General features: G+C 50.1%; 4 protein-coding genes and 2 long non-coding RNA genes across 14 annotated transcripts; 4 read left to right on the forward strand and 2 right to left on the reverse strand.

Annotated features, from left to right (window-relative positions):
- Window positions 10,064-46,756, reverse strand: LOC110255440. Its single transcript, XR_002335670.1, has 3 exons — window positions 39,818-46,756; window positions 34,705-34,759; window positions 10,064-10,381 (listed from the first exon to the last, which is right to left on the reverse strand). It is a non-coding gene; the product is annotated as an uncharacterized LOC110255440 (long non-coding RNA).
- CXCR5 (C-X-C motif chemokine receptor 5) lies at window positions 46,798-59,193 on the forward strand. Its single transcript, XM_003129915.4, has 2 exons — window positions 46,798-47,019; window positions 56,463-59,193. Exons 1-2 carry the CDS (start codon window positions 46,963-46,965, stop codon window positions 57,525-57,527), a joined length of 1,122 nt encoding a protein of 373 aa, XP_003129963.1. The 5' UTR covers window positions 46,798-46,962; the 3' UTR covers window positions 57,528-59,193.
- Window positions 59,074-87,607, reverse strand: BCL9L (B-cell CLL/lymphoma 9 like). Of its 7 annotated transcripts, none has more exons than XM_013979456.2 (11): window positions 86,795-87,607; window positions 81,599-81,678; window positions 80,698-80,927; window positions 80,376-80,431; window positions 70,166-70,551; window positions 69,349-69,468; window positions 66,233-66,443; window positions 65,995-66,079; window positions 63,622-65,905; window positions 62,900-63,181; window positions 59,074-62,461 (listed from the first exon to the last, which is right to left on the reverse strand). In XM_013979456.2, the coding sequence occupies exons 2-11, from the start codon at window positions 81,615-81,617 to the stop codon at window positions 61,368-61,370; spliced, it is 4,767 nt and encodes a 1,588-aa protein (XP_013834910.2). In that variant the 5' UTR covers window positions 81,618-81,678; window positions 86,795-87,607; the 3' UTR covers window positions 59,074-61,367. The 7 variants fall into 7 exon arrangements, with proteins under 7 accessions (XP_013834910.2, XP_013834912.2, XP_013834911.2 ...); XM_013979458.2 differs by lacking the exon at window positions 80,698-80,927 and adding an exon at window positions 71,812-71,913 and having other exon boundaries at window positions 86,795-87,606; XM_013979457.2 differs by lacking the exons at window positions 80,698-80,927; window positions 81,599-81,678 and adding an exon at window positions 71,812-71,913 and having other exon boundaries at window positions 86,795-87,606.
- On the forward strand, window positions 89,709-100,377 carry LOC110255441. 2 transcript variants are annotated; one of them, XR_002335671.1, is made up of 3 exons: window positions 89,709-90,779; window positions 95,342-95,398; window positions 96,584-100,377. It is a non-coding gene; the product is annotated as an uncharacterized LOC110255441 (long non-coding RNA). The 2 variants fall into 2 exon arrangements; XR_002335672.1 differs by having other exon boundaries at window positions 89,709-90,451; window positions 96,584-100,376.
- On the forward strand, window positions 113,020-115,309 carry UPK2 (uroplakin 2). Of its 2 annotated transcripts, none has more exons than XM_021102209.1 (5): window positions 113,020-113,172; window positions 113,646-113,780; window positions 113,971-114,109; window positions 114,366-114,436; window positions 114,830-115,309. In XM_021102209.1, exons 1-5 carry the CDS (start codon window positions 113,097-113,099, stop codon window positions 114,964-114,966), a joined length of 558 nt encoding a protein of 185 aa, XP_020957868.1. In that variant the 5' UTR covers window positions 113,020-113,096; the 3' UTR covers window positions 114,967-115,309.
- FOXR1 (forkhead box R1) lies at window positions 121,305-132,631 on the forward strand. The gene is made up of 6 exons (XM_005667414.3): window positions 121,305-121,699; window positions 130,169-130,243; window positions 130,337-130,584; window positions 130,822-131,048; window positions 131,846-132,084; window positions 132,552-132,631. The coding sequence occupies exons 1-6, from the start codon at window positions 121,639-121,641 to the stop codon at window positions 132,578-132,580; spliced, it is 879 nt and encodes a 292-aa protein (XP_005667471.1). The 5' UTR covers window positions 121,305-121,638; the 3' UTR covers window positions 132,581-132,631.

Genomic DNA, 141,148 nt, shown 5'->3' on the forward strand with positions numbered 1-141,148 from the left:
TGGAATCATACAGTGATTTTTTTTTCATATTTTACTTTTTTTTTCAATTTTTTATTTATATTTTTAGGTCCGCACCTGCAGCGCATGGAAGTTCCCTGGCTATGGGTCGAATTGGAGCTGCAGCTGTAGGCCTATGCCACAGCCACAGCAACCCCAGATCTGAGCCACATCTGAGACCTAAGCAGAAGCTCACAGTAATGCTGGATCCTTTAACCCATGTGAGCAAGGCCAGGGATCGAACGCTCATCCTCATGAATACTAGTTGGGTTCTTAACCTGCTGAGCCATAATGGGAACTCCCATATTTTACATATTTAATTTTAATTTTTTATTGAAATATAGTTGATTGACAATATTGTGGTAGCTTTAGATGTACAACAAAGCGATTATACATATTATATACATAAAGTGGGGCATGTGCTCCCAGAATGTGTGGAGAAAAAAGGTCAAAGTCTCTTCGATATTGAGTATAGCTCCTGTTGTTATCTGTTTTATACACAGTACTGTGTATATGTTAATCCCAAACTCCTAATTTATACCCCCCACACATACTCCTTTCCCCTTTGGTAACCATAAGCTTGTTTTCTAACTCTGTGAGTCTGTTTCTGTTCTGTAGATAGGTTCATTTGTGCCATATTTTAGATTGCACATATAAATATTTGTTTTTGTCTTTCTCTGTTTGACTTACTTCACTTAGTATGATAATCTCTAGGTTATCCATGTACCTGCAAATGGTATTATTTCATTCTTTTTACGGTCAAGTGATATTCCATGGTACATATGTACCACATCTTCATCCACCCACCTCTTGATTCACTCCTCTGTCGATGGGCATTTAGGTTGCTTCCATGTCTTAGCTATTAAAAATAGTGCTGCTAATCCCACTCCTGGGCCTCTATCCAGAGAAAACCATGACTCGAAAAGACACATGTACTCCAGTGTTCATTGCAGTACTATTTTCAATAACCAAGACATGGAAACAACCTAAATGCCCATCGACAGACGAGTGGATCAAGAAGATGTGGTACATATACACAATGGAATATTACTCAGCCATTAAAAGGAATGAAATACTGGCCTTTTTAGGAACATGGATGGACCTAGAAATTATCATGCTAAGTGAAGTCAGTCAGACAATGAGACACCAATATCAAATGCTTTCACCGACATGTGGAAACTGAAAAAAGGACACAATGAACTTTTGCAGAACAGATACCGACTCACAGACTTTGAAAAACTTATGGTTTCCAAAGGAGACAGTTCGGGGGGTGGGGGATGCTCTGGGGTTGTGGGATGGAAATCCTATAAAATTGGATTGTGATGATCATTGTACAACTATAAATGTAATAAATTCATTGAGTAATTTTAAAAATTAAAATAAAATAAAAAATAAAAATAGTGCTGCTATGAACATTTGGATACAGATACCTTTAAAAAATATTTTTTTCTTTTGATGGCTGCACCTGCAGCATATGGAAGTTCTTAAGCTAGGGGTCAAATCAGAGCTGCAGCTGCCAGCCTATACCACAGCCATAGCAACACCAGATCCTAGCCACATCTGTGAACTATACCAACACTGGATTCTTAACCCAATGAGCAAGGCGAGGGATCAAACCCAAATCCTCTGGGACACTATGTCAAGTTCTTTTTTTTTAATTATTGTTATAGCTGATTTACAATGTTCTGTCAATTTCTGCTGTATAGCAAAGTGACCCAGTTTTATATATATATATACACACACACACATTCTTTTTCTCATATTATTGTCTATCATGTTCTATCACAAGCGACTGGATTATAGTTCCTTGGGCTATATAGCTGGACATCATTGCTTATCCATTCTTAAATATAATAGTTTGCATCTACTAACCCCAAACTCCCCATCCATCTCACTCCCTCCCTCTCCCCTTTGGCAACCACAAGTCTGCTCTCCATTTCTATGAGTCTGTTTCTGTTCTGTAGATAGGTTCACTTGTGTCATATTTTATTTTATTTTATTTTTTTTTGTCTTTTTGTTGTTGTTGTTGTTGTTGTTGCTATCTCTTGGGCCGCTTCCGCGGCATATGGAGGTTCCCAGGCTAGGGGTTGAATCGGAGCTGTAGCCACCGGCCTATGCCAGAGCCACAGCAACGCGGGATCCGAGCCGCGTCTGCAACCTACACCACAGCTCACGGCAATGCCGGATTGTTAACCCACTGAGCAAGGGCAGGGACCGAACCCTCGACCTCATGGTTCCTAGTCGGATTCGTTAACCACTGCGCCACGACGGGAACTCCAGTTGTGTCATATTTTAGATTCCACATGTGAGTGATATCATATGGTATTTGTCTTTCTCTTTCTGACTTACTTTACTTAGTATGAGAGTCTCTAGTTCCATCCATGTCACTGCAAATGGCATTTGTTCTTTTTATGGCTGAGTAGTATTCCATTGTGTATATGTACCACATCTTCTAGTCCATTCATCTGTCGATGGACATTTAGGTTGTTTCCTTGTCTTGGCTATTGTGAATAGTGCTGCAATGAACATACAGGTGCATGTATCTTTTTTAATGAAACTTTTGTCCAGATATATGCCCAGGAGTGGGATTGATGAATCATATTGTAATTCTATATTCGGTTTTTTGAGGAATTTCCATACTGTTTTCCATAGTGGCTATACCAATTTACATTCTTACCAACAGTGTAGGGGTTCCCTTTCTCCACACCCTCTCCAGCATCTGTTATTTGAAGTATGTTGGGTTCTTAACCCACTGAACCACAATGGGAACTCCAAGGGTATCCTTTCTAATTAGAGTTTCCATCTTTTCCAGATACCATATTTTACATTGAAATTCATGATCCATTTTGAACTCACTTTTGTATAAGATGTGAGATTTAAGTCAAGGTTCTTTTTTTCCCCTTTCTTTTGCCTCTGGACGTCCAATTTCTCCAGCACCATTTATTGAAAAGACCATCCTTTCTCTATTGAATTGCTTTTGTCCCTTTGTGAAAATTCAGTTGTGCACAGTTGTATGGGTCGATTCCTGGGTTCTCTGGTCTGTTTCATTGATCTATATGTTTATCAGTCCATACTATCTTGATTACTGCATCCTTAGAGAGAGGCTATAGCTGTATCGTAAGCCTTAGCACTAGATAGGGTGATTCCTCCTACTTTACTCTTTTTTTTTTTTTTTTTCAAAATTGTTTTAGCTATTCTAGCTCCTTGCCTTCCCATATAAATTTTTTTTTTCTGTCTTTTTGCCATTTCTTGGGCCGCTCCCGTGGCATATGGATGTTCCCAGGCTAGGGGTCCAATCGGAGCTGAAGCCACTACCAACAGCAATGCAGGATCTGAGCCAAGTCTGCAACCTACACCAGAGCTCACGGCAACGCCGGATCGTTAACCCACTGAGCAAGGGCAGGGACCGAACCCGAAACCTCATGGTTCCTAGTCAGATTCGTTGACCACTGCACCACGACGGGAACTCCCCATATAAATTTTGGAATAAGCTTGTCCATACCTGCAAAAAAAATCTTGCTGGGATCTTGAATTTTAATATTTTTTTAAGATTTTCTTCATTTCAGTAATTTTGTTTTTATTTTCTTTTCATTAATTATCCCATTGTGTGTCACATACATATGGTCAGAAAATTTCAATTTTCTTGCATTTCTTTTGTTTGTTTGGCTTTTGTTTTGGCCATGCCTGAGGCACTCAGAAGTCCTGGGGCCAGAGATCAAACCCATACTACAACTGCAACCAGTGCCACAGGGGTGACAACAACAGATCCTTAACCCAGTATGCCGCCAAGGGAACTCCCAATTTTATTGCATTTCTAAGAGCTAGGACAAGCCCACTTTTGGCATGGTGTTCACCAAATTGTTCCATACATTGTCTTTACATGTATTCTTTAAACTTTATAGTAAACTGTAAGAGGAAGATATACTAGTACTATCCCTATTTTACAGAAGAGAAAACTGAGGCATGGATAGAATAAATAACTTGTCCAACAGCTCATAGCCGATAAGTGCTAGAAGTAAGATTTGAACATAAGGAATCTAGTTCTAGAACATACACTCTTATCATCTTGGTATGCTGCTTTTCTTTGAGAATAATTATTTCATTCAAAACACTTTTACTGAGTGCCTGTTATGTGCCAGGGACTGTCCTATGTTCTAGGGCTATGACAGCCGTGAGTAAAATAAGGTAATGAATAAAACAAAATTCCTGCCTCATAAAGCTTATTTCCTAAAGGTGGGGAGAAATTATGGCCTGAATGTAATAATTGTTGTTTTGTTAAAGGATTATTTTATTATTGGGTTTATTTTAGGGGCATAGCCACTCTTAGGTACGGGGGCTTGGATCTTTCCCAAAACATATACCTATTCACTGAATCATTCACCAAATCATTCACCATAGTCCTACCAGTCTCCTGGGGTCTGGAAAATCCCTTGGTTGGGAGACAGACACTGGCTAGGAGACCCAGGAAGAGGGTAACTTAAGCCACCAACGGGACACAACTGTCTAGACATTAGCTCTTATGTGGTGGGAAATAAGACTACACCTGTTCCCAATAGGTGTTCAGGGCACAGGGGAAACAGGAACATATGCAAAGTGCTTGGGTATTTGCCTAGTCTGAGTGGGTCATTCAAGCCAAGCTCATGACTGAGTTAGCTACAGAATGATCAGTAAATCCCACTGTGCTATACTATTTTCTAAAACACCTTTTATTGACATATACTGTACATATAGAAAAATGCCAAAATCATAAGTGATTTTGATTTTATGAATTTTCACCCATGTAGCCAGAACCCAAATCAATAAAACAGAACATTACTAGCCCCCAAGAGGTCCTTTGCCCATTTTAGCCACAGCTCCAATGATAACCACTGTCTTGATTGCAAACACCAAAGATTAATTTTTCCTGTTTGGGAATTTTTTTTTTTTTTTTTTTTTTTTTTTTTTTTTTTTTTTGCTTTTTAGGGCCACACATGAAATATATGGAAGTTCCCAGGCTAGGCGTCAAATCAGAGCTGCAGCTGCAGGCCTACACCACAGCTCATGGCAATGCCGGATCCTTAACCCACTGAGCAAGGCCAGGGATCGAACCTACATCCTTATAGATACTAATCGGGTTTGTTACCCCTGAGCCACAACAGGAACTCCCTGTTTGGGAACTTTTGATAAATAGAACCAGACAGAAGATCCTCTTTTGTGTCTGGCTTTCCTCTCTCAACATTGTGTTGGTAAGATTCACTTATTTGTGACCCATAATGGTAGTTTGTTCATCACTGTGCTGTGTGGTATTCCACTGTATAAAAATACCCTAACTTGTCTATTCTACCATACATGAACATTCAGGTTGTTTCCAGTCTTTGACTATTACCAACAGTACTGCTATGATCATCCTGGTATATGGCTTTAGTGAACAAATGTGCACAAAACTGCACAATGGGTACATTTCTCAGAATAAAATTGCTGGGTCCTTGCATATATGATTATGATCAGTTTTAGTAAATACTGCCAAACAATTTTCCAAAGTCATAACAATGTTTCATACTGCTTTCAAAAATGTCCTTTTTGTTCTCTCTTATTTTCTTAGTAAATATTTTGTTGGAACTCTAACCCATTTCATCAATAAGCACAAGTTGTAAAATCTATGCTTGGGCCAGAGGGTTAGAGAGGAAACAGCCAAGACATAGGAAACCTGATTTAAAAAAAAAAAAAAGTCCTGCTTATAGCACAGAAACTAACACAACATTGTAAATCAGCTACACTTAATAAAATAAAATAAAATAATAAAATACATAGGAAACCTGAGGTTGGATGAGTTTGGAACAGAGTCAGGATTCTGGTCAGCCAGTTTTTTTAATCTACTCTCTTTCAAGAGCTGAGTTTTAGAGGTTCTGGTTTTGTTTGATAAAGCACGATGTTACCTTACATAGTTGAAATGTTTTCCAATGAATATTAATTAAATTGCCTTATTATTTCTTTAGGTTAAACGAACCGGAAGCATGGGGGAAAGAGAACTTGTGTATTTTCCAACATGGTAGCCTCCGACATAACAGATGTTCAATCAAGTTTTGGGTGAATAAACAAATAATTAAATAAATGAGTTTCCTAAAACCTCACAACTAATGTATCATTGCCAGATGTAGCTAGGTTCATTATGCAGATATTAATTCCGTGCCTCAAAATCAAAATCAATGATCTAGGCCTTTCTCTTGAGTCTACCCCAAATACCATAAGACTGTATCTGAGCTTTCTTGGCATTATGCATGTAGGACAACTCCACTCCCTCAGGTGGAAGAGCCTGGCACTGCCCTCATAGAGATCATGGTCAAAAAGCAGAGGTGCACGGAAAGAACACATGAAAGAATATGTACACACAGAGTGAGGCAGCTGTCACTTAACTGTTCACGAGTGTGAACAAGAGGTTCATTTACATAATCGTCTGAAAAGCCTTATGAGGCATGTCATTGTAATCTTCATAAGGCAGTTTAGGGAAGTGAAATAAATTGTCCAAGATCACAACCAGTAAGTGGTAAAGCCCAGAGTTAAATTTAGGTCTGTCTAAATCAAGATCCTGGGATTTCTATAATGATGTTTGCCTAGATAATTTAAAATTAAAATTGGAATTCCCCGGTACCCTAGAAGTTAAGGATCTGATGTCGTCGCTGCTGTGCCTTGGGTCACTGCTGTGGTGTGGGTTTGACCCCTAGCCTGGGAAGTTCAGCATGCCATGGGCTTGGCCAAAAAAGAAAAAAATTGCCTAGGCTCGCAAGTACACATGGTGTTTTTGTATCTGAAGTCAATTACGTTAAATACATTTGGTGCCTTCCATGTACTGAAATCATATGTTTAACTTAAACTAATAGTGAAATCAATTTACTTTCTCTAAACATTCCTTTAAGCTTCCCTGGCTAGGAGGTAGCTGGACCTTGAATGAAAAACTTTTTTGATGCTCATAAGAGAAATGAGCAGGTCTAGCTAGTGTTAAGGGAGGCTTTCCAGAGGGGGAGATACCCAGGAGTCTGAGGAAAGGTGGAAGATGACTTAGCAGAAAAAAGGTAGGAAAGGAAGCCTGAATCTTTTTCCTATCAGAGCTTTCTTTGCTTTGTTTTCAAGACAGCTATTCACTTCTCGAAGGCCCAAGAACGCAGAATAAATTTGAGGATTGTTGGCAGACTCTTGCATCACTGGGCTGCAGAGAACATAAACACTCTGGATTACAGTGACGTGGCTGGCCACCTCAGCCACTATTCTGCCCTCTGGGTCCGGGTGATGCCAGCTCCTTGGCAACACCGCAAGCTGCTGTGACCCTGGGCTGGGCTGGGGGAGGGGCAGAGCACCAGGTGACGTGGCAACACTGCAGTACAAGGCAAAGCCGTGCTAAGATACCCACTGTCCTGCAGTCTTGCGGCAGACTGGGAACTGCAGGAATTCTAGGGTGGAGGAGAGGGCAGAGAGGGAGAGACAGAGAGAGAGAGAGAGAGAGAAAATCACTGGTATATGGCTCTAGCCAGGAAGGAAATGCTATAATAAAATTCTGTTTCCTGGCTCAGTTCCCAGTGTAGCTAATACTTGGAACTGCCCAGTCGCCCAGACAGTTTCAGTTTTTTATCATGTGCAACCCCTGCCTTGGTGTTCGGTTTTCTTTGGCCCCTCAGTTTCAGATGGCCCACTGCGGCCACTACTCATGATTCAGACTGAAATAGCGGCCTGTTTTGCATGCCAGTTCAAGCTACATTTCAGTTCTTGTTTCTTTGAAAAGGTCCTGCCAGGGAAGCAGAATGAAATGTCAAGTTCCGGTCTGGTATTCCCCCCATAACCTTCACCTTGTAGTGTGACTTCTGTGGGATTCCCACTCGTGCCCAGAATTTCTGCATGTTAATGGGCTGGTCAATTCAGAAATGGCCGGATGATGTGATGATGCCATGTCCCTGTGAGAGCACCCTGTTTCGCCTTCCATGAACCAGCTAGAATCCAAATTAGTTAGCGCATCCCATTCCTTAGGACATGCCTATGACAGGTAAAGAATTATCAAGGAATTCTCAGTCTCTTTCAACAAGAGAACCAAGGAGGCCTGTGCAGATTTTCACAAGGATACATTTCAGAGACTCACGTGGCTGACAGATGGCTGGTCCTTACTGATATTTAACCCATACCTGTCCTAAAACCGTTTCTTTAGTCTTTCTTTTCCTGTCTTGGACATAACTAGATAATGGCTGCATATCACTTTTGCTGAGCCCCCACTCAAAACCATTTCCAAAAGCAAGACCTCTTGGATCTTCATCACAGTCCTGAGGAGCTTAAGTTTCAGTTTATAGGTAAGACACTGGGAACTTACACTTGCAGGTTTTTAAGTATGGAAATTCTCCAGACTTTAGTGCTTTGCTCAACGCTACATTTGTCGAACTTTTCCAGCTGCAGGCCGGAGCTGGTCAGAGAGGGCTAATAGCCCTTTCAGAAATGGGTAGTTTTACTCTGACCCCATTTTTTCAATCTTCCTACTTTCTGAAGAAAAGCCCCTTTCCAGGTATCTATATACTCTTTAATATCCTCTTTATTTAGAAAGCCTCTTTCTCTACATTCTGAGAAAATGACCCAGGCGTGTTAAAAGATTGGTAAGTGTTAGCAAAGCTAGGATCCAGAGTTGTCAGAATTGGTCAAGCCCCCCCATGAAAAATAAATGAACTTGAACAGTTCACAAAAGAGGAAATATATAGAGCTAAAAGACACGTGGGAAAAAGTTCAACTTCACTAATAACAAAAAAGATGCAAATTTTTCTAACCAGGTATCATTTTTCGTCCATCAAAACTTGCAAAAGTTAAAAAAAGAAAAGAAAAGAATATCCAGTGCTGGCAAGTGTGCAAGGCAAAGGCTATTCTTATGTCCTGCTAGTGGTAAGGCAAATTGATACTGCTTTTAGAGAAATAATCTGGTGATGCATATCAATTATTTCCCTGTTAAATTATCCTTAAAAATTATCCAAAATATATTCAAAGAGTTATTCACAAAGATGTAATGTTATATTTAAGATTGAAAAAAATAGAAACCTCTTAAGTATCAAAAAATACGACTGGTTAAATACATTTTAGCATATTCCCCCAGTAGAATGTTAATGCAATCATTAGAAAAGATGCTTTGTATAATTTCTAGTAACACGGGGAAATGCTTTTAAGTTAAGTAAAAGAGCAAAATACAAAATTGTATATAAAGATATAATCACAAGTGGGTTAAAAAAATAAAACCCAAAAACATAAAAACAAAGAAGTGATAAAATATACTAATTTATTAACAGTGGTTGTCTTGGGGGAATTGAGATCATCGGTAATTTTTTTCTTCTTCCCTTTTATCTCGAATTTTCTATAATGACAATATATTTTCTATGTAATTAAAAGTGTGTTTAAACTATTAAGTGGCTAGAGTAATCAAGACTAGGTATTAGGATATAAGATAGACATGTAGATGGAATAGATTGGAGAGTCCATAAATAAACTCTTACTTTTATGGTTAATTGATTTTCAACAAGGTGCTAAGACAATTCAATGGAGAAAGAATAGTAGTTTTTCGGTTTGGTTTAAGAATAGTCTTTTTAATAAACAGTGCTGGGACAACTAGATATCCACATGCAAAAAAATGCAGATGGACCTCTTCCTTACATATGCAGAAAAATTAAACTGGATCATAGACCCAGATGTAAAAGCTAAACTATAAAATGTTAGAAGAAAGCATAGAGCAAATCTTTCTGACTTTGGGTTAGACAAAGCCTTCTTTTTTTTTTTCTCCCCCAAAGCCCTCTTAAATATAACACCAAAAGCACAGAACAATCAAAGAAAAATGGATAAATTAGACTTCATAAAAAAAAAAAAATTTTTTTTTTTTTCTTTTTAGGGCCACACCGGTGGCATGTGGAAGTTCCCAGGCTAGGGGTTGAATCGGAGCTACAGCTGCCAGCCTACGCACAGCAAAAATTAAATATTTTTGTGCTTCAAAGTACATGACCTAGAAAGTGAAAAGACAACCTACATAATGTGGGAAGATATTTGCAAATTATATATTTAATAAGGGACATATCCAGAATATATAAAGAACTCTTCCAACTCAACAATAAAAAGATAAATAATCCAGTTGAAAAATGGGCAAAGACTTGAATAAACATTTCTCAGGAGAAGTATACAAATGTCATTCATTGTAACTTGTTTATTCATTTTTGATTGCTGCCATACTTAAATCACCACAAATTTAGTGGCTTAAAACAATACCAATTTCTTACCTTACAGATCTGGTGGTCAGAAATCCATCATGGGTAGAAATGAAGAATGGCTGGTAATGGGTAGAGGGTTTCTGATGAGGTGATGAAAGCACTCTAAAATTGATTTTGGTGATGGTTGCACAATTCTGTGAATGTACAAGAAACCATTGATTTGTGTGTGTATGTTAAATGGATGGATTGAATATTAATACGTTATACCTCAAGAAAGCTGTTAAAAATAATAAGTGAATCCTGAATAGGATCCCATAATCAGTTTATTTAAAAATCCAACTCGAACTGGCTTAAAGAATCAAGAAAATTTATTGGCTCATTTAACTGCAAAGTACGGAGGAAGTAAAGGCTTCGAGTGCAGTTTAGTTAGAACCTCCCTTTCCCAGGAGCTGGAATTCCAGCTACACATGCTGCTACATAAGTGGGGGAGGTGGGATGGATGTTGGAAAGACAAGACCCATTATGATCCTAAGAGAAGAAAACAGGAGGAAGGGCAAATTCAAAGACACATATCAGAGAATGTGCGCACCAGTCATAGGAGCAATTCCAGGGAGACTGAAGCCAAGGAGGAAGACCATACCTAGAAAACCAGCTAAGCACAGTCATAAACCCCCTTTAAAAGTGTTTAGGATTGGAGTTCCCTCGTGACCTAGCGGTTATGGATTTGGCATTGTCACTGCTGTGGCTCGGTTAGATCCCTGGCCTGGGAACTTCCAAATGCCAAGGGTGCAGCCAAAAAAAAAAGTGTTTAGGATTGACTGCAATTAGGTACAGGGATTTCTTTAAGGGGGCATGAAAATGTTCTAAAAGTAGATTGTTATGATGGTTGCACAACCCTGTAAATATACTAAATAGCACTGTTAGACACTTTAAATAAGAAGACACTTTAAATGGTACATGAATCATATTTCAACAACGCTGTTTTAAAAGTTTAGAGCAAGAAGATAACTATTAACTAGTGCTCAGGCATAAGGTTTCAGATTTGCAAATGACAGAGAGAAAACCATGCCTCTCCTCTTTAGTGCTTCACTAAGGAGAGTGGAGTTAAATGGGATTTGAAGTCCCAGATGTGGGAAAGGTAATAAGACCCCTGAGCCCAGATAAATTACTTCCTAAGGGCACTGAAAGAACTTGTAGGTGTAGTCACTATTTACCCCCAAATCTGTGAGAAATTAGGGAGACTTGAGAGAGGGAAGAGAAGTTTTGAGAACAGGCACACATGATTTTTCAGAAGTGGCATGGGTGGGATGAAAGTGAAAGGAATCCTAGTTCCCTGTGGCGCAGGTTTGATCCCTGACCTGGGAACTTCCACATACTGAGGGCATGGCCCCCCCAAAAAAAAAAAAAAAAAAAAAAAAAAAAAAAAAAAAAAAGATGGGGGGGAGTTCCCGTCGTGGCACAGTGGTTAACGAATCCGACTAGGAACCATGAGGTTGCGGGTTCGATCCCCGGCCTTGCTCAGTGGGTTAAGGACCCGGCATTGCCGTGAGCTGTGGTGTAGGTTGCAGATAAGGCTCGGATCTGCATGGCTGTGGCTCTGTATAGGCCAGCAGCTACAGCTCTGATTCGACCCCTAGCCTGGGAACCTCCATATGCTGTGGGAGCGGCCCTAGAAAAGACAAAAAAAGAAAGAAAAAAAGAAAGTGAAAGGAATCCTACCCAGAAACCTTAATAAAATCAAACCAATTTCCAAACTCTCTAAGGCAAGCACTTCATCAGCTTCATCTGCTTGCTTCTTCACAGCTGTATCCTCAGCACCTAGAACATTGTCTAACCTGTGATAAGCACTCCAATGTTGCAGGAGAATGGGGTGCAAGAGGATGGTCACGTCCAAGGTCTCGGGTGAGTCCCTGGGACAGGCTGCCAAGTCTTTTGTGGGAAAGAATTCAAGACCAAGCCATAATAAAGTGAAAGCAAGTTTATTCAGGGAGTCACACACTCCTTAGAATGTTGGCAGTCTCAAAAGATGACAGGTCCCAGGGTGCAGGGGTGGTGAGTCTTTATGGGTGGGGTCATTTCCTAGGCTAATGAGTGGGAGGATTATTCCAACTATTTTGGAGAAGCAGTGGAGATCTCCATGAATTGGTCCACAGCCCACTTTTTAGCCTTTGATGGTTGGCCTCAGAACTGTCTTGGCCTGTGGACACGTCATTTAGATGCTAATGTATTACAATGAGCATATAATGAGACTCAAGTTCACTAGAAGTTGAATCTTTTGCCATCTTGGGCCTAGTTGGTTCTAACCAGGTCATGTCTATCCTCAATGGCTATGTCATTTTTTTTTTTTTTTTTCTTTTTTGGCTTCACCCACAGCACACGTAAGTTCCCAGGCCAGGGATCAAACCCGAACCTGCACCACAGCAGTGACCCCACAATAGTGACAACACCAGATCCTTAACTGCTAGGCCACCAGGGAATTCCACTATGTCATTTTTTAAAAGGTTGTGCCCTGCCCCTCCTCTCTTGTCTCACAAATATTTGTTCAAGGTTGAGTGTTGACTCATTCAGGATTGGCTGTGGAGGGGGAATTTTAATGCACAATGAAAAGCACAGCAGTTAGAGTGAAACTTGGGCAAAAAAACCTTGGTGAGTGTTTTGTGTTATAAATTAGTTTTGAATCTTTTTTGCATCTATGGAGATAATCATATGGCTTTTCTCCTGTGTTCTATTAACATGGTAAATTATGCCAATTTCAAATGTTAAACAAATCTTGGATTCCTAGGATAAATCCACATGGGAATGCTATATTATCCTTTTTACATAGTGCTGGATTTAATTTGCTAATATTTTGCTAACCAGGAAGCCATTTGGTGATAAGGGAAGAATGTTTTCATTCCAAATCCAATTATTTGATTTGATATAGGACTATTCAGGTATTTTATTTCTTCTTGAGTCAGGTGTTATAAGTTGTGTTTTTCAAGGAATTTGTCCGTTTCATCTAAGTTATTAAATTTTTTTTTTTTTTTTTTGGAGTTCTTGTAGTGGCTCAGTGGTTAACGAACCCGACTAGCATCCATGAGGATGCAGATTCAGTCCCTGGCCTCACTCAGTGGGTTAAGGATCTGGTGTTGCCCTGAGCTGTGGTGTAGGTCGCAGACATGGCTTGGGTCTAGCATTGCTATGGCTGTGGTGTAGGCCGGCAGCTACAGCTCCAATTCGACCCCTAGCCTGGGAACATCCATATGCCTTGAGTGCAGCCCTAAAGAGACCAAAAAAAAAAAAAAAAAGCTTTTGGCTATACCTGTGGCATGTGGAAGTTTCTGGGCCAGGGATCAAATCTGCACCACAGCAGTGACTCAAGCCACTGCAGTGACAACCCACTGAACCATATGGGAACTCCAAGTTGTTAAATTTTTATTGGGATAAAGTTTTTCATAATTCCATTGCTGTCTTTTTAAATTAGATTTTTAAAACAATCTTTAATTGTACTAAAGTATAGTTGATTTACAGTGTTGTGCCCATTTCTGCTGTTGAGCAAAGTGATTCAGTCGTACCCACACATATATGTTTGTATACATATATATTCTTCTTTTAAATGTTATTTTCTATCATGGTTTATCCCAGAAGATTGGATATGGTTCCCTGTGCTGTACAGTAGGACCTATTGTCTATCCATTCTAAATGTAATAGTAGTGAGATTCTAGAATATGTTCGGGAGCAATACAAAAAAGTTCATCACTGATAACTGTCATATATATATTAAAAACAATTTTACTTTATTTTATAACTTTTATAGCATCTGTCCCCCGTGCACAGTTGGGATTATTTAAACTCAAATTTACTGTGGGCCTATTTTGTACCAAGCATTATGTTAGGTGCAGGCAAAACAAGAGTGAGAAAAACAGGCCCACTCTCTGCCCTCACCATGTGTCGAGGGAGATATTTATTAAGCCAATAAGCAATGAATAAATATATAACTACTAGGTGTGTTGAGTGCTATGAAGAAATTGTGTGTGATTATCAAGGAAGACCTCATTTAGAACTGGTGGTGGGAGGCAGAGGGGGTTGGTCCAAGCAAAGCCTCCAAGAGGAAGTCCTAATTAAAGATGAATAGGGGAGTTCCCACTGTGGTGCAATGGGATAGGGATTGGCCGTGTCTTAGGAGCATTGGAACGCAGGTTTGATCCATACTGGATTAAGGATTTGGTGTTGCCGCAGCTCCAGCTTAGGTCACAACTGCGGCTCAGATCTGATCCTTGGCCCAGGAACTCCATATAATGTGGGGTGGTGGGCAAAAAAGTGAGTAGGAGTCAGCCAGAGAAATAGGGACAGGAAGAGTGTTCTAAGTAGAGCAAATAGCATGGCCAAAGATATTTAGTCAGGAAAGTGTTTGGTAGGTTTGAGGAACTGAAAGACTAGTGTTGCTGGGAAGTAATGGGAGAGAGAGAAATGAACTGGGGCTAGAGAGCTGAAAGGGTCAAAATTATGCAAGCTCTAAAAGCAGTTGGCTTTTATCCTAAGGGCACTAGAAAGCCACTGAAGCTTAGGCAGGAATGTGACATGATCCAGTTTTGTTTTACTTTCTGTTACAGAAAAAATTTAAACATATATGATGACATAAATAATAGTACTCTGAACCCCTTCATGTTTGAACGGTTTAAAAAATTATCAATTTACAGTCAATCTTTAGGATTTGGGAAAGAAAATAGGAACTCCCAGGAATTCTTGGGGTTATGAGCTATTCTATAATTTTCATAATATTTTATTTACATTTTTTTGGTTTTTGTTTTTGGCCACAGGTTGGCATGCAGAAGTTCCAGGGTCAGAGATCAAACACATACCACAGCAGTGACCGGAGCCACAGCAGTGAAAATGCCAGGTCCTTAACCCGTGAACCACCAGGGAACTCCAACATGTTTTAAATAATAATGAGTGATCATAATAATAAACAGTGAATCCGTTTTCTATGATAACATTATACTAAACATTTCAGAGGCCTGCTATAAAAAAGCAATGTAATAATAAATGCACATTTATTATTATTATAAGCCAATGTACTATGATAAGATTATGTATTTCAATAACATGTAAATATGATCTCTACCTCATACAGACATTTGATTAATGGAAAACACTAAAAGGTGATTTAAAAAGTTAACATAAAATAAATGTCAAACAAAAACCATAGTAAAAATTGAAAGATAATGCTACCAATATTTAGTATTTAAAAGTCAGGATTCTTTTTTTTTTTTTTTTTTTTTTTTTTTTAGGGCTACACCTGCAGCATATGGAAGATCCCTGGCTAGGGGTCAAATCAGAGTTGCAGTTGCCAGCCTATTCCACAGCCACAGCAACACGGAACCTAAGCCATATCTGTGATCTACACCACAGCTTGCAGCAATGACACATCCTTAATCCACTGATTGAGGTCAGGGATGGAACCTGCATCCTCATGGATACTAGTTGGGTTCATAACTTACTGAGCCACATCAGGAACTCCTAAAAGTCAGTATTCTTAAAGTGAAAATTTTAAACATGCCAAGCATTAAATGCCTGTCTAGAAGTCTTTTTTTGGCTGTGCCCTTGGCATGCAGAAGTTCCTGGGCCAGGGCTCAAACCTGAGCCACAGCAGTGACAACACCAAAACCTGAACTGGATTTCCCTTGTGGTGCAGTGGCCTAAGGATCCGGCATCATCGCTGCAGTGGTTCTGGTCACTGCTGTGGCTTGGGTTTGATCCCTGGCCCAGGAAATTCCACACGCCAAGGACACAGGCAAAAAAATACAAAACTCCACCAATGTAGTAGTCTTAATCTTTGTTTCATAACAGATATTCTAGTTGTATAAAAAAAATTTCTTTCATTTGGGAGTTCCCGTCATGGCGCAGTGGTTAACGAATCCGACTAGGAACGATGAGGTTGCAGGTTTGATCCCTGGCCTCGCTCAGTGGGTTAACGATCCGGCGTTGCCGTGAGCTGTGATGTAGGTTGCAGACGCGGCTCGGATCCCGCGTTGCTGTGGCTCTGGCGTAGGCCGGTGGCTACAGCTCCGATTCAACCCCTAGCCTGGGAATCTCCATATGCCGCGGGAGTGGCCCAAGAAATAGCAACAACAACAACAACAACAGACCAAAAGACAAAAAAAAAAAAAAAAAAAAAAAAAAAAAAATTCTTTCATTTGCATTAACATCAGTTGAATTGCTAAAAATTTGTCCAAAAACATCTTTAAGTTAGGCATTAGAGTACACACTGCTCCAGACAAACTCATTTCCCCTTTAACAATGAAAACATTTTTTTTTTTTTTGTCTTTTTGCTATTTCTTTGGGGCTGCTCCCACGGCATATGGAGGTTCCCAGGCTAGGGGTTGAATCGGAGCTGTAGCCGCCGGCCTACACCAGAGCCACAGCAACGCGGGATCCGAAGTGCGTCTGCAATCTACACCACAGCTCACGGCAACACCGGATCATTAACCCACTGAGCAAGGGCAGGGACCGAACCCGCAACCTCATGGTTCCTAGTTGGATTCGTTAACCACTGCACCACGACGGGAACTCCAACAATGAAAACATTTTAACCTGCTTGCCCTGCTTTTGGTTTTACTGTTGAAATTGGTATTACTTTTGCAAATCTGGATTTTAGATCAGTTTCTGATTTCAAGTTAGTACATTCTACAAATATTCACATCTCCTCTCTTTGCATTTCTTCTACTGAAGTGTTTATATATGACCGCTGTGACTCACAATGAATATTCAGGCGCTTAAAAACATCAGCCTTGGAGTTCCCATCGTGGCATAGTGGAAATGAGTCAGACTAGGAACCATGTGGTTGTGGGTTTGATCCCTGGCCTTGTTCAGTGGGTTAAGGATCCAACGTTGCCATGAGCTGTGGTGTAGATCACAGATGCGGCTTGATCTGGCATTGCTGTGGCTGTGGCGTGGGCCAGTGGCTACAGCTCCGATTCGACCCCAGCCTGGGAACCTCCATATGCTGTGGGTGCAGCCCTAAAAAGACTAAATAAATAAATAAATATAAGAAAAAATAAAAATAAAAAGTGGAATATTTGGATTTCCAGGCATGATAGAGAAGCCCAGGTTGAAACTGCCAATTTAAGGGCTTACTTTTCTGATACTCTGCTGTATAGCATAGGGAACTATATCTAGTCACTTGTGATGGAAGATGGTAGAGGATAATGTCAGAAAAAGAATATATATATATGTGTGTGTGTGTGTGACTGGGTTACTTTGCTGCTGTACAGCAGAAATTGACAAACATTATAATGTTATAAATCAACTATAATAAAACATTTTTTTAAAATTAAAAACAAAACAAAAAGGACTTACTTTGCCTCAAAAACCTGTTATTTCTTGGATCACCACTCAATGAATTTCAATAAATTATCTCAACTTATTAGTATTCATTTTATTTGCAAGAATGCTTGCTGTTCGCAGCAGACAGAACCCCAAACGCACACTTATGACACGGCAGAGAAGGTAAATTGACATGGATGGGTTCGTGCTATGCTCTGGATTAAGTAAACACTATCAAGATCGCACAACCCATTTGAACAGTCTCAATGCTGTCCAGCATCTTTTGGTTGACAAAATAATAGTCTGAGTGGAACACAAGGTGGGCATTAGAAATTTAGAGGGATGCAAGATCAGAAAGTAAGGCGGGGAGTGAGGAAGCTCAGAAAGGATGGAGAGCTACAAGCTTATTTTCACCCATGAGGAACAAGTAGGGAAAGAAAAAGCAGTCAGGGCATATTGATGAGACCGGACAACCCTCGAAACATTCGTTTTCTGGTAGGATTGCATCAACACTTGTTTGGGTAACTTTCTGTCATCACTGGGAAACCTGTGGGACTTTCTCCTCCAAGATGAAGCAGGCCCATACATTTGCCACTTTCACTTGTTCCTTGGTGGCTGTGGCTGTGTGCAGTCTGCAGTTGGCTGCTACAGGGCCCTCCGATGGCATTAATATAGTGGGAAGATATCCGTGTACACAGATTATTTGTGTACATGGTCTCATATTTGCCAGTTGACTTGATTCAGTTTCATACTTGGATCTTTCTCTTCTATGCTCTCTATTTCATTCCTTGAATAAGCCAAAACTTTCTGTAAGCTGAGACTTTGGTAAAGTCCCTTCCTTGCCAGTTTACCCTGACTTTGTACCCACATTTCAAAGCTGAGCTATTCTTACTCTGATTACTGGAGTTGCCAAATCCCTTTTTGTCTAGGCTACTGGTTTCATGTAGAAGCTTCTCCTCACCTACTTCATCCAAATGTGGTTGCTATATAAATAAAGGCACATACATACAATGAATTATGATATAGCCTGAATAAAGAGTGATGTAGATCTATTTATACACTGATATGGATTATTAGGTTAAAAGGAAAAAGTCACCAAAGTCACCAAACATTTGGAGAGAGAGGGAGAGAGAGAGAGAGAGAGAGAGTGTGTGTGTGTGTGTGTGTGTGTGTGCATATTTATAATTGCATAGAAATAGTTCTGGAAGGATACACTTTTTTTGGCTGCACCCAAAACACATAGAAATTACAGGGATCAAACCTGCAGCAGAGCAGTGACCAGAGCCACAGTAGTGACAATGCCAGATCCTTAATTCACTGAGCCACCAGGGAACTCCTGGAAGGATAAATTCTAAACTCTTGACTCCTGGATTGGAATACATATGCACATACATACATACATACATACACATATATAATATATATATATTTTTTGGAGTTCCCATGGTGGTGCAGTGGAAACCAATCCGACTAGTATCCATGAGGATGCAGGTTCGATCCCTGGCCTCGTTCAGTGGGTTAAGTGGGCATTGCCATGAGCTGTGGTGTAGGTCACAGATGTGCCTCAGATCCTGAGTTGCTATGGCCTAGGCCAGCAGCTATAGCTCCGATTTGACCCCTAGCCTGGGAACTTCCATATGCCACAGGTGTGGCCCTAAAAAAACAAACGAAAATTCAAACTGGAGTTTGCTCTGTGGGGCAGGGGTTGAGAATCCTGCCCCACAGAGCAGGATTGTGTTGTCTTTGTGGTGGCGCAGGTTTGATCCCTGGCTGAGGGCAGTGGGTTGGGGATCCTGCGTTGGCGCAGCTGCGGCTCAGATTCAGTCCCTGGCCTGGGAACTTCCATGTACCACCAGTGCGGCCAAAAAAAATTTTTTCGTTTCAAACATACAGAAAAGTTGGAACACCTGAAGATCCACCACCTAGATTCAGCAATTACTAACATTTTACCATATTCACATAATAAGTAATAAAAATAAATAAATGCTAAACCATTGGAAACTTCATTCCTAAATATTTAAGCACTTAATTCCTGAGAATGACATTCTCTTACATAGTCACAATGCCATGATTAAACATAAAAATTAATACTAATCCCTTTTAATCGTCTAATAGCTACTCCATGTAAAAATCATCCCCCCCAAAGGAGTTCCCTGGTGGCACAGTGAGTTAAGGATCAAGCATTGTCACTGCTGAGGCTCTGGTCACTGCTGTCGTGTGAGTTTGATTTCTGGCCAGGGAACTTCTGCGTGCTGTAGGTGGGGCCAAAAAAAAGGATCCAAATTTCCCCAAAACATCTTTCCCGGGTGGTTTTTCTCCAACCCCAGATCCAGTCCAGGCTCGTGTATTGCACCTGATTGTAATGGTATGTACTGTGAGAATTTGGTTCAGCTGCAGCTATGTTTGCCAGAATCCTGTTCCCCAGATGGTTTCAGGTTCGAATTAGTCAAAAGAGGAACGTGTGAGAGATTTGGAGGGCAGAAATGAAGCAGCGAGTATGGCTCTCTGAAGGTCACTGTGGTTAGATGTGACAGTTGGAAACAGAAGTGTTAGTGATAAGCTCAAGCTTGTCCTTACTTTGTTCTCCTTAGTGTCCAAAAATTCTTCCCACTTGCTGACCCTGCTGACCACCAGTGGCCCCTGGCCCACCGCCAGACACTGGCTGGTAGACTGGCAGAGGTGGCAGCTGCACCAGCTTTCCCATCAGCTAGACATACTGGTGCCTCCTTGCCTGACCCTCTGACAACTCTGTTGGCCTTTCCCTTCAACAACCCCTTCCAAAACTGTGTAAGCTCTAATTCCCATAGTCAACTCCTTGTCTCATAATTCACAGTGGTTTAGCTTCCCTGATGGATACACTTATTGGTACTGGCTGTGGTCTCAGGAAAATAGAATCTTAAGGGTGGGAATCTGGAATTGGTTTTCTGATCTGATTAAATGTAAATGCATTCATGATTGTTGCCAGTGGTAAAGGGGTCATTGGTATTCCATGGCATTCGGGGGCAAAACTGTCATTTTAATTCTTACCTGTAGTTGCTATGGTAAATGCTTATAGAAGGCAAGCCTTTGAGTACCAAATATTTACTGCTCTAGAACATTTTAGTACAAACAGGAGTATAGTGAGTTTTGTTGTTTGCTTCTAAGCTAGAGAGTTTGGAGAAAGAAAATAATGAGCTTAGGCTTTTAAATTCCTAACTCCAGATCTGGGGAAGGGAACTAAAAAAATACTTCTATGACTGCCCTAAAAAGAAATTTTTATCTCTTGCAGCCTGAGGGTCAAGATTTATGACAACCAAAGCCTCAAGTTCCACTTGCAGGAAACTGAATTTCAATAAATTGAATTCACAACCAAGCAAGTCCCATGTTAAAAACAAGACATCGATGGGGAAGGAGTGAGACCCTGAGTCTTAAGATGAGGACACATGGACAGATTCTGTTGAAATTGAAGACCTTAAACTCTAAATTCAGGAGTTCCTGTCGTGGCTCAGTGGCTAACGAATCCTACTAGAAACCATGAGGTTTCAGATTCAATCCCTGGCCTTGCTCAGTGGGTTAAGGATCTGTCATTGCCGTGAGCTGTTGCAGACGCAGCTCGGATCCCATGTGGCTGTGGCTCTGGCGTGGCCCGGTGGCTACAGCTCCGATTAGACCCCTAGCCTGGGAACCTCTATATGCCATGGGAGTGGCCCTAGAAAAGGCAAAAAGCCAAAAACAAAACAAAAAAACAAAAAAACAAAAAAAAACCTCCTCTAAATTCTACAAACCTCCTTCAGCAGCAGAAATGAGGTCACTCTTCCCTTACCTGAAGAACCTGTAATGACCTCCCCTGAGGTACCTGCCTGGTAGAGGTCGGCTCATCCTCTTGGAAACCTAACCCCACCACCTCTATTAGATCTGTGACCTGATTTGAGTGACAGCAGATTCCAGTGTGACCCATGAGGAAGTACCATAGCCACCAAAAGAATATTGAAAGGTTGTCAGTTTGTACGTTGTTTCACTTTTTGACATAATTTAACCCTTACTGAAAGTTACTAGAATAGTACAATCCCCTTCACCTCTCATCAAGACCCCCACAAATGCTGATGTATATGGACAGAAACCCAGAGAACAAGTATGAAGATGAAGATGTTGGATCAGGATGGAAAGACTATGATTTTGGATTGGGATGGATGGGTTAAAAGGGGTACACTAAGCAGAGATTCTGGATTTAATGTGTTTGATCAGGTTGGCTGGGAATGGCTCTAATAGTTTGCTGTTAAACCCAAAGAGGGCTTGCGTTGAATGCAAGTGAGGTGTCAGACTTATAATCCTGAAGAAGAAGGTATTCAGAAGGCTGGAGTGAATTTATATGTAAAGCCAATGAACTCTATTCCTAGGTAGAATCTAGAAGACCCTCCCTTCATTAGGGTTTTGAGAGAGGCATGGGTGAGAACGCCAGCATCCTTGAAGAGCTCTATAGTTGCTATTCTCTAAAGGCAAGGCATGCTGGTGGGAAATGTCATCATTAAAATTGGCTCCCTTGGAGTCCCCGTTGTAGCTCAGCAGAATTGAACCTAACTAGTATCCATGAGGACGCAGGTTCAATCCCTGGTCTCGCTCAGGGGGTTAAGGATCCAGTGCTGCTGTGAGCTATAGCAGAGGTACCAGATGTGGCTCAGATCTGGTGTCACTGTAGCTGTGGTGAAGGCCAGCTGTTAGAGCTCCAATTTGATCCCTAGCCTGGGAACCTCCATGTGTCATGGGTGTGGCCCTAAAAAAGACCAAAAAAAAAAAATGAAATTGGATCCCTGAATTAATGCAGTGGAGTGATGGGATATCAGGGTGTCAGGAGCCAAGTGGAGGCATTCAGTAACCAAGAGAAATTAGCATGGTCACTGTAATGGGCAGCAGAGCAAAGACAGGCACCTGAATGGTTTGGCCTACAGAGCTTTGGCACCAGCTGACTGATCATAGTGGTCCTGACAAAGAAATGGACAAGCAGCCTACTTGGTTTGTACGAGTGAAAAGCTCTAGTTGCAGTGAAGAGAAGTCAACTTCCAACAATAAAGCAAAAGCCCTTCAACCAGTTCTTTTTTTTTTTTTTTTTTTTTTTTGTCTTTTTGCTATTTCTTGGGCTGCTCCTGCAGCATATGGAGGTTCCCAGACTAAGGGTGTAATTGGAGCTGTAGCCGCCAGCCTACGCCAGAGCCACAGCCACGCAGGATCCGAGCCAAGTCTTCGACCTACACCACAGCTCATGGCAATGCCAGATCCTTAACCCACTGAGCAAGGCCAGGGATTGAACCCGAAACTTCATGGTTCCTAGTCGGATTCGTTAACCACTGAGCCTTAACGGGAACTCCCAACCAGTTCTTAAATTGGAGCCCATTCATAAACCCTGACTCCCTGGAGTGAAAGGAAGACTGGGAGCACTTGAAGAAGGTCCCTGCTCTATTTTCAAAATGTTATATTATAAATCTTCCTCCTACCCTTCCCCTCAAAGGGCCCTGCATCTTTTACCAGGGTGATCATCAGATTCTTAGGGGATTACTGAACATTGGCTCTGAACTGATGCTAATCTCTGGAGACTAAAAATGCCACTGTGGACCACTATCAAAGTAGGGGCTTCCGGGAGTTCCTGTCGTGGCTCAGTGGTTAATGAATCCGACTAGGAACCATGAGGTTGAGGGTTCGATCCCTGGCCTTGCTCAGTGGATTAAGGATCCGGTGTTGCTGTGAGCTATGGTTGTAGGTCGCAGACGCGGCTCACATCCCACATTGCTGTGGCTCTGGCGTAGGTTGGCAGCTACAGCTCCAATTAGACCCCTAGCCTGGGAACATCCATATGCCAAGGGAGCAGCCCTAGAAAAGGAAAAAAAAAAAAAATTAGGGGATTTGGGAAGTCAGATGATCTTTGGAGTTTTGGCTTGGCTCCTCCTCACAGCAAACTCGGTAGTTCCCAGAACTCATCCCATTATTATATCCTCAGTTCTAGAATACATAGATGGATCTATATTGCAGCTGAGATATACTCAGTAGATATCTGAGTAGATATATTCAGTAACTGGTAGACATTTCCATGATCCAGGGAGTAAAGGCTGTTATAATAGAAAAGGCCAAGTGGAAGTCACTAGAACTGTGTCCACCTACTCAACTAGGAAACCAAAGACAGTGTCACATTTCTGAAAGGATTGAAGAGATTAGTGTAGTGCCACTGACAAGGTCTTGAAAGACACAGAAGTGGTTATTCCTACCATATCCCCCACCCAAATCACCTATTTGTCTGTAGACAGATGGAACTTGGAAAATGACAATGGATTTTCCAAAATTTGGTGATTCAATTGAAGCTGCTGTTCCAGGTATGATTTCTTTACCAAAGCAAATTAACGTAACCCATGGCACTTGGTTTGCAATTGCTATGGCTAATGCTTTTTATTCTATACCTTTTAGAAAAGGTCACAAGATGCAGTTTTCTTTTAGTCGGCAGAGCCAGCCATACACCTTCACTGCTCTACTCCAGGACTCTATCAACTCTCCAGCCTCTGTCATAATCTAGTCTGCAAAGACCTCTGATCTCCTTTGCATTCCACATGAAGGCAGCTCGGTGCTTCTTGTGGACAGGATGACTCGGGTCTTCATCACATGCGATTCTCCACAGTGATGTTTGCGTGTCCACAAAACATTGTGGCTAGCTTTCCCACAGTCATGAATATTATGAAAGTCCTTCTCTTTGTCCATCTTTTTGAAATTTGGAGATGTTTCAAAAATATGAAATTTTTATAAATATACATGAATACTGTTATTATTAATACTACAAATTGAGTTGGTCAATTCAGAAGACAAGGACCCTTGTATTAGTTCCTGCATCTGATTCCAGCTCAGGGTGTGTCCTTGACCATTTCTTTCTCCTTAACATCTTTGGACCTTAATTCTCTGTCAGAGAAATAAAGAACAAATACTTGCCCCTTCCGCCCTCTTCCAAAGAGGTTGGCAAAAGTGCATTTTTTTTTTTTTTTGCTTTTTAGGGCCACACCCTTGGCATATGGAAGTTCCCAGGATAGGGCTCTAATTGGAGCTGCAGCTGCCGGACTACGCCACAGCCACAGCAACACAGGATCTGAGCCGCGTCTGTGACCTACACCACAGCTCACGGCAATCCCAGATTCTTAACCCACTGAGCAAGGCCAGGGATTGAACCCACAACCACAGCGTTCCTAGTCGGATTCGTTAACCACTGAGCCACAACGGGAACTCCCAAAAGTGCTTTAATTTTTTTTAAATTGACCATTTACCCTAGAGGTCAGTCTCATAGAGCTCCTCATCTTACAAATGTTGGAAATAATCTCTAGAGAAGTGAAAGGGTTTACTCACGATCACACAGCTAGTTAGTGAGAGAGTCAAAATTAGAGCCCCCGTCTTTTTAATCTCCAGTGTCTGCCCAACTATGACTCTGCCTAGAAGAAAAGTGCTAGAGAAATTCTAAGAATCTTCACGGTATTTATGACAACTCATAAAGTGAGGGCTAGCTATCAGCCTGAAAGAATGTCTCTACCATTGTGGTTCTTGAACTCTGTAGTCTCGGGATCCCTTTACACTTAAAATCACTGATGACCCTCAAGAACTTTTGTTGAAATAGATTATATCTGTTAACAAAATATTATTGTATTATAAATTTAAATTAATAAAAGATGTTAAATGTTTATTAATAGCTTTTAAAATAATAAACCTATTGTATGTTATATAACTTTAAAATTTTTTTTAATTTGTATTTATCTTTATTTATTTATTTGGCCACACCCACAGCATGCTGAAATTCCCAGGCCAGGGACTAAACCTCTACCACAGCAGTGACCAAGCCACAGCAGTGATAGCACCGGATCCTTAACCCACTAGGCAACCAGGGAACTCCTGTATTTATTTATTTATTTATTTATTATTGTAGTACAGTTTATTTACAATGTTTTCTTAGTTTCAGGTGTACAGCAAAGTGATTCAGATATATATTTATTTATTTATTTATTTTATTTTTTTTTTTTTTCTTTTTGCTATTTCTTTGGGCCGCTCCTGCGGCATATGGATAGAGTCAATCCCTGATCTGCAGCTCAGATCCAATCCCTGGCCCAGGAAATTCCATATGCCTCGGATGCGGCTATTTAAAAAAAAAAAAAGCTAAATCCACAACAAAAGTTCTCTTGAGGGCTACAGGACATCCTTCTATGCTGGAGACACAGGTCTCCACTACAGCCTCCAGCCTCCAGTCTGCATCAAGTGGGCAGCCCTGTCCAGGTTGTAGTTCCAGGCTGCTAGAGGGAGATGCCTTCAGATTCCTGAAAGCAACTAGATATTATCATACTAGGTGAAGTAAGGCAGAAAGAGAAAGACAAGTACCATACGCTATCACTTACATGTGGAATCTAAAATATGGCACAAATTGGAGTTCCCTGGTGGCACAATGGGTTAAGGAGCAGCTGTTGTCACTGCTATGGCTCAGGGTTGCAACTGTTATAAGTTTGATCCCTAACCCCAAACTTCTGCATGCCAGAGGCACTGCCAAAAATTTAAAATAAAATAAAATATGACACAAGTGAACCTATCTACAAAACAGAAACAGACTCACAGACATAGAGAACAGACCTGTGGTTGCCAAGGGGGTGGGGGGATAGGGAGGATGGTGGATGGGAGCTTTGGGGTTAGTAGATGCAAACTATATAGAATGGATAAGCAGTGAGGTTCTAATGTATAGCACAGGGACATATATTTAACATCCTGAGATAACCATATGGAAAAGAATATTAAAAATAATGTATATGGAGTTCCCATCGTGACGCAGTGGTTAACGAATCCGACTAGGAACCATGAGGTTGCAGGTTCGGTCCCTGCCCTTGCTCAGTGGGTTAAGAATCTGGGATTGCCGTGAGCTGTGGTATAGGTTGCAGACACGGCTCGGATCCCGCGTTGCTGTGGCTCTGGCGTAGGCCAGCGGCTACAGCTCCAATTGGACCCCTAGCCTGGGAACCTCCATATGCCATGGAAGCGGCTCAAGGAAATAGCAAAAAGACAAAAAGACAAAAAAAATTTAAAAAATAATGTATATATGTATATAACTGAGTCATTTTGCTGTACATCAGAAATAATATACTTCAATTAAAAAATAAATTTAGGAGTTCCCATCATGGCACAGCAGAAATGCATCCGACTAGGAACCACGAGGTTGCGGGTTCGATTCCTGGCCTCACTCAGGGGGTCAAGGAATCCATCTTTGCCATAAGCTGTGGTGTAGGTCACAGATGAGGCTTGGATCCCGAGTTGCCGTGGCTGTGGTGTAGGCCAGTGGCTATAGCTCCGATTAGACCCCCTAGCCTGGGAACTTCCATATGCTGTGGGTACAGCCCCCAAAAAAGACAAAAAAATAAAATTAAATTTAAAAAAAAAATAAATTTTAAAAAGTTTTAAGTCCACAAAGGGAACTATACTCAATATCTTGTAATAAATAACCTATACTGGAAAAGAATATTAAAAAAACATGTATATGTGTAGCAGAAACGAATCCAACCAGGAACCATGAGGTTGCAAGTCTGATCCCTGGTTAAGGATCCGGCGTTGTCATGAGCTGTGGTGTAGGTCGCAGACACAGCTCGGATCTGGTGTTGCTGTGGCTGTGGTGTAGGCGGGCAACTGTAGCTCTGATTTGACCCCTAGCCTGGGAACCTCCATGTGCCCCAGGTGTAGCCCTAAAAAGCAAAAAAATAAAAATTAAAAAAACTTAAAATATTTTTTTAAAATAGTAAAAAAAAGAAAATTCTCATTGGAATAATTTGAAAAATAAATAAATAAATGTTTTAAGTCAAGCTAAGACTATTAGATAAAATACAGTCTATCCTCCTACCTTGACAAATATACCTTCAGAAGGAGCAGGAAGGCCTAACTCTAACTTGGAATTCTTGGGCTCCTTAGAGTTTCTCTCTACAATGTGGAGGTGCAGACGGGGCTGACCTGTCCCTCTTTTTTTTTTTTTCTTTTTTTCCTTTTAAAGTCGGACCCATGACATATGGAAGTTCCTGGGCCAGGGAACAAACCCATGCCTTCACAGCAACACAGACTGCTGCAGTCTTAACCCACTGTGCCACAGTGGGCACTCCCCTCTTCTAAACCTACACCTTCACCCCATCCTGCACAGGGCCTCACGGGCATACTTGTGGCCACCTCAGCCAGCATATCCAAGTTCCACTGAACAACCAAACTTCAGTCACTTTTGGCCACATTTCAGGCCTAGGGATGTACACATAAGTGACCCAACCTGTCCTTGGGATGATGAGCCCAGGAAAGGGGCCCATGCAGGCCTTGGAAGAGGGCTTAGGGCACCTGGGAAAGGAACTCTAGGATCCCAGGTGTATGTGTTTGTGAGGAGAAAGCTCCTGGTGGGCACATTTTCTCTCCTCCCTGTGGGGAGGGGCAGAGCCATGAGGAGGCCAGAGCAGGGACCACTAAAGCACAGGCCCAAAGTAGGCACCCCTCTGGCTCTGGTCTTAGAATGTACTCCATTCGGTGAGTAGCTATTGAGTATTGACTACAGGCCTGACAGTGTGCTGGGTACTGAGGTTGCTGCAGTCAAGAAGAATGAGTAGTCCCTGCCAGCAAGGAATTTACAAGGAAGTTGGACAATAAAGAAGTGAGCAAACAGCAAATATTTACACATTTAGAAAAAAATGCTGGAGTTCCCGTTGTAGCTCAGCGGAAACAAATCCGATTAGGAACCATGAGGTTGGCGGTTTGATCCCTGGCCTTGCTCAGTGGGTCAAGGGTCTGGCGTTGCCATGAGCTGTGGTGTAAGTCACAGAGGCAGCTTGGATCCTGCATTGCTGTGGCTGTGGTATAGGCTGGTGGCTACAGCTCTGATTAGACCCCTAGCCTGGGAACATCCATTTGCCATGGGTGCGGACCTAAAAAGCAAAAAAAAAAAGAGAGAGAGAGAAAGAAAAAGAAAAGCAAAAAATGCTATGAGAGGGGCACCTGCTTTGATTTGGGTGGAGGTAACTGAGGCTGAGTTATGGGGGATGAGAAGAAGCAGGGGAGCAACGAGGTGAGGGAAGAGTGTTGCCTGCAGATAGACCTGAGAAAAGGCCAGGGGACCAGGAGGACAGGAGTGGTATTATTGATAGTTTAAAAACTCACTCATACTGCTGTGAGGAGAAAGGACTGTGGGGTACAGAGTAGAAGCAGGGAGACCATTTAGCAGGGGGTTATCAGCATTTCAGGTGGGAGACTGATGGCTGGACTGAGATGGGGCCGTGGGAAAGGAGAGAATTTACTGGGCTGAGGTATATTCGAAATCAGCAATTTTCCCAACATCGTTCACTGAAGTCTTTTTTTTTTTCCACCATGGATTTATGAGTCCTTTAGCATGGACTAAATTCTAATTCAGACAGTGAACAAATATTTTTAAGTATCTACGACGTGCCATACCTGTGCTGTATGGGGGGAATGACAAAGTGGTGAATAAAAATATAGTCCTGCTCCTCCCTCCTGCAGCTTATATAATGCTGAGGTCTATTTTGGGGGTGGTCTCTTCCATTCCATTGGTCTTTCTCTGAATTTTTGCCCCAGTGGCACAGTTGTTATCATTGTACTAATTTATTGAACATTTGTTAAGAGCTAAGCATTGTACGAACTGCTTTGCATCCAGTATTTCATTTGACACTCATAACAAGGCTGTAAATGGCATTCTTGTTCCCACCCTCCTGGAAGAGCAAACTGAGACTATCAGAGGTTAGGAATCTTGCCCAAGGTGCCTATATTAGTCTATTCAGGCTGCTGCTACAAATACTGCAGATCCTATGACTTAAGCAACAGAAATTTATTTTCTCACAGTTCTAGAGGCTGGAAAGTCCAAGATCAAGGTTCCAGCTAGGTTTGGTTTCTAGTGAGGGCTCTCCCCCTGGCTTGCTAATGGCCTCTTTCTCCGTGGGTTCTCTTGTGACCTTTCCTTTGTGCTTAGGCATGGAGTGGGGGTGGGCAGGGAGGGAGAGATCTTTCTAAGTACAGTCACATGGGAAAGGGGGGTTAAGACTTCAACACCTGAGTTTTGGAGGGACAGCATTCTACAACAGTGACAAACATGTCCAGGCAGTGGTGGAGCCAGATTCAAACCCAGGTCTGATGCCTCCAAAACCTGAAATCTTACCTATCACCATTGCGGTCAGATAGTTCTAATAGGGAAAAATCCCATCTTATTATTTTTATTTTATTTATTTATTTATTATTTATTTATTTATTTATTTAGTCTTTTTGTCTTTTTAGGGCCATGCCCGCGGCACATGGAGGTTCCCAGGCTAGGGGTCTAATCGAAGCTACAGCTGCCAGCCTATACCACAGTCACAGCCATGCGAGATCCAAGCCGCATCTGCGACCTACACCACAGCTCAGAGCAATGCCAGATCCTTAACCCACTGAGCAAGGCCAGGGATCAAACCAGCAACTTCATGGTTCTTAGTCGGATTTGTTTCTGCTGCGCCAAGACAGGAACTCCTATTTTTATTTTCTTTTAAAAAATAAAAACAGGAGCTCTCCTGGGGTGCAGCGGGTTAAGGATCCAGCATTGTCTCTGCAGCAGCTTAGGTTGCTACTATGGCCCAGGTTCAATCCCTGGCCAGGGAGCTTCTATATGCCAGCCAAACAAAACAAAACAAAAGAAGCTATTCCTGTCCACTTATTCTTTCAGATTAACTTTACAAATCACCTTGACTCATACCATGCTGGTAAGAATAGACATCTTCACACCACTGAGTTGCCCCATCTAGGAATGTGCTATGTGCTGTCTCTCGGGGAAGTCACGGCCTTGTCCTCTTGCAGGTCTCACACACATTTCTTGGCAAGGGGTTTGTTGAAGCAATTTTATTTTTAGTTTAGTGCTTCTCAAACTTTGATGTGTCTACCATCACCTGGGAATCCTCTTAAAAAGCAGACTCTGAGTCAGCAGTCCCAGGGCAGAGCCTAGGATTCTGCATTTCTAGCAAGTTCTCAGGTGATGCTACTTTGGTTGCAGTTGTGCCATTTTGAATGGATTCATTTAGTCCATTTTAAAATTGGTTACTGTGATTATCTAGAAAAGCTAATGACATTTTTTTGTCTTTTGTCTTTTTTTTAGAGCCACACCTGCAGCATATAGAGGTTCCCAGGCTAGGGGCTGAATCAGAACTCTAGCTGCCAGCCTACGCCACAGCAACTTGGGATCCGAGCCGCAGGTGGGACCTACACCACAGCTCACAGCAACACCGGATCCTTAACCCACTGAGTGAGGCCAGGGATCAAATCCACATCCTCATGGATACTAGTCGGGTCCATTAACCACTGAGCCATGACAGGAACTCCAAGAAAAGCTAATGACTTTATTTAACCAGTTTTGCATACCATTCCCTTCCTGGGCCCAGCAGGTTTGCTGGGAGACCAGCTGGAGCTGCCAGGGCCAAGAAGAATATTTGGGGAAAGGGGTTCATGGCACTTGTGCTAAAAAAGGGCCTGTGGCATCCATGCCTGGAAATCTCGGCAACTGGTTTCCTGGCAGTAGTGCCCCCCACCCCTTATGATTTTACCCTTCTGCGTGATTTAGACTCAGTGAACCCAGTGAATGGCAGGGCTCGACAGAGAGTCAAGCAGGTGCTCAATAAATACTTGATGGGTGGCTGAATCTATGGAACCACCCCCTCCAATAAACTCTTCTTGCTGATGGGGAAACTGAGGTCCAGAGAGAGGAAGCAATCTGTTGGGGCTGAGTTACGGGCCTGGCTGGAATGAGAACTCAGGTTCCCTGCCCTGTACTCAAGAGTTCCACCTTGTTTTGGGTCCTGAGCTACATCAGAGAAGCACAGTCCAAGATGAGGGAGGCCCCAGGACCACAGCACACAGAGCTGAGGCCCTCAGGATCATCTCATCCAGGATGAACTAACAAGGAACCACCCTACGTGCCTGGGCCTCAGCGCTGAAGAGTCTCATTCAATAGGTCATTTGTGAGCGCTATAGGCTCTGAATAATCCCCAGGTGGGTGAATCAGGTATGTAGCCAGCTTGGGAACCGCTGTGCTGATCCAATCCCCTTGTTTTACTGAATAGGAAACTGGAAAGGAAAGTAATTTGCTGACGGCCACACAGAACCATTCCCATGGGACTACCTTAAGCCCTGAGCTTCAGAAGTCAGGAACCAAGTCCAGTCATAGGCTTTCTGACCAGGAAGCAGGAGGGGAAGGGTGGCAGGGAATGAAGCTGCCTTCTTGGTAGCTGACCGGCATTTCATTTTTCCAAGCACAGTGACAAGTCAGAAAAGGCTTGTGAGGAGTTCCCATCGTGGCGCAGTGGTTAACGAATCCGACTAGGAACCATGAGATTGCGGGTTCAGTCCCTGCCCTTGCTCAGTGGGTTAACGATCTGGCGTTGCCGTGAGCTGTGGTGTAGGTTGCAGACGCGGCACAGATCCCTCGTTGCTGTGGCTCTGGCGTTGGCCGGTGGCTACAGCTCCGATTGGACCCCTAGCCTGGGAACCTCCATATGCCGCAGGAGCAGCCCAAGAAATGGCCAAAAAAAGACAAAAAAAAGAAAAGGCTTGTGAGTAGGAAAGGCAGTTTAAGGGCAGTGATTTGAGAGACGCAGAAGGCTTTCTCCCCATCTCCTAAAAGATTGTGCAGATCACATGGGAGGGTGATTAAACAAGCTGCGATCTCTCAAAGCAGCGTCAGTGAGAGAGTTCCTATTCCTGCTCTGCCACCAGTATTAACAAATTACTTAGCCTAAGACTGTTTTCCCACCTGTAACTTGCGATCATTAGCAGAACCCACCTGTAAACCCAGAGGTTAAATGTATATAATACTTGGAACCAGACTGGCTGGGTCAAATCCCAGTTCTGCTGTTTATTGCCTCTGTGACTTTTGGCAAGTTGTTTAACCTCTTCATGCCTGAATTTCATCACTTGTAAAATGATGACAATACTAATTTCCTCAGAAGGTTGTCATGAAGACTAAACGATTGCCTTTCCCTAACCGCTGAACTTTGTGCCTTAGGCCACAATTCTTCATCTATTCTCTGCCTACACTCACCTAGCTTTAAACACCATCTGACTTGTGCCAAATTTACATCTTGAAAGCTCCTCTTGTCTGATCTCTACATTTGAATATCTAATTGCTTGATGGACAACTCCTCTTGGATGTCTAATAGACACCGTAAACCTAACGTACTGCAAAATAACACGCCCCATTTCCCTCCCTAAACCTGCTCTGCCCAAAGTTTTCTCTTAGTTAATGGCAATTCTATCCTAGCTGCTCAGGCCAAAGTCCTTGGTGTCATCCATTAGCCAATGATGTTGGCCCCACCTTCAAAATACACCTAGAATCTGATCACTTCTCACCAAGTTCATTTTAACGATACTGGTTCATGTCACCATCACCCCTTACCTGGACTAGTAAAATAGCTTCTTGATCTCCCTGCTTCCATTTTTATTCCCCTCTAGTCTATTCTTAATGCAGCATCCAGAGCGAACCTACGTTCATCGCTGCAAACCCTCCCCTCCAGTACTTCCCATTTTAGAATAAAATCCAAAATCTTTACAGGGTCTCTGAGGCCTTATACAATTTGGTACCACCATCTCTGCTGTCATCTTCTTTTTGTCTTTTTTTTTTTTTTTTTTGTCTTTTCTAGGGCCGCTCCCGCGGCATATGGAAGTTCCCAGGCTAGGGGTCTAATCGGAGCTGTAGCCACAGCAACACAGGATCTGAGCTGCATCTGCGACCTACACCACAGCTCACAGTAACACCGGATCCTTAACCCACTGATCGAGGCCAGGGATACGAACCTGCAACCTCATGTTTCCTAGTCAGATTCATTAACCACTGCGCCACGACAGGAACTCCTGTCATCTTCTTTACCCAACACTACCACTTTGCTGTAGTCAGACCAGCATTCCCACACCTCAAAATCTTTGTGCTTGCTAGCTGAGGCCTGGAACATTTTTATCCCAATTTATCCTCTTGGCTCACTCTTGTAACCTTCATATCTTCACCCAAAGGACCCCTTCTAAATGTTAGGTATTTCCTGACAGCTCCAGCCCCTCTTGTTCTCCTTTCCTGCTTTACCTTTTTTAATAGCATATATACCCTTCTTATATACTATTTTATCTAATAGGCCATCTAATTTTCTTTTTTTTTTTTTTTTTTTTTTTTTGTCTTTTTGCTATTTCTTGGGCCGCTCCCACGGCATATGGAGGTTCCCAGGCCAGGGGTCCAATCGGAGTTGTAGCCACCGGCCTACGCCAGAGCCACAGCAACGTGGGATCCGAGCCGCGTCTGCAACCTACACCACAGCTCACGGCAACGCCAGATCGTTAACCCACTGAGCAAGGGCAGGGACCAAACCCGCAACCTCATGGTTCCTAGTCGGGTTCGTTAACCACTGCGCCACAACGGGAACTCCCCATCTAATTTTCTTATTTATTTTGCTTTTTATTTGTCTTTTCCCTTTAGAAAGTAAGCTCTGTGAAGACTGGAGGACAGAGATCTTTGTCCGTTTTTCTCACTGCTACGTCCTTGGAGCCTAGAACAAAACCTGGCATTCCTGATAATAATTGTTGAATGATTTAATTAATATTTATTCATTGTTCTTTTATCATTTTGGAAACAGAGTCAGGAAAAGAACAATTTTCTTTTCTTTTCTTTTTTTTTTTGTCTTTTTAGGGCTGCACCCACAGCATATGGAGGTTCCCAAGCTAAGGGTCGAATCGGAGCTGAGGCCGCTACGCCACAGCCACACCAGATCTGAGCCGCATCTGCAATCTACACCATAGCTCACCACAACGCCAGATTCTTAGCCCACTGAGCGAGGCCAGGGATCAAACCCGCAACTTCATGGTTCCTAGTCGGATTTGTTTCTACTGCGCCACAACGGGAACTCCGGAAAAAGAACAATTTTAAGCATTGACATTTCATGCTAAAAACTTCCAAACAATGTTTGAGAGTGTGCTAAATGAAAAGGTCAGCTACAAAATTACACAGATATTATGATTACAAATTTATATGATGTGTATAAGAAAAAAGATGGTGCACAAAAGTTGCATTAGTTCTCACTGTAATATTATGATGGATTTTTCCTGCTATTTTCCAATTACATGTTATGTTGCCTCTAAAAAGAATTTGACTTATTGAAATAGAAGCAACATGACATCTTTTGCAGAAAAATGAAGCAAAGCAAAACCTTACCTTTTCTGGAACAGTTTTGGAGAGATGGACACTGACCTTGCCGCTGTGGTTTTCCCTGGAGAGAAGGAACACATTGTTGGTATTGACGTATCAACTTTTTCCGTAACGTTTAAATCATTTACAAAAATAACATTTTTATATTGTGTCATCAGACTTCTTAAAAAATAAGCTTAGGAATTCCCGTTGTGGTGCAGTGGAAATGAATCCGACTAGGAGCCATGAGGTTGCGGGTTCCATCCCTGGCCTCGATAAGTGGGTTAAGGATCCAGCATTGCCGTGAGCTGCAGTATATGTAGGTCGGCTTGGATCCCGAGTTGCTGTGGCTCTGGTGAAGGCCGGCAGCTATAGCTCCGACTGGACCCCTAGCCTGTGAACGGCTCTAAATAGACAAAAAAAATTAAAAAATAAAAATAAAAAATAAGCCTACAAATTCCCTGGTGGCCTAACAGGTTAAGAATTCAGTGCTGTCACTGCTGTGGCTCTGGTCATTGCTGTGTCTCCGGTTTGATCCCTAGCCTGAGAACTTCCACATGCTACAAGGGCCGCTAAAAAGAAAAAAAAAAAAGCCTAGAAGAAGCCTCTTTAGGAAAAAAAAAGAAAAAAACACTGGTCTGTAAGGAGAGGCTCCATAAAGCCACAAAATTCCCCTTCCTTCCCCTGCTGGGCTCCGGAAGGCTTTTCTTAAATATGGATATTGGGGCTGGAGAGAGACCTGGAGAGCACCCCTGCCCCCGAGGATGTGGCTCCCAGTGACTCACCCCAAAGTCCTCAGGCAGTTTGGGGGTGGGTAGGTAAGAACACCCTCTTCCGTCTCCCTGCCTCCAGCAGGGCTTTAAAACCCTCCCCTCAAAGACCCACAGCACAAGGAGAAGAGAATTGATGGGCCCTCAGAAGCAGGGTCCACACAGATTTAGTCTACCCTGAGGAAGAAGACTGGGGAGAGTCCCAAGTTAGAGAGGAGGAAAGGGGACAGAGCATCACCTTTAAAAAGACGACGCAATGAAGATATGACACAAACTGGTTTGAACAATCAGGCCCAAGATGGCGGAAGATTCGACTTGAGCCTAATTACAGGCTCATTGTAAACCAGCAGCATCTTTTTTTCTTTTTCTTTTTTTTTTTTTTTTTTGGCCTTTTCTAGAGCCGCTTCCCGGGGCATATGGAGGTTTCCAGGCTAGGGGTCTAACCGGAGCTTTAGCCGCCGGCCTACACCAGAGCCACAGCAACGCGGGATCCGAGCCGCGTCTGCAACCTACCATACGGCAACGCCAGATCCTTAACCCACTGAGCAAGGCCAGTGATCCAACTCACAACCCCCATGGTTCCTAGTCAGATTCGTTAACCACTGAGCCACGTCGGGAACTCCACCATCAGCATCTCAACGACACGCCCACAGGCGCCATGACAGTCCTAAGGCTGACCAGAAAGGCCAGAAAGTGGGCTGGGGCCCAGTTCCTGGAGATCTCCGCCCCTTTTCCAAAATAGTTGGGATAATCCTCCCACTTGTCAACCTATGAAATTACCTAGCCCGAAAACTAAACACCCCATATATCAGGGCCACTCTACTTTTTTTTGGCTTTTTTTTTTTTTTGCTTTTTAGGGGCACAGCCACTGCATATTGGAGTTCCCAGGCTAGGGGTCGAATCCGAGCCACAGCTGCCAGCCACAGCCAGAGCCACAGGAACATGGGATCCCCAACCCACTGACCGAGGGCAGGAATCGAACCCACATCCTTATGGATACTAGTGGGATTCATTTCTGCTGCCCCACAACGGGAACTCCAGGGCCACTCTACTTTCTGAGTCAGACTGCATTCTGTCTATAAGATGTGTATCTTTTTAAAATTTTATTGCTGCACCCACAGCATATGGAAGTTCTGGGCCAGGGATTTAATCTGAGCTGCACCTGCAGCTGCCAAGATGCCAGATCCTTTAATCCACTGTGCTGGGCTGGGGACTGAATCCATGCCTCTGCAGTGACTCAAGCCAATGTGGTTGGACTCTTAACCCACCGCATGACAACAGGAACTCCTGGGTATCTTTCTAAATAAATCCACTTCTTACCTATTACTTTGCCTCTCACTGAATTCCTTCTGTGCTGAGACATAAAGAACCTGAGCGTCATTAAGTCCTGAGACCAGGTGTGTGATATCAATCAAAAGAGAGTGGACGAGTTCCTGTCGTGGCACAGTGGAAACGAATCTGACTAGGAACCATGAGGTTGAGGGTTGGATCCCTGGCATCGCTCAGTGGGTTAAGGATCCAGCATTGCCGTGAACTGTGGTGTAGGTTGCAGATGCAGCTCGGATCTGGCATTGCTGTGGCTGCGGTGTAGGCCAGCAGCTACAGCTCTGATTAGACCCCTAGCTTGGGAATCTCCATGTGCCACAGGTGCGGCCCTAAAAAGACAAAAGCAAAAAAAATAAAATAAAATAAAAAATAAAAGAGAGTGGAGAAGGAGTTCCTGTGGTGGTTCAGCAGTAATGAACCTAACTAGTATCCATGAGGACAAGGGTTCAATCCCTGGCCCGCTCGGTGGGCTAAGGATCCAGCATTGCAATGAGCTGTGGTGTAGGTCGCAGATGAGGCTTGAATCTGGCTGTTGGTGTAGGCCAGCAGCTGTAGCTCTGATTCAACCCCTAGCCTGGGAACTTCCATATGCCACAGATTCAGCCCTAAAAAGCAAAAAAAAAAAAAAAAAAAAAAAAAAAAAAAAAAAGACAGGGAGGAGTTCCCCGGTGGCTCAGTAGGTTAATAATCAAGCATTGTCGGAGTTCCCGTCATGGCGCAGTGGTTAGCAAATCCAACTAGGAACCACGAGGCTGTGGGTTGACGATCTGGCGTTGCCGTGAGCTGTGGTGTAGATCAAAGACCCGGCTCAGATCCTGTGTTGCTCTGGCTCTGGCGTAGGCTGGCAGCTGCAGCTCCGATTGGACCCCTAGCCTGGGAACCTCCATATGCTGTGGGAGCAGCCCAAGAAATGGCAAAAAGACAAAAAAATAATCAAGCATTGTCATTCTGTGGTGAGGGTTGGATCCTTGGCCCTGGAAATTCCACATGACCCAGGTGTGGCCAAAAAAATAATAAATGAGACAGTGGATTTGAGTCTCAGCGTGTATGTTCAAGTCCCGATCTCAGTTTTTGGCTGGATTCAAGCCCCATCTGAGGTGTGATTGGGTTCAAGTCCCAATCTGAGTTGCACAGTTTCACAAGGGTCCTCCAACCATGAATTTCTGCAGCTCAGCGACCTCGGAGCAGCAGTGAGGCTGGTTTCTCTCCAGGGTGCGCTCACACATGCCACCTCCCAGAGCGGTCGCCTCAGATTACCGAAAGGGGCCCTTCGTCTGCTTTTTGTGCTGCTGGTCCGAGAATCTTCCAGAAGGTGTCCCAAACACTGCTCTTCTCACAGAAGGAATAGTGTGCATGGAAGTTGTCAAAGCAAGTTTGGGCTCCTGCTACCCTATGCCCAGGCCCTCCCCAGCCACTCTTTTTTCCCACTGCCCAGCCCAAGGAGCCTTCTTTTTGCAGCCAACCAGGGTTCAGCCTCCCAGTGAGTTCCATGGCCGTACGGCCTTAGCCAATGCCCATTTTCTGGGCACTGGGCTGGTTCGTAAGACTCAGTGATTTGTGGCTTTCTCTTCCGCACCCCAGGCCTGACAAGGGTGAAAAACTCTGTTTCGTTTCTGGGTCAGCTGTCAAGCGAAGGGTGATTACCCTCGTGGACAAGCTGAGTCTCTGTCCCACCTCTGCGTCTAACAGCCTCCCCCTCAGTGTCCAGCCAGGGGCCCTGGAGGATCTTGAGGCTGGACCAACCACCCAGAGGACAAGAGTTCCTCTGCCTGAAGCAGAACAACAGTAACACTGACAGTTTATGTTCCCTTAGTTTCCAGGAGGATTTTAGATTCCAGCGGCTACCAACTCAGGTACCATGCATAGGTTCATCCATCATTCATCAGACCTCTGTGGACTGCTGACTCCACCGTGTGTGCCTGGCACTGTGCTGGGACACAATCTAGTAGGTCAAGGGTGCAAGTGTCTCTATGACAAATAGGAGTCAGGCAAATGGCCACCCTACCCCACCCCACCTAAAAGAAGCAGCTGAAAAAAATCACTCTTACTTGGATAACTGGTCAACAACATTATTGAGCCCTTATTGGGTACTGGGTTTTTTGTATATTAATCATATATTGATCTTCACAATAATCTTTTGAGGTAGGTGTTAGAGCACTTACACATGAGGGAGAAGACAGACTTTCCCAAGGTCACACAGCTACTGATGACTGAGATTCAAAGCCCGTGTTCTTTCTCCTGACCTCACTGTGGTCCCAGGTTAACCACCGCAGGCCCAGTTCTCGGAAAGCCAACCCGCTAGGCCCTGCCCAGACTTCCCACCTCTCCTCCACTGGCCCCCCTCTCTTTCCCTCTTCATTCATTCATTCATTCAGTGAAGGAGTTGTCAAAGGTAATTACTGAATACCTACTAGGTGCAAAGGTCTTGGGGAGAGGGAGGAAATGAATCATAAATGACTTGGTCACCAAAGGCTCATAGGAGAGCCCAGTATGGAAATAACTACAATGCCAGGCAGAAAAGGAACACATGTAGGTAAAGTGTGAGATCAAGTTCAAGGGAGGCCACACAGTATTCTGATTTAGGAGAATCCTTGTGGAGGAGGGGCACTGAGATAAACCTTGAGGATATTCAGGTTTGGGTCCAGCAGAGATGTGGGGGAAGAGCTGCTACGATTCAGGAAACACCTTAAGCGAAAGGTGGAGACAGAAAGAGGTGGAGAGAGGATGGAGGAAAATTATAGGAGTCTGTGTGGTTGGCGAAGGAGGCCCCTGAAGGGGAGCAGCAGGATGGTGGTTTAGAAATGGACAGTGGAGGGAGTTCCCTGGTGGCTCAGTGGGTTAAGGATCTGGTGTTGTCACTGCTGTGGCACGGGTTGGATCCCTGTCCTGGGAACTTCCATATGCCACAGCTGCAGCCAAAAAAAAGAAAAAAGAAAGAAAGAAAAGAAAAGAAGAAAAAGGAAGAAATAGACAGTGGACATTCTATAAATCTTTGAAAAGAGTATATTTGGGCCAGATTACAAGGACCAAAAATGCCAACTTACAGTATCTGATGCTTGTTTTCTTGCTCACAGGAGCCTTTATGGGGATTTTTCAACGACCCCCTCTGGTGGGTAAGGCCAGGTGGCTGCTTTATCTTGGCCTCTGCGGGCCTCCTCTCCAGAGCTGGAACCACAGTATCAGCAGCCCTCTCCCCCACTGCTGTGTCATCATTTACTCCCTTTCAAGTGTCTGGCCCACACCCAGCAGCCCCCACGCTGCAGCCCAGAAGGCTTCCTTCCTGGGGCAGCAGAGACAAGTCATTTGGAAACCTCTCTCTGATGAGCTCCGAGATCAAGGTGCTGATATGGCAGGTGGGCCTGCCTCACTGGGTCCCCAGTCACAGAGGGGAATGCGGTGGTGAGTTTCGCTGGCCCATCATCTCTGTCTTGCGCCCAATTCACTTTCACTGCCGGAGACGGAGATGGAGACGGTGCGATGCGGATGCTTTTGACAACGCCGGCTCCTAGTCCTGCTCCGCCGTTTCCTGCCTCAGCCTTTCAAGATTGCTCTGTCCTGCCTGCCCCACTCTGAGCCATCCAAGTCCAGGCCCCTCACCTACCCCCTCACCTACCACAGTTCCTTGCTCGAGCCTCTGGGGGCATGGACGTGGGGGAGATGAACTGTTCACCACTTCATATCTCCTCTAGAGCCAGCAGGCTAACTGCCCCAACCGGGGGCCAGTTCACCTCTTTGCATCTTGGAGGGCAGAGCACTGGTTACGGAGTCAGAAGAAGTGGCTGGGCTTGCTTTCTCACTGGATAAACTCATGCAATTCACAAACCAGCTGAGCCTTGGTTTTCTCATAAATAAAAGAGGCTGGGGAGTTCCTGTTGTGGCACAGCAGAAATGAATCCAACTAATATCCATGAGTATGTGGGTTCAATCCCTGGCCTCGCTCAGCAGGTTAAGGATCCAGCCTTGCTGTGGCTGTGGCGTAGGCCGGCAGCTGCAGCTCTCATTCGACCCCTAAACTGGGAACCTCCATATGCCTCAGGTGTGGCCAAAAAAAAAAAAAAGAGACAGAGGCAGAGATCCAGAAGGAGGAAGGGAGGAAGGAAGGAGGGTAGAAAATACAAGTGTATCGCACATAGTAAGCATAGGTAAAGAATAAGCACATGCCAAAGAGGTTGTGGCATAAGATGTATTTTTTACCACAGGCAAGCGTCAAAGTGACTGGGTCACCACAGCGTGCTGAAGGTTAACCAGCAGAGCTTTAGCTTCACCAATTAGCGCAGAGGCGGAGACGGAGAGAGGGGCCAGAGATGGGAGCCAGCTGGATCTGGAGGGCATGACCTAAGGGCCAGCGTGGGGTCCCAGGAAGCTGTTGTTCTTGGGGGAAACCAGCTGTGGGTTGTGGTGCCTGTCGTGTGAGGTGCAATCAGTTATTCTAGAGAAGCCTCAGCTCTGGCGGCATTTGTGTGAAGACCCTGAGAGCAGTGCTGGGTGGGTTGGGCTACGTCAGGCCCACCAGCTCCACAGACCAATCCTCGGAAGCCTAGGGCAGTGGGTCCCAAAGTGTGGTTCCCAGGCCAGCACCATCAGCATCACTGGGTCACTTGTTGGGAATTTGAATGATCAAGTCCTCCCCCAGACCTCCAGAATCAGAAACCCTGAGTGAGGGGCAGCCTCCTGTTTAACAAGCCTGCCAGATGATGCTGAGGCCTAATGTTTGAAAACCGCTTTCCTAGGGACACCCTGTTTGGCATTCGGGTTTGATGTGTCTTGGAATATCTAGGCAGGGGTCTAAACGCAGCCTCGTTGGAAAATAGGAATGCCAGGCCTCCAGCCCAGGCCTTTCGATAGAAAACCCCACAGTTTACATGGCACATTCACACCCGGGACTGATGGTGAAGGAACTCGGGGTACATGCTTCTTCTGTGCGTCTTCCACGATGCTGGACTCGGCCCTCACTGGGGCCACTGATACAGTACATTCATGTACGTTGCTTTGAAAACGGTCTCAAGGTACATGTGTATATGAGGGTGCAGACTTGTGTACGTGGGTCTCTTCTGCCTTCTCTGCTGGACGAAGTGCTCCTGGGACAGGGCCTGAATCCCACTGCCCTGAGTTTCATATTGCTCCTCTGGTGGAGGCTCAGCAGCACTCAGCATGCAAGCACCTGACCCAGACACCTGTCTACCCTCTAAACCTGGTCCCACAGCCCGCCTCAGGGCTGGGGGTTCCCAGACACGCTCTCGGCCCCTATAACCTTGAGACACCCTTGATGCGCCTACCCAGCACCTGCAGCTCATTTCCTCCCCGCAGGACTCCTACCTGTTACCTAATGAGAGAGGAGCTGTGCGTGGGTGCTGGCTCCGGCACTGAGAAGCTTTACCACCCCACTTCCTGTGTTGATTTGTATTGTGCTTTTGGGTCACTGGTGCCTGAGCGAGATGTTAACATTCACAACTCCTTCCCACTACTGCCTGAAGCTCAGTTTCCATGTGTGTGATAATGTGATAAAAATACCTAACATGTAAAGACCGTTCAGAGGATGAAAGGAAGTGATGTGTGTGAGAGCTTAGCACAGGCCATGGCACATAGTAAGAGCCCGATAAACAGCCCATAAAGGCTTTAGGCAGAGTTTTCCCCCAGAGAGCCAGGTAAGTGACTGTCCTTTGCAAAACTGAGTCTCTGAGAGGGTTGTGTGGTCTGGTGGTGAGACCACCCCCGCGGGTCTGGTGTCCACGGGGCTGGCTCCAGGCTCTGGCTCTGCCCACAACTCTCCCTGAAATCAGGAGGGAAGAACTGAACCCTATGTCCTCATCTCCCCAAAACACAGCCATGGTGGCACCAATACCCCTGCACAAGGTGTGGGCATCACCCATCACCCAAGGTTTTGAGGATTGGGTAGAAAAAAGTGTGACATTAAGTACAAGGAAATATAAAATTCGGCAGCTTTGCAGATTGGTAAATGCTGTACAAATGTTATTGTTATTCTCCTAGCCCAGAGAGACACCCAACACTTCCTCAGGCTGACTCGCTAGGTGGGAGCTCTGTTCTGAACAGTTGGAAAAGACCCAGAGGCAGAAGAAACTAAGATCTCTGTCCAGGTTCGAGAGAGCGAGCCCCCCAGGGTAAGAAAGAATAGAGGGGGAAGACCCCAGCCCATTCTCTGTCCCCCAAATGCTCTGCAGAACAACTTGATTTTTCTGTGGAACTGTAGAAAAATTAAAATAAGCTTGGAAATGAACTCCAAGACAAATAATTGTATCTAGTATCCGAAATAAAGAGAAACAATTAATCCGTGAACCGTGAAGCAAGATTACTGAGAAAATCCACCTGAGCTGATACTAATCTGCCTTCTTGTCTGAGGCAAACACAAGTCTACTCTTGCCAGGGTTCATTTTTTCCTTTCTTTGGCCTCCCCACTGCGTATGGAGTTCCTGGGCCAGGGAACATATCCAAGCTGCAGTTGTGACCTACACCGCAGCTGCGGCAACACCAAAACCTTTAACCCTCTGCGCCAGGCCAGGCCACGGATCGAACCTGCATCCTAGCGCTTCAGAGATGCCACCTATCCCGTTGCACCACAGCAGGAACTCCCCAGCGTTCACTTTGATGAGAAGCCTGGAAAACAATTCTGCCTCGGGTAGGCTGCCCGTGGGTGGGGATTGTGACCCCACAAAAAGAAATATAAATAAGTTGCACATTGAAATAACATTTGGGCGGCCTTATCCGGAAGTGACACCCTCATCTGACTGTCACACACAGACGGAACCCCTGCCATCTCTTCTTTTTTTTTTTTTTAATTTTATGTTTTTGTCTTTTCTAGGGCCATACCCTCCGCATATAGCGGTTCACAGTCTAGGGGTCTAATCGGAGCTATAGCCGCCAGTCAATGCCACAGCCACAGCCACAGCAATGTGTGATCTGAGCTGTGTCTGCAACCTACGCCACAGCTCACGGCAATGGCGGATCCTTAACCCACTGAGCAAGGCCAGGGACCGAACCCACAACCTCATGGTTCCTAGTTGGATTCGTTAACCACTGAGCCACGATGAGAACTCCCATCTCTTTTTTAAATTCAAGGGGGTATTCTGTTGCAGCACAGCTGGTTAAGGATCCAACATTGTCCCTGCGGTGGCTGCAGTTGCTGCCGTGTCACGGGTTCAGTTCCTGGCCTGAGAACTTCCACGTGACTTGGGTGCAGCCAAAAAGCACAAGTCAAGTCCTGGGCTAGGAGTTGCCCTCTCTGCTCTGGGGGACTTGCCTAGCTTTGTGGGTTTGACGATCATAAGGTCATCTCTTCTACCAGAGGCAATTAATTAGTCTCTGAACCTTCTGAGGCAACCTTAGAACTCAGAAAGCATTTACCTATTTAGGGCGAATCCAGTTGACCATGAAATGTCAGTGCTGGTGTGACCAGTGGGCCCTAGGAACCTACAGTGTATCCCAGCCTCTACAGAGACAGGAAGGGCTGTCCGAATGGGTCCACAGTGGAAGAAGCACCAGGAAGTTGAGGGACTGGAAAGGCGTTCAGGTGACAGTCACAGGTCTCTCTTCTCCATAATATGCCCAGGTCAGCTACTGAGAAGCCAGCAGATGCCTCGCTGCCCATGGTGTCATAGCTGCAACCATAGCTGTAGCCTGCTGCCACACCCGAGCCTCCTCCCAACCACCTCTCTGGGCCTGCAGCACATCAGGAGGAATGGAAAACCGTGGGAAGAATAAGAGAGGAGAAGGCCACGAGAGCAATTCCTCAGTGCCTACTCCAGCCACCTCCTTCTTCCTTCTGCTGTGCCCCCCAACATCGGCAGCAGCATCACCACCAAAACCACACCCACCATATCTTGAGTAATTCTTTCCACATATTTTGTCATTCAGTCCTCGCTGTCTCCCACGCCCCCTACCTTGCACCCTTGCCTCCAGGCACATCTGGTCAGGCTACCCAAACCTTCATTGTCCAGCTCATGTCCTCCTTCTTCCATGAAATTTTCCCTGACCTTGGAGAATAGTAGATCTCTAATGGCATGAAGCAGGGTTCTGTCTTTGGCACTGTTCTGTCAATGTTTTCCAGCAGGGCTTGGATAGACCCAAGGGGAGCAGGCTTCTCTAAGTTGGCCTCATGTCAACAGAGGACTGAGTCAGGATCCCGAAACTTGTCCTTGATAGCCTGAGGGGACAGACTAGAACCATCGAAATGAAATTTTGTTAGGCCTGCTGTCAAGGAGAATGGGAGCCCGTAGGAAAGACCATTTTCATTGTAGTTTTATAAGGATGGAACCTTGAACAAGGAAACTCCTATCTTCCCATATTTTGTCTGGTCAGATTATATGTAGACCATTAACTGAAATCACCCAGAGGTCAAAGAACAGGTGGATTAAGTCATCCTGCGTGAATACACGATCTCCTGCCAGAAACAAGCTTTAGTCTTGGTGATGCTTGACTAATACTGGGTGACCATCAGATGAGGATGTAGCAACAAGAATGCGAGCAACAACAATCTTGCATTTGCTGGGGTTGGGGGAGGGGGAACGAGGATGGAAGGGTTTATCTTCCAAGCTCCCGTCCAATTTCTCCATGACTTTCTATACTGTATCGCTTCTTGATCAGTGTTTTCACAGCAGCAGAAGCTAAGTTTTATATATCTATACATATATATCCGTGGGTTGGAGGGGCAGGGATGTTGGGGTGGGTGGGGCTGGAAGAATGGAGAGTACGCAGGAAACACCAGGGCAGCTTCCTCCTCAAGGTTTCAGGACCAGAAGTGCAAAGAGCTCTGGCCCCATGTCCCGAAATTCTTCCTCCTTGACAGCTGTTGCTAAAGGCAGAGAGTGGAAAGAAAGTTCTTGCCAGTAAAAAAGAGGCTGGAAACGCTTTGAGTTGTTGAAACCTAAGAAAGATGTATCTGTTAGGGGTGATGAGAGGGAGAAAAGGGGAAGACGCCTAAGGAGGCAGAGGAGAAGAAGGGCACTAGGAAAGGCAGGGTCCCACGAAGGGCAGCTTGGCTGGAAATGGAGGCTGAAGTGGGCAGAGGAGCGGCGCGCGTCCTGTGCGGGTGCCTTGGCATGTGCAGCATGGTTTCTGTATCAGTGCGGACCTCTCCTGGATGAAAAAGCACGAAGATGAGGCTTGGAGGGCAAGTTGATCGATATCTACAAAAGAGCTTCTTAAAGGTAAGGTTCCACGGGCAGGGCAGAGCGGAGGGAAAGGAAAAGCTTCCGTGAGCCTGTAAGAGTGGCAGCCTGGAGGGCAGAGGAAACACTGAATATGGAGTCAGGAGGCTTGAGTTCAAGTCCCGGCCCTGCCGCTGGTTGGCTGTGGGTCTCTCCCCTGCTCTGGGCCTCAGGGTCCTCCCATGTCAACGTCTGTTTAGCTGGGTCGTCTGTGATATTAATAATTTACATGCAAACCTAGTTCCTTCACGATTTTTTCAGTCAGAAAATGACTCTTCAGGGACTATGTTTTGCGCTGGGTGATTTGGGTAATTTCATTTTGTCTTCCAGTAATCCTTCAGGGTTGCTCCCTTTGAACACTCCTAACCTATCTCCTCTGACCTTGAGCTGGAAGGAAAGGGGTCTGGCCCCTGTTTGGGTAAAAGGATGGAGGCAAGCAGGGTGTCCCAGTCTGCCTGGAACTGAGGGGTTTCCCAGGACAAGGGACTTTCAGTCCTGGGCACCCTGGATGCTGGGTGGCCCTCGTGGTGAGAAAGATGTCGGTTTGGAGGCAGCTTGGAGGAGAGGGCCTGGAAGAGCTCGCCTCCTCTTCCCTTTCTGGGTGGAGTTCCCCACGAAGCCCCCTACCCATGTGGTTTTGATTACAAGGTGCACCTCCCTGGCAGGAGGCTGGTAGAGCTACAGGGAGGAGAAGCGAGGGGTGCCTTCAAACCTGTCACAAGCCCATTTGAGACAACTACTGCCAGGAAAGAAGATGAAATGCTTGACTAGCATTGATGCTGTGGGGATTTTCCCTTTTTCTTCAAAAAAAAAAAAAAAAAAAAAAAAAAAACAGAAAAGACCCAGTGGAAAAAAAAAAAAAGTGATGAGTTGTGAGACAGGCCCTGGGTCCTAAGCAGCCCCAGGAGACAGCGCGCAGTTCATTTGTTTAAATTTGCAGCTGACGGCTGCCACCTCTCTATAGGGACCAGGCAGAGAAGCTCTCAACATCAGGCACTGGCCAGACCGGTGACGGACAGCTACAAACCATGAACTACCCCCTAACCCTGGACATGGAATTCACGAACTACAACCTGGAGAACCTGGTGAGTAGGGACAGATAGCTCCTGGTCACCTGGGCCAGGCCCTACTTGGAATTCTAAATATCCTGTGCCCAGGGCCCAAGGCGGAGGGGATGGCCCAAGAGTCCCCTCCCGCTGTGGATCGGCAGAGTCTGGACAGGCCCCTGGGTGCTTGCCTTATAAAGTTTGATTGCTCATTCCATGAAGGAAGCAGATAAGTAGAGCCGTTGCCTTAGTACCCTTTGGAGAGGGGTGGAATGATGGGTTCAGGTCCTGCCTCCTCTCTGACCTGCTCTGTGTCCTAGAACAAGTCACTTTGCCTCCCCATTCTTCCATGGGACCCTCTCCCTCGTCTCTTAGGGCTGGAATAAGGAGGAGACGGGGAAGCGCTTTAGAGCTTTTCTCAACCTCAGGAGGCTGGCGTTGCGAGTCGCCCAGTGCATATTTATTCATCTCTTGCTTTATGAGTCGATCACTGCAGCATGACATTGTAACTTGGATAGAGAAGTTGAGAGCCTGGTCTTGGCCCTCAAACAGCTGACGGGCTAGCCAAGAAGAAACCACGTACGCACTCTTGGACAATGATTATGTGCTGAACCGAGGCAGTGTGGGACCAGGTGGTCAGCAAGAGAGGAGCCCATGGGCTGGGGTCAGGAGGCCAGGGAGCCAGGCTGGTATCAGCTGGTGGAAGAACTCTGTGTTTGTCCTAGAAAGGTCCTAGAGCATGGTGTGACCTCCCTCGGGGGACTGGGCTCTCTAGAGACAAGGTATTCTTGGGTGGGCTAAGAAAATGGTCCCCAGCATCATTCTCTGCCACCCATCCAAGGAAGCAGAGTAGCACAGCTGACTTGGTTGTCACTGGGTCCCCAAAAAATATAGAGAGAGACCACTCAACCAAAAACCCGAGGGTCCTGTGTGGGGGCAGCAGGCTACCGTTTGTAAGAATCTTTTGGAAACTTCTTTGTGGTTCCTTTCCCCCCACGGCCAAGGGTACCTCTAGGGAGAGAGCTTCTCTCTGAGCCGCATTCTAGGCTAGATCACGAAGGATCCAAACCCAAGGATATAGGTCTCTCCTATACCCACCTGCTCTCCGGACCCTAACCTCGCCCTCTGGTCCCTGACTCCCTGGCTGGAGTCTACACTGTAACTTCGCCCACCGTGTTCCCAGACTTGCTTGGATCTCACTTGCCAAGATCCCAAGGCTCAGAAGTATAAGTCGAACATGGGGAGGTGGGAGGCAAAGCAAATTCCCCAAAGTCTGGCCTCTCGGATCCAATCCGCTGTTAAAAGCAGAGCGCCAGACCCGTCAGTCTGATCAGATCTGCTGCCTCATTGGTGGGACCCACAGCAAAATGAACATGCAGGTTCCCTATTAAGAATTTCAAGAGAGCAACAACCAAGCACCTGACCCCAGCACTGGGCTCTTCGAGGTGGAGGACGCTGCGTGACGGGACTGGTCGCACTCACAGAAATCCGGCCCTGAGTCTAATCAGACTAAAGCCCCACAGCCTGACAAGGCGTTGTGCCTCCACCCTGGCCCCCAGTCCTGGCCCCTGGCCTCACCTGGTTAGGTTACTGGGTATCTTTCCCTGCCCCCAGCTTCAAGCTGACCACGAGCCCTGACCCAGTTGGCTATCACAGGAACCAACTCAAGACCTGGCTGGTTCTGGATTCTGAGAAACCTCAAGAGTTCCTCTAACTGCACACCTCACTCCACACATGACCTACTAGAGACAGCCAGTGGGGCTAGCAGGGGCAGGGGGACAGCGGGCCATGTCCCATATACCAAGGAAAATCTGAGGCCAGGGAGAGAGTCACGGTGACTCGCTGGATGTCATACTCAAATGAGTGGTCTCAGGCCAGGCACCCCAGCATGCTGGCACCCCTCCATCAGGGTCTGGAGGCACCAGGAGACCTAGCACCAGCCGAGCCCTGGAGCTCCTCTTCAGCCAGCTCCCGGTACCTCACCTCGCCTTCGCTCACCTCCTGTACTCTCTTTCTCTAGGGCTGTTGCCCCCCTCAGTAGACCCTCTCCCACCACCCCCACCCACTCACGCCTGGACCTCGAGCAGTTTTGACGGTCTGCCGGGCAGCATCTCATGGCACAGGGGCCCTGGGATGCCAGGGCAGCAGAGGATCTTGTATACAGGAGCTTCTCATGACGCATGGACTGATCAGTGCAGCTCTGCTGAGGGTCTCAGCTCACCATTTCTCTCTGGAATTAGTCTCTGTTCTTTTGCTTCCTATTCTCCTCGCTCTCCTTGTTCAAACCACGTAGCAGTTCGCTTGCCTAGAACACTTGGTTCTAGACACCAACACTGGGTTAAGAGCTGGGGGCTCTGGGCCATGAGCCAAGTGTGAGGTATCCTGGCCTCCCTTCCTCCCCTTGCATTCTAAGAGCAACGGTTTTAAATGTCCATTTGCTTGAGATGGGTTTTGCTCATCTCCATGAATAGAACAAGAACCAAAAAATCTAGATGGCTAGGTACCAGAAACAAGGAGCCAGTTCCCTGAATCAGCATGCCAGGGAGCCTTCCTGCTGGGGAGGCCTGGAAAAGCCTCTGTCCACCGGAACCTGGGTGTGAAAGCCTGGAACTAGGGGCTAGGGCCCCTGCCGGGGCCAGTCCTAAGCAATACCTCCAGCCGCACCCTGCAGCCCAGCCAAGAGGGGACGCTGCCATAGAGCAGGGCGAAGCTGGTCCAGCCCCAAGGCCTGGCTTCCCCTGACCCCTCCACAGGGATGACCCCCCACATACTATGACTTCAGTGTGATCAGAGCATCCCGGGCTGCAAAGGCCATTCACATGTGCCGTCCCCTTTCATCAAGGAGGTGTAAAGAAGAGGAACCAAAACTAGCTCAGGCTGTTTCTGGGGTTTACCTTGGGGGAGGGGAGGATAACCCCCTCCCAGAGCAGATCAAAAGTCCCAGAGGAAGCCCGGGGGGAAGGGGCCACGGCTGGGGGGTATTGGAGGGGTCAGAGATGAAGGAGAGACCCAGGGCTGGCCTGGGGAGGGCAGGCGTCGGGGCAAATCTGGGCTCAGGCACAGAGACCACAGTGTCCATCAGGAATTCTTGCCCTCAGTGAGGACACAGGCTGTGGCCAGTCCACTCCTCTGGCAGAATGGCAGGAAAAGTGGCCGCGGGTTTGGCACTGAGGGGTCAGGACACAAGAATGGGTCTTCTTTCAGGAAGGATGGGACAAAATACTTCAGAGCAGTACTGATCCAGGAGGCGATTTCAAGAACTTGGGGCACATCTGCCCCTTGGACTCTCTGGCTCTGTCTCCCAAATCCAGGTTTATTTGAAGTACCGAATAGGGAAACCCCTTAAACCTAAAGACTCAGTCAGAGGTAGGGGTAGATTAAAGTATCCCTTCAGAATCACAGCCAGAGTAGAACCATGTTCCTGACGGTCAAGTCCCTTGAGTGGAGATGGAGGAGGAGGCTGGTGGGCTCGCTCTTGAAGGACGGGGCTGGGAGAAGCGGGAGATGTGAAGCCGGAGCCTCAGACGGTCTTTAGGGAGGGCAGGACTTCTAAAGGAAGAGTGAGAGTTCCTGCTGTGGCACAATGGGTTAAGCATCCGGCTGTAGCGGCTCGGGTCACCGGGGAGGCCTGGTTTCAATCCCTAGCTCAGCACCTGGGTTAAGGATCTGGGTTAAAGGGCTGACATGGCCACAGGGTGCTGCTGTGGCGTAAGGTTGCCGTCGTCACTGGGGATTCTCACATCTTCCCTATGCCATGGGTGTGGGAAAAACCAAAAAATGTTTAAAAAAAAGATGGACCTCTGCCCTCATCCCTCAGCCCAGTCTCCTTCCTCGAGACCCCCTCGCCCTTCGAGCCACTGAAAGCTGGAACGCGAGGCACCCTGGCCGGCTCCATGCACAGCTCCTGACCCTTGGTTGGGAATATCCAACCAGGGACATAAAAGGAGATGGAGCCAGTGTGTACTCCCTAGAGCCAGAGATGACCCTGTCTGTGTGCAGACGCCTCCCGCAGCCAGTATGACTCAGGCCTCTGGAGCCCCAGGGTTCGGCCTGGATGAGCCAAGCACGCAGCAGCCCCACCCCCCTGCTGGGGGCTGAGAAACAAGGTCAGGCGGGGCCATTCCTGCAGGACAGACAGCCTGGGGAAGCTGACGGCTCTCACCCAAGTGCTGAGCTAGATGCAGATGATGCTGAGAAGCAGCTCAGCCCCAGGGCAGGGCATGACAGCCCGAGAGTCAGAGCGTCTGGGGATGTGAAGCGGAGGAGCATCGGAGAGCAGGGCCCGGCCTCCTTTCCAGGGCAGGAATTCCCTCCCACACACCTGGCCTCAAGCGTCCCTCTTCCTCCCAAGGGCCCCCACCCATTGTTGGACTGTTCTGCCTGTTAGAAGGGTCTTTCTCCTTTGACTGAAACACCCCCATCTCTGCCCCTGCGCATTCCTCCTGGCCATGCCCTCTAGGCCCTCACGCAATAAACTCATCCTGCCCTCTCACCGAGGGGCCTCCTCCCAGTCCTGGAGGAAGCCACCTCTCCTGGACTTAAGGCTTCTCTTCCCTGGACCCTGTCGCCCACAACCATACTCTGGAACAAAATCCTGCCAGGGTGGGGATTTCCAGACCCCTTAACAACTGGTCACCCTTGTCCAGACCACACAAATTGGGTTGGTGGCAGCTGCCCACCTACGGGTTTCTGTTCACCTAGATAAGGTAACTGAGCCCTCTTGGCAGCCACCTCACCCTGTTGACTCATCTGAAGCTTGCAGTCAACAAAGTCTTGGGTTTTTTCTCATCAACAGTTCAGTCAGGTCTTCCCTAACCTGTCCCTGGAGAGTTGAAGTCTCAAACTCGAATCTAGGCTCTAGAATTTTCTTTCTTTCTTTCTTTCTTTCTTTTTTTTTTTTTTGTCTTTTCTAGGGCCGCTCCCACGGCACATGGAGGTTCCCAGGCTAGGGGTCGAATCGGAGCTGTAGACACTGGCCTATGCCACAGCAACACCAGATCTGAGCCGCGTCTACAACCCACACCACAGCTCACGGCAATGCCATGAGCAAGGCCAGGGATCGAACCCACAACCTGATGGTTCCTAGTCAGATTCATTTCCTCTGCACCACGGCGGGAACGCCTAGATTTTTCTTTATCGATTCCATCTGGTCGGTTTGGGCCTGTAGTTCCAGGTTGTGGAGAACTCTGCCTTGTCTGAGAGCATCATCCAAGACAGGGCTGAGTGTGTAAAAGAGGAGCCGATCCAGGACAGACCCCTGAAGCGTGTCCTGCACCCTCTCTGCCCCACCTGCTGCCACAGAGCCCCAGCCAGCAAACTTTGTGCAGCCTCACGCCGGGCAGTGCAGGACAGCGAGGCAACCTCGTTATTCGGAGAAGTCAGATGGGCCTGGAGACCTTAATTATCCAGGGAGGGGCCTGGGGCCTTGAGTGGCTCCTGAGGATGGAGAGAAGGGAGGGGTGGGGGGGGAGGGAAGGAAGGGTAACCTTTGTCCTCCCATGCACTTTGAGCTCTTCCCCCATCCTTCCTTCCGCTGGCATCTCCATACCAGGACAGAGAATGTTCCAGCCCCTATTCCTGCCCCCTCCCCCAGGCTCACAGCAATTTTCTACCTAGATTCCTGGCTTTGTGCTCAGCTGCATGCCAGTCATCATGTTTCCTTGCCTTCTTTGAGGCCTGGGTCCCTGGCCTCTGTTGGGCTACTGTCCACTGGGTACCTGCTTGTGCTGCCACAGCCCCACCTGGCACGTGTCTAAGTCTATACAGGGAGCGCGCTGCCGTCAGAGTGCGTGTGTGCCTGAGGGCCATGGGTTCCGGCAGCTTCTCATTTCGAAGGAGGAGCAAGGGCTTGGCCAGGTGACCAACACTCTGCTCCCTCTGGGTGGGGGTCTCATAGGGCCCCCTTCTGCACCCTGCTCCCCACGGCATCCAGGAATCCTGACGCCGAACTTCTCCTGAGCCAGAGCTGACCTTGCATGATTACTCAGTCCATGATCTGGAGAAGGGTCGGGGGGTGGGTCCCCTGGGTATGGGAAGTGGCTTTAACACGTGCCACTCCCGAGCCCCCAAAATGTCTGTTTGACACCTCCTGCTGAGACATACCGCCATCTCTCAGCCCTCCTCAAACCAGCTTCCTCCCATCCTCTCCTCTCTGCCCCAGCACTCTGCCAAACAAATACCTCCTGGGGAGAAGGAAGAGACAGTCCCCAAGCCCAACCCTCCTCTAAACCTGGGTTCTCAGGAGATGGGGGCTCTGGGGTCCTGGGGACATATCTCTCTGGGTTGACTTTAAATGACCAACAAACCAATCAACCTGGATGCTTTAGAGGGTAGGACCGAATGGGTCTCATAAATGGCCTCTTTGGCCAGACAGATTGGCTGCACCGAAACCCTCCCCTAGGCAGTGGGACAGCCAGGCTCCCACCATGTGGTGCATGGAGTCCAGCCCTGCCGTCTGCACCAAGCCCTGCATCTCTTCTTCTGTCTGAATTGCTTTGCTCTGCATGAAGACAGCTCATCTTGCTGCTTTCCCCTTTAACTCCTGCTAAATCCCAGGGTGAGTCAAATGGTTGTAGTCAATGACGATACTGAAAATAGCTCCCAGGATGGAGAGAGAACCCAAGCCTGGCTCTAGGCCGTCAAGAGCTTGGGAGGAGGCACATCTGTGTCTCTGCGGAGGCACAGGAAGGAACTTGCCTAAAGTCCCAGGATACAAGGGCCCCTGGGCTTCTGTGGAAAACTGCTCTTCAGTCAGTTCAGCACACATCAGCTGCATGTCCAGCAGGTGTAAAACACATGGCCGCTTGTGAGGGGGACGCAGCAGGCTGGCCCCTGGGAGTTCACCATTTAGTGAGGCAATGGCTATGCCAACCCCTAGAGCTGTAGAAAAGGCACACGTGGTGGAAGAAGAGAGCGCGAAAGTCCAAGTAGAAGAGCTCGGAAGGCCGCAGGAAGGTGGGACTGAATGGGGCCTCGAAGGATGCATGGGATGAGGCAAAGCTGGGAAGGAAAGAAAGAGTTTTAGAGACAGGGATGAAGCGGGGTGTTGGGGGCCGGCAGCCACTAGAATGATGGATCTGAAGGATAGGGATGAAGTGATAAGGTAAAAGTAAGGTTTGAAAGGTCAAAAAAAAATTTTTTAGGGTCGCACCCGCAGCATATGGAGGTTCCTAGGCTAGGGGTTGAATCAGAGCAGTAGCCGTCGGCCTATACCACAGCTCACAGCAACACTGGATCCTTAACCCACTGAGTGAGGCCAGGGATTGAACCTGTGTCCTCATGGATGCTGGTCAGATTCGTTTCACTGAGCCACAACGGGAAAGCCTGAAAGGTCAAAAATTTAAAGGTACGGTAGGGGAGTTCAGACCTCACCCTGCAAGTTCCTTCTTTTCCCTCACCCTGAAAGTAGAGCCATTTTCTTAAACAAAAGCTTAGGTACAAATCACCACCTGAGACAAGAGTGCCTGGCTTAAAGGCGAGGAGGGGCAATGGGGGACTCCCTCCCCATCCGCCACCCCGGCCCCAGTCAAACCTGCAAAGAAATCCATGGATTCATGCTGAATGGGATGCCCCGCCACTAATTCCGAAATTAAGCAAGGTATGTTAAAATCTCTCCCTAAGAGAACAAGCAGATAAACCTCATTTCTTTTTGAGCGCTGCATTGTATCCTGTTGTGGGAACGCGCTGAGGTTGGCTTACTCCAATCCTCTACTGATGAATTTGATTACAAACACGCCTTTCCCTTACAATTGGCTTTGCTATTGAATTACTGAATATGAAATAGAAAAAAAAAAAAAAAGATGAAAAGAAAAGAAAACCACTGCTTATAGGTAACGGGGATCCGGTAAAAGATCTTCAGCAGGACACTGATGTGATAGGATGTGTGGATTGGAAAACTCATCCTGTCCTCTGTGGAGGAGACGGACGGGAGTGGAGAAGCTGGCGAGGATGGAGAGACAGTAGTCCTGAGCCAGGGGTGAAGAAGGGCTGGACGGGGGCAATGGCAGGGGGATGCTGGGGTCAAGGTGAGCCTATGGCTCTGCCATTGCACAATGCATCCATCCCTCCAACCCCCTTCTCCCAGAGGGGGAAGCCAGCAGGCCATATCAGCATCCACACCTCCGGGGACCAGAAGGAAAGACCCACGTGGGGGAATGGGTCTTCCCAATATTGAGAGTGAGTGTATGACCCACAATTGGGGGCCCTTGGGTAGCAATGCAACCACACCCTGCTGGTGTGGGACCCTTAATGTCCAGGAAGGAGGGCAGCATGAGGTCACCCAGCACCTGGGTGCCAAGTAACCTCACCCATCCTCTCTCTCCCTAGGGCTCCTCATTTATAGAAGAGTCTTTTTGAGCCCACAAAAGTCAGTTACAATTGGTTTTGCAATGCCGTGGGGAGGGGTCTGGTTAGGGGAGGGGTGGGAAGAACAGGGCTGGGAAGTGAGGAGGAGCAGGTGCAGGGGGACAGCTGTGAGTGAAAGGTATGAAAACAGGCACGCTGTCTTCCTTTGCGGTTTGCCGGGTAAACAACCTGAGTGCTGGGGGGAGGGGGGAGGAGGAGGCGGGGGAGGAGGGAGCTTCCGGACACAGAGTGGGCACATCCCCTTCACTAGGGACCCTCCCCCCGACACCCGACACCCGGGTATCCCCACGCCTCCCTCACTTCCTTCTGCCTCTCTCCTCTGCCTCTGGGCTTTTTGCTTCTGAAGCTCGCCTTGCTGTGGGCAGAGAAGGGAGCGGAATGTGCTGGTGATGGGGAGTAGCAGGCGGGGACGCCCGGGCAGCTGAGTAGGGTGAGCATATCGGCTCTGAAGTTCCATCATCGTGGGTCCAAGCGGATGTGATCTTTAGCAAGACATATGAGTAAAACAGGAATATGACATACCTTGAGCCTGTTGTGCAGATTAAACCCAACAAGAGGCGATTACTACAATTTCAGTTGTAATGACGTCAGGAAGAGGGGGGCGATCAAGAGGAAGCCAGCAGGCCACTTCAGCATCCACCCCTTCAGCAGGGTCCTAGGTTTAGTGCCCTCTCTGCTGTTCAGAATTGGAACAGATGGCTCCTTGTCCCAACCAGATCATTTCCCCAAGTTCAAGTCCTGATTCCAGCCCCTGAGCCTGCAGCCTTCCATAGCTGAGGATTCACAAACTCGAAATACTTGGAGGTTCACAGCTCTTCAGAGTTTATGGACCACAGTCCACAGCATATATTGCCTTTCATCTTTGTCACACACTGTGAGGGATTAGTCCCTGTTTCAGAAAACTGAAACTGGAAAAGGCAAAGTGATTGGTTCAGGAAAATACAGGGCAACTGGGATCTGGTCAGTGAGCAGACTGGGAGCACAGGGACACTCCTAATTTTATCTGGAGGGGAAGGATAAAATTACAAGGGTGTCAGAGTCTTCCCTCCGCCCCCCCGCTCCCAGAGAGGAAAGATGGGTTCTCAGTTCCCCGCCCTTCTGTTTTCTTGCCTTTGCAGTACATGGAATTAGGCTACAATGACAGCACAGAGACCCCCAAGATGGAAAATCATCTCTGCTCCACAGCTGAGGGGCCCCTGCTGACCTCCTTCAAGGCCGTGTTCATGCCCGTGGCCTATGGCCTCATCTTCCTCCTGGGTATGCTGGGCAACATCCTGGTGCTGGTGATTCTGGAGCGGCACCGGCAAACGCGCAGCTCCACCGAGACCTTCCTGTTCCACCTGGCGGTGGCCGACCTCCTGCTGGTCTTCATCCTGCCCTTTGCTGTGGCCGAGGGCTCCGTGGGCTGGGTCCTGGGCAACTTCCTCTGCAAGACTGTGATAGCCCTGCACAAGATCAACTTCTACTGCAGCAGCCTGCTCCTGGCCTGCATCGCTGTGGACCGCTACCTGGCCATCGTCCACGCTGTCCACGCCTACCGCCACCGCCGCCTCCTCTCCATCCATATCACCTGTGCAACCATCTGGCTGGCCGGCTTCTTCTTCACCTTGCCAGAGATCCTCTTCGCCAAGGTCAGCCAGCCCTTTCACAACGACTCTCAGCCGCGATGCACCTTCTCCCAAGAGAACCAAGCGGAGACCAATGCCTGGTTCACCTCCCGCTTTCTCTACCACATCGGAGGATTCCTGCTGCCAATGCTGGTGATGAGCTGGTGTTACGTAGGGGTGGTGCACAGGCTGTGCCAGGCCCAGCGGCGCCCTCAGCGGCAGAAGGCAGTCAGGGTGGCCATCCTAGTGACCAGCGTCTTCTTTCTCTGCTGGTCACCCTACCACATTGTTATCTTCCTGGACACTCTGGCGAGGCTGAAAGCCTTGGGCAATAGCTGCGAGCTGAATGGCTATCTCTCCGTGGCCATCACCATAAGCGAGTTCCTGGGCCTGGCCCACTGCTGCCTCAATCCCATGCTCTACACATTCGCTGGCGTGAAGTTCCGCAGCGACCTGTCACGGCTTCTGACCAAGCTGGGCTGCGCCGGCCCTGCCTCCCTTTGCCAGATCTTCCCTAGTTGGCGCAAGAGCAGTCTCTCAGAGTCAGAGAACGCCACCTCCCTCACCACCTTCTAGGGCCCAACCCCCTACCCCTGCCGCCTTGTCTCTGCTTTCCTCGGAGCAGGCAGTGATGCTGGAACTCCTTCCGACAGAAGCTGGGATCCTAAGAGCTCACCTGGCCAGTGTCCTCACATGGGGCAGCTGGAGGAACCAGCCCCTCTTTCCAGGAGATCCCTGCCAGCTCTTCTCCCAGCCCCGGGCCCAGGCTGGGGTCCAGGGAGGGGAAAGCAGCCCAAAGGCAAAGCAAAGGATACCAGCGCCCGTCTGCGTCGCCTCGGCCGGGAGGACCGCACTCACCTTCTCTGTCCTAACCATCCAAAGTTCAAGAAACAACTTTTACATCTGCCCCTGCTAATAGGGAAAGTCATTCCCCTTCCAGAATATACTCCATCGTCTTACAGACCACCTACCTCCACAACCACCCACCTCTCCTGCCAAAAGAAGCTAGAAGCTGAGCACCAGGGCATGGATGGAGGTTAAGGCTGAGGAAAGGCCAACTGGCAGCAGCGTGTGGCCTTCATCCATCTCAGTGCCTAATAAGCACAGACATTCTTCCAGGCCCCCAGCCCAGCAGGAAGCAGGAAGCTCAGACGGACCCAGTCCCGGTAGCTGCCCCTGGCTCTGACTGAAATGGCACTGGGCCCAGCCCCACGGCACTGGGCCCTGGAGGTCTGTAGACTGCGGGCAGACTCTAGGCGCCCTCAGGGACCAGCCAGCATCCCAGGGAAGACCAAGGCCAGCCGCGAGGAGCCCAGCAAAGGCAAGGAACGTGCTCCTCCCCCAGCTCCAAGGAGAAGCAGGATAAACCGAAGCCAGCTATCTTCTCTGCCCGGGGCAGAGAGCTCCCAGGGCGGGCCAGGGCTGCAGGGTCCAGGGCCCTGGTGGCTCTGGGCACAGATGGGGAAGGAGGCAGATTCATTCCTCCTTGCCCGCATCCCCCAAAACTCTTAGAGCCCTAGAAAGGATCCAACCACAGCAGAGGGAGCACTTAGCCAAGAGTCAGAGCAGAAATGGAGAGCCTCGAGGAGAGAGACAGACCGAGGGGGGCCCTGGGGGGGCTCTGGGGTCACCTCATTCAGTCCCCCGCCTGCAGGCCAGGCCATCTCTCTGGGCTTCCACAAGAGCCACACAGCCTCCCCTTGGGCTGGGCAATGTGACAAGCAGGCCTGGGCAGGGAAGTCCCCAGGCTCCAGGAAGCCGGGCCCTGCCTGAGAGGGTACTACTCAGATGGAACCAGAGGAAGCTGCTCCGCGCCCGCTGAGCCTGCCCCCTGCCTGGGGAGGGCTCTCCCTCCCCTCCTCCCCAGCCTCTGGTCTGGCCAGAGGGGGACTTCAGGGACCCCTGCACTTGCTGAGGGCACCCATCAGGTGCCCAGTCCCTTCAAGCCTGTCAGCCAAGCTCCCTAGAAGGCCCCCGGGGCCAGAGCTGGGACCTGGGGGCCTGTCTTCACCCTGGAACGGTGGGGAAGCCCTGGGGCTCCCTTTCCCTCCCAGCATCCAAGAGTAAGCTGGGCTGTGGAGAAGCCAGACACCAAAGCAAGAAAGCAAGAAGCTGGATTTTTAATTTTCTCTTTTTAATAAAAAGGCACCTATAAAACAGGTCAATACAGTACAGGCAGCACAGAGACCCCCGGAACAAGCCTAAAAATTGTTTCAAAATAAAAACCAAGAAGATGTCTTCACATATTGTATTTATATATTTATATTTATATATATATATTTATATAATGGTACAAAATGGCTGGGGGTGTGGCCATGGATGGAGGGAAGTCGGCTGGCCTGTGGAGTTCACCTTGGAAAGCTAGTCTGGTGGCAGAGGTGGGAAGAGAGGGGGGAGGGGAGGGCATCTGGCCCTTTGCAGTCGGACCCCTCTCTCCTCTGGGCAGGAAACACTTAGAGTCAGTTTGGAGAATCTTGGGTCGGGGTGGGGGGGCTCACGGGCGCGGGGCCCAGGTTGAGACGGGGCAGGAAAGTGTCTGGTGGGATGGAGGGCAGGTGGCCTCTGAACATAAGAGGCCTGGCCCCAGCCCTCGGGAGGGGCTGGGGGAGGCAGAAGCCTGCGACCAGCCCCAGAGGAAGCGCCTGACCTGGCTGACAGTGGACTGAGGACAGCACCAGACTGGGTGAAGTGGGGACAAATTCCCTTTGTATCACAGCTGCCAATGGGAGACCAGGCCCTCAGGTCAGGGAGGCTGGGGATGGGCCAAGGCAGAAGACACCTAGTCGAGAAATGGCCCTTGGCCCTGGAGGCGGGGGTACGGAAGGCCTCAGCCAGGGAACTGCCCTGCCACCTCACAAGGCAGGAAAGGAAGTGAGAAAAGGAGAAGTGTTTTACTCCTGGGGCCAAGAGGGCGAAACACCCAATTGTGTATGGCTTCAGCTCTGACCAGAAGCAGCTGGGGAGCTTTATGGGAAAGAGCTGGGGGCTGAGGGGAAGGCAGTGGCTGCGCCTGGCGGGGGGGCGGGAGGGGGGCACAGAGCCCTGAGCTCTGGGCAGAGGGACCTTGCCAGTGATGGGACAGGCAGAGAAGCGGGAGGGTGCTCCCCTGCTCCGCGTCTAACACTTGCTCCACTCCATCCTCAGCGGAGGGGAGGCGGGAGGGAGACAGGCTGACTTGGCCAAACCCTTTTCCTTCCTCTTTTGGTGAGAAGTAGGTGGCAGCCTCTGGAAGAGTCAGGGGCCGGAGGGCCACCTGATCCAGGGCCACTGCAGCAGGCACAGGACCGCCAGGGGCCCCGTGCCACCGGGGGCCACTCCTCCGTGGCTCCACATAAGGGGGCCACACAGCCTCCGCCTCATCCTCCTTTCCTTCATCCCAGACTGGGGACCAAGGACTTCAAGTTCTGGCTAAGATGTAGCAGCAGGGGACACCAGACATCCACAGCTGGGAAGCCAGGGCCCCGTGTCACCTGTGTGGGGCAAACACGTGTGCATGTGCACGCGTTCTCCTGAATCACTCAGCAGCAGACAGGCTGCCGCCCTGGGGGTCTCAGCCCTGCTGGGGCTCACCAGGTGGAAGCCTAGGTGGTCTGACCTCAGTTTAGGTGTGGGGTAGCTATGTCATTTCACCATCAGGGTTGGGGACCGGAATGGTATCCTTTAGGGACCCAGAGACACTGCCACAGTGGATAGGTGTGCCGGACTGCGTGCCCCTGGGGCCAGGGGAATGGAAGGGGCAGTCATTTGAAGAAGGGGGGGGAAGGGTTTCTTTTATCCTTTTCTTGTGTGACTTCTATCAAAACACAGAAATACAGCACACGCACAAACCGGCACAAAAGCGCAGCGCTCTATTTACAGCTACGGCTGGCACCTGCCCACCTGGCCAGCCGCCTGCAGGATGGGGTGGGAGAGGGGGTCAGCCACACCAGCAGGGAGAGAAACCGAGGCAGGAGAGGACAGAAGGAGAAGCGGGGGCGGGGGGGGGGACCACAGAGAAACTAAAAGGAACAAAGTGAAGCTCCAGGAGACAGCGGCAAGGAGAGGGACACTGGGGACCTTGCTCCTTCCGCTCCCCACCAAGGACTCTGAAAGCAAAGCCAAAGAGGGTGGGTGCAGAGAAAGAGGGGAAATTGAGGCTCATAGGACTTGGGAGGAGTCGGGGAGGGGCAGCCCTGGTGGCCGAAATGGAACCAAATGCCATCCCAAATCCCCCACCCCACTCTGCCACTTCCCCCTAAGCTGCCAGCACATCTGGTTTCCACAAATGCCACTCCCACACAAGCCCCCTCCCACCCCCTCCACCCCACCCCTTGACCCAGGCCATCCCAACACTGGAGGGAAAGAAATTTTTCGAAGGTTATCATATTTGCAATACCGCCCCAGCCCCAGCCCCAGTCCCAGCCTCTACAGGGACCGCTAGAAGGGCAGGTTGGCCATGCCGCCCGGCGCCGGGAGGTAGCCCATCTGGCTGTCCAGAGACACGCTGCGCTGCCGCAGGGGGTGGGACACCATGAGGTTCTGCTGGGGCGGGGGGCCCATGAGGGAGCCCTGGGGGGAGAGCATGTGGGGGGGCTGGCTGTAGACCTCCCCTGCCACGCCCCGCTGCTTCATCAGCATGAAATTCTGCTGGGTCATAAGGCCTTGAGGAGGGGACATGACCCCCTGGTGCAGGCCGTGGGGCACCATGCCCTGCTGTGGGGGCACACCTGTCCTGCCCAGCAAGGACATCTGTCCGGGGTGGCACATGGACATGTTGAGCCCCCGCTGGACGCCCTGCTGGCCCGGGAGGTTGGGGGGCCGGGAGGGGGTCTGCTCCGCCATCATGTTCTGCAGGTTCATGAGATGCAGATTGGGGGGCTGGGCCTTGGGGGGCTGGTTCTCGCTCTTGGGGAAGTACTGGAGGGTGCTGCTTGGCTTCTCCGAGGGGATGATCCTGGACAAGTCGAACTCGGGGATCCCCGTCGGGGTGGGCCGGATGACCTCACTCAGCTCGGGGTCGTTCAGCACTGATGCCACCCCGGGGAGCACGCCCGGGGGGTATGCGTCGCCCATGCGCCCGGCCATGCTTTTGCCCATCAGGTGCTGCTGGGGGGGCATGGGGCCTGGTGGCTGGCTGGGCAGGTCCTCTGGGGGCAGGGGCATGCCAGAAGGGTAGTGCTGCTGCAGGCCAGGTCCCCCGCCCCCGCCCCCACTGGGGGCCATGGCACCGTGGGGCTGCTGCAGCCGAGGGGGGAACGGCATCATCTGGGAGGAGCTGGGCACAGGGCCGCAGGGGGCATTCAGGGAGTCGGGGCCCCCTGGAGCCATCATCAGCGAGTTTTGAGGGGGCCCTCCTGTCCCCTGTGCACTGGGGTGCAGTGGAATGTTGGAGCCCAGAGGGGTGGGGGAGGGCAGCATGGTAGGTGGGGGCTCATGGGACAGGGGCTGCTGGCCTGGCAGGTTCATGCCCATGGGGCTCTGGGCCGCAGCTGAGTTCAGGTGCATCTGGTTGGGCTGGTTATTGCTGATCCCTGCGGGGGGGGAAAAGAGAAAGGGGGATCAGGAACCACGGGCACCCGGCTGAGGGAGGGTGCAGAACTCAGTCCTTGCCCACTGCCCAGCCAGGCTGGTGCCAGGAGTGAGGGCTTTCCCCCCGGGGGCCTGCCCTAGCTGTGAGGGAAGGGACTCGAGGCATTTCGTTAGAAGCCAAGAGACCCAAGCTCTGGCCCAGTTTGCCAGGGACGCATCATTAGAGGTTGGAGAGACCACTCCAGCACTCCGGGCTTGGTTTCCCTGAACGAGGCCAGCAGGAGCTCTGTCCCCGTACATGACACCCCCACTCCCAGGGCCCTCTGGAAGCACAGAAAGGCCAGCATGACCACAGGGGCGACTGCTGACCATGGCAGCTCTTCCCATTCCCAGGGCCCACATCAGCTCTTCTCCCTGTGGCCCCCTTCCTGTCCTCGCACCTGGCCCAGAGCCCTGCGGTGGTGGTGGCGGGGGTAGCAGGGGCCGGTCGGGCAGCAGCTCGTCGTCTGAGGTGGCGATGGTCTTGATGGCATTGTGGTAGAGCGGGGTGGAGCTGGGCATGGCGTACTTGGACATCTGGGACATCATCAGTGACAGGGGGTTCTGGGAAGGCGTGGGGTCTGGGGAGGAAGTGAATGGCAGGCTGGGGTTCATGAGGCCGCTGGGAGGGTTGGTGGGAGGCGCTGAGGAGCTGCTCCGGGGGCCGCTAGGCGGGAGGGCACCTACAGAAGCGGGGAGACAGAAAGAGCAGGGGGTGACTGGGGAGGGGAAGATGAATTTGGCTGCTCACACTGGGGGTTTAGGAAGAGGTCAGCTCCCAAATCGCCACCTGTCTCCTCCAGGCACAGATGTGCCACTCAACACAGATCCCGCCCGTCGTCACTACAGCCCACCCGTCTCCAAGCAATGCCTGCAGCCTCGGGGCCTCAAGCGGTGGGGAGATCCCATTTTGAGCCCCTCGAAATGCCTGCAAAGTTAACACAGTGCTCCCTGGGAAAGCTCACACACAGCGGCCAACACCTGCCCCACAGGCAGAGCCGTCCACCTCTGGGTCCCAGCACGGATGCCTCACCTCACTCCCCCGGCCCAGCGTGAACACACCCACCTGGGAGGCTCCCAATGCCAGAGTCCAGGGCCCGCTAGCCCGGCCCAGTTGACTCACCCTGTTCCATGTTGCCCAGGGTGGTGGAAGAGTTCATGTTCAGAGGCGGCTGCTTGTTCTGGGGGACCCCAGGGCTGGGCATGGCTGTCTTGGGCGAGGCGACCCAGCCCGGAGAAGGCACCGCCATGGAGGGAGACTTGAGCCTGCTGGGCGAGCCGGTGGGCGAACGGACGCTGAGGGAGGAGCTGAGGACCTGGGGCGACTTGAGAGGTCCTGGTGGGTTGGCCGAAGGCAAGGGCACCATCTGTGAGGGCGTCTGGGGTGACTTGAGGTTGGCGGAGGGAGAGGTGACCAGGGGTGAGTGTACCTGGCTAAGGGTGGGCGACTTCAGGTGGCCCATGCCCGGCGAGCCCATCTGATTAATACTGATGGTGAGGTCTGAAGGCCGCCTGCCCAGGCCCCGGTTTGGGGCTGAATGCACAGACCCAGGAGGATTGGACGCAGGGGGCAAGGGCATGTGGCTGAGCCGGGTGGTACCCACATTGCCCATGGGCATCGTGCTCTGGTCCGGGCTGAACATGTCTTGAGTACTGCCCATGTCCTGGGGCATGGCTTGGTAGGGTCCCTGGCCCCCAGAGAATCCCTGCTGGCCCTGGTTGGGAAACTGTGAGGGCATAAGCATCTTCTGCGGGCCGCCCATCATGCCACTGCTGTTCTGGGCCCGCACTCGGGCCATCTCCTCGGGACTGAGGCCCTGCGGCCCCAACATGTCCCCGGGGCCCCGCATCTTCTGCGACATCAGCATCTGCTGCTGTGGGGTCATCTGCACGTTCAGGTTCATGTTCATGTTCATGTTCACATTCATGTTCATGTTGAGGTTGCCCGGCCCCATGGGTGGGTCCACCTCCCTCAGCCCAGACTGCCCCATGGGGGGACTCAGGAGGCCCCGGCCTCCACTAAACTCCATGCCCATGGGAGTGCCCGCCAGGCCCTCGCCGCCAGCCATCTGTCCGGGGAACATGGCCGGATCCATCTGCCGGTGCGCCTGCATCATCCGCTCCACCTCCATGCCCTGCCCCATGCCGCTGCCAGCCATGCCCAGGGGGCGTTGCATGCCCATCGACCGCTTCTCCATCTGCTGCCGCAGCAGCTCCTCACGAACCCGCGGGGTCATAAATCGCTCGGCTTCGCCCTGCCCGCCTGGGTAGGGCACAGCGTTCTGGGCAAAATTGCCAGGCCCCCCCATGGGGGGCAAGTCTTCCGTCCAGCCCATACCCGGCCTCACAGGCCTCTGCATGGCATTCATGGGCACCTCCATGGGCATACCCTGCATGCCCCCAAACCCAGGCACCCGTTGCATCTGGTTGCCCGGGAAACGGGGGCCAGGGAAGGGGGGTCCGCCCCGGAGCTGCATGGGATCTTGGACATCCATGGGCCCCCGCAGCTGGGCACCCATTCCGGGGGGCCACTGATCCCCGGGCTTGCTGTGGTAGGGGGGCGGTGGCCCCCTCACCATCATGCCCCCCATGCCCATCATGTCCTGAAGCGGGCGGCCCCCATGCAGCCCGATCTGCTCCTCCTTCCGCCGTTTCTCCTCGTAGTACTCCTCCTGCAGCTTGCGCCAGGCCACCTGCTCAGGCGTCAGGCTGTCCTGGCCCAGCCTCTGCATCATCATGTTCATCTGCTGCCCCATGTCCCCGCCCGGGGGGTGCCCAGGCACTTCATGCTCCAGCGGGGGGCCCCCGAGGCTCTGTGTCTGTGAAATCATGGACTGCAAGGGCTCCTCGTACTTCTTCAGCCCACTGGGTGGGGCCGTGGGGGGCTGCTGTGGGGCAGGAGGGGCCTGTGCTGGTGGTCCCCCCTCGCCTGCTCCTCCAGGGGGCCCCTTGAGGAAGGGCTCGGCCTCCCCACTGCGGAGCAACAGCCGCTCAATGTCTCGAAGTGTCTGGAGGGAACGCTCCCGGTGCTCCAGCTGCTCCTTGGACAGGCCCTCAGAGCCCACCAGGCTCCGCTGCCCATTTCCAGGGGGGGCCTCCCCCAGCAGGGCAGGGCCAGGGGCACTGCTGGGGTCTCCTCCAGGAGGCAGCGGATTGGTGGTGGTGGAAGCTGTAGGGGTGTTAGGGTGGGTACCCCCAGTCCCACCGCCCGTGCTGGCAGCTCCCACTGAGTTGGGTGTCAGGTCCTGGTTGGTGTCCTCAGGAGGCCCCTCAGAAGGCAGTGCAGGAGGGGCGCTGCCGGGGGCTGGGGGTGGCGGTGGTGGCAGTGGAGGCGGCTGGGACTGAGGGGTGCCTGCTGACGGCGTGCTCAGGGGTAGCGGCTCTGGGGTGGGTGGCACTTTGGGGGCCTGCAAGAGGACAAAGGCAGAGCATGAGATGGGAACGGGGATGCAGCAGCCAATCCGCTGCTCCTAGTGGGGCCAGGCGCCACACTCACCTGGTCCAGCTTGGCCCGGGGCACATTCTGCTGATGGTAGGCGAGGATGGAGTCGGCCCGGCCCTGTAGCACAGCTTCCGCAGCCCTGCACAGGAAGGTCAGGCACAAACAGCTCAGAGAGGTGGGCAGGAGGGAACTCTCAACCCCCCCGAACCCATGCCAACCCTGACCCCCCACAGGCACTCACTCAGGACCCCAGACTGAGGGGTGCCGGGTAAACCCAGGCTGAGGCACTTACGTGTTGGCCAGGTGGGTGGTGAAGACATACACAAACTGTGAGGGAGGCTTTCCGGGGACACTCCCGCCTCCACCCCCGGGGGCATCGGGCCGAAGGCCTGGCGGCGGCCCATGAGGAGGGCCTGGTGCGCTGCTCTCACTGAGGGGCAGTTGGGTGGCTTGGCCAGGACCCAGCTGTGGGGCCGCCATGGCTGGGTCTGCTACATTACAGTCTGCACAACAGAAGAGGGGAAAGAGACCCAGATTTAGAGAGAAGACCCAGAGGGGACCCCGCCCCCCCCACCATCATCCATCCCAGAGATGCCCAGGGACCAAGAGTCGCACTGCTGTACAGCTCATGGGGTTATTTGGGCCACAATCTGGGACTTTCTCTAGTTACTTTCCACACCTACTTCCCCTAGACCCGTCTTTGACAAGGATGGACACTGGGCGGACCATGAGGAGGAGAGAGAGAAAAAATGGCTCCCATGTGCCTGACATTCTGCCAGACACTTATGGACATGATTCCATTGAATTATCACATCCCTGGGAGGGAGGTGTCGCACCTTCCACTTGACAGAGGAGGAAACAACGTCAGAGGCATGACATTACTCATCCACGGTGACACAGCCAGGCAGCGCGGAGCCAAGGTCTAGACCAAGCAGGGGCTGCAGAACCCTGCACTTGGCCCCGCTCCATCCAGCTCCTTGTCACTGTGTGTGCGTGCGTGCGTGCGTGTGTGTATGTGTGTACATGCACACATTGGCCAGGTGAAGGGAAAAGGGAGAACTGATGATTCAAACGCTGAATGGCTTTCATTCTGGCCTTCTCAGTAACTGCTTTGCAACCTTACAACAAGACACTTCCTCCCTCTAAGCCTCAGTTCCCTCATCTGTAAAATGGAAAAACACTAACTCCCGCCCTATGAGCTGGGGAGGGGAGGGGAGTTGAAGAAAGCTATTTTTATAGCAAGCTCAGAACTATATCACAAACTAAACAGTTATTTGGAAAAACAGAGAGAGCTACAAAAGCCTAATGTGCTGGTGGGTTTACTCCTGGACACCCTTGACACCAAGGTCACAAACTCGACTGTGAGTCCTAGCCCAGAAAAGATCTATGAGGCATTCCCACTGTGGCTCAGTGGGTTACAAACCCAACTAGTGTCCATGAGGATGCAGGTTTGATCCCCGGCCTCGCTCAGTGGGTTAAGGATCCGGCATTGCTGTGAGCTGTGGTGTAGGCTGGCAGCTACAGCTCCGATTTGACCCCTAGCCCAGGAACTTCCATACGCCACGGGTGCAGCCCTGAAAAGGAAAAGGAAGGAAGGAAGGAAGGAAGGAAGGAAGGAAGGAAGGAAGGAAGGAAGAAAGATTTATGATGGTCATGAAGGGGTCTAGGCAAGTGGGTAGACCCTTTACCATGAGACAAGTGCCTGACCAACAAACAGTAGGTGACAGCACCCTCAGTTCATATAAAGATAACTGCCTGAAGTTGTTTCACTTGTGCCAGGAGAGCGTCACGTTCCCGCAGGCCCAGGGGCAGAGTCATCTTCTTGAATAAATCTTCTCCAATATTCCTACCTCATAACCCCCTGCTCTGGACCCTGTCTCTCCAATTTTACACAGAATAATGGAGCCAAAAGTTTAGGAGGGAACTTGAGAGCCAATCTCAACGTGTGAGGGCTGCCCTGGGAAAGAGGAGGGTGCATATTCAATACACAGAACGAGGACTCCTGGGACAAGTTATGGGGCGAGAGGTAGGCTTTCTTCCAAGGAAAAACTTCCTAATACAGTAATAAAAGCTAACGCTGTTCTAAGCATATTACAGGTATCAACTCCTTGTCCCTCTCACAATAATCCTAAGAAAGGAATTTTGTGTAGATGAGGAAACTGAAGCACTTATTATTCGTGTAAATTTGGGAAAGGGCCTCAGTTCATTGAGGACTCTTCGAGAATCTAATAACAGTATAATTAAAAGAGTAAGTGACTACCTTGGTATTAGACATGTTAGCAATTTCTTCTTTGTATTTCCCGGCGTCTTCCTGTTTCTACAATGGTGCAGTCTAATGTTATAAAAGTGAACTGGGGGGGGGTTTGTCCTAGGAGGCAGTGACCACCCCCATTGATCACTGAATGGCTTGGCCAGGGGCTTTTGGACTGCCACTCAGTCCCCTGGGGGAGGGGGTTGTGCCTGGGACCAGATGACCTTTAAGGTCCCAGCCAGCTGCAGAGGCTTTGGTATTGGACCCCACATGCCACCTCCTTGGTCGTGATCTGCTCCTTCCACAAACATCTGCTGAGTCTGTTTCCTCCTCTGCATCACAACACCACCTACCTCACAGGGCTATTGTAAGGATTAAATAAAACAAAGTAGTAAAGTGTCCAACATATTTTTTTTGTCCTTCTTTCTACAGTCTGGCCTCCCAGAAGTTCACAATTTGAAACTCTGGCTAGTTTCTTTTGCACTTCGCTCCACATATGGATGCAAAGTTGGAGGAAAAGCATCAGATCAATGGGTATGGGCTCCCCAAGAGCAGGGGTATGCTGGTTCCCCCAGCACTTGTGCAAGGCCCACATGTACGCTGATCAGTGCAAGAATGAGAGGGGTGGGCATCCACCCACACCCACTCCTTGTCCTGGCAATGCAGTCCAGGCACTTGCCACGAGTCAATTAGAGGTTAGGGAAGAGCACCAGAGAGACAGCCAATGTCAGGTCACACCCAGGCTTAGCAAGGCTTTTCGCAGCAGAGCCAACTGTCCTGCTCCCAAAGATGCTGGACCCTCACCGCCCTCCCTCTATTGACCAGTAGGTGGCAGCATAGGCCAGGAATTCAGGGAGGAGGTGTTGGTGGTGTGGCCAGGACAGGCCACCTGAGGTTCAACCTAGCAGACGCCGGGTCCCTAGGGATAGGGGGCCACTGAGCACCCAGAAGGCAGGGACTGAGCTGTCACAGGGCAGGAAGGGACTAAGTCAGAGATATGAGATGGGAAGGGAAGAGCCTGGGCTCCTGACGCTTGTCTGGTTCTTGCCCAGGCTTGGCCCTCTGAGGCCCTAGGTGAGGAGAGGGAAGCTCCCTCAGGGCAGCTATCCCTCGGGGGCACCATAGGCCACAGCATCCTGACAATGATGGGCACTCACTGTGGGTGGCCCCAATGGGCTTGTCGTCCTCCTCGCTGTCTGGTCCTGAGCACCATTCGTCCCCACTGTATGGCTGCTTCCGCTCCAGCACACAACGCCGCTTACTCCGTGGTGCCACCTCTGCCCAGGCAGGCAGGGGTCCGAGTAAGTACCCAAAGTCCTGACCTCCCACACCCAGGGTCCTTCCCAAGCCCAGTCTTCCAGATGCCCCACCCCAGAGGGCACTACCCAGGGCCCGGCGGGCCCTTTGCCAGCCCTTGGCCCCCACCACACCACCATTTGTTTCTGATTTCTCTCTACAGCCCTGCTGCCTGTCTCCCCTCCCCCACCCAGCACCAAGCACAGCCTAATCCCCAACCACGACTGGTTCTAATTAGGGCTGGGGGGGGAGGGGAGGGGGAAGCCGCTGCTACTCTTCCAAGCCCCAGTGCCTGCTAAGTGGCTCCCACCAGCCAGGGTACCCGGAGGTTCCTGGGAGGCGTGTGGGTCTGTTCCTCACCCCAGCAGCCCTCCTACTCCCCCTGAGTGGGTGGGGGGGGTCTGGGGAGAAAAGAGATGAATGAGACTGACCAACCAGAGGTCCCCTCACTCTGAAGCCCCTCCATGGGTGGCACCTAAGGATGCAACATCACCCAATCCTGAGAGCATGGCCAGATGGGCGGGTATGATGGCGCTAAGAGAAAGGTGCCCCTGCATAACTGCTGGAGAGGAATGGGGGTGGGGATTAGGCAAGTGGGGCAGAAAGGTGGTCTCCCAACAAGAGTGGGTCTAGGACCATGGAAGATGTTGGGGTCTTGGGGATCAGAAAATGGGATACCTTTGGCCTCTGAATCCAGAGACGGGGTCCCAGCCTCTCGCTGTTCTCCAGAATCCACAGACACGCTCCGCTCCCTCTTCACTTTGCCCTTGAGCGAGCTGAAAGGGGGCACCCCTGCTTGGGGGTTCTTCAGACTTGAGTTGCTAGGTGAGATCTGGTTGGCCTTGGCCCCATGGTTCCCCGCCCCCACGCCCTTCGAGCCCAGGTTGCAGGTGGGTCCTTGGTTCACATTCTGGTGCTGGGATTGGGCCCCGCCATTCCCTGTCTTGCCATGATTGGTCAACTTATTTTCTGGGTGCATTGGCTTGGCTGGGGCAGGGGGGCAGTGGCCGCGGGGGGACAGCGGCGGGCTCCCTGGAGCTTCTCTCCTCCTGGGGTGGGGTAACCTGGGAGAAGGTGGAAGAGACATGAAAAGTTAATCTTGCTAGGGTTGTAGCAAGCCTGGATTTTAATCGCCCTGTTCTGCCTCTCCTAATGGTAGGGGAGGTGGGAGCTGAGTGGCATCTAAAACCACCAGCCATTCCCTTCCTCCCTCCATGGCTCCTCAGACAAGGGCTAATGCCCTTCTCCACCTTGGGGAGTGAAGATGGGGCCACCCTCTCCACCTCCCAGTCCCCACAATTCAAATGAAAACCAGGGCCTGGTATTGGCAGAATCCAATCCGCCCCCAGCCCCGGCATCCATCAGACTGCAAGCCTCCATGGCAACCCCCCTCCACTAGCACCTGACCAACACATAAGCACCCTCTCTTCAAAGGTGTGCTATCTTCGGACTCCTTCCAAGGTCCCCAAATCTCAACTTCCGTGTGTCCCAACACCAACTGGGAAGGGGCACAGGACCTGAGGGTCACTGCTCATGCCCCAGCCCCATCCCCCTTGGGGAAGTGGGAAAAAGTACACCACAGAGTGGTACCCACTGGTCCAGACCGCTCCCCAGAGCAGGAGGGGATTGCCTGAAGAGGGTCCACCGGCAGGCCTGGCGGACAGGCAGGAGCAGGAGGAAGGGGGGAGGGGACTGGTGTGCGGAGCAGGCTGAAACCAAGGATTCCTGCAGCCTAGGCTGCGGGCCCTTTAAGCTCTAGCCCGCTCCCCCCACCGCCTCCCCCTCCCCGGAGACCTATTAATAGCCGCTGGAAAGATCACATCACGGGAGAGGATATTTATCCCCCCTCATTCCACACCAGCTCAGATTTATTTCAGCTCTGCTGTCCTGCTGCTGCCGCCTGGCCCAGTCTGCCGGCTTCTCCTGGGGAAGGGGAGGGAGGCAGGCGCCGCCCCTCCCTCCGGCTCCCACCCCCAGCTAGACTGAGGCCAGAGGGCGCCATTGGACCCGACAGTGGGGTGGGCGGGGGTCTACTCAAACCCTTTTTAAGAGGAAAGGGTAGAAAGGGACTAGAACAGCAGGCTTAGCTGGTTGCCATTCCCCTCTGTCCCCGGGCACTAAAGCTGTGGGCTCCCGCCTCGCGGCAGGCCTTCCCATTCTGACCCTCCTCTATCCCACCAGCGACCTGGAAGCCAGGTGCCCGGGCGGGGGCGGGGGGGGGGGGGCTCGCTCTCCAAGTCTGCACAGTTCAGCTCCATCGTCACTGGGCCCTTCCCTTCCCCTCACTCCACACACACATCCCGCCCTCCACGACACCCACACACCTTGTCTTGTTAGCCAGGATCCTCATGGCTCCCACACACAGTGGGGCTACGGCCCCTGTGCGTGCCCAGGGCCCAGCCAGGTACTCGGTACTGGATCAGGGACTGCAGCAACAAGCCCCAAAGAGAAAACTTGTGACTTGGGGAGGGGGTGTGAGAAAGGGAGGGGAGACGGGAGGACGCAACCGCCCTGGGACTAGGGAACTGGATAGGGTAGGGTGGGAATGGCAAGGAAGGACTACAGGTCGGGGTCACGATCCTAGCGGCCGGTCCTGTCCCCATCCCTCCCGAACCTTATCCTCCCAGAGCTTGAGGTGTCTAGCAAGGCCCCCCCACCCCGCCCCGGCCACAGGGGCAGAATTCACCACAAGGACAGGGTTGCAAAGGTGCCCGCGTGGGTCGGCCGTAAGGTCTGTCAGCGCTCCCCCCCCCGGGGGGGGTACTCCCGCTCCCAGGTGCGCCCCTCACCCAGGGGCAGTGGGAGGAACCCCTGGCGCCCCGCCCCCCGCGGCGCCCAGCCCCAGGGCGCCCGGGCTGGGAGGGGGCTGGGGGTGGGGGTGGGGCGATGCCCCGCCCCCAGCTCGAGGCCTAGCCCGTGCCCATCCCAGCAGGCCCAGGCGGGCAGCGAGAGGCCTGGCGGGGCCCCGGGGCTGCAGCTGGGCTCTTCTGGAGACCAGTAACGCTGGCTCAGATTCCTCCCCGACCGCAAGAATGCAGAAGCCTCCCCTCCCCCCGCCCCAGCACCCCACCCCGCCCCCTTCGGCAGAGCCCGAGCGGAGAGGCAGAGCGAGCGAGCGAGCAAGAGAGCCAGCGAGCCGGGGAGCGGGAGACGGGCAGGGCTGCAGCGTGTCTCTCTCGGCCCCGCACGCGCCGCCCGGACAGACCCACGGCCAAGTGCGGCGAGGGGCCCGGCGCGCGCCGCGGCGGGGCCGAGGTTGGGCTCGGCGCTGGGCGCCGTCGGGCAGGGGCTCCGGGACCCACCAGCACCCGAACTCTGACTCACACACCCTCGCAGCTCGCACGTGGACGGGGAGACAAAGACACGCACGGAGCCCAGGAAACTAGAGGCGCGCTCCCGCCGGGCCGCGGAGGTGTGCGGGAGGGCGAGGGAGGCGCCGGCCCTAGCAGGAGCACAGAAACAGCCTGCGGCACGTTTCCAGAGGCGGCCAGAGGGTAGAGAGGGAGCGCCTCGACTCACTGTACAGATGAAAAGACTGAGGCCAGGCCACGAGGCAGCCATAGAAAGTTGAGCCTGGTACTCTCAGAGAAATACACACACACACACTTAGATACACCAACAGACTCACTGAAACACAGAAGCCTCACCCTGCTGCCCCCTGCCCTGTCCCCACAGATACCAGTAAGGGGCGGGGGAGGGGAGGAGTCTTGGACCAGGAGCTCCTGTCCAGGGACAGGCCCAGCCAGACACCGGTGCACGTTCCCTCCTGGGCAGCTGGAGGCTAGGCCGGGACCTGGGGGACCTGGGAACCGGGAAGGAGGGAAACACACCAGGGACCCTGTGGGAGTCTAGCCCTAACTTAACTCCGCGGCACGTGGACCTTCCCCGGCTCCCGCTCTGTCTCTGGGAAGGGAGGCTCCTCAAGGGAAGGTTCCAAAGTCCAGCACCTGGCTGGGAAGCAGCCTGCTCCCAGACCCCATCTCCTGCATTAGCACAGGGGAGAGACAGAGCCTGGGTGTGGCGGCAGGCCAACATTGACCTGGGTCCCAGGCTTCCACTTCACCACCTTGCTGATCCTTAAAACTACCAACCACCTACCAGAGAGTATTATTGTCCCCATTTCACAATGAGGAAACTGAGATCTGGGAAAAGGAAGTGATATGCTCCTGCGTCACGTGACCATTACGTGGCAGCACCAAGACCATGGTCCCCCGGTGTTTCCCCTACACTGCAGTGTCCTCCCCGCAAAGCCCTGACTGCTCATCTAAGCCCACGCCAGACAGGTGGGCTTCCCACACATCAGCCACTGGACCCAGCCACCGAGGGGTTGGGGTGGAGCAAGGGACCAGTATTTGCAGCTTCAAATATTGGGACCTCTAATAATTTGGGAAGGGGCTGTTAGAAAATTTGTCCTCTCCAGGGTCCCCAGTCAGGCCAGGGCTCCTCCGCATTAGAATCCTGGAGTCGCCTTCCCCTCTGGGACTCCACCCCCTCGCTCCCACCCAGCGGCAGGACGAGCTGAGTCAAGTACAGGTGAGTCAGGACTTTCCCATCTCACACCTTCCCCCCACCTTGCCCCTCAGCAGTCTGCCCCAGCGCCCAGAGACCCCTCCTCCTCTAGGCAGTCACAGTCGGAAGAGACCTGGAAGGCCTTGGGATGGGAGGCAGGAAGGCTGATTCTCTGTGGGTGTGGTTTTAAACAAACAGAGTGAAGGGGGCTGCCCAGCACCAGGCCAGGAGCCCCTGAGATGGGCAAAAGGAAAGGGATGGAGCTCTGGAAAGAGAGTGCTGTGGTCCCCTCTTAGGGGGTAGGGTGGGGAGCGGTGACACATGCTCACAAACTGGGAGCAGGTGCCAGTCCCCTGAGTGAAAGACCATGAGCAGACCCATGAGAATGGAGCCCAGGAGGCTGCAGAGACAAAGCCTGCCAGAAAGCTTTTGTGGGGGGAACGGGGAGGGGAGCAGTGACCTAAGGGCTAAAGTCAAGTCGACCTGACTTCAGCTGGGGGAGGGAGAGCAGGAAGGCTCTGAAGGATGCCCAGGGCCTCAGCGTGGGACATGCTCAACACAGGACTGCCACAAGTACAACGCACACTAGTGACAATCTGCCTATTTCTAGCTGTCCCCACCTTGAGAGCCTCTGCTTGGTTTACCAGCTAGCCCACCAGACTCATTGCCTAGTTCAAAACCACCCCAAAGAGGCAGTGAAAATGTGGCTTGGAAGGTCCACACTTCCACACGCAGTGTGCAGACATCTCTAGAGAGGAGATGGGCTGCTAGGACCCTCTGTGGTGGCTGAAAGGACAGGAACCTGTTCGGAATCTTAGGGGTGGGATCCTTGAGCCACTGACTCAGGGAGAGGCAGCTCCCAAGACAACAAGGTCCCGAGTCCCCTTTCTCCTGGGTGTCAGGACTCCTCAGTCCCTAGAAGCTCTCCTCTACCACCCAGGTCACTTCCTCTTCCTGAGGTGGTGACTCAGCCGGGTGGGGAGGTCAAGGATGCATAGCCCAGCAGGAAATCTGCTCAGGAACCAAGGTACTGCTCCAGGACCCTCAACGTGGGGACTTCCAGGCCTGGGGGGCCTTCCCCTCACCCTGGTTCCTAGCAGCCCTCCCCCCTCCCCCCCACCTCCTGCCAAAGGAGACCATGCAAATCAACAATTTTTGTCTGGGAGTTTCCAGCCCCACCCCACCTGTAGCCCCGGGGTGGTGTCAAGCAACACCGACCCTGCTGGGACTCGGAAACTCCTGGCCCTGGACCTTCCAGTCTGGGGTGTTTGAACAGGGTGCCTCTGGAGGGGATTCTGCCCTTCTGGAGGCTACCAGGCTAAGTGGCATTGCCTGGACAAGCCTGAGGTCACCTCACTTGGCTCCTGCAGCCAGTGCCCATGTGGCCAGGCCTCAGGAAGCAGTCGTAACCTGGCAGTGGGGTGCCCCCAAAGGCTACTGCCCAGTCCTTAGCTGCTCCCTCCCACGGGGGGGAGGGGGAGGGGGAGGGGGGGCACAAGGAAACAAGACAGGGCAGGAAGCCCAGGCAGGCGCGGGCACTCTAGGCCAGGCACAAACAGCCAACACAGGAAACCACAGCCCACCCCCGCCCACCCCACCCGCCCAAAGCTCTGGGAGAAAGGAGTGCCAAAAGCCTGGTACCCCAGCAGGGGCAAGGGCCAGGGGTTAGCCCGGGGCAAGGGTGGAGCAAGAAGTTCTCCAGTCCTTGCTCTGGTGCTAGACCCCACCTGGGGAGGGGGAGAGGAAGCCAGGCTGGCAGGGAAGGTGCTGCCTCTTTAAATCCACCGAAATCCTGAGCTAGGCCCAACCCAGCTCTGGTTTCACAGGAAGGAAAGGAGCTCAGGAGCCAGTAGGGCAGGCGGTGGTGGCTGGAATTAGCCCCACCGGCCCAAATATATCTGGTCTCCGCCTGCCACCCCACTGGCACTTCCTGCCCCCTGGCACCTGCACCACCGTGGGGGTGAGAGAGGGTCTAGATGCTACTCCCTGCCCTGTGGGACACCCCAGTCTCCAGAGGTGCCCCACTGCTGGGTACACTTGGTAGGAGGGAGGAGGAATCCCAAGCCTGGATTCCCAGGAGGGAGGAATCAATAGGCGGATAGTCTCCTCGGGCCCTCACCTGGCCTCAGTCCTCCGAGGGGTTAATCCGGCCCTTTTTTTGGAGGGGGGCGGATTAGGGGTGGCCCAGGAACCTCCTCCAAACTGCCTGGCGGCTGGGAACAATGGGGCCATTGTGGGAGTTGTGGAGTGCGGGCAGACTGCTGGCACAGGCTGCGCACCATGGGGCGGGACCTCACCCAACGCCCGCCTGCCCTGCCCGATGCTCGCTGGGCTCTCTTCCCCAGGTACTGCCAGCATCAGAGACATCCTCCCAGCCCCCTCACCTCGCCGGCCTGGCCCAAACTCTTGGAACCAGCAGCACCTGGAGGGCCCTGAGCTCTGCCCACGTGGACATCCAGACTGCTGTGACCCTACAGGAAGCAGGGGCACGGGGGCCAGGACGGGTGGGGGTGGGGGCTGACGAGACAGGATGTATGCCTGTGATCCTCCTGCAGGGAAGACAGGAAGGCCAAATGGGGTTTCTGGTGTCAGTCCTGGCACCCTCAGGCAAGAAGGGCTTAGGGGATTGTGAGAGTGGTGACAGGCAGGGTCCCCTGCCCCCAGGCCTCCGCTCCACACTCATTCCATAAACCTGCTCCCTGAGGAGGCCCAGTCCCAGCAGCCTCGCCCTCTGGGGCTGGGACACTGGCAGGCAGTACCAGTTCAAGTGATGCAGTGGAATGAGAACTGGGTTTGCAGTCAGGGTACCAATCACATCCCACCCCTTCTGAGTGACAGGACTTTGTCCATCCCTTCAGCCCTCTGAGCCTCAGTTTCCTCATCGGCAAAATGAAGATCAGTGCGTAGAGTGAGATCCTAAGAGTGAAACTATCCAACAGAATGCCAGTGACATACTCAGCCCTCAACAGACCACCTCCGGCCACGATGTTGCCCTCTGTAACCCCCCCTGCACAGCACCCAAATCCACAGGCATTTGGTAAAGGTGGGCACTGTCCAGATATTTGCCCTTGAGCATCTAAGGGAACGGGGCCCATGGGCATCATCTCAGTGGGACCAAGTGCAAAGATTTCGCCCTTCCTGTCATCACAGAAGCCAGCTCCCTCGGCTGGCACTCCCCTGGGCATCACTGGGTTTACCGGCACATACTCAAACCCAGAGCATGAACCCAGAGAGCAGTCAGCCACTGTCTCAGCCTCAGGGCTGTCTCAAAACCCCAGGAGGCAAGCAAGGGGGAGTTTCCTTTCCTCTGCCAGCCACCCCTCTCCCCTCCCCACCGCTTGGCATGCTCCCTGCAGGGTCTGGCCTGGGAGGAAGCTCCAGCTTTCTTGCCATGGGCCTCTTTAAAGAGTGGAAGGTCTGAGAGGGAAAGAAGAGCAACTTGGACGTGCAGTTCTGAAAGTAGAGGTCCAGGGAGAAGACCTGTCCTCTTCACAGCTGGAGAGGGCTGTCCCTCTCAGGGTGGCTCCACAGCCCCCAAAGGGTTAACAAGGCCCTAAAAATAACCTGCTCCCAGCAGGACCTGCTGATCGGAACCCTCCAGCCATCTGTTCCCATTTTCTCCTGTTCACATTGGAACATCTGAAACCAGCCCGAGCCCCAGCCCGATCCCAAAAATAGCCCCAGCCTGCCCAAGGAACAGGCCCCAGGGGCCGGGCACAGACGGCATGGCCAGCCCAGCCATGAGGCATGGCCCAGGCCAACACCAAGCCCTTACGCTCAGGCCCATGGGAGGGAGGTAGTGAGTAGAGCCAGGGGCTCCAGCCCACCTCTCTTGGTACCAGGCCACAGAAGGCACCTGTTAGGTGTTCAGGTGTCCCAGGTACTTGTGCCACATCTGAATCCACTTTCTCTGGAGATTTGGATACTCGCTCCCCGGAAGACCAAACCACTATGTCTGCAGAGCTTCCCTCCCCATGGGCACCCACCCCATCCCTGCTGCCCAGTCCTGGGCTTCACACCCAGAAGTTCTCAAGCCTCAAGCCCCCATCATCCCACTCCCCTCCCAGGGCCTTTAGGAGCCTGGCTCACCCAGAGTCACTTGGCGCTCTCCCCTGGCCTGCCCAGGGCACACAGGCTGAAAGACAACTTGCCCCAACCCTGCCCACACTCACCCATGCAGCAGAGGAAAGGGTTCTGCAGGTGTCCTCTGGCCCAGGTGGATGCTGATATGACCCCACCCCTCCTCTGGGCTTCCAAATGCCTCCTTCCTGCTTGTCTGTGCGCTACAGGTGCCAGGCGTGCCCATCTGGGCACTGCCCCACCATGCTCAGGGAGAATGCCTAGGCCGGGTACAGGGAATCGAGGGGACCCCGCCCCCCAAGGTAGGCCTAACTGCTGTCATCCTTGTCACAGCTCCACACTGCTGCTTTTCTCCTTAAGGAAGGTCTCTGACCCCTCAGGCCAGGAAGAGAAGAGGTGGCCACTTAAGCCACTGAAGGACAGAGTGTCTTAAGGGCTATTCAGCCTGTGAAGGAACAGAGCAGCAGGGGATGGGATGGTGGGAGGGGTGCTGAACTGATCTGTGCTAACGGCCTGGCGGGAGGGCTCAGCCCTGAGAAGTGCTGGGAGATGGGAAGGGAGTTCCTGGTCCTCAGACCCCTCTCCAGGCCCACTCCTCTCTCCGGGCTGGCGGCTCCTGGGCAAACTTGCAGTCAAGATGTCAGCCAGCACCGTCAGTTGGGAACCTGTATTAAACTCTAGGAGTCTGAAGTGTTGGAAAGGCAGTCTCTTCCCCACCCTCCACACTCCCCCCAACCCTATCAGTTCTTCTGCTAGGGGGAGGGCCAGGAGTTCCTGTGAAGAGCTGTGACTAATAATAATGAGAACGCTCTCTAATATTTATTGGGCATTTACTCTAACATCAAGCTGTCCTGAAGGCTTCGCATGCAGTATCTAATTGACTCCTCAGAGCAACAATACAAGAAAGTACTCTTATTATCCCACTTTACAGATAAGAAAACCGAGGCACAGGGAAGTTGAGTAACCTGCCTGAGGCACATAGTCCAGAATTAGAAGAGTCAGGATTTGAACCCAGACACCCCAGCAATTAGGCTCTTAACCATTTCACAATCCAGGTTCACCCTGGCATCAGCCCTCTGTGCTATGATGAAAGAATGGCTACCTCACTCCCTCATTCCGCACGCTCCCTCCAAGCCTGATGCGCATCAGGTGCTAGCTAGAGGCCACAGTTCCTGCCCAGGGACGAGATCAAAAAGAGGCCACCCCTCCCCACCCCTCAACACAGGTGCCCAGCCCTCCGGTGCTCAGAGAGCAAAGTTCTTGGGCCACCCCAGCCCCGCCCACCCCCAATCCGTTACTTCCTCACCTATCCTGGTCCCTAAAGAGTCTGGGCGGGAGCGAGGCAAGTTACCAGGACAACAGTACCAGCCCCTGCTGAGAGTGGAGGGGAGGCTGGAGTGGAGTCTGCTGGCCCTCCTACTCTGCAGGTGGGGGTCAAAGGTCAAGTGGGACTCACTGGTGAGGGTGGAGTCCCAGCCCTGCTCCCCCACCTGCTCAACCACTCCTGTCACTGCCCCCCACTTTTTCCACTGCTGGAGTTGGAAGCCAGACCACTCAGGGGTGGTGGCCACCGGCGGGCAGGGTGAGGGGATTTGGGGCCCCTCCCTCCTGAGGACAGTTTAGGAGAAGCGCTTCGCCTTCAGTCCTCTGCTTTCTCCAGCTTTCCCAAGCTTTCCCCGTCAGACCAGGAGCCTACAGGCATGTTTGTTGTGAATTCAGGGAGTTGTTGCTAAGTAAGGAAGGAGGGGAGGGAGGAAGGGAGGGAGGGAGGGAGGGGGTGGGGGGGCGGTAGGGAGAAAGCGTGTGCGTGTGTGAGAGTGTGTGTGTGTGTGTGTGTGTGTGTCTGTGTGTGTGTGTGTCTAGGGGCCAGGGCAGAAACCACATTACCGTGGCTGGTAGCCACCCTGGCTTTGACTCAGCCAGCAGAAGCCAAAGCCAGCAGCAGGCGAGGGGGAGCAAGCACTTGGGACGGCCAGGGCCAGGAAGGAAACCGTACCTTGCCCTCTAGGGGTGACTGGGCTGGGGCTCCCCACCTCCCACCCCGGCTGGGACTTTCACTGGAGTGACAGGAGCTTTAACCCTTCCTGCCCCGGCCCCGCCCCCACCCCCTATGGGCTTCAGGTGGTAGGCTGTCGGCACCCCCTCCTGGGGGGATGGGAGGGGAATGAAAGGAGAAGTGGGGGCAGAGAGCCAGGAGGAGGGCGCCCAAGACAAAAAGCCAAGCGGGAGGCTAGGGCAGAGGCAGACAGAGCCGAGCGCCGAGGCCGTGAGGACACACACAAGCACACAGACCTCTCACCTCAGGATAATGCGGGTCGGGCTCAGGCTCAAGGGTGTGATCTGGGATGGGGCTCCCTGTGGAGAGAGGGTCACAGCTAGAAGCCCCAGGCCAGCCAGCCATACCCCTGCTCCTCCCATAAGCCCAGCCCCACCCCCATCATGCACACCACTGAGCGTGTACACACAGAGCGCCTGCAGCTCCAGGAAGTCCCAGAGCTACTTGGACACCACCTCCCTCCACGACTTCTGTGGATTGGCTGGGAGCCAGGCCTGCCCCAGCGCCCCCCCCCCAGCCCCCCGCCCTCCCCTGGAAGCAGGAAAGGAGAAGGCAGTGGAGATGCCTTAGAGCTCGGCCCACAGGGAGAGAGGGGGCGGACGACTCCCACGGCCTGGCCTGAGGTCCGGGGAGGAGGGATGGGTGAGGAGGCCTGAGGACCCCAGCTGCCAGCACCAGCCACCCCAGGGTTATCCTGCGTCAGGGAGAAGAATGGTGTGGGTCCCATGTCCCTGTGTGGTCTTTCTTGTCCCCTGAAGACGCGAAGTCCTGGGGACTGGGCCTGGCTGGGAGGGCCTAGGGTGAGAGAATCAGGCTTAGCAGTTCAGTAGGAGGGGGCTGGGTGAAGCTCCCACGGGCAGGCGGGAGGGAGGCTGGTGGCTGGGCTCAGTTTGTACTGGGGGTCAAAGGGGAGTTCTTTTCCGAAGAATTCTGGGAAAGACGCCAACTAGAGCAAGCTGCTAACCACCCCTCCCTCTCTCTCTCACTGCACTGGGTGGGGGGGTGTCCCTGCCAACCAGACTTAACCCTCTCCGGCCTGCGGTGCTCCCAGGCCTGGGACAGAGGGGGGAGATGCTGGGGAAGGGAACCTCCCACAGGGCCCGACCTGCATTTCTAGGGGCAGGCACAGGGCGCTAGCCAGAACGTGGTACCACATGGCCCCATCTGATGCTGCCCTGCCCTACAGCCACCTGGGTGACTTTTCTGGGCTCATCTCCTGAAGGTGTCTGCAGTGACGTGCGTGTGCGTGTCTCAGAGACAGAGATTGAGAAACAAACTGAAAATTCCTTGCCAAGGCCCTCCCCCTACTGGGTCACTGAGCACTGTACCAACCTGTGCCTCTACCCCTCCCTTCCTCCCACTGTGTCCCGGACCAGAGGCCATGGGAAGGTGGCAGAGTCGGGGTGGGGTGGGGTGGAGTTGGGGGGTGGGGGTGGGATAAAGGGACAGCTTTTCCCTCTGCCCACCTCCTGCTGCAGTCTCCATAGGCCCTTGACAAACAGCCTCTGCCCCAGCCCTCTTCTTCACTGATTTGCTCCAAGTGCTTCTAAAGGAAAGCATTCAATTATAGCCTGAGATCCCAGGATGGGAAATTGAGTCATAGTGAGGCATCAGGGGTTCCAGTGCCCACATCCGATGCAGACATAACTCTACTATCACCACTTTTGCTTTGGCAAAAAGAAAAAGAAAAGAAAGTTCCCCCACCCCCAGCAACCTCCCCTCCTGTAGAACACTGTCTAGCTGCAGCAGGAAGGAACGAGATTAGACATCAAGAAGGACTTCCCAGGATCAAGGCTACAATGGCAGCTGGTCCCACACCCAATGCCTCATATTTCTGGAGTGGCACATCATACCACCCCCCTGCCCCCAGGATTCCAGGCCCCTCTGTATTCTGTTCAGGCTGGAAATATGTGTGTCTTGTCTTGTTTTACTGTTAGCCCTTAGCTAGGGAAGTCAACTTTTCTGAACTTTAGCCACCAAGCTCCCAGGTCTGATGTGGCTGGCTGTTTCTTGTCCCCAGTGAAGCAAGTGACACCAAGGGTGGAGGGTTAACTCCCATTTCCCCAGCCCTTTCTTTAGAGCACTGGGCCTCCCTGCGACAGCCCACAGGATATCAGGACAAGAAGAGGGTGGACTGGTAGTGTCCCAATCCCTTAAGGTGCTGGGTATCCATGAGGGGCAGAGGAAGACAGCCCAGCCCAAGGGACAGTTTATCCCAAAGTCTCCCCACAGCCCCACCTTCTCTCCAAGGACCACAGAACCACCAGAAGCCTTGGCCCCACTCCAGGAAACCTCCCTATCAAAGCAGAGAAGACTCCAAGTCCCAGGGAGCTACAGGGAGGCCTGTGGCTACACACCCCAGACATGTTCTGAGGAACAAGAGAGGCGAGAACAGGAGTGGGGTGCACATGTGAGCATGCTCGCACGTGCAAGCACACACACACATTCATCAGAGATACAACCCCAAGCACACACACTCCTCAGGTCCTCTCAGACACACGCACCTGATAGAGAAACAGACACAACTCCCAGGGACACACATCCAGGATACTTCAGAGTAACCCAGACTCCCCAAACATGGCTCCATAAGACCCACAGAGGCTTCTGTACTCATAGAGAAGGTCTAAGAGGGTTCAGGAGACACAAATGACACGGGCCAGTCACCCAGAACTGCTGACAGAAAGACCCACAATGAGAGACGCGCACAGACACGCACACACAGAGTAGTATGCACGTGGCCATATGCTAGCGCACAAACCCTCACACACACACACACACACACACACACACACACACACACACACACACACACACACACACACACCCAGGCAATGCACAGCGTGAAGTCAGATTAGAGGACTAAATTCTGGGCTAGTGGGGAGGAGGGGAGTCAGAGGGGGGTGGAGCAGTACTCAGGGATTTCAAAACAATCCTGGTTTCGAAATGCTGGAAATGCTGGATTCAGGGCCATTCCCAGTTGAGGCTGGGGTGGGGAGGGGAGGGGCGAGGGGGAAGGGAGGACAGGGCAGCGCAGGGCCACCAGCCCATTGGAGGAGGGACTTGGACAGAAGGCACCCCAGCCCCTGGGGAAGGGGGGGCTAGGCCAGACACCAAGGTTAGGAGGGGCAGGTGGCCCAGGGCCAAGCAGGGAGGCCTGGGGTGAAAAGGAGGCAGAGGAGGAGAGGCCTCCGCTTCAGCCACTGACTGGAGAAGTAAGCAGGCCGGCGAGGGAGGCTGCCCTTCCCCTCAGGACTGCGAGGAAGGGGGAACCAGCTGGGGCCCCTTCCCCTACCCACACGTGGCTGGTGGGGGCCACCTTCTCCCCTAGAGTGGCACGCTGGCTCCCCTGCCCTGCCCTGCGGGCCATCAGTGCCCCCGGGGAAGGCCTAAGGCTAAGGGGTCAGAGGGTGTGGGAGGACAGCAAGGACCTGCACGGGTCAGGGAACTTCCAGGGGACCCAGGACCCCCCATACTCAGGGCAGGGTGGGGGATAGCTCCCTGGAAACCCAGAGCTTCCCACCTCTCGGTGGTGAGGGGGCCCTCAGGGAGGCTGAGGCAGTAGAGCGCACCCCCACACCTGGGAAGCACCCCCTCCTCCCAGGGCAGCCCCAACGCCTGTCCTGCCCCTCCCCCAACCTCCAGGGAAAGTCGGCAGCTCTGTCCCAGGGAGGGGAGGTCAGGCCAGGCTGGGGGTGGGGCTCTGGAGGCCCGGCCCTGGCACCCGGCAGAGGAAATTCCAGGCGGTAACTCCAGGCTGCCTTCAGGGCGGCCCATCCAAGTGACTGCAGCACCTCTTGCGCTGCGGCTTTCTTCACCCAGCCCCTCAGCTCCTAGACTGGCTCCCGGGGCCTCCAGCAGGCTCCAGCTCCAGTAGTGAGAGGGTGGGACCTGGGGAAACAGCACTCCCTGCAGGAGCCTCTACCAGCCCCATGCTGGCGCCTTGGCCACTCAGATCCCTAGGGGCAGGCCCCACGGTGTGCTCTGGGTGGGCAGCTGTTGGGGCTGGCAGGCAGAGGCACAGATGCCAAGCTGGAGCAGCCAGGCGCTCAACAGGTTGAGCCAGTCCCTGGAACAGCCAGCCCCACCCCAGGGAGAGCAGGCCTGGCAGAGGCTCCCAGCCGGCGGCACCCAGCCTGTACCCGCTTGGCTCCCACGGCTGCCCACTTTCCCACAGTGCCATCCCCTCTGCCCCCTCCCCCCCCAGGTCAGCACCTGAGCAGTGCCCAGAGCTCCTGGCATGAGGAAAGGATGCTGTTTGCCTGTCACCTCTGGGTGCCCAGACTCACAAGCAGCAACCAAAGAGCCCCAAGAAAAGTAAACACGGCATCAGCCCACTAAGAACCCCAAAGTGCCCCCCATCTCCTTAGAGGCCTCTTCCAGTCCTGGGCAGATTGGACACTCAGACACCCTGGCTCCCAGCAACTGCCCCCCCTCCGCCAGGACGCCGGGACAGAACTTCAGCCTGTGGCGCCAGAGGCAGTGTGGGGGGCCCCCAGCTCCTGCCTTGGACCCCCTGGAGGGGGGCCCCTGAGCTGGTGACTGCTGGCTCCCTCCACTCTGGCCAGAACGGCTGCTGCCTGCAACCCCTGGTCCTTTCCTTCCAGCCCACTCCTGGGCTCCACGGAGCTCTATCCCAGCCCCTCCCCCTGCAAGCAGGCAGCCCCCTTTGCAGGCATCTCTTTTAATCTAAAGCAGGTGCCAGGCATTCCAGCCCTTGCTGAGTCGACACTGCCACCCACTAGGCCTCTGCCCAGAAGGCTATTGCCCTGCCTGCTCATGGAAGTTGAGTCCCCAGCCCAGAGCTCCTGCTTAACCCAAGTAACCAGAAGTTGGGAGGCAGAAACTATCCAAATGGAGTCAGGGGTGCCCCGCACAGATTCAAGGAGCTGGTTCGCTAGGTCTCACTTTACCACTGAGGTGATTGGTTACAGACCATCGATTCCCCAGGACTCTGTAATCTCCTCCCACCCGGACCCTCAACCTCAGTAGTTAGAAACTCACTCTGAGGCTCCATATGGACTTCCCGAAACCATCTTCAGCATGAGGCCACTGCTAACCTGAGCACAAGTTACTCTGGATCCAAGATTATAGGTATTCTCCCCGTCATGGGCACTCTTTCCAACATTAACCCTTGCCCCACCCCTGACGAGGAGCAACACAGGTAAGCAGAGAACCTCCAGAGGGAAGTGGCCAGAAGGCTGGCCTTCCAGGCCTGGTTCGCCAAGGCCAAGGACCCGTATCAACTGGGGGAGGGCAGCACCTCTCATCCTGATACCAGACACCCCCTGACCCTTACCTTCCTCTCCCATTCTCACCCTGTCCTGAGGCTTCTAGCAGCAGGCGCCTCAGAGCTGATACCAGAAAGACAGGGCCTGAACATGCTCTTCCCCTGGGGCCATGAAATCATAGTCCTGACCCAGAGAAGGCAGCCCAGCCGGTGCTGGGGGGCGGCAGACCAGCCAGGCAGCCCCAGCCCATAAGTGGCTACTCCCTGGAGAGGCTGAGGAGGGGGAGAATAAGGGGAGTAGAAGCCCACCCACCCTGCAGTAGGAGAGCTGCCCAGAGGCATCAGTAGAGTTACAGCAGATACTGTGCGAAGACAGCTTTCCTAGGTCAAACAGGAAACCAAGGCCAAAGATCAAGGGGGCCTCCAAGCCCCTCTCCCAGGGCTCAATCACATGCCCGGCTCACCTCTCCCAGAGCCACACTTTTCCTTCCTACAGCAGGGGCCCCCCTGACACAGACACAGCCCCACAGCCCAAGCAGCAGACAGACAGAAGGAGGAGGGAGGAGGGGGTGTCAGAAAAACCCGGAAGGAAGGAAGCTGGACAGACAGACAGAAGCTGATCCTGGCTTCACTGCTCCAGAGAGACACCCTCCGGACTCCCAGACTGTGAGGGACACTCTCAGCTCCCAAGAGGGAGAAGGGGAGAGTACATCTCAGTGTCCCCTGAAACCAAATGCCAGCAGCCCTGGGATAGGACATAGCCCAGCCAAGCAAGCAGCCCGAAGCCTCCCTTCGCTTCCCCACATTTCTCCCCCAAGGGCTCCTCTGGACCAAGGCAGGGGCTGCCTCCCCTTAGCAGTGCAGAGACACCTCCAAGGAACTCTGTGACTGCCCCACCCCACCCCCAGCCAAGCCCACATCACATAGAATCCTTGGCAGGGGTGACTCCTCCAGTCACAGCCCCTGCAGGTCCTAGACAGTGCTTGGGGACAGAGGGTGACCCCCAGCAATCCCCATTCCTAATGCACCTCCTTCTGGAGGCTCCCATGAGCCAGGAGAGGAGTGCTGGGGTGCTGAGACCCAAGGGGTTGGTGAGCCTGGAAGGGGGACTACATCTCCCAGAAGCCCCCAGGGCAGGGTTGCTGCTCCAGCTGGCCCAAGGCCGGCCTTGTTCTCTGCGCTAGGGTGGCAGGGTCCCCTGACTGCCCCTAATCCCTCCCGTCTGTGTTCTGGGGTTGCCAACCTGATTGGGGGCCCAAGAGTAGCCTCCACTAACCCTGGGAGCAACCCTCCCTCAAACAGCCTGGGGGTGCATGCCAGAGGGCAAGGGACAATCAGCCAGTGTTCCCCCCTCCCCAATTCGAAGTGGATCTCCCTTCTCACGCCTCTGCTGGCCTGGCATGACTTTCGCCCTCGGCCCCAGCCCACCCCTCACCTCGCGCGGGTCGGGGGTCCTCACGCCAGGCCGGAGCTGGACGCCATGACCAGGTCAGGGTCGGTGGGTGGATTGGGGTCCTCCTGCTCGCCAGTTGGAGGTGCGGAGGGGGGCAGGCAGGCAGTGATCTTTTGATCCTGGACGCCTTGATCTCAGTACCAGCACGGCCCGGGAGTGGGTATCCGGGGGTCGCTGGGCGCCTGGGTTCCTGCCTCCCAACCGCGGAGCATGGTCGTGGGCGCCCGGCAGCGGCGGGAGAACGCGCACAACAGCCCGGCCCGGGGCTCGGGGCTGGGGTCTCGGCCCCGAACCTCACGGCTCCGGCTCCTGCTCCTCCTCCCTTCCTTCCTTCCTTCCTTCCTTCGCCTCCTCCTTTCACTTTCCCCGAGGCCCGCGGGGACGGCGGGCGCGGGGCGGGGAGGGGGCTGTCTGGGCGCTTATTGTTGGTCGGACGCCGAGGGTCCAGGTCGCAGCCCCCGGGCGGCGCGGCGCCGGGGGACCCAGGCGTGCGGGTGTCCGGCCGGCTGGCTCCGGGCGGCGGCGGTGGTGCAGCGGCCCCGAGTCCGGGGCATGTCCGGCCACTGGCTCAGCCGCTCGCCGCCGCCTCCCCGGGCTCCCCTGCGCTGCCGGAGCCTCGCTCGCCCCTCCACTCGGCTCCGCTCCCCAGCCTGAATAAGCATCGGGGCTCTCTGGCTGCCTCCTTCTGCCTTCATACCAGAGCCCGGAGAGGCCCCTGTCAAAATAAGAGCTCCCCCATCTCGCTCGCCTCCTCGCCCAACCCGGCTCCCCCAGCCTCCCAGTGGTCTGACTCGGTAAGGCGCCCGGCCGGCTTGCGGGAGGCAGGTTGGCCCGGGGGCGGGGAGGGGGCGTCTATCTCTCTCTCCTCCCCATTCCCGAGGACTGGGGAGGAGGCGCGCTAACATCTCAGGCTAGGGAGAGGTTTGACAAACACACCCTCCTATCTACACTGATTGGAAGGAGTGGGAGTTGCCTAGACTCCCCCAACCCCCAACACACACACACACACACACACACACACACACACAACTGGGTCCCTCTCGGTTGTACCCACCCACATTCATTATGCACTGAGCATCTCTTTATTCATCTCTCTTTCCTAGTAGACCATGAGGTCCTTGAGGATGTAGACTAAATTTTTTCATCTCAATCCTCAGCATCACAAAGTGGATGCTAAGAAAATGTTTGTAGAAGTAAAACCATTGTTCTCTCAAAAGAGCTCTCTCCTAACCTCAAAGTGCTACACACACACACACACACACACACACACACACACACACACAAGGAGACCCTATAGGTGAGTAGGTGCAGTGAAAAAGAAATTGTCAGGCACTATTTTAAAGCATTTCACATATGTTATTTCAACGTGTGCCACAAACCTGTGAGAAAGATGTTATGGCCCCATAATACTGATGAGGAAACAGAGGCTTGCATTAGTTAAGGACTTCCTCAGGGTTACACAGCTAGAAAGTGGTAAGCCCAGGACTAGAGTTTGGGTGTCCTTACCCCAAGGCACTTTCCCTGTATCCCACTGCCCCCTGCACCCAAAATACCAACAAGTAACAAGCATTGCTGGCTTCAGAAATGAAGGGCACTAGCAAGCTCCCTTGTTCTTGCTATTTGTTTCCTCTGATCTGTCCCCTGCCCCTCCTCACAGACGCCCCCAGATGGCTCTAGCCCTCACTGACCTCCGTCTCTTTTGATCATCTATTACATCTGTGCTACCCAACCGAGTACCTACTTGTATGTTTTATCTTGTTTCTCCTGTGTGTATATCTGGTTACCCCCAAAAACTCTTGGGGCCCCAAACCATACCTCCTAAGCTTCTTTATTCCCCACAGCACACGAGTGCTGGGCTCATAGTAGGGATTCAGTAAACATACACTTGATAGGTTGATGGTGCTCACAGCTGGGTACTGGGCAAGCTCTGGGGAGGCACAGCTGGAAAAGAGGGAGAAATCCTGAAAGAAGATAACATAACAACCCCTGTGGGTGCCTAACATGGAAGTTTACAAAGCATTTTTATACACACTAACTCTTGGTCATCATTTGAGCCAATGAGCGAAACTTCCCCAAGTGCCTACTATGTCAAGACCAAGCATCGTTAGGGATTGGACCATCACAACCCTATGAGATAGGTGTTATTCTCACTTAAAACTTGAAGTTCCCGTCGTGGCTCAGTGGTTAACGAATCTGGCTAGGAACCATGAGGTTTCAGGTTTGATCCCTAGCCTTGCTCAGTGGGTTAAGGATCCAGTGTTGCCATGAGCTGTGGTGTAGGTCGCAGACGCGGGTCAGATCCCGCGTGGCTGTAGCTCCAATTCGACCCCTAGCCTGGGAGCCTCCATATGCCATGTGTGCGGCCCTAGATAAGACAAAAAAAAAAAAAAAAAAAAAACCCAAAAAACTGAATCCCAGAGAGGCTGAGCTCTGGTTTGAAAGTTCCCAGAGCCTAGGATGGTACCTGACCCATGGAAAGAGGCCTTAATCTCATCTCCCCTCTCCAGGGTCCTGTGGGAATAAGATAGGCCACAAGATAACATTTGAGCCACATTTCTCAAAAAAGGATGCTTGTCAGGTCCACCCAATTACGTGGATCAGTTTCCCATTACATACATGATGAGCCACATGGGCTTGTGATGGTCCATTTGGCACAATGCCCGGTTCATGGTTCATAGCAGGTCCAGAAAACAATGTTTGTAGGAGTGAGTGATGGCTCTGTTGCAAGGGGTCTGTTAAATGTGGTACACAGTAAGTTCAAAGTGTGGTCGGCGGCATGTCCGGTGGGGGAGCAGCCATGTAGAACACTCGTCTGGGTGGGGCTGTGACTCATTCCCCCATCGTGGGTTCCAGGTTGGGATGCGGAGCCCCAGCCCTGGGAAGCCACGAGTTCTGGGTGGAACCCTGGAGTTATTGAGGAGAGGAGAATGGCTGGTGGCCCATTGCTGGAATCGAGTAGCTCCCTCTACTGGCGAACTCGGGGAATCGCCTGTGTTTTCGTGTATCTGTGTGTCACTGTGTCACGAGGAGTGTCACAGGTGTGTCAGCGAGTATTGGTGGAAGTTTGGGCATGGGTATAGTTGTGCGAATGTGCCAGCAGTGTGAGTGTTCCAGCGTTACGCGGACCTGCTTCTAGGACCACAGGGTGTACACACACAACCACTTTTTGTAATACAATTTACTTTGGGGGTGGGGGTAGAGGGTGGGCAGCACTAGAACTGCTGATTATCTGAGATTATTACTAATCGGGGTGACTAGGACGAAAGGATCCTCCAGCTGCTACTCCTCCACTGACCTCGTGCAGGTGAGAGGATTCAGGCCTGAGAACAGTTCCTGGGAAGGGATTCTATCCCCTAAAGCAACCAGGGACCCAAGAAAGGGTTAACTTTGAGCCCCACAGTGACTTCAATCATTGGCTCTGGGCACTGTCAGTCAGCGTTCTGGGGGCGGGGCTTACGGGGCCGCCCTAGGACTGCCCAGCGCCCCTCGCTTGCCCCTCGACCCCCCACTTCATTTCACTTCTGGGCTGCCGCCACACCCCCATCACGGTGGAGACACCTTCCGGGGCCCTGGAGGAGGAGCAGATCTGGGCATCCTGGCTTCCCCACTCATTCCAGCTGCCTGGCTTCCTGATAGATGGTGATTATTATATAATAGACCTGCTGGACAGAACGGTGCCAGCTCTCGGAACACTTTGCCCCCTCCTTGAAGCCCCAGGGCCTGACATCAGCAGTACAGAGCCCGCTGCCTAGCTCTGCCGGCGCCCCCGGCACTACCTCCATTCCGGGGCGGGAGACCCCTGGGCCACCCTCGCTGGGGGGCCTGGGGCACGTCCTGAGAGTTGGGTCCGGCGCCCAGCAGGTCTCAGGGTCGGCCTGCGAAGTATGGCTTTACCAGCGCCTCTCCAGAATTGTGGGACCCACTTGGCCCCTTCCAACCTGAACTTGGAACTTGGGAACCCAAAGAGGTGGGGATAGGGCGCGCAGGGGCCAGGGTCAGACAGGGAAAGGAGTTTGGAAAAGGTGCGGGGGCAGGAAAAGGGAGGCTGGGAGAGGGGACGGGGCAGGGGCAGTGGGGGAGGGACTCTTATCCTGACAGGGCTCCCGCCTTCCCCGACTGGAGGGTTTGGAAAAACTGAGCAGGCAGCCAAGGCTTGGCTGGAAATCCTGCAGCCCACCCTCCTGGGGACACAAAGCTGGAGGGCGGCGGCAGGGCGGGGGGAGAGAGCACGACCCCGGGGAGGGCAGGGCCTCTTCTGGGTCTGGGGGCCCAGGGACCAGGTCCCTGGGGAGGGGGTTCCTGGCGCTGTCTCCCTGCAGTCTGCTTCCCCCTTTCTCCCCCCCCACCTCTCCCCCCCTCCCCTCCCGGCTCCAGTCTTGCAGATTGCGGGCAGACTTAACTCCTTGCGCGCCAGCGCGGTGGACTCCATGGTGGTGACGCTTTGAGGGAGGGAAGGAGGGAGGGACTTCCAACCCCACTCCCACCCACAGCTTAACACCTTGAGGCCCGGAAGGCAGTCTCGGAACTTAGGCTTGTCAGAGTCCTGAGAAGGCTGCACACACAAAACCCGGCACCTGAGAGCTGTGTAATCTAGTCCGCTGTCCTGCCAAATCTTAACCGACTTGCCTCCCGCGCCACCCCAATCCCCTCTGCCTCTTCCTCCACCCTTTGGCCACATTCCCGCCACCACCTCTACTAGTTGCTGCAAAGGTCCCTGACAGATAGGAGGCTGCGGGGAACCCGGAAGTCTGGGTTCTGTGGCTGCCTGGACCTTCTCTTCATCCCGTCTGGGAGGCCCCGCACAGGTGACCGCAACCCGCGCTTTTCTGGCCTCCGGGGGACTCCTCCACCCACCTGTGGGGGTAGCTACCCACCCGAGGCAGGGGATGCTAACCTTCCCCCTCTCCAGCTAGGACAAGGGCTAGAGTAGCCGGAAACCCTGACTTCACTTCCAGCCTAGCCCCTCTCCTAGGCAGCACTTCCTCCACCATCAGATTTGCCACACACACCCCCACCCCCAATTCGGCCGCAAATGACTGCCAGAGGGCAGTACCTCGGTCTAGGCAAGAAGGGGTTAACGGAGCTCATAGGCTCCCGGTGAGAGCCAGGTGAGGCACCGCCCGTCTTGGCCTTCAGGTGTGTGGGTGGGGAAGTGGAGGGGCGCTGACCTCGGGGCTGCTCTTTTGCCCCCTGGTGGCTAGATGTGGCTTAGCAGTCCTGGCAAAAGCTAGGCTCAGGTGGGGATTGGTGGAGGGGAAACTTTGGAGTAGTCCTCCTGCAGGAAGAGCACCTTCAGGGAGAAAGAATCCTCTGGGAAGGTCTGCGGAACGAGGGAGCTCCCACAATCCCCGCCATGCCATCCCCACTCAACAGGCTGCCTCAGCCACTTTCAGATCTTTGCACTTGGGACTCTACTTGTGGGTCCCAGAGTCCCTGGAGGAGGAAAGGCAAAAATAAAAGATATGCGCCCTATCCTGCCAGGGTCTCCACCTAAAGGAGGGGGGCAAGAGAAGGAGGCTGCCCCTCGCTTTCTTTTCCTTCTGTGTCCCAGGTCTTCCTAGAACTCCCACTCCTTCCAGACCCCAGCAGCAAATGCAAACCTCTAGCCTGGCTTCAAGGCTCCTATCAGCTTCTTGGTCCCCCATCAGTTTCCCTCCTCTCCAGCCAGCTTGCCTTCTGGGTCTCTCCCCCATAAAAAGGGTCTCGAGGGATTCTAGGTGCTCATAATCCCTTCCTCCCCTGGGTAGCAGAAGCCCTCTCAGGTTAGCAAAGGCCGTGACCTTCAAGGGTTCCTTTCTTTATTTTCCGAAGTTGCCTCACTTCCTTCCCTCTCTCCAATATTTCCTGTTATCCTCTATCTAAGGCTTCTTTTCACAGAAGCAGTTCACCCAACCAGGGACAACCCTTGGAGACTCTGACCAATCTCACTTACTTATTCATTCAAAAAAATAGCTTTTAAAGACCTACTATGTGCCAGGCACTGGTTAGACAATAGGTAAATGTTGATGAGTGAGACAGATGTGGTCCTCAACCTCACTCTAGTTGGGAACAGACACATGAACAGGCACGTGTTTCAACTTAGTGTCATGAAGGCTTAGGGAGCACTTTTTTTCTTTTTGGCCCTACCCATGGAAGTTCCTGGGCCAGAGATCAAACCCATACCACAGCTGTGACCTGAGGCTCAGCAGTGACAACCCCAGGTACTTATCCCACTGTGCCACCAGAGCACTCCTCGGGGAGCACTTGGAGGGACATCTATCGGGGACATGGGAGTCTGGGAGAGTTTCCTGCACAGAGCAACTTCAGAGCCTAGACTTAGTCCAGCCTAAGGTGCAGTTCTGCCCAGGCAGACAGTATATTTCACTGGAGGTCTAAGGATAGAACAGGATCTCAGCATGGCATCTCACCAGATGTTCTAAGAGACCTCTAAGGCTGCCTTCCCAAACAACCCATTTCTTTTTTTTTCTTTCTTTTTTTTTGTCTTTTTGCCATTTCTAGGGCCGCTCCCGCGGCATATGGAGGTTCCCAGGCTAGGGGTCGAATCGGAGCTGCAGCCACTGTTCTACGCCAGAGCCACAGCAACGCGGGATCCGAGCCGCATCTGCGACCTACACCACAGCTCACGGGCAACGCCAGATCCTCAACCCACTGAGCGAGGCCAGGGATCAAACCTGCAACCTCATGGTTCCTAGCCAGATTGTTAACCACTGCGCCACGACGGGAACTCCCAAAACAACCCATTTCTAATAAGTTTTCCAAGCTGCAAAAGAAAGGAGACTGGCCTGAAAGCCAAGAGTACATGACCTTGGCCTAGCCTCCCATCTCTGGGCCTTAGCCTCTTCAATTGTGAAACAAGGGGGGGTTGGGTGAGTTTATCTCCAGGCTCTTTTTTTTTTTTTTTTTTATCGAAAAGAGCAATTAAATAGCAGGTTTGGTTTGTCAAGAGAAAAACAATCACATGGCTCTGGTCGGCTTGGAGATGGAAGGCAGAGTTCATAAGCCCAGGAGAGGCTGTCTGAGGCATGGCCCAGGGAAAGCCACGCAAATCACCTCCTACTCTTCACTGCCCCTGGGGTTGCCTGGCAGTTCTGAGTCCTGGGAACATTGAATTCTTGCTATCAACTGAAGGCAACAGCCTTTCTGAGATTGTGCTGGGAGGGGCGGGCACTGGGACACAGCACCCTTAAAATACATTAAGTCTACTGCATTCATTTGCTCTTGTATGTTGCACTATAGAGCTTTTATTTTGAAGAGATGGAATGTTCAGCGATGAGGAAACTGAGGCACAGAGTGGTGAAAGGACTGGCCTAAAATCACATGGCTGATGAGTGATAGCTGGAAGAGGTGCCTGGTCTCCGAATCTCCAGTCCAGACTCTTTCCACAACACCGCCGCAGCCCTTGCTTCCAACTTTCCATTGGACTTTTTCCTGTGTCTGGCTCATTTCCCTGTGAGGCCATAAGATCTGGGAAGGCAGGCTTGGCCTCCTTATCTGGACGTCCCCCAGAGCCTGGTGCAGGGCTCTGAACGGAGGCGGGGTGCTCAGAACCCCAGTCTCCCAGCCCCCCTTCCCTCTCTGAGACCAGGAGCCTGTTTACATGCACGTAGCTCTCTGGTTCAATCTAAAAAGGCATCCCTGGATTGTGGACAAAGCCTTGGGCCAGGCATATTCCCAGTCCCAGCCAGGCCTAAAACCTGCTCTGTGACTTTGAGCATGCTGATTAACTTCCCTGAGCCTCATTTTCTCCATCTGTCAAGACCCTTAACTGATTCTAACTCCGGGGTATTTGTAACTTGAAATCCCAGATTAGGAAGTATTTTTAAGAGCTATAACTCTGAGAGAAGGAAATAAGTTTAAAGTTTTTGTCTTTTTGCAGGATCCCACAGCCTCAGGACCACGTCTGCTCTATCTGCAGGGACTGGGTGCTGCTTGATGGGGGCACCTACACCCTGATACCATGCTGGGTCCTATGAACGTTATAGGATGGATAACCTGAATATATTCTGGGGTCCCACAGCCCATATACCAAAAATAATTTCAAAAAATAATCCCAGTTTTTACTTTGTATCCCTTGAAGGTGATGAAGTTCCTAACCTACACCATGTCTTCTTAAAATTCCCTTTCCTCTTCTATTCTCCTGCACCTCGCAACAGTTGAATCACTCTCAGCAAACCTGATATCAGGCCCTTTCTCTGCCTCTCTCTGCTCTCTGTAATCAACAAAACTCTGCTGGGAGTTCCCTGGTGGCTCAGCGGGTTGAGGATCTGGCATTGTCACTGCTGTGGCCCCGGTTTGATGCCTGGCCCAGGACCTTCCCCATGCCACCAGTGTGGCCAAAAAGAAAAACAAAATAGAGCTTCTGTCTCTTTCTGTCCACTGTCTTCTTATTATGTAGATTAGCTAGCTTAGCCTCTCAGGTTTCATTATTTTCCTTTCTCCTTCACCCATTACCCAGATTCTCCCTAACACATCAGAAAGTTACCTGTCTCCTGCCTCTCTAGTCTTATCTCTCACCTCCTGTTCTCCCAGTTCTGTATTACAGAAGCCCTGGAACTGAGCAGGCCACAACAAGATTTCCAACAACAGGTGAGGGATAAAATTATCTTGGGGGTGAAGGGAGGCGGGGCAGAGGGAGGCTAAGAACAGTCAATGGTTAATATGTTTTTATCCTATAACACATAATAAAAGACACCTGCCCTCAAGGACTTTATAAAATGGGGACAATTAAAGAACACTAGAAGGAGTTCCCATTGTGGTGCGTCGGAAACAACTCCGACTAGGATCCACGAGGATGTGGGTTCTATCCCTGGCCTTGCTCAGTGGGTTAAGGATCATCTGGCATTGGCCTGAGTTGTGGTGTAGGTCGCAGACGCAGCTCAGATCTGGCGTTGCTGTGGCTCTGGCGTAGGCTGGAGGCTATAGCTCCCATTTGACCCCTAGCCTGGGAACTTCCATATGCCTCAGGTACAGCCCTAAAAAGACCAAAAAAAACCCCAACCAACCAAACAAACAACCATAAAAATGTCAGAAGGCTCAGGAGCAAGTTTTTTTTTTTTTTTGGTTTGTTTTCTTATTTATTATTATTACTTGTCTTTTGTCCTTTTAGGCTCGCACCCGAAGCATGTGGAGGTTCCCAGGCTAGGGGTCGAGTCAGAGCTGTTGCTGCCGGCCTATGCCAGAGCCACAGCAACACCAGATCCGAGCCACGTCTTCGACCTACACCACAGCTCATGGCAACACCGGATCCTTAACCCACAGAACAAGGCCAAGGATCGAACCCGAAACCTCATGGTTCCTAGTCAGGTTCCTTAACCACTGAGCCACGATGGGAACTCCTGGTTTGTTTGTTTTTTTTAATTAAATTAACTTATTTTGCTTTTTAGAGCCACACCTGCAGCATATGGAAGTTCCAGGCTAGGGGGCAAAGCGGAGCTGCATCTGCAACCTATGTACGCCACAGCTCAAGGCACTTTGGCAACACCAGATCCTAAACCCACTGAAGCTAGGGATCAAACCTGATTCCTTGTGGATGCTAGTCGGGTTCATAACACGCTGAGACACAATGGGAACTGCAGAATGTTTTTGAGTAGAGGAGTTACATGGGAGCAGATGGGTGTGGCAATAAAACAAAACACTAACTGTGGAACTCCATAGGTCTGGACATGAATCCTAGCTCTATTGCTTACCAGCTGTAGAATGTGGGTAAATTACTTTCACCACTCTGAGCATCAATTCCTTCTCCTGTAAAATGGGATAATACCCACTTTATAGATTATCATGAAGAGTAAATGACACATATGAAGAGTCTGATACATAATGGATGCTCATTAAATCAAGAAGAAAAAGAAAGAGAGAAAAGGGTTGTGTTTCAGGTGAGTTGGGTTTTTGAGAGGCGACTGACTACCTTTCTAGGAGGCCCAGGTGAGAATGGGGCTGTAGTGAGTGACTCTAAGATTTGCTGGGCACTTAGTCACAGGTGGTTTAGATGAAAAGGCAAAGGGGAGTTCTTACTGTGGCGCAGCAGAAAGGAATCTGACTAGGACCCATCAGATTCGATCCCTGGCCTCCCTCAGTGGGTTAAGGATCTGGCGTTGCTGTGAGCTGTGGTGTAGGTTGCAGACACGGCTTGGATCTGGCATTGCTATAGCTGCGGTGTAGGCCGGCAGCTGTAGCTCAGATTAGACCACTAGCCTGGGAACCTCCATATGCCATGGGTGCGGCCCTAAAAAGCTAAAAAAAAAAAAAAAAAAAAAGGGCAAAGGGATAAAGCAGATTCTCTTCTTCAAAGGAAGAGTTGATATCCCTGGACTCCAGCTAGATAAGGAAGATGCCAGAGAGAGAGGTGAGTCGCAGACAGCACCAAGATTTTCACACTGGGTAGTGACAGGGTAGTACTCTAAAGAGGGGAGATGGTTTGGGCGGAAGGGTTCATGTTTAGAGTTGTTGAATTAGGTGTGATAGTAGGACATCCCGGTGGTTATGGCTAATGACGAGGTAGACTTTTTTTTTTTAAGTTTTATTGAAATGTAGTTGATTTACAATGTTGTGAGGTAGAGAGACTTGATTGAACTTTATTTTGGCTTTGTTTGTTTATAATTTTTACTGGAATATAGGTGGCTTACAATGTTGTATTAGTTTCAGGTGTAAGCAAAATGAATTAGCCATACATATACATATATATCCATTATTTTTCAGATTCTTTCCCCATATAGGCTAACACAGAGAGTATTGAATAGATTTCCCACATATATATATATATATATATATATGTATGTTTGGGGTGTTTTTTTGGCCTCACCTGCAGCATGGGGAAGTTCCCAGGCCAGTAATCAAAGCCATGCCACAGCAGTGACCCAAGCCACCACAGTGACCACATGGGATCCTTAACCTACAGTGTCACAAGGGAACTCCAGCCAGGGAATTCCTTGATTGAACTTTGCAGAGAGAGAGATCAAAGCCAAAATTAGGTATTTGGGATGCACCCCTTGCCAGTGGGAATTGTCGGCAGGGGGTAAGGTGTCTGAAGGTGAGCTGCGAAGCAAACCAAGGACAGTGCCATGCGGGACCCCGACAGAGCCATGCTGATTCTAAAGACTGATTCTGGGACTAGAGAAGAAACTGCCCGATTCTGCCTTTCCTCCCTCCCCATCCCCCCCTTGTCAGAGTTGAATAAATAAAGAAGACCTTATATCTACCTTCGCATCACTGACCTCTATCCAGAGCCCACTGGGACCCAAACCATGTCCCTCCATGACTCTCTGCTTTTCCTCCCATATGTAGAAGGAACACAAGTTATTGTTCAGCCAACAGACTTTAGTTTAGATTGGTTGCTACGATCCTGGATTTGAGAAAGGAGGGCTGGCGGGGGGGAGGTGTACAGAAAGAGTTTAGAACAGTAGCAGGCGGGGACAAATGGAGCGCAAGAGAGAAACAGAAACCAAGAGAAGGTGAGCACCTCGGGTACGGAGAAATGCAGACCGATACAGGAGAAAAAGACTGAAGGAGGGGCAGGAAGAAATATTTGCCGAGAAACTGATGAAGTGCAACTGAGAAAACTGTTGCCATGGTGATGGGTCCAGAGGAGGGAGTAGGAATATAAATCGGATTATGAGTTGGAGTGGGGAGGGGGGCTGCTCAAGACTCAGAGGCAGAGCACCCCCCTCAAGCCCTCCCCCTCAGACCTCTTTCTACCCACAAGGATGCTGTTCCCAGACGTCTCCCCAGGGCCAGGCCAAGGAGTGCAGTGAGGACAGGAGCACTGGAGGGCCTGGGGCTCTGGCACTTCCTCTCTGCCCCCCACTCCTGGTGAAACAGATCTGTACCCCTACCCCCTGGCTCTAGGGGAGCTCTCTCCATCAACCCTAGTGGCTCTCATTCTACCTCTTCCTCAGAATCCAAAGTGAAGCGAAGGGAGGGAGCTTGTTTGAAGTACCTACTGACTGTGCTGGGTACGTAGAGCCTTGTTTCCTTTAGTCCTCAGCACAGCCCTCAGAGGTAGGTTTCTCACCTCCATTTATAAGCAGGAAACTGAGATCAAGGCCCCAAGCTGGGAAGCAGCAGCCAGCCTGGGGTGCAGCCTGGCCCATCAGCATCAAAGCTATTTTCTCTCCTCCTAGCCCTCTGCCTCCTTGCAGAGCCTGTGTCCCATTCCTCGTCTTTTCCTGCACCTTCGGGACAGGATGCGGCAGGATGGGAGCTACAGGGTGGTGGACAAGTTGAAGGCTCTCACTCCATTCTCAGAGACAGAGAGAGCTGGGGAGACTTGAGGCAAAATGCCATAGCAGCCAGACTCGGAGTTCAGTAGGAGGCTCGGGGGTGCTCTGAGCTCAAGGCTTGGGGAGAGGGGAGGAAGGGCTGAGGTGGAGAGGACCGTGGGAGGTGGGGAAGCTCAGAGGCCAGGCCGTTTCCGGTGATGCTGCAGAGAAACTCCACCACGGCCACATGGGGAGCTGGGGCACTGTCAGCTCTCAGTTTCAGGTCTCTGAGCTAGTGAGCCAGAGTGACTGGGGGTTGGTATTTGAGGGCAGGTCCCTGCAAGTGAAGTGGCTGGAGGGGGGGAGGGAGGAGGGTGCGGCTTCCCCTCCCCCTCCCTCAGGCTTCTGTATAAATAACAGCTTTGCAAAGGGCATCATACAAACAGGGCATATCAAACAGGGCCGGGGGAGGTGGGAGAAGGCAGAGGTCGGGGGTGTGGCCTGGGCAGCTATGCTAAGACTACCCCTCCCTGTCAGGATTCAAGAATCAAGAAGATTCTGGCCCCTTCCCATCATACCTTACTGTTGCTCCTAGTGGCTACCTGGCTACCTTGAAACAGCTCCACATTCTCTCTGGGGACTGGCTTGAACCACGCCCCAACCCAGGAAGTCTGTGTGTGTGTGTGTGTGTATGTGAGAGAGAGAGAGCGAGTGAGCCGAGAGAAAGAAAAGGCTGGACCCCAAGAGGAACTAAAGGTCCCTTGCCACCAGGTTGTCACCAGGTCCCTGGAGAGCCCGGGTCCCTGCCCCACACCCCTGTGGAACAGGAGGGGGGCCAGAGCTCCTTCCTCCTCAGGCCTGAAGGGAAGGCCAATCCAGAGCAGCTCACTTTTTCTTTTGCTTCAGTTCACACCGTCTCCTCCACATGCTGCCAATACCACAGACCCTCCTTCCCTGTTCCCGTAGTAAGCTTCAGACCCCAAGGGGTCTAAGGAACTGTTGGAGGGGGGCACGGTGAGAAGAAAAGCCTCTTGGATACCCTCCTCCTTCACACCTGCCCTCGCCAGGCTGTCTGGTCTCCTAGCGCTTCACTGAATTCTTGGCCCATCTCCACCCAGGACTTCAGGCCTTCAACCCCCCCAGCTCAGCCCAGTCCCTCTCATTCACGTGTCCCCTGATTTGAAGCCGTCTCCAGGACTCCTACTCGCCACATCCCAGGAGCACATGTCACGGCTCTTTAATCCCCACAGACCAGTTTGCTGGGGAAGACACCTTCTGGAAATATCGGAAGGGTACCAGGGATATCACACCCTCCCGGTTCCTCTTTTTTCTTTTAGGGAAGCTTCCAGGTCTCCTTGGCAGGTTCCCCTTTTCCTCTGCTCAGTGTTGGTGTTCCCCAGGCTCTGTCCTTGACATTGCCTTCTTACTTGGGTCCTTCTTTCTTTCTCTTTTATTTATTTATTTTTTGTCTTTTTGCCATTTCTTGGGCTGCTTCTGCGGCATATAGAGGTTCCCAGGCTAGGGGTTGAATCGGAGCTGTAGCCACCAGCCTACTCCAAAGCCACAGCAACTCGGGATCCGAGCTTAACCCACTGAGCAAGGCCAGGGATCGAACCCACAACCTCATGGTTCTTAGTTGGATTCGTTATCCACTGAGCCATGACGGGAACTCCATCTCTTTCTCTCTTTCTTTCCTTTCTTTCTCTGCCCCTATCATGTGGAAGCTCCCCAGCCAGGGATCAAACCTGCACCATAGCAGTGACCTGAGCCTCTACACTGACAACACCAGATCCTTAACCCTCTACGCCACAGGAGAACTCCTTGCCTTCTTATTTGGCATGCACTGTTCTCCAAGGCTGCAGCTGTCAGATCTGTTCTGACAACCTTCCTGAGCTCCAGACCAAGCATCCAACCACCTTCCAAACACCTCCACCTGCGTGTTCTCCAGGCACCTAAACTCGGCAAGTTCAAAACCAACTGATCTTTGACCCCCTCCCACAAATCTGCTCCTCCCACCCCCACTGCATCACCAGCTAGGGACAATGCCATCATCCACCCAGATGCCCAGCTAGGACCCAGGAGGCATCCTTAACGCTGCCACCCTACACCCCACCCCAGAGCCCTCCCAGCCAAACCATCACCCCAAATCTCCTCTTCTATCATCTTTTGCCGGGATTCTTATCTCAACAGCATGTCAGAGACGTCTAAAATATCTCCCAGCTGTTCACCCAACACAATCTCTGCACTGCAGCAAAAACCATCTTTGTAAGATACAAATTTGATCATGACACTCTCCAGCTTAAAACGCTTCAAGGGCTTCCTTTTAGCCTTAGGATTAAAATTAAAATTGCTTCAAAGGGGCTTAGAAAACTCTTCATCTGATCCCAGCAGCTTCTTCAGTGACTTCCCCAAATTCCACTCTAACCCTCCAACGGACCCATTCTAACCTTAGTCCCTTGCAGCCTAGAACAATCTCCCCCTCTCCACCCCTCCCCCTGCTTTCACTGGGCTAACTCCTACTCAACTTTCAGGTCTCTGCTTATTCACCACTTCCTCCAGGAAGCCCTTCAGGACTACCCAAAGCCATTTAAGTTGCTACTGCTCTGTGAGGAGCTCTTTGGCAAGTGACTTAAGTTCTCTGACCTTAGTTTTCTCATTAATAAAATGAGGGCAGGTGTTTCCTGGTGGCTCAGCGGGTTAAGGATCTGGTATTGTCACTGCTGTGGCTCTGGTTACTGCCCTGGCCCAGGAATGTCTGCATGCTGCAGGCATGGCCAAAAATAAAATAAAATAAAATAAGGGCAAAATGTACAACTATAAATATAATAAAATTCATTGAGGGGTTCCCATTGTGGCTCACTGGTAATGAACCAGACTAGTATCCATGAGGACTCAATCAGGTTTAATCCTTGGCCTCAATCAGTGGGTTAAGAATCTGGCGTTGCCCTGGCTGTGTTGTAGGTCGCAGACATGGCTCAGATCCGGTGTTGCTGTGACTGTGGTGTAAGCCAGCAGCTGCAACTCTGTTCGACCCCTAGCCTGGGAACTTCCATATGCCATGGGTGTGGCCCTAAAAAGGCAAAAATAAAATAAAATAAAATAAAAATTCATTGACTTTTTAAAAATGAGGGCAATAATAACAGTACTCACATCACAGAGGTTGTCATGAGGGGTTTTTTTTGTTTTTGTTTTTTGTTTTTTGCCTTTTCTAGGGCTGCTCCCTCGGCATATGAAGGTTCCCAGGCTAGGGGTCGAATCGGAGCTATAGCCGCCGGCTGACACCAGAGCCACAGCAACTCGGGATCTGAGCTGCGTCTGCAACCTACACCACAGCTTACGGCAGTGCCAGATCCTTAACCCACTGAGAAAGGCCAGGGATCAAACCCGCAACCTCATGGTTCTTAGTTGGATTCGTTAACCACTGCGCCATGACAGGAACGCCTGTCATGAGGATTAAACAAGAAAATATACAAAAAGGATCTAGCAAAGAACCTGGTGTGTTATCAGCACTCAATAAATGAGAGCTGTTATTATTACATCTTCTAAAATCCTGATGCAGTGAGTAGTGGCCTCTTCAGTAGCTCCCAGTGGACCATTAGTTCAGGGAGAACAATGACTTGTTCACCTCTGAATGTCCAGCACTTAGCACAGTGCCTCATGCAAAGGCATTTAATAAACATTTACTAAATAAATTAATTTTAGCCATCACTATTTCTTGCATGGACTAGCCCTCCTTCAGCCAAAGAGAGTCTTAAACACCCCACAATCAAGCCTCTACCTACTCTTTCAGTAACCTTTATTCCCCCCACAATCTTTATTGGCCATGGTGTATAGGAGCTTGATGTGGGATCTCAGTTTCCAGACCAGGGATTGAACTCAGGTCGCAGAAGTGAAAGTGCTGAGTCCTAACCACTAGACCAGCAGGGAAATCCCTTGGTCATCTTTCTACAACCAGAATGAATTGTGCGACTTTCCGGCTCAAACCCTGTCACAGACCCCTCCTGTCCGTGGAAACATGGTGGCCAGGTCTTCCCAGGGCGATTGCTCTTGGACTTCCTTGCTGTCCCTTCCACCTCGAGCCCTCCTGCCCGGGGCTCTGCCTATTGGCTGCACTGAACCCCTTGCTGCTTCCACACCCTCCAGCCTCTATGCCCCCAACCTCAATCATCCTTCCAAAACCCTGTGTCCCAGGCAACACAACTTAGGACCCCAAAGGCAAAGCTGGCATCAAAGATGTATATTGTTTGGCTCACAAAGTGCATTTGCATAATATATATTTCACCTAAATTTTGAAAATAAGATCATTTTACCAAAAAATTCAGATTTCTGGGTTCTCTTGGAAAAGCGATGTGACGTGGCCATACTAGGGCCCCCTTCCACAAGGCAACTCTTGCAGAGCTTCATGGTGGCCTGTGTTAGATGGAGCTCATGCGGCTACCCTCTCTCCAGTGGCCCCAGTTTTATCCACCTCGTCTTCCCACTTGGGTTATCTGCCTGGACCCTGGAGACACCAGGGTCTGCAGCCCCTGCCAGCCTCACAGCATTTTGAGCCCCTCTGGCTGCAGTGAGGACCTCAGCTCTCCCCCGAGCAGGCACTTAGATGGCCCCCACTCCAGCTCCTCCCTCATCCATGCACCCCTGCTCCTCCACCTCTCCTACATCTTTGTTCTACCCCGACCTCACTGCACACCCTATCCCTCAGCCCTCCTTCCTGTCCCATGTATCATTCCTTCTCAAAACTAGCCTAGGTGGAGGTCTTCTGTGGCATAACATTTAAAGACCTGGCCTTGTCACTGCAGCGGCTTCGGTCACTGCTGTAGCACAGGTTTGATCCCTGGCCCAGGAACTTCCGCATGCCGTGGGCGAGGCCGAAACTAGCCTACATCTTATTGCCCATTCCTTCACTCTTGCCTGCATCTTCAACTTTCTCTTTTGTTGTTGTTTTCTGTGTTTTGGGGGGCTTTGGAAGGGTTTGTTTTTTTCTTTTCTTTCTTTCTTTTTTTTTTTTTCTTTTTTTGGCTTTGACTTTTTTAGGGCCACACCCACGGCATATGGAGGTTCCCAGGCTAGGGGTTTAATCAGAGCTACAGCTGCCGGCCTACACCACAGCCACTGCAACACAGGATCTGAGCCATGTCTGCGACCTACACCACAGCTCATGGCAACTCCAGATTCTTAACCCACTGAGCGAGGCCTGAAATGGAACCCACACCCTCATGGATACTAGTTGGGTTCATTAACCAATGAGCCATAAGGAACTCCGGTTTTTTCTTTTTAAAGCTGCACCCACAGCATATGGAAGTTCCCCGGGCTAGGAGTGGAATCAGAGCTGGCCTATGCCACAGCAACGCAGAATCCAAACCACATCTCCGACCTACACCAGACCGTCACCATAACACAGGATCCTTAACCCACTGAGCAAGGTCAGGGATCAAACCCAAATCCTCATGGATACTAGTCGGGTTCTTAACCCGCTGAGCCACAGTGGGCACTCCTGTTTTTGTTTGTGTCTTCGTTTTTTGGCTGCATCTGCAGCATACAGAAGTTCCTGGGTTAAGGATTGAACCCATGCCACAGCAGCAACCCGAGCCACAGCAGTGACAACAGCCTGATCCTTAACTGCTAGACCACCAGGGAACGCCCCCTCAACTTTTCATGCCTTGGAAACCCTGAGTCAGTACAACCTGACAATTTTTTTTTTTTTTTTTTTTTTTTGCCTTTTCTAGGGCCACTTCCCGCGGCATGTGGAGATTCGCAGGCTAGAGGTCTAATCGGAGCTGTAGCCACCGGCCTACACCAGAGCCATAGCAACGCGGGATCCGAGCCGAGTCTGCAACCTACACCACAGCTCATGGCAACACTGGATCGTTAACCCACTGAGCAAGGCCAGGGATCGAACCCGCAACCTCATGGTTCCTAGTCAGATTCGTTAACCACTGCACCATGACAGGAACTCCCAACCTGACAATTTTATCATTTCTGCACCCTAGTTGTTGAGTAATTTGAAAAATTCCCAAGATGTCAAGGTCAGTGTGATGGTTAATTTTATGTGTCAACCTGACTAGGCCATGTTGCCCGGATGTGGAGTCATTGTTATTCTGGATGTTACTGTGAAGATATGTTTTGGATGAAATTAACATTTAAATCAGTGGGGGGAAAAAAAGAAGTTCTCGTTCTGGTGCATCAGAAACAAATCCGACTAGGAAACAAGCGGTTGCAGGTTCGATCTCTGGCCTCACTTAGTGGATTCAGGATCTGGCGTTGCCGTGAGCTGTGGTACAGGTGGCAGATGCAGCTCGGATCTAGCATTGCTGTGGCTGTGGTGTAGGCCAGCAGCTGTAGCTCTGATTAAACCCCAAGTCTGGGAACCTCCATATGCCGTGGGTGTGGCCCGAAAAAGCAAAAAATAAATAAATAAATAAATTTAAACCAGGGGATTTTGAGCAAAGCAGATTACCCCATAATATGGGTGGGTCTCATCAAGTTCATTGTAGGCCCTAGTGGAACAAAGACCGACCTCCACCTTCTCCCCATGAGAAGGAAAGAATTCTGCCAAAAGACCGCCTTTGGACCTAAACTGCAACTCTTTTCCTGAGTTTCCAGCATGTTGGCCTCCCCCATCAGACTTTGGACTTGCCAAGCCTCCGCAATTGCATGAGCCAATTCCTTAAAATAAATCCGTCTATATATACACATCCTGTTGGTTCTGTTTCTCCAGAGAACCCTGACTAACGCAGTCTGCGCCCCTGAAGACCAGTGGTCCCCACACTCAGCTGGGTGTCACCTCCAAACACTCAGCCTTCCTCAAGGCTCTTTCTAGCTGTGTCCTCCTCTCCCCACAACAGCTGTTTCAAACTCTCACCCCTCTTCAGGGCGCAATCCCTTCTCCTCCCTGAGTTTCCTACTTCCCAGAGAAAGCAGAGACCTTCAGGAGTGTGCTGCCTTAACTTCCTTCCTTCATCCCTCAGCCTTGCAAAAGTATAAGCTTTCTCTGCACCACTGCCCCATTCTTCTCTCTGCAGACAGGGTCATTCCTAAAGCCAAACGCTAATGCCTCCACCTCTGATCTGAGTCCCATCTTTTCCCTCCTCCAGAAGCTTCCTCATAAATTCTACCCCCTTTTCTTCCTTATCTTTATCTTTGAAAACAAAATGGAATACAGCCTTCCCGTTGTGGTGCAGCGGAAACAGTGGTGCCTTGGAAGCGCTGGGACGCAGGTTCGACCCCTGGCCCAGCATAGTAGGTTAAGGATCCAGTGTTGCCACAGTTTTGGCTTAGATTGAAATTGCAGCTCAGATCTGGTCCCTGGCCTGGGAACTTCATACGCCACAGGACGGCCCAAAAAGAAAAGAAAGAAAAAATAAAAAACAAAACAGAAAAGCCTTTCCTGTACCCCCAATTCCCTCCAGTTCTCTCTCTTTCCCTTCCCGGCCAAGCTCTGCAAAGAGCGGTCTGCACAGTTCTAACTCTACCTCCTCCCAGTTGGCCCTGGACTTTTCAGTCTGGCTTCTACCCCCCTCACCCGTAGGAATCTGCTCTGAAGGACACGCACCCCTCACGATCCTTGGCCCAGGGACATTTTTTGTACCAGCCTTTCAATCCTGACCTTCATATCATCCGACACCTCCTTTGTGAAACCCTCCATCCACTTTCTCCTGGTTCCCCTCCTAAGACCCATTCTGCCTTCTTCAGCCCCCTCCCCCATCTGTCCTTTAGATGCCACATTTCCTAGTATCCTGTCCTGCGCGGCCTTGTCCTTCCCTTCCACAACTCTCTTCAAGGACTCTTTTCTCCATGTGCGATTTTGCCCATGGCCCACCTTCCCTCTCTTTACCCAGACTTTCCCCCGGTGCTCCAGACCATAGACTCAATTATGAAAACATAGTTTTCATCTGATTTGCCCAAGATATTTGCATTAGTTATTACTGTGTAACAGCTCATCCCCCAATTTAGTGGCTTATAAAATAAACACTTATTCTGAGAATCAGAAACCTAGGCAGGACATAGTTGGGGTCTCATGAAGTTGCACTGAAAATGTCCCCCTGGGCTAATCATACGGAGGACTGACCAGGGCTGGAGGATCTGTTCCAAGCTCATTCATTCACATGGCGTAGGTTGGAGACCAGCTCTTCTCTGGATCTTGGCAGGAGCCTCAATTCCTTGTCATGTGGACCTCCCCTTGGAGGGGGTCCCATGTCCTCCATGGTGAGTAATCCATGAGAGCAAGGTGGAAGGTGCCATGCCATTTAGGACCTAGCCTCAGGAGGGACCTACGTCACTTCTGTTGTAGTCTGTTGGCCACACAGACTAACCCTGACACAATGCACCCATCCATGACCTGCTGCCAGTCATTCTCCACACTGTTTCCAGAATGATATTTACATAAGTAAAACTCCTCAAAGGCTTTTGAGATTTTTTTCCCATTATAGTTGATTTATAACCTCAGAGGCTTTTGTTTTCTTCAGCATAAAAACCAAGTTCCTTAACATAGCATGTAAACCCACTGGCCACCCTGCCAGTGGCTAGAACTCTCACCATGTCCATCCTTGAATACTGCTTTCTAGCCAAGAGCTATTGTTTGCAGTTCCCAGAATGTGTCGGGATAACTCACATCTCTGAGCCTTTTCATGTGCTGTTCCCTCACTTTGGAATATCCCCTTCCATTTAGGAAGGCTAATGTACATTCATTCTCCAAAACTCAGAAGCAACTTTTTTTTTTTTTTTTTTTTTTTTTTTGCTTTTAGGCCGAACTCTCAGCATATGGAGGTTCCCAGGTTAGCCATCAAATTGGAATTGTAGCTGCTGGCCTACACCACAGCCATAGCAACACCAGACCCAAGTCACATCTGCAACCTACATCACAGATCATGGCAATGCTGGATCCTTAACCCACTGAGTGAGCCCAGGGATCAAACACAAATTCTCATGGATACTGCCAGGTTCATTACCACTGAGCCACAACAGGAACTCCTCTCCTTTTTATGGTTACACCTGCAGCATATGGAAGTTCCTGGGCCAGGGATTGAATCTGAGTGGCAGCTATGACAATGCCGTATCCTTTAATTCACTGTGCTGGGCGAAGGAACGAACTTGCACCTCCTTAGCAACCTGAGCTGCTGCAGTTGGATTCTTAATCCACTGCACCACAAGGGGGAGGTCAAGAACTGTCTTGCCATCTCTGTATCTTATCACCTAGCATAGTACCCACCATAGAGAAGCTGCTCAACAAATGTTTACTGAATGAATAAATGCATGAGCTGGAGTTCCCATTGCGGCTCAGCAGTAACAAACCTGACTAGCATTCATGAGAACTTGGGTTCGAGCCCTAGCCTCAGTGGGTTAAGGATGCAGCATTGCTGTGAGCTGTGGTGTAGGTCGCAGACGACACTCAGATCCCACATTGCTGTCACTGTGGCGCAGGCCGGCCGCTGTAGCTCTGATTCGACTCCTAGCCTGGGAACGTCCATATGCCACAGGTGAGGCCCTAAAAAGAAATAAATAAGCAAGCAAGTAAGCAAGCAGGCAGTTTCTTGGTGCCTTGTACCCCTGTGGCCTGTATGGTATACAAGTAACAGCTGATCCATGTCTCAGTCATGTTTCCCCCTCAGACTACCTTTCCTGCCCCATCTCTCCCTTTGACATAATTGGAAAAACAAATTCAGAATTTTGTCCCACTACCTTTCTTGCTAGCTCTGTGGCCTTGGGAAAGCTATTTATTGCCTCTGAGCCTCTAATTTTCATCTGCACCAAGGATTAATAAAAAGGAGAGGATAAGATGAATTACTTATATTAATATTTATTGAACCAGATACTGTGCTAGGCACTCTTAAATAAATTAGCTTGAGTGATAGTCATAGTATCCTGGTGAGACAGATTTTTTTTTCCTTTTATGGTTGCACGTGCAACATATGGAAGTTCCTGGCTGGGGTCCAATTGGAGCTGCAGGTGCTTGCCTATGCCACAGCCATGGCAACATCATATACAAACCGCACCTGTGACCTACACCACAGATTGCAGCAACGCTGGATCCTTCACCCAAGGAGCAAGGCCAGGAATCAAATGTGCATCCTCACAGACACTATGTCCGGTTCTTAACCCGCTGAGCCACACCAGGAACTCCATGGCGAGACAGATTTTATACTCTGTCTACAGAAGAGGAAAGTGAAGCTCAGAATGGTTAGGTAGGTAACTTGGCCAAGATCAAAAAATTCAAAGAAGATTTGGGGCAAGTGGTGATATCATGGCAGCATTAGAAAAAATAAAGAAGCATCCACTTGTTTTGAACACTGAACAACTGAGATTTTCTTACTCTCACAGCTTTTTCCAGCTTCATATCCAAGGACAGAGGCTCTGCCATTTCCCATCAGACCAATATTTGCTGAACACTGCACCTTACCTCTAGGTCCAAGTCACCAGGGTTTTCCCAGTCTGCTCCTACAGATTCTGACACTATCTCCACATTTCTTCTGCACCTTTATTTTAAAGCATTTTTATACCTGTCATACCTTGCTAGATAAATGGGAAGGAATGAATCTTCCCATTTATAGGTGAGAAAATTGAGGTTCAAAGTGACTCACCAAAAGTCATATAGCATCACTCCTCAACAGGAGGACAGCAGTCCCCACCAGAGGGTAACATGTCCATGGAGCCTAGTGGACACATTTTTCTAACTGACTGGGAAGCAGCAGAGTGGTATTGTGAAGGGGAATCATAGGTATATCAAACAGACTTAGGTTCTGATCCGAGCTATTCTGCTTGCAAACAACCATAGTTCAATTTAAAAAAAAAAAAAGAAAGAAAAGAAAGAAAGAAAGGGAGCCCCCATCCTGGTGCAGTGGAAACAAATTCAACTAGGAACTGTGAGGTTGTGGGTTCGATCCCTGGCCTTGCTCAGTGGGTTAAGGATCTGGCGTTGCCATGAGCCGTGGTGTAGGTTGCAGACTCAACTCAGATCTGGCGTTGCTGTGACTGTGGCTGTGATGTAGGCTGGCAGCTGTAACTCCGGTTAGACCCCAGCCTGGGAACCTCCATATGCCGTGGGTGTGGCCCTAAAAAAAAAAAAAAAAAAAAAAGAGGAATTCCCTTATGGCTCAGCAGGTTAAGGATCTGGTATTGTCACTGCTGTGGCTCTAGTTACAGCCATAGTGCAGGTTCAATCCCTGGCCCAGGAACGTCTGCATCCCACAGGTGTGGCCAAAAAAGAAAGAAAGGAAGGAGTTCTGTTGTGGCACAATAGGATTGGCAACATCTTAGGAGTACTGGGACACAGGTTCAATCCCTGGCCCAGCACAGTGGTAAGAGCCAGTGTTGCTGGTCAAAAAAGAAAAGAAAAAGTACCATAGTTAGAGTAAATCTGTTTTAGGAGCTATTCTTTGGGGCAGAACAGAGAGATCAGGAGCTCCTTGAGAGCAGAAACTTACCTTTACATCCCTCGTGCCTAGCACGGTTCTAGGGGCATACCTGGTATTTAATAAATATTAGCCAACTTGGATAGGGGATTTGGAAGGAAAGATGCAGGGGAGGGAACTTGAGTGAGTTGAAAATTGAGAATCCAAAGGGGAGACAGCCTAGAAAGAGTAGGTCCAAGAAAGAGATCCCAGGCATTTGTGGCCCTGGTTCCCTTTTTCCAAGCCATGAGGAAATCCTCAGAGGAACAGAGTGCTGTGGCTTTAAATGACTTCAGCGTTGTCAATGAATCTGCTCGGCTAAAAGAGTTATCCTCTTGCTCCTTCGCTTGTCCTCCCCCTCCTCTCAGCTCCCCAAACCCTTCTCGGCTGCTGTGATGGGATAATTAGATGCGAGAGCTCAGCACAGATGATGCTCCAGTTGCCTAGCAACTAATGGTTTCCATGGAGACCGCAAAGCACAGCCTCCAGAGCAGCCAGTGAGCAGCTCGGCAGGGCAGGGAGAAGACGCAACTCTCAGCTCCTCCAGAAACCTGGGGAGGGCCAGGAGTGGGGAAGAAGGGGGGGATCGGAGGGCTTAAAGGCACAGGCCCCTCTTATCCTCTTAAAATCTGGTCAGAGCTCTGCCCTCCCCTCCTCTACTCTGTCCCACTCATAATTTCAGATGGAGTTGGGGGCTTAGGAGTGGACCCAACACAACCTACCCTGCAATAAACCCAACCTTCTTTCTGCTTCTGGTTTGTGGCTGAAATGGGAAAAGAAATCTCCCAAGTGCAAGTGTAAACAACCTCCTGGGTTGGCAATGGGATCTGAAGAGTACTAAGATCCCTCAGACCTGGAATTCCACCATTTAGTCTTTCCCTCTCTCCAAAGTTCTCAATGTGCAAAAGATCCTCTTTCAGTTTGCAGAGCAATGATAGGATCTTCTAAAAGGAGACAAAAGCCAAGGTGCAGGAAAAATAGAATTCAGTTCTTCACCCAAAGGCAGCCTGTCCTGGGAGACAGGGGTGAAACACTGGTCCTGATCTCCATCAGAGGATCCAGAGTGTGTGTGTTTGTTGCTGGGGAGGGGGACACAATATAGAGCATCTGGTGACTCAAAGTATGTGCCTCCCAGAGTAGCATCAATCAATGTTACCTGGAAGCTTGTTAGAAATGCAGAATTTCAGGCTTCACCTCAGACCCACTGAATCAGAAACTGCATCTTAACAAGATCCCTCATGATTCATACGCACATTAAATTTGGAGAAGCGCTGACCTGAGACCCTCCTCCTCTCTGCTTGGGCCCATGAGTTCTACCTTTATTGTCACCTCGTGCTCATACCCCAGGCTTTGAGCCTACCCTTCCCACCATGGGGGAAAGGACACAAGCCCACCAGCCCCTCACTTCCCTACCAGGACCCTGGCCCTCCTCTGGGACTGGAGAAGGACAAAGAGGACCCCCTCTGTGGAGGTCTACGACCTCTCCTGACCAAGTAGTCCACTCACCACAAGTGGCTCTACCTCTCTGAGTCTCAGTTTCCACATCCACAAAAGGTGGCCAATGCTATCTGCCACCCAGAATGGCTGTGAGGGTGGAGCAGGCAAAGCCTCTGTGCCATCAGAGAAATTGTGTCTCTTTTTCATTTTCTCCCAGTGGGTTTCTTTCTCGTCTTTATTCTTTTTTTTTTTTTTTTTTTTCCTGTCTGTTGTATTTTTAGGGCCGTGCCTATGGCATACGGAAGTTCCCAGGTAGGGGTCCAATGGGAGCTGTAGCCCCGGGCCTACGCCACAGCCACAGCAATGTGGGATCTGAGCCACGTCTGCAACCTACACCACAGCTCACGGCAACACCAGATCCTTAACCCACTGAGCAAGGCCAGGGATCGAGCCCACGTCCTCATGGATGCTAGTTGGGTTCGTTAACCGCTGAGCCATGATGATAACTCCTCTTTCTCTTCTTTAGTCTCAAACAGTTCAACAAAGGTTGCTGACCAAGGCTGATCGTGCCCACCCCCCAGCCCCCCAGACTGGGCCAGTGCCCACCCCTTGGGTCTCTCTGGAATCCTGCCCAGCATCAATTGGCTCCACTCTCCAGGAGGATGGGAAGCCCTGTGGCCCCTGGGACTCACACCCCTCTGCATCTCCCAGAGTGCAGGACCTGGCCTTCAGGAGACACCAAGAACTGGCTCCCCCGGCTCTGCTGCCCCCACCCCCTACTACCAGTTTCTCTCCCATTCCTGCCCAGTCCAGGCCCCCTGGGGTTACTCTCCTCTCTCTGTACACCAGTGCAACCTCAGAACCTGCTTCCCTCCTGGGAACACCCACTACCACGTGGGAGAAGGGGTCGTCTAGGGGTTGGGCCCCAGATACACTTGTAAGCAGGAACACACGAGCCCTTACATGTGGGTGTCCCGGAAGAAGGGGGTTTTCCACCCCCCGCTTTAGTCACCCTGCCCCTCTGCAGCTGCCTGAGCCACCAAGACCCAGCCAAGGTCTCCTGCCTTCTGGCCTGAGGGCCAGCTCCCCATCCTGAAAAACCTGTCTGGGGGCCTCCCCTGAGGCTGTAGGGCCCAAGGGGCAGGTTGAACAGGATTCCCCTCTGGCCCCTCCTACCCCCAGGACAAAACCAGAGCCCCAGGACAGGGCCTCACTTGCCTCAGGAAACCACAGCTTGCCAGCACCCAGCCCAGCACCAGCCCAGCTATGGCATCCCCATTGCCTGTCCGGACCTTGCCCTTGATCCTGATTCTGCTGGCTGTCCTGGCTCCTGGGGCTTCAGGTCTCCACCATCTCTTGCCAGGGTGGGGAGGGGCTCGGGGGTCTGGAGGGGAGGCACTCTGCCTCAGGGCTCTCAAAGCTGGCCGACTAGTCAGTTGGTGGTCGGGGACTGATGAGGGCAGTGACCAGGCATCAGTCACTGGGCCCAGGGCACACTCTTGGTCCCCTTCCCGACCCATGGGGCAGGGAGGTGTGGGGAAGGATCCAAAGCTTTGGATAGGGGTGGGGTTGGGCCCTGCCCCCTCCTGGCACCCAGGGTCTGGCATCTTGGTGGAGCACCCAGCTTCTGCAGCCCAAGCCTGCCACCTGGTGGTCAGAAGGGCAAAGACTTGGGTTCTGCTAATGGACTGCAGAGTGGAATAGAGGCTTCAGCCTTACAAAGGTCCCCCTCCAGGGCATGGGCGGGCAGAGAGGGGTAGATCTGAGGGCGAGAGGGGGATGGATTCTCCCCTGAACTCCCTCCTGTCCCTCCAGCCAACTTCAACATCTCAAGCCTCTCTGGTCTGCTGTCCCCTGCGTTAACTGAGAGCCTGCTAGTTGCCTTGCCCCCCTGTCACCTCACAGGGGGTAACGCCACACTGATGGTCCGGAGAGCCAACGACAGCAAAGGTCTGCTACCCCCTCCCAGGCATTCCCTAGTCCCCAGAGATCCCTTCCCGGGACACTCCCAGCATCCCCTTCCTTCTCTATCCACCCCCTTCTTGGACCGTCCATACTAAATACTGCTGGTCTCTCTGCCTCCAGAAACTTGACCTTGCCTTTTGCTCCCCCCCTCCTCCCACCCATCCCTGATTCCTAGTGGTGAAATCTAGCTTCATGGTGCCTCCATGCCGTGGACGCAGGGAGCTGGTGAGTGTAGTGGACAGTGGGTCTGGCTTCACAGTCACCCGGCTCAGTGCATACCAGGTGACCAACCTTGTGCCAGGAACCAAATACTAGTAAGTACCAGATCCAGACCTGGGGAACCTAGGGGAGGGGTGACAGGAGGAGAAGCTGGGCCTGACTTTTGTGGTGGTGGTGGGATGTGGTCAGCATGGGGGGAGAGCGAGGGCAGCTAAAGGGTTCAAGAATGGGCCTCTCTTGGGCACCCCAGGAGGCACAACTGTGGAGGAGGAAGCCGGGGCTCCCTCTTACCCTCTGTCCCACAGACTCACTGAGGATTCTCTTCTCTCTCTCCCAAACCTCACCACAAAGCATCTCCTACCTAGTGACAAAGGGGGCATCCACGGAGTCCAGTAGAGAGATCCCAATGTCCACGCTTCCTCGTAAGTAACATCTCAGGACCCCAGAGCCTCCCCTGGGCCCTCCCACCCCCGCAGCTGCCCCTCCCCGTGCTCCCCTAGCACCTTTGTGTACCTCTATTCTCACACCAAACCCCTGGCATCTTAAGTGGCTGTTGACTCATCTGCCTGCACCATTAAACTTTGTGGGTAGCGATTGTGTCCGATTAATTTCTGTATCCTCCATGCCTGACATAGGCGATGCTTCATAATGCTTGATGGATATCTGGATCCCTCTGATCATTAGTTGGTTGATCGGATGAATAAATGGATGAAGGGAAGGCTGGCTGGATGAATGGATGAGGGGCGAGGCTGAGAACCTCAGGCAGGATGGGGGGGCCTCCTGCCCACAAGGGCTTCCCCCTTCTCTTCTGATAGGAAGGAAGGCGGAAGCCATTGGGCTGGGAATGGCCCGGACAGGGGGCATGGTGGTCATCACAGTGCTGCTCTCTGTCGCCATGTTCCTGCTGGTGGTGGGCTTCATCACTGCCCTGGCACTGGGTGCCCGAAAGTGAGGAGGCGGCACCAGGCAGCAGGCATCTTCAAGAAGTCCAAGGCACCGTCCTTTCCCCCAGCCCGGGACTCTGCTCCCAGGCCACAGTCACCAGGCTTTGGCCCTTTGGTGACTTCACCTCCCCTCCCTACCCCCCTCCCCTGCAGCCCTTTCCTCCCTCTGTCCCTCTGCTTGTTCCCTAAGGCCTCAGCTTGGCCTAACACTCCCCGTTATTCCCCTCGCCCCACCCCCTGGAAATTGGTTTCCTTCCATTTCAGCTCTTTAACCAACCCCTCCGGGAACAAGAATTCTCCCCTCCCTCAGTGAACTCAATCCCTACAATAAAGTCTGATGCTGTGTTGCTATGTGTGTCTCTCTTCGATGGGCTTCACTTTGGGGTGAATCTATAGATTCTGTGTCTGGGCTCCAGGTGCTCCCAGGCCCCTCTCTGCCCCAGAACCCCAGAGTTGCTTTTCCCAAGAGGCAGGAAAGATGAGTAAGAATCCAGGAGTCAGAGTTCTCAGACCCACACCTGGGCTGTGGGTTTTGTACCCTCCACAGCAGGCCACCCAGCCAGGGGCCTAGGGGTGCGGTTGAAACTGAGACTGGTGCACCAAGTGGGGCCCAGAGGCCTGAGGGCTTTTGTGGGGGCTGGCAGAGCAAGAGGAGATGCTGGGGGAAAGAGAGGCTCTGAGCAGGAAAAGACAGAAGGCCACCAGGTGAGACTCAAGGACAGAATAGGCTGAAGGCGCCCCAGGAGGAGAGCAGAAGGGGAAGGATCTGGTGGTGGTGAGAGGCTAGAGAGGGATGGTGGGGTAACTGAGGGAAAAAAGCAGGAGTGATCAGCCCATTCACTTGTGTCCTCTCCGTATATTTTCCTCCTAACAGTGATCTTTGCCTTGCTCTTAGGCTAAAAACCAAAATCTTTGAGGTGACCTAGGTCTCTCCCCTAACCCTGGTGACCCTGGTGAGAGTACATCAGAATGCAATCAGTTATTACCTCCGACTGACACCAAGAATTTTTCTATTTTTATTCTTATTTTTTGTCTTTTTAGGGCTGCACCCACAGCATATAGAAGTTCCCAGGCTAGGGGTCGAATTGGAGCTGCAACCGCTGGCCTACGCCACAGCCGCAGCAATGCCAAATCCAAGCCACATCTGCGACCTAAACCGCAACTCACAGCAACCCTGGATCCTTAACCCACGGAGCCACCAGGGAACTCCCCAGGGGGCTTTTAAAAATCCCAGCATCCAGGCCTGACCCACGCTAGAACCACCATGGCTTGCATGGGAGCCAGGCATTAGTGCTTTTTAACGATCCCCAGGGGGTGTTCTCTCATGGTGCAGTGGGATAAGGAACCAGCATTGTCACTGCAGCAGCCTGGGTCACTGCTGTTGGAGCCCAGGAACTTTCACATGCCTCGGACGTGGCCAAATATATATATATCCCCAGTGGATTTCAGCGTGCAGCAAAGTTTGGAAATTACTAACATAAACTTTTATTTTTCTTTTTTGGCTGCCCCGCAGCATATGGAATCCCTGGGCCAGGGATCCTGGCGAGGGATCCTGCGACCTACACCGCAGCTGTGGCAAGCCGGATCCTCTTAACACACTGTGCCAGGCCGGGGATAGAACTTGCATCCCTGTGCTGCAGAGATGCTGCCAATCCTGTTGCGCCACAGTAGCAACTCCAATATTTAAAAAATATTTATGCTGGAGTTCCCATCATGGCTCGGGGAAATGAATCTATTATCCATGAGGGACACAAGTTCGATCCCTGGCCTCACTCAGTGGGTTAAGGATCCAGTGTTGCCATGAGCTGCGGTGTAGGTTCACAGACTCAGCTTGGATCTGACGTTGCTGTGGCTGGGGTGTAGGCCGGTGCCTACAGCTCCAATTAGACCCCTAGCCTGGGAACCTCCATATTGCCACAGGTGCGGCTCTAAAAAGACACACAAAAAAATATTTATGCTGTTTAAATAAACAGAAAAAAATCATAACCATTTTTACATGTACAGTTCGGTGGCACTAAGCACATTCACATTGTTATGCAACCACCACCTCTACCCATCTCCAGAACTTTATTATCTCAAGCAGAAATTCTGTACCCATTAAATAATAAGTCCCCATTCCCTCTTCCTCCACCCTTGGCAACTCCTGCTCTACTTTCTGTCTCCATAAATTTGGCTATTTTAGGTAACTTGTACAAATGGAATTATACAAAACCTGTCTTTTTGTGTCTGGCTTATTTCACTTAGCATATTTCAAGATTCATCCATGTTGTAGCATTTATCAGAATGTTATTCTTTCTTAAGGCTAATATTCCATTGTATGTATATACCATATTTTATTTATTCATTCACCCACTGATGGACATTTGGGTTATTTCCACCTTTAGAATAAGACTGCTCTGAACATGCGTATAAAAATATCTTTTCAAACCTCTGATTTCAACTGTTTTGGGTACATACAAAGAATTGAGATGGCTAGATCATATGATAATTCTACATTTAATTTTTTTTCTTTTTAGGGCTGCACCCACAACATATGAGAGTTCCCAGCTAGGGGTCAAACTGGAGCTGCAACTGAGGCCTACGCCACAGCCACAACAACGTGGGATCCAAGCCTCATCTGTGGCCTACACCACACCTCGTGGCAATGCCGGATCCTTAACCCACTGAGCGAGGCCAGGGATTGAATCCGAGTCCTCATGGATACAAGTCAGGTTAGGTACCACTGAGCCATGACGGGAACTTCTACATCTAATTTTTTGAGGGACTGTGCCACTTTACACTCCCACCAGGAACTCACAAGGATTCCAATTTCTCCACATTCTAGTCAGCACTTGTTGCTGCCTGCCTACACCACAGCAATACCAGACTCGAGCTGCGTCTGTGACCTACACCACAGCTCACGGCAACGCCAGATCTTTAACCCACTTATTGAGGCCAGGGATCAAACCCGAAACCTCGTGGTTCCTAGTTGGATTTGTTTCCATTGCACCACGACGGGAACTCCAACACTTGTTATTTTCTGTGGTTTTGCTCTTTTTTTTTTTTTTTTTTTTTTTGTCTTTTTGCCTTTTCTACGGCCGCACCTGTGGCATATGGAAGTTCCCAGGCTAGAGGTCTAATCCGAGCTGTAGCCCCAGGCCTACGCCACAGCAATGCCAGATTTGAGCTGTGCCTACCACCTACACCACAGCTCACAGCAACACCAGATCCTTAACCCACTGAGCGAGGCCAGGGATCGAACCTGCAACCTCATGGCTCCTAGTCAGATTGGTTAACCACTGAGCCACAACGGGAACTCCTGTTTATTTTTTTTAAATAGCTTTTATTTTTACTGATTGATTTTGGTTTTTGCTTTTTAGGGTCGCACTGGATGTTCCCAGGCTAATTGGTGGAATCAGAGCTACAGCTGTCAGCTGGCGACAATGGATATGAGATCCACTGAGTAAGGCTAGGGATAGAACCCACACCCTCAAGGATACTAGTGGGATTCATTTCTGCTGTGCCAAAACCAGAACTTGTGCTTTGTTTATTTTTATAATAGCCATAACAATGGATGTGAAGTGGTATATCACTGTGGTTTTTATTTGCATTTCTCTAATGTTAATGACATAAAAGCCCACCTTTTCATGTGCTTATTGGACATTTGTATTTCTTCTCTGGAGAAATGTCTATTCAAGTCCTTTGCCCATTTAAAAATTGGATTGTTTGGGTTTTTTGATGATTTATGGCCATTATATATTCTGGATGTTAACCCCTTATCAGGTACATGATTTACATGATATAAACATTCTCAAATGATACACAAATTTGAAAAGGGTTATAAAAAGGTGGATGCATCACAATAACTTTCATTTTACAAAATAAAGATGAAACTCATAAGGAAAAAGACTGAAAGAAAATACATCAGAATGTAATCATTATTATCTCTGGTTGATAACAAGAATTATTTTGTTTTTTCTTCGTGCTTTCTATACCTCCAAGTTTTCTGCATCAAACATGATTATTTTTATAATTAGGGAAATTATCACTATTAGTTATTATTATCACTGTTATTAAAGGTAGAGTCCTAATAAACTTTTTTTTTTTTTTTTTTTTGCTTTTTAGGGCCACACCTGCAGCATATGGAGGTTCCCAGGCTAGGGGTCAGAACGGAGCTACAGCTGCCAGCCTATGCCACAGCCACAGCAACTTGGGATCCAAGACACGTCTACAGCCTACACCACAGCTCACAGCAACGTCGGATCCTTAACCCACTGAGCAAGGCCAGGGATCGAACCCACAACCTCATGGTTCCTAGTTGGGTTTGTTTCCATTGCACCACGTCAGGAACTCCCTAATAAATTTTTTTAAAGGAAGTAGTTGTTTTCACCATACTTAAAACATTTATTGAGAGTCTCCTATGTGCCAGACACTACTCTCAAAGTTTCTGGTCTAGACAGGCAACAGGTAACACAGTATAAGAGGGTGTATGGGCTTTGATGGAAAAATCCAGGCTGCACAAAGGAACCAGAGAGGGCTGCCTCACCCTCTGGTAAAATCTGGACAGTTTAAAGATTAAAACAAATAATGATAACGCTGAATTATAATCCACTCTGTAATAGAAGAATCAATACTTTGAGTCCATACTGATAACAAATAAATATGAGCTAAGGAAAAGCTCTTCCTTACAACACAATGCCAACTAAATAATTGGTGAAGGAATGAAAGATTTAGAAAAATTACTTGTAAAAAATCATTTCACACCTATCATAATAATAACTGATTTAGGTAAGAATCATAAATGACCATGAGATACCACGTCACACCTATCAGAATGGCCGTCATTAGTAAGTCCACAAATAACAAGTGCTGGAGGGGCTGTGGAGAAAAGGGAACCCTCCTGCACTGTTGGTGGGAATGTAAGCTGGCATAATCACTGTGGAGAACAGTATGGAGGTAGCTTAGAAAACTATACATAAATCTACCATATGACCCAGCAACCCCACTCCTGGGCATATATCCAGATAAAACTTTCCTTAAAATCACACATGCACCCTCATGTTCATTGCAGCTCTATTCACAATAGCCAAGACAAGGAAACAACCCAAATGTTCACTGACAGATGATTGGATTAGGAAGATATGGTGTGTATATATACACAATGGAATATTAGCCATAAAAAAGAACAAAATAATGCCACTTGCAGCAACATGGATGGAACTAGAGACTCTCATACTTAGTGAAGTAAGTCGGAAAGAGAAAGACAAATACCATATGATATTACTTATATCTGGTATCTAATATCCAACACAAAAGAACCGTTCCACAGAAAAGAAAATCATGGACTTGGAGAAGAGACTTGTGGTTGCCTGGGGGGAAGGGGAGGGAGTGGAATCAATTGGGAGCTGGGGGTTAATGGATGCAAACAATTGCTTTTGGAATGGATTAACAATGAGATCCTGCTGTGTACCACTGAGAACTATGTCTAGTTACTTATGATGGAGCATGATAATGTGAGAAAAAATACATATACATGTATGTGTAACTGGGTCCCCATGCTGTACAGTGGGAAAAAAATTGTATTGGGGCAATAACAATAAAATAATAATAAATAAATAAATAAATAAAAATGGAAAAAAAAAGAATCATAAATGGATGCTCGAATTAGTGGGTCCAAACTTGATGAGAAACAGGATTTCCTTGTTTTTAGGAAATATTCATTGAAGTATTTATGGGTAAAGGGACATGAGGTCTGCAAATTACTCTCAAGTAGTTCAGAAAAAAATAACATACCTCTTACACAGAGAGAACAACAAAAATGTGACAAAAAAACATTAATAATAATTGGTGTAATTGGTGACCTACCGGATTTAGGTATACTGGAATTTTTTTTCCCCACCTCTGGGGTGCACACAGGGCATGTGGAAATTCCCCAGGAGTGGGGTGGGTAGCAAATATGAGCTGCAGCTGCGACCTATGCAACAGCTGCTAGGGCATATAGAGTGGATATGGAATCCAGGACAGAGAAAACTCCAGATCCTCAACCTGGTGCACCACAGTGGGAACTCCCTTTAAAAAAAAAATACTGGCATTTTTTATAGTAATCTTGGGGCTTTTCTGTAAATTTGAAATTAAAAACAAGATTTTAAAATCACCATCCCAAAATCACATCAAGTCAAATCATAAAAATCACCCTTTAATCCTATCTCCACCCTGTACTAACAGATGCGATTGTGGATAAACCATGAAATCTTCCGAACTCCTAGAAAGTAGCTTTTCATACCACTGCGGGTTCATTCTTAAATGACAGACTGATTTACTAAATTAAATAAGGGCTTGGAGCAAATGTAGACTGGGCAGAGGGCCTGGGATACCTCCCTTCCGGACCCCCAAACTGCCCAAACCCCCCTTTGAAAGCGTGCGGGGTTGCGGAAAGACGTGGCGTGGAGCACTCAGCAGAGGCCCGGGATCAAGGGTGTCAGATGGGGACTCTGCACACCTGAGCGGGCTCCAACCTAACTCCATCCCAGAGCGCGGGGATTTGAGGAAGTGCCTCCCAGGCCTCAGCCTCAGTCTCTCCCGACTCGCGCCCACCCTGTGGCTGGCTCTCCCTCCTCTCTCTAAACGTGGACCTGAAACTCCAGCACCTCGACTTCTGGGCCAGCCTCCATGGCCAGGTCCCAGGATTGTTGGACTGGGACATGGGGAACGAGTCCTTTCTGGCCTTCACCACGACTCACCTGCCCTTAGCGGAACAGAACCGTAAGTGTCTGGGCTCGGGCCGTGGGGGAGGGGCGCGCCGCGGTGGGTCGGGGGCTCGTGGGAGCGGATTCCTCGGCCTTTGACCTTCTCGCCGACCCCCCAGCCCCGTGATGAGGTCGCCTTTTGGGGCCCCGCGCCCCCTTTGCTGAGCCCAGGAGCCCCCTCCACCCCGCCCCCATTTTTTCCAAGTGGCTATGGGGTCTCCGCCTCGACCGAAAGCCCACGGAGGGCAGGGGTCCTGCCTGAAAACGACCTTTAAACCTTACCACCACCCCCTTTCCGGCTCCGTCCCAGAACCTTCTAGGCCTCTTGCCTTTTCCCCGTGGCACCTACGCCATTTGGACCCGTCGCGTATTTCGCTCATTTGTCTCTTCAAAAATTTTCTTCTGTTAATTTTGTTCATCGCTGTATCCCACTTCTTAATACATGTCTGACACCTTGAGGTGCTCAGTATTTGCTGAATGGGTAGTTGACTGTTGTCTGTAAAAATACCTATTTTTTCCTTTGGTCTCAAGTGTTGAGAGTTGAGGTAATCACCTCCCACTTTCCTGGTACATGATTGCCTCTGTTCCAGCAAAGTGCTTGGATTAATTTATTTTCCTCCTTCAATCCACCCTTTTTGCTGCCTCCCACACACTCAAGTATCTACCCTAATCCATTTAATGTCCTTAGATAGGTGTATCTTTGAAAACTGTTTAGCATTTTGTTGTTTATAGGTGACCTTAATTTACATAATGCTCATTGGTTTTTTTTCCCTATTCACATTGTTTTTGAGAGTAATTTGAGTTGCTTAATGGAGATCTGGTTCATCATTTCTGACTGCTGTGTAGTATTCTATCATCTGCATTTACTACCTTTTGCATATATATATATATATATATATATATATTTTTTTTTTTTTTTTGGCTTGTTAGGGCCACACCAGAGGCATATGGAGGTTCCCAGGCTAGGGGTCCAATCAGAGGAGCTACAGCTGCAGACCTACACCACAGCCACAGCAATGCCAAATCCTTAAGCCACTGAGCACAGCCAGGGATTGAACCCTCAACCTTGTGGTTCCTAGTCGGATTCATTTCCACTGCACCATGATGGGAGCTCCACCTTTGCATTTTAATTCACCTTCCTAATGGAGACAAAACTCCATTGGAACTCTTTGCCATCATAAGTAATGACATTCCTTTGTCTTCACTGATTAAAAGAAATATTTATTGAGTACCTCCAATTTATCAGGCAGTGTTCTGGATACTCACATGATCCATAATGAACAAAACAGACAGGTCTTCATGGAGCTGATATTCTACTGGGGCCAAACAGACAATCCACATTAAAATATTTATATAGTATGTTATAAGATGATAGCTGAGATGGGTTGTTGTTTTTTAAAGGACTCTGTAAGAGGTCTCTGGAATCAGGGTGAGGAAGTGGTAGAAGCTACAGTTTTAAATAGGGTCATCAAGCTGGTCTGATTTGGGAAAAAAATATTTGAAAAGAGTTGAAGGAGGTGAGGTAGTGAGCCAGGAGGATACTTAGAGGAAAAGACTCTATTGCAGAAGAAATAGCCTGTGTAAAAGCCCTCAGGAAGGAATATGCCTGGAAGTGTTTATGGAACCGGTTAACAGGCCAGTGAGGCCGGAATCAAAGCAAATAAAGACAGAGTTCCCATCGTGGCTCAGTGGTAACCAACCCAACTAGTATCCATGAGGACGCCAGTTCAATCCGTTCAGTTGCTGAGAGCTGTGATGTAGGCCGGCAGCTGCATCTCTGGTTTGACCCCTAGCCTGGGAACCCCATAAGCCGCAGGTGTGGGTCTTAAAAAAAAAAAAAAAAGTAAATAAAGAGGAGAGTTCAGACTCGTGAGGCGTGGAGCAGAGATCAGGAAGAGACCTCTTCCACTCTGGGGGCACTGGGATTGACCTTAAGTAAGATTCTGAATGGCGAAAAGGTTTGGAGCGGAGGAATGAGTGTGTGATAGGATGCCTAACTTGGTTTAATCTTCTGCTATCACTAATAATCTTAAAATCATTAAGATTATAATTCCCACTGTGGTGCAGTGGGTTAAAAATCTGCAGCTGCTCAGGTCATAGCTGTGGCTCGATGGCCTAGGAACTTCCATATGCCACAGGTGCAGCCATAAAATATATATATATATACTTTAATAATTTTTGAACAAGGAGCCCCACACTTTCATTTTGCACTGGGCCCTACAAATTATGCAGATTGGACCACTAGGGTGGTGGCAGAGGATATGGTAAGAAGGTAGAACCAGCTGGATTTGTTTGATGGATTGGATGTGTGGTTTAAGAAAAAGAGATTAGAGGATGACTCCTTCAGAGTTTTTGGCTGATCAAGTGGAAGGATGGAGTTGGACTGAGATGGGGGAAGCTTCTGGTAGAATGGTTGAGGGAGGAAAATCAGGAATTCTGTTCTGGACATGCTCAGTTTGAGATACTTTTGTTTTGTTATGGCTAAGGCACATGGAAGTTCCTGGGCCAGGAACTGGACCCATGCCACAGCAGTGATCCAAGCCGCTGCAGTGACAATGTCAGATCCTTAACCTGCTGCACTGCAAAAGAACTCAAGAGAATCTTTGGTATATACCTGGCATTTAAGGGGTGAGAATAGAGAAGGACCAAGAATGAGCCCTGGGGGTATTCCAGTCTAAAGACATTGGTGAGAGAGAGATAACCAACAAAAACTGAGGAAATGACCATTGAGAATCAAAACTGCGATTGTGGTTTCCTGGAAACCCAGAAGAAAGTGTTTCAAAGGAGTGGTCACAGGAGAGGAACCTGCTGTGAGAGGACAGGTCAGAGGTGGGCTGACAGTTGGAAACAGCCTTGATTATACGGTTTGGGGGAGGGCAACCTTGATCATGGTGGTTTTAGTGGAGTGGTGGAGGAGAAGGCCTGCTTGGCCAGGGTTTAAGAGTAGAAAGGAGGGCAGGTGGAGACAGAAAGTAGAGGCAGTTCTTTCAAGGAGTTCTTCCTCAAATGAAAGCAAAAATATAGAGTATGGCCTGGTACAGAAAGTGGGGACAGGAGTTCCCGTCGTGGTGCAGTGGTTAACGAATCGACTAGGAACCATGAAGTTGCGGGTTCGGTCCCTGCCCTTGCTCAGTGGGTTAACGATCCGGCGTTGCCGTGAGCTGTGGTGTAGATTGCAGACGCGGCTCGGATCCCACGTTGCTGTGGCTCTGGCATAGGCTGGCGGCTATAGCTCTGATTTGACCCCTAGCCTGGGAACCTCCATATGCTGCAGGAGCGGCCCTAGAAAAAGGCAAAAGACAAAAAAAAAAAAAAAAAAAAAAAGTGGGGACAAAAGAAGTTCTGGTTTTCAATATGATGAGAGAATTAACAGTATGTTTGAATGCTGATGAGAATGATCCAGAGACAGAAATTAATAGCAGAGAGAGGAGAGGATTGTTGAAACATCGTGCTTGAGAAGACAGAGCAGCAGAGGGAGACAGAGGGATAGTCCTTTTTTTTTTCTTTTTTCTTTTTCTTTTTTGTCTTTTCAGGGCCGAATCCTTGGGATATGGAGATTCCATTCCCAGCTAGGGGTTGAATTCGAGCTGCAGCTGCCAGCCTATACCACAGCCATAGCAAGCCAGATCTGAGCCACGTCTGTGACCTATGCCATAGCTCACAGCAACACTGTGATCCTTAACCCACTGAGCAAGGCCAGGGATCGAACCTCCATCTTCATAGATACTAGTAAGATTCATTTTCACTGAGCCACAACAGGAACTCCTAGAGGGACTATCCTTTGGTCCCACTGAGATCATGTCTGTTGATCCTTTCACCCTTTCACTGCTCTCAATCACTGGATGTCCTCTCTTTAACTAACCTGGAATCCCCCCATCAAACAAGCTCACTCTCTTGCATACACCCTCCACTCCTTTGGCCCTCTATGGCTTTGGAACACTTGTTTTTCCAGCCACACCCCTGATTAAACCCAACTCTATGACAAGTCCCCCAAAGCCATAGATCAATGGATTGGTGATATCAGTGGTATCAAAGGATGGCTGGAGTTGAGAGGAAGATGGCTGGAAAGAGAAGGTGGTACATTTCTATGTGGTGTAAAAATGACATTTTGGAGAGGATGAAGTTCTTGGTTTAGATTATGACAGATAATGATGGAAGGCAAAATTTGGGGAGAAGAGTTTAAGAAACTTAGAGGCCAGGTTATTAGGAAAATCATCTCTATCTCTTGAAATAGCCAAGATGTAAGGCAAGAGTAGCATTAGAACAGTGAACCAGGAACTAAACTCTTTAAATGAGAATGACTGAGAGTTTGGTAGATGATAGTAACAAGGAAGGTTAGTATATAAGTTCCTCTCTTAACGTGAATAGACACTTCCAGGAGTAAAGAGTAAGGTGCCAGTGTAATCAAGGATCCAATTTCACTGCATCTTCGCCAACACTTGTGGTATTACCTGTTTTTATAGTTCTTGCCAATTTGAGGTGAAGTATTATCTCATTCTTTTATTGTGTTCTTATCTAGAAAGGCTGAACATCTTCAGGTATCCTTTCCTTCTGAATACTGATTTGTATCTTTTACCCATTTATAGATTGTCTTACCCTTTAATTTTTATTTGTTTGTTTTCCTTTTTAGGGCCGCACCTCTGGCACATGGAGATTCCCAGGCTAGGGGTCAAATCAGAACTGCAGCTGCTTGCCTACGCCATAGCCACAGCAATGCACTGGATCCTTAACCCACTGAGCGAGGCCAGGGATCGAACATGAATCCTCATGTATACTAGTTGGGTTTGTAACCTACTGAGTCACAACAGGAACTCCTAATATTTTTTAACAGCCACACCTGCAGCATATGGAAGTTCCTGGGCTAGGGGTTAAATCAGAGCTGCAGCTGAGGCCTAAAGCCATGGCATTACTGGACCTGAGCCACATCTGTGACTTATGCCACAGCTTGCAGCAATGCCAGATCCTTAAACCACTGAGTGAGACCAGGGAGCAAACCCACATCCTCATAGAGACAATGTCGGGTCCTTAACCCACTGAGTCACAATCCATTAGCCTTTTATTTTTTGATTTAGAGACGATGTCTATCAGAGAACTGAGAGCTTTAGGAGTTGAATTTTTTTTCTGGTTTATTTTATTAATTTTTTTCCTTTGTGATTTTTACTGTGTAGAACTTTTTAATTTTTATGTATTATAATACTATATTAAATGTAGTGATTAATTGGAGGATTATTGGTATACTTATGTATTATATATCTCTACTTATTGAAGTCTTTTATATCCTTAAATAGTGATTGCATCTTTTTCACATAAAGGTCTAGCCCAGTCTTGGATGGGTTAACTCCTAGTACATTATAATTTTGGTTGCTATTGTCAACAGCATCTTTTTGGAAAAAAAAAAAAAAATCATTTTCCAGGAGTTCCCGTCGTGGCGCAGTGGTTAACGAATCCGACTAGGAACCATGAGGTTGTGGGTTTGGTCCCTGCCCTTGCTCAGTGGGTTAACGATCCGGCGTTACTGTGAGCTGTGGTGTAGGTTGCAGATGCAGCTCTGGCGTAGGCCAGCGGCTGCAGCTCCGATTCGACCTCTAGCCTGGAAACCTCCATATGGCACAGGAGCGGCCCAAAGAAATAGCAAAAAGACAAAAAATAAAATAAAATAAAAGCACCTTTAAAAAAAATGGGTAGAAACAAAATAATGCTTTAAAAAAAAATCATTTTCCAGTTTCTTCATGTTAGTATAGAGGAACAGTGGCAATTAGTATGTTGCTTTTATATCCAGCAAACCTGCTGGGCTCTTATTGGTTTTAATAATTTAAATATTGATTTTTATATGGTTTTCTATGTTAATGTTTTTTCTTTCTGTAAATAATTATAGTTTTGCCTTTTTCTATTTTATTTTTTTGCTTTTTAGGGCCGCACCCGCGGCATATGGAAGTTCCCAGCCTAGGGGTTTAATTGGAGCTACAGCTGCCTGCCTACACCACAGCCACAGCAATGCCAGATCTGAGCCATGTCTGCGAGCTGCACTACAGCTCACGGCAATGCCAGATCCTTAACCCACTGAGCAGGGCCAGAGACTGAACCGGCAACCTCATGGTTCCTAGTCAAATTCATTTCTGCATCACCATGACGGGAACGCCCAGTTTTGCCTTTTTCTTTTTTATATCTCTTACTGTTTTTTCCTTTTTAGAATACTATGTTGAACATTAATGATGTAATGGGTATCCTTTATAATTACTGAGCTCTCCAATAAGTATATTATCATTTTCCAGACAAAAACCTAGATCTATCTCTAATATGAGGACATTCCTTGGGGACAATGAGGGGACAGAAATAATTCCCCCTAATCCCAAGGAGCCAGCATCATGCCAAGCAGATAGCTCTAATATATACCTGATTTACTCTAGCCCAGCATATTCATTCATTCAGTGGAGCTCCTCCTATATGCCAAGCAGTGAAGGAGACAGACCTGGAGATAGACTCTAAGCAAGTAATTACTCTAAAATGTGTGCTATGGGGGTGTATGGACAAGTAGTCACAGAAGGCTTGCTTTAGAAAGGTGTTTAGGAGTTCCCATTGTGGCTCAGTGGGTTAAGAACCCAATATAATGTGCATGAGGATGTGGGATCAATTCCTGGCCTTGTTCAGTGGATTAAGTATCCCAGAAATTGAGGGTGTGGGATGGAAATCCTATAAAATTGGATTGTGATGATCATTGTGCAACTATAAATGTAATAATAAAAAAAAAAGTATCCCAGCACTGCCACAAGTTGCAGCTTGGATCTGGTGTTGCTGTGGCCCTGGCGTGGGCTGGCAGCTACAGCTCCGATTCGACCCCTAACCTGGGTACTTACATATGCTGCAGGTGCAGCTGTAAAAAGAAAAAAAGAGAGAGAGAAAGAAAGGTGTTTAAACAGAGGCCTGATGGGTGAGTAGTAATTAACTAGACAAGCAGAAAGAGGGAAGAGTGTTTTAGACAATGGAAACCGCTTATGGGAAGGCCTAGGAGTTAGATGTGGTCTGTCGGAGATGAGCTGAGAGCCTGAGAGGAATGACTTAACACTGATGAGGAGCCAGGGCCTTGCAGACTATCTCAAGGAATTTGGATTTGGCCCAAAGGCAATGGACAGCCATCAAAAGGTTTTGCACTGAAGGGTAACAAGGCTGGGTTAACATTTTAGGGAGATCATTCAAACTGCAATATGGTAAGTTTTGTTGTTGTTTGTTTTGTTCTTTTTTTGCAATATGATAAACTAAAGAAAAGATAAATAGACTTTTTTAGATTATGGTTTGGACTAGGATGGTAGAACTTGGTGATTGATTGGGTGTGGCTGTATGGGAAAGAGAAGAGTCAAGAATGATTTCCAGGAGTTCCTGTTGTGGCTCAGTGGAAACAAAGCCAACTAGTATCCATGAGGATTCCGATAAGGATCTCTCAGTGGGTTAAGGATCCAGCACTGCAGTGAGCTGTAGTGTAGGTTGAAGACCTAGTCATTGCTGTGGCTGTGGCTGGCCACTATAGCTCCAATTTGACCCCTAGCCTGGCAGCTTCCATATGCCACAGGCGCAGCCATAAAAAAAGAAAAAAGAAAACAATGTTATGGTTGGAGTTCCAGTCGTGGCTTGGTGGTTAACAAATCCGACTAGGAACCATGAAGTTGTGGGTTCGATCCCTGGCCTTGCCGTGAGCTGTGGTGTAGGTCGTAGACGTGGCTGAGATCCTGCATTGCTGTGGTGTAGGCCGGCGGGCTACAGCTCCGATTCAACCCCTAGCCTGGGAACCTCCATATGCTGAGGGAACGGCCCTAGAAAAGATAAAAAAAAAAGACAAAAAAAAAAAAGTTACGGTTACTAAAGGGGAAGTAGGGAGTGGGGATAAATTAGGAGTTTGGGATTAACATATACACACTATTATATATAAAATAGGTAACTAACAAGGACTTACTATATAGTACAAGGAACTATAGTCAGTATCAAAATTGAGAGGGTGTAAACCACCTATAATGGAAAAGAATAAAAATCATTAAAAACATTGAGGGGGTAAAAAAAGAATGATTTCCAAGTTTTTGGCTGGCCTAGACAACTGGTTACATGGTACCACTTGCTTAAAGGAAGAGCAGGAAAGTGGAGTTTAGTTTGGGAAATGTTCACTCCAAGTGCTTATGGGTTATTCTGTAGGCAGTTCCCCTTAACGGATAGCAGAAAAGTCTGGGATAGAGATAAAGATTTGAAAGCCCTGAGTTGATAGATGATGACTGACTGGAGGCATTAATGAGATGGTTCAGGATAGTAATGCGAGGTAAGAAGAGAAGAATGCAGAGAAGAATAAGGAGGTCAGAGAGGTAAGGGAAACCAGTAATGTTCATGGCGTCATGGCTTCCCAGGCAGGGCCCACGGCCATTTCCCAGGGAAGCTTCAAGGCCAGGATCCCAGGCACACAGTGCAAATCCCAGGACATTTTTTGACTCTTCTCTCTTTTCGCCAGTTGCCAGATATAAACTCCGAATAGTTGAGCCACCAAAATTGCCTCTGGGGAAAAAACCCAACCCTGATAATGATGGTGAGTAGAGAGAGTAAGTTTTCTGAGGCCTGGGTGGGATACCCAAAGCCCATGAGCTATGGCCAGCCCATAGTCTCCTTTGTCTCTGCACAGGTCCAGATTTTGAGCCCAACCTGTGGATGTGGGTAGACCCCAACATCGTGTTACCTCCTGGAAAGCTGGAGGTCCCACAACCCAGTAAGGGGGAGAATCTGACAAGCACAGTCCCCTCCCCTCAGCTGTCCCCCAAAGAAGAAGACTTTGCCCGCTATGCAGAGGCCACAGTGGTGGAGTCACCATCACCGTCCAGAGAGCAGTCTCCCCCTCGGAAGCGGTTTGCCTCTTCCCCCAGCACCTGGGAGGTAGGGATTTCTCCGCCGGGCTTGGGCTGTAGGCAGGGTGGGTTTAGGATGATGCCTCAGGGAGAGAGTTCTGTGTTCTTACGGATAACAAAGGGCTAATGGGTTCAGAAATTAGCTGTGCCCCTGGGCTGGGGAGAAGCCCAGAGGGTGGCCCTAGAGCACCACCCCTTCCTGCCATTGCTCGGGTGGAGTAGAGGCCGTGGAGTCAGGACCAGCTCCTACTCTGTGCCCCTCTAGCTCACAGAAGAGGAGGAGGCTGAGAACCAGGATGACAGCTCCTCTGTGGCTCTCCCGTCCCCTCACAAAAGGGCCCCCCTCCAGAGTCGGAGGCTTCGGCAAACCAACAGCCAGGCGGGGAGGCTCTGGTCCCGGCCCCCTCTCAATTACTTCCATCTAATTGCACTGGCATTAAGAAACAGTTCCCCCTGTGGCCTCAACGTGCAACAGATCTACAGTTTCACTCGGTATGTGCCAGGGGCCCTGTGAGGAGGGCGAAGGGAGGGGGCAGGGCCCCTGGTCTGACAAGTCCCAGTCTGCCCTAGGCACTGCTTTTAGGGTGTTCCCAAATGTGTGTCCACACATCACATATACAGGAAGATAGCCACCCCACCCCCTGTCCCATCTAAGAAACCCCAGCCTTTTTACATCTTAGTTCTTTAAAACAGAAATTTACCTGGGTCATAAATTCTCCCATCTTCTCAAGATCACACAGTATAAAATGGAGTTTCCCCAATAGTTTCTCACATGCATTCCCTTTGGACTGAACTGCCTGGCACAGCCTGTCCCCCAGGGACCCAGGGAAGCCAGGCTGCGAAGGGATTTACTTTTAGCTTTGAGAGTCAGGTACCCATGAGCATAAGGATTTTCTCAGACCTTTTCCCTCTGTTGGAAGAGCTGCAGAATATTAATCCTCAAGAGGGGTCCTCCTTGACCAGGATTCCTCTGACAGGAGTGGGTTGGCCTGATTTCTGCTCTGTTCCTATTGCAAGCCAAAGTCCTGAGCCCTTGGAGGGAGGGAGGAAAGTGAGCCTGGGAAGGGGCAGGGAACTGGGTTTAGAAGGTGAGGCTCTGCACAAGCAACGCAGGGGCAGGTGTGCCGCGGGCTGGGTCAGCAAAGCGTGTCCCTGGACCAGCTTGCCCTTCTCCACCATTCGAAGGGCAACGACGGGCGGAGGCTCTGGCCCCAGGGGAGAACACTCTCAAGGGCAGGGCATCTCCCCGAGAAACCACGCCTCTCCTGACCACTCATCCCTGTCCACAGACAACATTTCCCCTTTTTCCGGACGGCTCCTGAAGGCTGGAAGAACACCGTGCGTCACAATCTCTGTTTCCGGGACTGCTTTGAGAAGGTGCCGGTCAGCATGCAGGGTGGGGCCCCCACACGGCCTCGATCCTGCCTCTGGAAGTTGACCGAGGAGGGACACCGCCGCTTTGTGGAGGAGGTCCGGGCCTTGGCCTCCACTCGGCTGGAAAGCATCCAGCAGTGCATGAGCCAGCCAGGTGTGAGGCCTTGTCACACGTGGGGCCGAGGGGAGGGGACCTGAAGATCCCTACCCGAGGCTGAGTGTGCAGGGCAGAAGCCAAGGTCACACCATGCGACAGTGGGGGGTGGGTACCTTCTGTAGGAAGAGGAAAGGACAGCAGTGGTCTGGGACCTGGGGTGGTGCCTACCTGAGGTGGGTCCCCACACATAAGCATGGGATATGAGGTACCAGGAGCTGATGGAGACACAGCTAAGGTCCCTCCTCAGAGTCCAGCAGCCTGGGAAGATGTGGACCACACAATGTGAGAAGCATGGTATGAGAGGTTGTTTGCAAAGGGGGCTTTTTCTTTTCCTGGAGACCAGGTGGCATTTGGGCCTTGAGAGAGGAGAGATGGATCACTTGCTGTGAGAGGGCGTTCCAGGCTTAGGGAACAGCAGCTGCGAAGGGCAGATAGATCCCTTTCACTTTCTTCTTTCCTTACAGATGTGATGCCCTTTCTCTTTGACCTTTAAGTTCAAGAACCAAGCGTCAGCCCACGCATTAATAAAGTTATCTGCAATAGCCTGATGTGTGCATGGTCTCTGAGGATGGGGGAGGGGTGGAGGTGGAGGTCAGCTCTGAGATTGGAAATGAGTTGCCCTCGGAGCTGAGGGATGCTCTAGAGGCAATGGGGCAGTTGCCTGGAATGCAGCAAAGGGAGCCTATGCCCTGCTTTCCTCCAAGGAAGATAATACTCAGCCCTCTTCAGGATCCTTCCCCACCACCACCTTTTTTTTTTTTCTTTTGCTGCACCCTCCGCATACAAAATTTCCTGGGCCAGGGATTGAACCCATACCACAGCAGTGACCCGAATCACAGCAGTGACAACACCAGATCCTTAACCCACTGAGCCACCAGGGAACTCCAGGAACCTATTTTTCTTGGGAGGTGTTAGCATGTAGCAGCCAACCCTGCAGAAGTCCCCCAAATCACCACCCAGTCTTGGGAGTGGATGTACTCAGCTGGGGACAGTGAAGAGAGACCTAGGAAAACACATCATTTATGGGCCAGTTGAAGGGAAAGATCCTCATAGGAGGCCTGAAGGAGCAGTGTGAGAGGTGAGAGGAAGGACATTTGAGAATCCCATTGTGGCTCAGCAGAAACGAACCTGACTAGTACCCATGAGGTTGCGGGTTCAATCCCTGGCCTTATTCAGTGGGTTAAGGATCTGGCATTGCTGTGGCATAGGCCAGAAGCTGCAGCTCCGGTTCAACCCCTAGCCTGGGAACTTCCATATGCTGTGGGTGTGGCCCTAAAAAGACAAAAAGAAAAAAAAAAAGAAAAAAAGAAAAAGCAAAGACATTCGACAGTGCTGGAAGGTAATACTGGGTTTCCCACAGGGCCAAGGTGACCATTCTCATTCTCTCTCCTGCTCCTCCCTCAACCCTCAAGAGGCCTGCACAGAAACATGGCTCTAGGCTCAGACGCTATCCCAAGGAACCAGGCATTGCTCCTCCCCAGAGGTGGCAGTGCTTGGTGCTTGAGTCTCCAGGATGGCTCTGGGATCTCTGCAGTTGGTCAGTGTTGAGGTAGTCTCACTCATCTTTCCTCCCTGCCTCCTTGCTGGCTCTCAGCTCTGATGTAGCTGCTTGCTGCTCCTACATCCTCATTCCAGAAGAAACTACCCCAGGCAACCACTTTCTCTTTGAACTTGAGTGACCTGATCAGGAAAATGAATTGATGGTTTTTCTTAGGACTGTACCAGCATGGAGGTGGGGGCGGGGGTGGAGTAGAGTGCTTCATACTGAATCTAGTACCCAGTTCTAAATGGTAGCTATTTTATTGCTCATCGTGATGTCTAATTAGGAACCCACTCCCTGCTCCAGGAGGCTAGTGGGCTAATAATGGCCTGGATCTACTTTCAGCACTTGGCAACTCTCAGTGGGAGCTGGGACCTTGCTATTGCCAGCAACAGTCTTATTCTCCATCTCTGACTCCCGCTCTGCTCCCTCTCAGCAGATCACCTGTCCTCTCTCACTGTATCTTATTTAGCACAAGTTTTCTTAACATTTCTAAACTCTGGTTTTGTTTGCATGCAAAATGGGGATAATAAAATACACACAGATTTGATTTGGGAACTAAATAGACGGGAAAGTGTGTAGTCCTGTGTCTGGCATATTAACGTTGAATGCTGGAGTTCCCGTCGTGGCGCAGTGGTTAACGAATCCAACTAGGAACCATGAGGTTGCGGGTTCGGTCCCTGCCCTTGCTCAGTGGGTTAACGATCTGGCGTTGCCGTGAGCTGTGGTGTAGATTGCAGACGCGGCTCGGATCCCGCGTTGCCGTGGCTCTGGCGTAGGCCGGTGGCTACAGCTCCGATTCAACCCCTAGCCTGGGAACCTCCATATGCCGCGGGAGCGGCCCAAGAAATAGCAACGACAACAACAACAAAAGACAAAAAGACAAAAAAAAAAAAAAAAAAAAAAAAGTTGAATGCTTACAATTGGACCAGACATCATTTTACATGCATTTGCAGGTTTAATCCATATTGCAGCCTTAAGGAGTAAGTAGTATTACTCTCTTCAGGTCGCTGAGTGTGACTGCCATTATATTTGAGGAGTTGCCTTCATTGTCTATCCACTTGTTCAGGCTTTAATCCCTTGCACTCTGTCTCACTATAAAATCTGACTGCCTCCTGTACTGTTTACAATAACCAAAACATGGAAGCAACCTAAATGTCCAGAGGAATGGATAAAGATGTGGTCCATGTATACAATGGAATATTACTCTGCCATAAAAAAGAATGAAATAATGCCATTTGCAGCAACATGGATGGACCTAGAGATTACCATACTGAGTGAAAGTCAGAGAAAGACAAATATATCACTTATATGTGGAATCTAAAAAAATGATACAAATGAAGGTATAAAACAGAAACAGACTCAGACTTCGAAAACAAATTTATGGTTACCAAAGGGGAAAGGTTGAGAGGTGAATAAATTAGATGTTTGGGATTAACATATGCACACTACTATATAAAACAGATAGTGAGGAATTCCTCGGTGGCTCAACAGATTAAGGATCTGGCATTGTCACTGCTGTGGCCTGGGTTTGATCCCTGGCCCAGGAACTTCTGCATGCCATGGACCAAAAGAAAATAGTCAACAAGGACCTACTGTATAGCACAGGGAACTCTACACAATATTCTGTAATAAACTATAAGGAAAAAGAATTTGAAAAAGAATAAATGTATAAATGAATCACTTTGCTGTACACCTGAAACTAACACAATTTATAAATCAACTATACTCCAATTTAAAATAAAAAATTTTAAATACTGAGTTCCCTGGTGGTCTAGTAGTTAAGGGTCCAGCATTGTCACTGCATGGGCTCAGGTTGATGCAGTGGCATGAATTCTATTTCTGGCCCAGGGACTTCTGCATATAAATAAAAAATAATTAAAAAACCAGACAGCGTCCTCCCTGGTCTCTGAAATGTATTCCTGAAAAGCATGACCCATGCGCTACCAGACCAAAATCTCTACCTTTGAAGAAAGGTCCCAGCTCATTTGCTTGGTTTGCATGTTTTCAGTAAAAGACATGAAATCTCATTCTGGTCACCTGTCCATCATCACAACTACCTCTGCTTTACCTACTCCAACTTTGCATTCATTCTGGAAAATGCACGAGAAAGTACTGTCGGTCAAGGGCTCTCACTGGCTCTAGGGGGCACTATGGTTGCACGAGGATTTGGGGGATTGGTAGGCAGGCCCGGGAGTGTCAGACCTCAGTACAGGAGGCAGGCTCTCACTTTGAAGAACTGACCCCACACCTAAGGCCATTTATACTGAGCTGAGCCAAGAACCTAACCCGGTTTTACATCTAAGCCAAAAGTATTCGTTATATGATTTTATTATACACTGAGTTTTCCAGGAATGCAATTCTTACGTAAAATGAAGGAAGACTGTACTTGTTTTAGTTTGGAAGTTTACCAACAGTTGTTTGCCATTTCAGAAAATCACTTCACTGACAGCAAAGCTGCTCTGGTATTTAAGTCACCAATACTACACACTTGTATCAGTCTGTTTTGTATTTGTTGTAATCACAGGGATTCTATATGTATAAACAAATATTTAGCTATTTCACAGTAGCCAATATAAAGAAAAAGTATTTTCAATATTCATTTGAATGTTATCTTTTAAATCTAAGCTAGTCACTACAAGCAAGTGCAAATTTCAACTGTCTTATATTTTCAAATATAGTTTATCCACTGGAATACATTTTTTTCCGCATCATTTTGGGATGCACCTGCAGCATATGGAAGTTCCCAGGCGAGGGGTTAGCTACAGCTGCTGGCCTACACCACAGCAACAGCAATGCAGGATCTGAGCTGCATCTTTGACCTATATATAAGTCATGGCAACACCAGATCCCCAACCCATTCAGTGAGCCCAGGGATTGAACCCTTGTCCTCATGAATACTAGTCGGGTTCTTTACCACTGAGCCACAATGGGAAGTCCTGGAATACATTTCTGTTTGTTTGTTTGTTTGTTTTGTCATTTTCAGGCCGCACCCATGGCATATGGAGGTTTCCAGGCTAGGGGTCCAATCAGAGCTACAGCTGCCAGCCTACACCACAGCCACAGCAATGCCAGATCCTTAACCCACTGAGTGAGGCCAGGGATTGAACCGAAAACCTCATTGTTCCTAGTTGGATTCATTTCTGCTGCACCACAATGGGAACTCCTGGAATACATTTTTTATTACAAATTTATCTCCCTTTATTTTTCTGTTATAGTACAGTTAGAACATTACAGTTTTTTTTAATTATATATGTAGATAGGTGGTTTTGTCAGTAAGACTCATTTCAGGGTGGTAAGATAGTCTTACAAAATATTCGCTCTATTCCTAGGGTGTTAGGGCTGATGAAATAGAAAATCACCAAACCAAGCAATTTTTAAGATACAGTCCCTGTCCCAGAGGCACTCACCATTAGTGACCTTAGCAACCAGTGAGGACAATACAATGGAATAAATCATGTTCATGTCCAAAACCCAGAGCCTAGCAGGGGGCCCATGAGGTAGTAAAAATGCGATGTTTGCTGTGACTTGTCATTAGTAACGTCTCTAACAGGCAGATCCCATGTTCTCTGGAAGCACAGAGAAGAGGCACTTAGCTCAGGAGGAGCTGGGAAAGACTTCTCACAGGAGATGGCAGCATGGTTGTCCCCCCTCACCCCAGTCTGGAAAACAAAAGCTAGTACTTCTCCAGAAGTGCTCAAGACATCTCTGCCCTGGGGGTGGGGGTGCTGAGGTTCCGGGGAGGCAGAGGCGGAGGCTGGGAAAGTGGGTGTAAAGCAGGGATGGGGTGGGAAGAAAAAGTGACTCCGGCCAAAGAAGAGACTGGAGGGACTCACGCAGATTCGAGACTGGAGAAAGTCAAGAGCTGCCCTTTCCTGCCCGGGCTGGAGGTGCTTTGCACTGATTTTCTCTTCCTGGACTATCTGAATGTTAATTTTCATGTGATATCCATCAGAGGAGAAGGTGGAGGGGCCAGATCATTACTGTCATTGGCCCTGGGCCCACCCCGCAGTCTCTGCAGCCAGAGCCCCCTCACTAGCCGTCCTGGTCTATCCAGCTTCCAGGAAGAAGAGGGTCCTGAATCTAAGCTCTGGTATCATCTAATTTGGCCTCAACTTGCCTCACCTGTACTTTGGACCTGTCCTTATGGACATCTTTATCCCTGTCCACATTCTTGATGTCTGGCTTAGGCTGCAAGTGGATCCCAAAAGGCAATAGGTCCGAAGGAAAAAACGTAACAGTACAGCCTTCGGAGAAAAATCCACCTTTGCCCGTTTGTCTTCTACTAGAATATTACACTCCTACACCCACCTCCTCTTTTTTGCTCAACAACTATTTGTTCTGAGCTTTCAAGATTCGAGGACCTGTGCCAGGGATACGGTGAAACCCAAAATGGCTCCTCCCCCATAGAGATGACTATCCCTCACAGTCTGGATAGAAAGATATTAAATAGACACACTAATGATGTACGATGATCATAAATCTTAGTAAGGCAGGCTTAGGTTATGGAGAGAAAAAACAACATGGATTCTTAGCTCTAACTGGAAAGGAGGTCAGAGAAGGTCTTTCTAAGATATTTTAGCTGAGACCTGTTTAATGAGTAGCCAGGCAGAAGCATGAGCAGGAACAGTGTTCTAGTAGAGGGAACAGAAAGGACAAAGTCTGGGAGGTAAGAACCTCCTCACCTTGGCCTATTGGGAGAATGGGGATGCGCCAACAAGAACAGAATAGAGTAACCAAGGTGAGACTGGTGAGGGAGGCAGAGACTGGACTTTTCAGGGCTATGATACAGAATTTGGATTTTTTTTTTAGTGGAAATTAATTGAAGTAACCCAATTTTATTTTTAAAATGATGCTTAGTCACCCATTGAAAGTGACTTGGAGTTCCCTTGTGGTGCAATAGGTTAAGAATCCAGCATTGTCACTGCTGCTGCTCAGGTCACTACTGTGGTATGGGTTTGATTCCTGGTCTGGAAACTTCCACATGCCACCAGTGAAGCCAAAAAAAGAGAGTGACTTGTAGGGGGCAAACATGGAAGCAGGAAGGCCTGTAGTGAGGTGAAGGCAGAGTCCAAGTGGACTGGGGCAGTGACAGTAGAAATGGAGAGGAGCAGCTTGGAGGCAGAATCAAGAAGTCACCGGGTTGATGGGATGCAGGAGGAGAAATGAATGACTCTGAGATATTTGGTTTGAGTGATTGGGTGGGTCAATGATGAAGAGGGGAGACTGTGCAGGAGCAGCAGATTTGAGCAATTCTGTGTTTAGAACCTGTGAGACATCAGGGAAGTTATGTCAAGCCAATAACTGTTATAAGTCCAGAGTTCAGAAGATAAGACTGAGCTGAAGATGTATATACATTTGAGAGTCATGGGGATAGAGATAGTATTTAAATCATACTCAGGGAGTTCCCTTCCTGGCACAGCAGAAACGAATCTGACTAGAATCCATGAGGATTCGAGTTTGATCCCTGGCCTAGCTTCATGGGTTAAGGATCTGGTGTTGCCATGAGCTGAGGTGTAGGTCGCAGACATGGCTCGGATCCCACTATTGCTGTGGCTGCAGTGTAGGCTGGCAGCTGCAGCTATGATTCGACCCCCAGCCTGGGAACCTCCATATGCCATGGGTGAAGCTCTAAAAAGCAAACAAACAAACAAACAAAAAACCCAAAAAGCCAAAAAACAAAAAACACACTCAATGTATTGATGTAGCAAAATATTCACAATACATTTTTAGGGGTGAAAAGCAAACAGCAGCAGAACAGTATATCCATATGATTCCAAATGTGACAGAAACTATGTTTATATATACAAATATGTTGTATAAGCACAGAAAATGTCTTGAAGAAAGTAAGTATGAAACAGTAATTGTCATCTTTGGGGACTGGTGGGTAGCAAAAGATATGGAAGACAATTCCTTTTTATTTATAGCCTCAGTACAGCTTTTTTTTTTTTTTTTTACTTTTTATGGCCACATCTGTGACACATGGAATTTCCTGGGCTAGGGGTCGAATCAGAACTACAGCTGCTGGCCTATATGCTACAGCCACAGCAACACAGGATCCCACATCCTCATGGAGACTATGTCAGGTTCTTAACCCAATGAGCCACAATGGGAAATCCTTTTTTTTTTTTTTTATACAAAAAAGTACTTTTTACAATTGTTTTTTCTTTTAAGCTGCATCCCCCGGCATGTGAAAGTTCCCAGGCCTCAAACCAGTACCACGGCAGAAACCTGAGCTACAGCAGTGACAACACCAGGTCCTTCACCCTCTGAAACACAGAGGAACTCCACTTTTTACAATTTTTTTTTTCTTTTTAGGGCTGCACCCGCAGCACATGGAGGTTCCCAGGCTAGGGGTCGAATCGGAACTCCAGCTGATGGCCTACGCTACGGCCACAGCAACATCAGATCCAGCCACGTCTGTGACCTCCACCACAGCTCACGGCAACGCCAGATCCTTAACCCACTGAGCGAAGCCAGGGATCGAACCCTCAAGCTCATAGTTCCTAGTCGGATTTGTTTCCACTGTGCACAACAGTAACTCCACAATTTATTTATTTATTTATGTTTGTCTTTTAGGGCTCCATCCACAGCATATGGAAATTCCCAGGCTAGAGGTTGATTTGGAGTTGCAGCTGCCAGCCTACACCACAGCCATGGCAACTCAGGATCTGAGCCACATCTATGACCTACACCACAGTTCATGGCAACGCCAGATCCTTAACCCACTGAGTGAGGCCAGGGATCAAACCCATGTCCTCATGGATACTAGTTTGGTTCATTACCACTGAGCCACAACAGGAACTCAAATAAATAAAACTGTCCCTTTGCCTGTTTTGTAGCTTGACCCTATTAATTAGCAGACTGTTAGCTGCATGCTTCCCAGGCTTCTTCCTAGTTGTGGGCATGCTGACCACTTAATTTTAATTAAGTTAACATCTTGATGATTTTAACAATTTGACGAACATGTGTAGAACTTTTCTGCTAGTTTGAACAAGTCAGGTATGACCAAGACACATCTCTGCACTTCAGGAGATTCTTAACTACTGGGCTTTCCACTGGCTGCTAAACAAAAAGCAATAGGATGAGCAAAGGACCTTGGAATTGAAAATAAACTCTGCAGTATCCACTCTAGACATCTTCACAAAAGGGATGACATTTCATTCATTCAATCATGAATTGATCTAAGAGCTTATAAATAGATTGAAAGCTTACCACATTCCAGACAAAGTCACCAGCCGTATGGAAATTTCATTCTAGTTCATCTTTCAGAGCCCTATATAATAGAAAGAATTTATCAGGCAGAGGGAACCAAAGGCTAGAGATGCTAAAGTACACAGGAGCAAAAGGACTGCAGGACTATTGCCTGGAGGAGAGTGTGGAGGAGGGAGGGGGAAGGGGGAACAAGTGGGAGACAAGACTGAAAAGGAGGTTAGGAAACCTAGTGTTAAAAAATCATGCTGCAAAATTTAGATATTTCCTGAAGGCTGTTTAGAGACATTAAATTAATCAGGAAAGTCA

Source organism: Sus scrofa, chromosome 9 (genome assembly GCF_000003025.6).
Source record: "Sus scrofa isolate TJ Tabasco breed Duroc chromosome 9, Sscrofa11.1, whole genome shotgun sequence".
NCBI lineage: Eukaryota > Metazoa > Chordata > Mammalia > Artiodactyla > Suidae > Sus > Sus scrofa.

What these genes read in the sequence shown, in the direction of transcription:
- FOXR1 (XM_005667414.3), top strand. Translation starts at nt 121,639, where the DNA reads ATGGGGAACGAGTCCTTTCTGGCCTTCACCACGACTCACCTGCCCTTA. An exon ending in GCCCTTAGCGGAACAGAACC is followed by an intron (nt 121,700 to 130,168) that starts GTAAGTGTCTGG and finishes TCTTTTCGCCAG; the next exon opens with TTGCCAGATATAAACTCCGA. An exon ending in CAGATCTACAGTTTCACTCG is followed by an intron (nt 131,049 to 131,845) that starts GTATGTGCCAGG and finishes CCCTGTCCACAG; the next exon opens with ACAACATTTCCCCTTTTTCC.
- UPK2 (XM_021102209.1), top strand. Translation starts at nt 113,097, where the DNA reads ATGGCATCCCCATTGCCTGTCCGGACCTTGCCCTTGATCCTGATTCTG. An exon ending in CCTGGCTCCTGGGGCTTCAG is followed by an intron (nt 113,173 to 113,645) that starts GTCTCCACCATC and finishes CTGTCCCTCCAG; the next exon opens with CCAACTTCAACATCTCAAGC. An exon ending in GTGCCAGGAACCAAATACTA is followed by an intron (nt 114,110 to 114,365) that starts GTAAGTACCAGA and finishes CTCACCACAAAG; the next exon opens with CATCTCCTACCTAGTGACAA.
- BCL9L (XM_013979456.2), bottom strand. An exon ending in CCTGTGGGCCGAGCTCTAAG is followed by an intron (nt 80,432 to 80,697) that starts GCATCTCCACTG and finishes CTCTCTCCACAG; the next exon opens with GGAGCCCCATCCCAGATCAC. An exon ending in CCTGGGCAACATGGAACAGG is followed by an intron (nt 63,182 to 63,621) that starts GTGAGTCAACTG and finishes CCGCTTCTGTAG; the next exon opens with GTGCCCTCCCGCCTAGCGGC.
- CXCR5 (XM_003129915.4), top strand. Translation starts at nt 46,963, where the DNA reads ATGAACTACCCCCTAACCCTGGACATGGAATTCACGAACTACAACCTG. An exon ending in ACTACAACCTGGAGAACCTG is followed by an intron (nt 47,020 to 56,462) that starts GTGAGTAGGGAC and finishes TTGCCTTTGCAG; the next exon opens with TACATGGAATTAGGCTACAA.